This window comes from Chiloscyllium punctatum, chromosome 4 (genome assembly GCF_047496795.1).
Source record: "Chiloscyllium punctatum isolate Juve2018m chromosome 4, sChiPun1.3, whole genome shotgun sequence".
Lineage (NCBI taxonomy): Eukaryota > Metazoa > Chordata > Chondrichthyes > Orectolobiformes > Hemiscylliidae > Chiloscyllium > Chiloscyllium punctatum.
Window position 1 is genome coordinate 101,810,886 of NC_092742.1, and position 144,179 is coordinate 101,955,064.

The following is a 144,179-nucleotide window of genomic DNA, read 5'->3' on the forward strand; positions in this document are numbered from 1 at the left end:
TAGAGAACAGTCTGTATTTTGGAGGGCAGCAGTCCCTGTGTGTATATCATAGAGAGCAGCAGTATTTGCTGATATAACAGACAACAGCAGTCCCTGTGTATATTATGGAGAACAGCAGTTTCTGTGTATATTACAGAGAACAGAAGTTCCTGTGTATAATACAGACAGCAGACAGTCCTGTATATAATGCAGTGAATAGCAATCCCTCTGAATATTCAGTAGAACAGCACCTGCAGTGTATATTGTCAAGAACAGATGTTCCTCTGTATATTGAAGAGGGCACTCCAACAGGGAATAGCAGTTCTTGACCATATTACTAAGAAGTGCAGTCGTTGTGCATATCACAGAGAACAGCAGTTCTTGTGTATATTGAGAAGATCAGCAGACACTCTGTATGTTATGCAGAACAGTTATCATTGTGTATATTGTAGAGGATAGCAGATATTCGATAGAATAGCATTCGTGTGAAAGTTGTGGATAACAATAGTGCAGATTACACCAGAATTGGAGGTGTAGTGAACAGCGAACAAGATTTCCACAGAGTACAATAGGAACTTGATCGGATGGGCCAATGGGCTGTGGAGTGGCAGGTGGGGTTTTAATTTAAATAAATGTGAGGCACTGCATTTTGGGAAAGCAAATCTTAGCATGACTTATACACTTAATGGTGAGGTCCTGGGGAAAAAGCAAATCTTAGCAGGGAGGAAAGGGTCGTGTGAGGGAGCCGTGGTTTAATAAGGAATTGGAATCCCTTGTTAAATGAAAGATGAGGCCTTTGTAAAGATGAGGCGTGAAGGTTCAATAGGGGCGATTGAGAGTTATAAGGTAGCCCGGAAGGACCTGAAGAGAGAGCTAAGAGCAGCAAGGAGGGGACATGAAAGGTCCTTAGTTGGTAGGATTAGGGAAAACCCTAAGGCTTTCTATAGGTATGTTAGGAATAAAAGAATGACTAGGGTAGGAATAGGTCCAATCAAGGATAGTAATGGGAAGTTGCGTGTGGAGGCTGAAGAGATTGGGGAGGCACTGAATGAATACTTTTCGTCAGTATTCACTCAGGAACAGGACATTGTTGTCAATATGAATACTGAGGCATGAATAAGTAGAATGGATGGCTTTGAGATATGTAGAGAAGAGGTGTTGGAAATTCTGGCAAGGGTGAAAATAGATAAGTCCCCTGGGCCTGATGGCATTTATCCTAGGATTCTCTGGGAAGCAAGGGAGGAGATTGCAGAGCCATTGGCCTTGATTTTTGTGTCCTCTTTGTCTACAGGAGTAGTGCCAGAGGACTGGAGGCTAGCAAACGTGGTTCCCTTGTTCAAGAAGGGGAGTAGGGATAATCCTAGTAACTATAGGCCAGTGAGTCTCACTTCTGTTGTGGGCAAAGTCTTAGAGAGAATTGTAAGGGATAGGATTTATGCACATCTGGATAAGAATGATGTGATCAAGGATAGTCAGCATGGTTTTGTGAAGGGCAGGTCGTGCCTCACAAACCTTATTGAATTCTTTGAGAAGGTGACTAAGGAGGTAGATGAGGGGAAAGCGGTAGATGTGGTATGTATGGATTTTAGTAAGGCGTTTGATAAGGTCCCCCATGGTAGGCTACTGCAAAAAATACAGAGATATGGCATTGAGGGTGAGTTGGAGGTTTGGATTAGGAATTGGCTGGCTGGAAGAAGACAGAGGGTAGTAGTTGATGGCAAAGGTTCATCTTGGAGTGCCGTCACTAGCGGTGTTCCGCAAGGATCTGTTTTGGGACCATTGCTGTTTGTCATTTTTATAAATGACCTGGAGGAAGGGTTAGAAGGTTGGGTGAGCAAGTTTGCGGATGATACGAAAGTCGGAGGAGTTGTAGACAGTGTGGAAGGATGTGGCAGGTTACAGCGGGATATAGAGAAGCTGCAGAGCTGGACAGAAAGGTGGCAAATGGAATTCAATGTAGCTAAGTGTGAGGTGATTCACTTTGGTACGAGTAATAAAAAGATGGGGTACTGGGCTAATGGTCGGATACTTGGTAGTGTGGAAGAGCAGAGGGATCTTGGTGTCCATGTACACAGATCTCTGAAAGTTGCCACCCAGGTAAATAGTGCAGTGAAGAAGGCATATGGCGTACTGGCTTTTATTGGTAGAGGAATTGAGTTCCGGAGTCCTGAGGTCATGCTGCAGTTGTATAAGACTCTGGTGCGGCCGCATCTGGAATATTGTGTGTAGTTTTGGTCGCCATACTATAGGAAGGATGTGGAGGCACTGGAACGGGTGCAGAGGAAGTTTACCAGGATGTTGCCTGGTATGGTAGGAAGATCCTATGAGGAAAGGCTGAGGCACTTGGGGTTGTTTTCATTGGAGAAAAGAAGGTTTAGGGGTGACTTGATAGAGGTGTACAAGATGATTAGGGGGTTAGATAGGGTTGACAGTGAGAACCTTTTTCCACGTATGGAGTCAGCTATTACAAGGGGGCATAGCTTTAAATTAAGGGGGGGTAGATATAGGACTGATGTTAGGGGTAGGTTCTTCGCTCAGCGAGTCGTAAGTTCATGGAATGCCCTGCCAGTAGCAGTGGTGGACTCTCCCTCTTTATGGGTATTTAAGCGGGCATTGGATAGGTATATGGAGGATAGTGGGTTAGTGTAGGTTAGGTGGGCTTTGATCGGCGCAACATCGAGGGCCGAAGGGCCTGTACTGCGCTGTATTCTTCTATGTTCTATGTTCTATGACTTATACACTTTATGGTAAGGTCCTAGGGAGTGTTTCGAAACAAAGAGACCTTGGAGTGCAGGCTCATAGCTCCACGTAAGTGGAGTCACAGGTAGATAGGATAGTGAAGAAGGTGTTTGGTTTGCTTTCCTTAATTGGTCAGAGTATTGAGTACAGGAGTTGGGAAGTCATGTTGCGGTTGCACAGGACATTGGTTAGGCCACTTTTGGAATATGCAATTATGGTCTCCTTCCTATCGGAAAGGTGTTGTGAAACTTGAAAGGGTTCAGAATAGATTAACAAGGATGTTGCCAGGGTTGAAGGATTTGAGCTACAGGGAGAAGTTGAATAGGCTGGGGCTGTTTTCCCTGGAGCATCGGAGGCTGAGGGGTGACCTTATAAAATCATGAGGGGCATAGATAGGATAAATAGACAGTCTCGTCCCTGAGTTGGGGAATCCAAAACTAGAGGGAATATGTTTAGGGTGAGAGGGGAAAGATACAAAAGAGATCTAAGGAGCAACATTTTCATGCAAAGGGTGGTATGGGTATGGAATGAGCTGCCACAGGAAGTGGTGGAGGCTAGTATGATTGCAACGTTTAAAAGGCCTCTAGATGGGTATATGAATAGGAAAGGTTTGGAGGGATACGGGTACTGGCAAATGGGACTAGATTTGTTGGGATATCTAGTCAGCATGGACACATTAGACCGAAGGGTATGTTTGCGTATTGTACATCTCTATGACTCTATGACTGTTGCTGAACAAAGCGCCCTTAGTGTGCAGGTTCTTAGTTCCTTGAAAGTACAGTCACAGGTAGATAGGCTAGTGCAGAAGGCATTTAGTATGCTTGGTCAGAGCATTCAGTGCAGGAGTTGGAAGATCATGCTGCATCCGTACAGGATATTGATTTTGAAATATTGTGTGCAATTCTGGCCTCCCTTCCACAGGGAGGATATTGTGAAACTTCAAAGGGTTCAGAAAAGATTTACAAGGATGTTGCCAGGATTGGAGGGTTTGAGCTGTAGGGAGCGGCTGAATAGACTGGGGCTGTTTTCCTTGCAGTGTTGGAGGCCATGGGGAATCTTTATAGAGCTTTATAAAATCATGACATGCGCGTATGGGGCAAATAGAGACTGGTCTTTTCCGTGGGGTGGGGGAGTCCAGAGCTAGAGGCCGCAAGTTTAGGGTGTGAGGGGAAAGGTAGTTAAGGGGAAATTTTCTCATGCAACAGGTGCTGTGTGTATGGAATGAACTGCTCGAGGAAATGGTGGAGGCTGTGACAATTACAATGTTAAAAAGGCATCTGCATTGCTGTATGAATCAGAAGCGTTTAGAGGGATATAGACCAAATGCTGGCAAACGGGACTAGATTAATTTAGGATATCTCGTCAGCATGGATGAGTTGGACAGAAGAGTCTATTTCCATGCTGTACATCTCTGTGACTTTATGAATCTAACAGCAGGCCACGTGTGCAGTACAAAGAATAGCAATCTCTGTATATATTATAGAGAACAGCAGTTCCTGTGAAAATTGTATAGAAGTTGTATAGTCCCTGTGTCTATTATACAGAAGAGCAATTCCTGTGAAATTGCAGAGAACAGCAGACCCTCTCTATATGAAAGGGAACAAAAGTTCCTGTGTATATTACAGGGGACAGCAAGCTTTGCATATAGCACAGAGAAAAGCAGTCCCTGTCTATATTATGGAAAAAAACAGTTCTTGTCTATATTAAAGCAACTGTCCATGCCTTTATTACAGATAAGCAGTCTGTGCTGATGTTATAGAGAACAACAGTCACTGTGTATATTATGGAGAAAAGCAGTTCCTGTGTATATCACAGAGAACTGTAGCACCTGTGTATCTTAGATATATCAGCATTCCTGTGAATATTGCAGAGAACAACAGTCTCTCTCTTCATTATGGGCAGCACGGTGGCACAGATGGGTGGCACAGTGGTTAGCACTGCTGCCTCGCAGCGCCAGAGACCTGGGTTCAATTCCAGCCTCAGGCAACTATCTGTGTGGAGTTTGCACATTCTCCCCGTGACTGCGTGGGTTTCCTCCAGGTGCTCCGGTTTCCTCCCACAGTCCAAAGATGTGCAGGTTAGGTGAATTGTTCATGCTAAATTGCCCGTAGTGTTAGGTGAAGGGGTAAATGTAGGGGAATGAGTCTCTGGGTGGGTTGCTCTTTGGAGGGTCGGTGTGGACTTGTTGGGCTGAAGGGCCTGTTTCCACACTGTAAGTAATCTAATCTAATCTAGTTACAAAGAATAGCAGTGCCTGCATATTTACTGAGAAAAACAGTCCCTGTATATATTGCAGAGAACAGCAATCCCAGTGTTCATTGCAGAATTCTGCAGTTGCAGTATATAATACAGAGATTTGCAAATCCTGTGTATATTGTAGAGATCTGCAGGTCCTGTATATGTGTCAGAGAACAGTGGTGCCTGGGCACACCAGACAGAAGAGCAGGCCCTGTTAATATTATGGAGAACACCAGTCCCTGCATACATTACAGTGAACAGCAGTCTGTATTTTACAGAGAACACCAGTCCCGGTATCTCTCCTAGAAAAGAGCTATTCCTGTGTACTTTGTACAGAACATTTCCTGTGCACATTGGAGAGGGCAGCATTTGCTGTGTCTATTGTGAAGATGACAATTCCAATGCATATTGTAGAGGAGAATAGCTGTCTCCATGTAGATTGTAGCAAACAGCAGTCCCAGTGATATTATAGAGGACAGCAGTGGGTAGAGAGCAGTTGTTTCTAAGCATATTGCGGAGAACGGCAGCCCCTGATTACATCACAGAGAAATGCAGTCCCTGTCTATATCATAGAGAATAGCAGTCCATATCTATATTGTTGAGACCAGCAGTCCATGTCTATATTATCAAGAGTAGCAGTCCCTGCATATCTTATATAGATGCACAGTTCCTGTGTACAATACTGAAATCCTCAGCTCCTGTGTTCATTACAGAGATCTGCAGCTCTTGTGTATATTACAGAAGTCTGTGTCGATCACACAGACTGCAGTTGGTGTGTATATTGTGGAGAAGACTAGTCCCTATGTACAGTGCAGCCCCTGTATTGTAGAGAACAGCAGTTCCTGTGAATGTTGTATAGAACAGCAGTCCCTGTGAAATTGTAGAGAACAGCCCACCTTCTCTATATGAAAGAGAACAGCAGTTCCTGTATATATGACAAGGAACAGCAGGACCTCCGTATTGCACAGAGAAAAGCTGCCCCTGACTATATTATGGAGAAAAGCAGCTCCTGTCTATATTATAGAGAGAAACCATCTGTGCCTTTATTAGAGAGAAGCAGTCCATGCCGATATGATAGAGAACAGTAGTCACTGTGCATATTTAGTATATCCACAGTCCAGTTTATATTACACAAATCCACAGCTCCTGCGCATATGTCAGGGAACGGCAATCCCTGTGTATGTCACAGAGAACTGTAGTCTCTGTGTGTATTGGAGAGAACAGCAGTCCTTAAGTATGTTACTGAAAAAACAGTCCCTGTGTATTTTACGGAGAACATCAGTCGCTGTGTCTATTACAGAGAACAGAAGTCTCTGTGCATATTACAGAGAACAGCAGTTCCTGTGTACATTGCATAGAGCTAGAGTCCTTATGTATACTGAGGAGAGATGCAATCCCTTTCTAAAGTTATACAGAACAGCAGTCCTGATCCACAGAATAGAGAACAGCAGTCCTTGACTGTATTACTTGGAACAGCAGATCCTTTCTATATTATCGAGAACAGCAGTCCCTGTCAATATTAGAGAGAACAACAGTCTCTGTCTATATGACAGAGGACAGCAGTTCCCTGTGCATATTCTACAGAGCAGCAGTTCTTGTATAAAATAGAGGTCAGACATTCCTGTGTATATTCTCGAGAACAAAAGTCCCTCTGTATACTGGATAGATTGTCAGTTCCTTCCTATGCATGTTACAGAGAACAGCAATCCTTTTGTATATTGAGAAGATCAGCAGACCATCTTTCTTTTGTAGAAAAGCACTCTCTGTGTATATTGTAGAGGACAGCAGTCCCTGGGAATGTTTTATAGAACAATGTATGTACATGTTCATAAAATACCTACAGTGCGGAAACTGGTTATTTGGCCCAACAAGTTCACACTGATACTTTGAAGAGTAACCCACCCCATTACTCTACATTTTCCTTGACTAATGCCCATGACCTATACATCCCTGAACACTATGGACAATTTCGAATGGCCAATTCACCTAACCTGCACATCTTTGGATTGCAGGAGGAAACTGGATCACCTGCAGGAAACTCATGCAGACATGGAAAGAATGTGCAAACTCCACACTGACAGTTGCCTGAGGCTGGAATTGAACCTGGATCCATGATGCTGTGAGGCAACAGTGCTAACCACTGAGCCACCATGCTGTTTTATAGAAGACTCTCTGTCCATATGAATAGTCCCTGTCTATGTCACAGAGAACAGTAGTTCCTGTGCATATTAAGAGAAGAGCAGTTCGTGTGTACCACAGATACAGAGCATATTGAGAAGAGCCACAGTCCCTGACTACAAGCTAGAGAACAGCAGTTCCTATCTATAGAAAAGAGAACAGCAGTCTCAGTCTATATTATAGAGAAGAGCAGTCCTTGTTTATATAAAAGACGACCACAGTCCCTGCGTATATTATATAGATTAGCAGCTTCTGTGTATATTAGAGAGAACAGCAATCCCTGGGCATCCTGATGAAGGGCTTTTGCCCAAAACCTCGATTTTCCTGCTCCTCGGATGCTGCCTGACCTGCTGTGCTTTTCCAGCACTACTCTAACCTTGACTCTAATCTCCAGCATCTGCAGTACCCACTTCTGCCTATATCACAGACAACAGCTGCCCCTCTGTATATTAAGCAGAACAGATTCCCGGTGAATAATCTGGTGAATATTTTATGGAGAAAAACAATTCCTATCTATATTTTAGAGGGCACGGACAGATGGTGGAGAACAGCAGACCCTGTGCATATTACAGAGAACAGCAATCACTGTCTGTATATTGTGTAGAACTTCAGTTACAATGCACATCACAGGGAATAGCAGCCCCTGTGTATAATACAGATACCACTCCTGAGGAAGGACCAGAGCTCTGAAAGCTTGCAATTTCAAATAAACCTCTTGGACTACAACTGGTGTCATTTGGTTTTTGATCTACATTACAGAGAACAGCCGTCCCTGCGTATTTAGAGAACGCAGCAATCGATGTGTAGCTGTAGGAAAACAGCAGTTCCTGTGAATGCTGCATAGAATTCCCAGGGAATATTATGGAGAACATGTGTCCCTGTCGATAATATAGTGAACAACAGTCCCCGCATATATCTACAGTTCCTGTGCATATTACAGAAGCTTGCAGCTCCTTTTTTCTAACACTCCGATCCGCTTCTCCTGAGTATATTAGAGAACAGCAGTCCCTGTGTAGGTTGGTGACGATTCACCGCCGATGATTAGCCACTGCCGGTTCTCCACCAGCGTTTCTCCACTGGGGTCATTGACCTCTGGAGACTATTCGCCACCGGAAATATATACATGTACTCATTGTTTTCCCTCCCGCCTGTTCGTTCATACTTCTCAGTCCCCTTTATTTATACAACTACAGACTACATATTGATTAAAAAAGGTAAAATAAATATCATTTTATTGGTTTATATATAAAAATGAGTTACAAATTTTAACCAGAAAAAGAAATATATTTTTAAAATCTTTATAATGGCAGTAAAATCTCACATTAATATTAAACAATGAAATTTCAGTTCATGCGCTATTCCTCTAAGACATTCCAAACAATCTTTTTCGCCGTCTTCAAAAACATTTTTTTATTCTATCGTCTGCGTCTCGATACTTTTTTAGCTTTATTTATGGTGGCTAACCCGCTTTTAACTGTTCCATATATAAATCGCCCCCCACCTTTCATTAACATTCCAATACATTTCCATATGGTTGGGTGGTGAGCTCCGAGTTCAAAAGCAATTCTCCGTGATTATTTGTGCGATCTTCAACGTTTATTGTTGTCTCATAGCCCGACCACATATCATGGGGAAACAAAGGTGCTCTTCGGATACTGCCACGTCTTTGTAGAGTTCAATATAATTAAATTCAAACCAATCTCGTGTTGGTTGTAGGTCTTGAGGCAAAAAATCTGCGAGTGTTTCTACATAGTTATCAAGGTCAGTAAGTGGCACAAAAGCCAAAGTAATTATAATTTTTGCTTTTAAAGCATAATCAGGATCGGTGTTGTATTGACGAGTTGCTCCAAATGTAGCAATATGTCTGTGCATACTTTGTGCCAAATGAAAGAAACAGCCCCTAATTCCTACTTCAGGAAAGCATTCTCTCGAAGCAATGATAGCTGGCTGCTCAAAGTCACAATGGATATACTGTGTACTGGATTAGTGGTGCTGGAAGAGCACAGCAGTTCAGGCAGCATCCAACGAGCAGCCCATTCCTGATGAAGGGCTTTTGCCCGAAACGTCGATTTCGCTGCTCATTGGATGCTGCCTGAACTGCTGTGCTCTTCCAGCACCACTAATCCAGTATTTGGTTTCCAGCATCTGCAGTTATTGTTTTTACCTCATGGATATACTGTGGTCTGGGATAAGGTACCAAGGACTTCACCATTTCAAACATGCATTTCAACTATCCACAGACCACGTCGATTCTGCTAAATGATGTATCCAAGATTCCCTACCAAATATGATTATACGATTACTTCCTTGACCACTATCCGCCAAAAGAAACAACGCAAGCACCACCTTAACCAATATAACGACAATTTTATATACCACCAATATTCAAAATATATGACTGACTTGTGTTGGCCAATCATCTTCAGTGGCCAATGGGTGGTGGATAAGCGTCCTCGGTGGTCAAAGAGCAATGGTTAATCGGTGGCGGCGAATCTGCTGTGGTGAATGATCCCATCCCGCCCTGTGTATATCACAGAGAACAACAGTCCCTCTGTATATTAGACAGAACAGGATGTCTGTGAATACTGTGGAGAACAGCAGTCACTGTGTATATTTCAGAGAATAGCAGTCCCTGCAAATATTACACAGAGCAGCAGTCCTGTGTGTTTATTTCAGAGAACAACATATTGCAAAGATGAATAGTTCCTGTGCATATTGCAGAGAACTGCAGTGGTAGTTCATAATGAGGAGAGGTGAAGCCCCTACCTATAATCTAGAGAACGGCAGTCCTGATCTATAGAATAGAGAACAGCAGGGCCTAAATATATTATAGAGAAAAGCAGTCCCTCTGTACAATACAGAGAATACTAAGCCCTATTAATATATATATATACACAGAGAACAGATATCTGTGCATATTATAATGGGCAGTAGTCCCTGTTATTAGTTTGGAGAACAGCAATCCATGCCTGTATTATGGAGAAGATCAGTCCTTGTCGATATCATAGAGAACATCAATATCATAGAGAACAAAAAAACTGCAGATGGTGAAATCCAAAATAGACTGGCAGGAGACTGGAAGAACACAGCAAGCCAGGCAGCATCAGGAGGTGGAGAAGTCCTGAAGAAGGGTTACCCCCAAAACGTTGACTTCTCTGCCTCCTGATGCTGCCTGAACAGCTGTGCTTTTCCAGCACCACTCTAATCTAAACTCTGGTTTCCAGCATCTACAGTCATTGTTTTTACCTGCCTCCTGATGCTGCCTGGCTTGCTGTGTTCATCCAGCTTCCTGCCTGTCTATTATACTACAGAGAACAGCAGTCCTGTGATAGTTCCTGTGCATTGTACTTCAATTCCTGTGTACAGTATGTACCACAGAACAGCTGTTCCTGTATATATTACAGGATACACAGAATAGTAGTTTCCGTGTATTAGATAGAGAACAGCAGTCCCTGTACTTATTACAAAGACCAGCAGTCCCTGTGCATATTACACGGAACAACAGTCCCTGTGATTATTGCAGAGAGCAGCAGTACCTGAGGACATTACAGAGAAGAGCGCTTCCTGGGTGCATTGCAGAGAATCACAGTGGTAGTGCATATTGAGGAGAGCTACAGTCCCTGACTGTAGTCTAGAGAAGTCCAGATCAATAGAATGGTGAATCCCTGTCTGTATTATAGAGACCAGCAGTCCTGTTCTATATTAAAGAGGTCAACAGTTCCGGTCAATATGATGGAGACCAGCAGTCCCTGTTGGTATCTTAGAGAACAGCAGTCCATGCCTATATTACAGCAAACAGTTCTTATGTAAATTAGAGTGATATTACAAATAGTAGCATGGTATTTCAATTCCTGTGTACAGTATGTACCACAGAACAGCAGTTCCTGTGCATATTACAAAGAACAGTCGTTTCTGTGTATTAGTCAGAGAACAGCAGTCCCTGTGTACATTACAGAGAACAGCAGTCCCTGAGCATATTACAGAGAATAGTAGTAATTGCGTAGATTAAAGAGAACAGCAGTCCCAATGCATATTACACAGAACAGCGGTTCCTGTTTTTGTTGCAGAGAACAGTAGTACGTGAGTATGTTCAGTGTTGTGGGAAAAAGATCTGCCACCCTGCTCAACCACAGCATTGCCACATAAAAAACACAGAAGCTGGCCTGTAAAATACAGAAATCAAGCCTGCCAACATATACAGAAACTACCCAGAGGGCCCCAGTCTTGGCCAAACAGGCTAACATAGAAACCAGACATGGCCAAGCTACTCCCAGACCAGACAATGCACTTCCTAAAACAGCTTTCACAATCAGCGCCCAGTCCAGATTAACACTGCAGTCTTAACACCCTAATAGCAGGCTCCTTTCCCATTGAAACCAATATCGTGTCAACAAAGAGGCAGACATAGAGACCCCAGGAAGACTTTTCTCACAGGAGGAACACAATGGACAGAGCTGTATTCCAAGAGAAGGAACATTCACACATATTCACATGGACGGAAATCCAATGAAGAATCCACTGGAAGATATTAGATTAGATTAGATTAGTGTGGAAACAGGCCCTTCGGCCCAACAAATCCACACCGACCCGCCGAAGTGCAACCCACCCAGACCCACTCCCCCACATTTACCCCTTCACTTAACACTATGGGCAATTTAGCATGGCCAATTCACCTGACCTGCACATTTTTGGATTGTGGGAGGAAGTCGGAGCACCTGAAGGAAACCCACGCAGACAAGGGGAGAATGTGCAAACTCCACACAGAGAGTCACCTGAGGCAGGAATTGAACCCGGGTCTCTGGCGCTGTGAGGCTGCAGTGCTAACCACTGTGCCACTGTGCTGCCCACTCACCCACTCACAGAGATGGCTGGAATCTCCTGTGTCAACTACAAATGAATTGCTACTGCCAGATGCTTGGTTAACTTCCATTCAATTTATTCTTGTTTTAATCGCTTTACAATTTTCACCATTGTACATTTATCATCGTTGTGTTGTATCCTTATAAAGCCTGTCTGCACCTTCTGTTCTGGGGAGAGTGTTCTGACCATCTATGCAGAGAATCAGTTCTGTGTCAGCCTGGTCAATTTCTCTTCCACAATATCCCTTTGTTCAATAAACCGCTTGTCAATTTCACTGCCATCCTCATTTGTGGTCTCTGATTTATCAGGCTCAATTCTCTGACAAGTATATTAAAATTTACTCTATTTTTCTATTCACTTGGGGGAATATTTGGCCAAATAACATGCAATTTGGAGAAAAAGCATCTGTGAAGAAGTCAACCCTTTTGAGCATCTCCAAGAGGCCTGGATGGAAAACAAAGGTTTCCAATGAAGAAAGCATATGAAAATCTAAGCATCACACCCACTCATTTCAGCAAATACCACCTGTCCCACATGTGGCAGTGCACATGGAAATAGCATTGAACTACTTAATAACCTCAGGTACCACAACACTGGAGTGGAAGAACATCACCCTCAATCCACGGTGACTGCTCAAGAAGAATATGGTCTTACAGAAGGTGAGTGCCGGATAGACCTTCAGAACACATTATTCGGGATGGTGTGAATGCACTTCTCAGTCTAAAAGTATAAATCAGCATATTCCCTCCTTATCTAAGCTATAAACATAAACTCATCTATCTCCTCGTTTTTACCCTAAACTTCATTCCCTGAAGATTCTTCTCAGGTTCAGTTTCACAGTCACCTATTCGACCGCAGCCCCACCTACCAACTTTCCAAAGCTATCACCCATGTCTTTATAGGAGTAAATTACCACAGATGCTAGAATCTGTACTGAAAACAACAAATGCTAGCAGTTGCAGCAGGTCAGACAGCATCTATGGAGAGACAGCAAGCTAACATTTCTTCATCAGAGCTGAAGTGAAGTGTGGAGGGGGCAGCATTTATGCTAGTTTGGGATGGGGTGTGTTGGGGTGGTGGTCGTAGAGTGCTGGTGGAGAAACGATGTTGATAGTTCTGATTAAGTGATCAGAATGTGAGAATTGCAGGACAACGGTGTGTCTCCAGCAGCCAGACTTGAAAGGGCAGACAGTCCCACTAGGATGGGGTGAGGGGAGAGGGGAGATGATAACAGAATGTAACAATCTAAATGAAAGGGAAGAAATAATTCATAATTTGAAGGTATTGAACTAAGTATTAAGTGCTGAAGGCTGTAAAGTAGTCTGAAGATGAGATGTTATTTCTACAGTTTGCACAGTGATTCACTGGAACATTGCAGCATACATGTTTGCCCACAAGCAGGATGCTGTGTTAAAATGACCGGCTAAGAGAATGTGGAGGTCAAGGTTGTGCATAGACCAAAGGTGAAAATGTGTTGCTGGAAAAGCGCAGCAGGTCAGGCAGCATCCAAGGAATAGGAGAATCGACGTTTCGGGCATGATGCAGAATCTGTCCAGCATGGATCTTTTTAGCAGCACCTTCTGGAGAATGGGGAGCATGCAATTAGGGACAGCAGAATGAGAATGATGGAAAGAGTGTGGGATAAAGGTTTGGGCGAAGAGAAAGAAGAAAACTATCCAAAGAAACTAGAATTGTCTGTTCTGAATTTCTAAACTGTATTCATCCTTTTATTAATAATTTTACAGGTAAGATTTGCAGAAAGAAATTTCCAAATAAACATTACATGAGGATAGTGACTTAACTAGCGCTTAAATACCCATAAATGGAGAAATGTCCATCTGTTCTGCCTGTATCAAAGCTTGTGAACATCAATTTAATTGGAAAAGCACTGAGACACACACCCCAAGTAAGAGTCTTCCAGTGAACTGATTTTGGAAACAGCTTCAGTCACATGACCCAAAGAAGCATGACCCAAACTTGCTGTGAGTAAAGACTTGAATTGATTGTTGAATTTTCAGACCCACAAGAATATCCTCAATATGGAGAAATCATGGAATCCTAGAATCCCTACAGAGTGGAAACAGGCTTTTTGTCCCATCGAATCCATAACAAGCCTTCAAAGAGCATTCCACCAAGACCAACCCCTTTGTCCCTAGCTCTGTAACCCTACATTTCTCATTGCTAGTCCAATGAGAAATGTACGTTCCTGAACACTATGGGCAATTTAACATGGCCAGTCCACCTAACTTGCACATCTTCGGACTGCGGGAAGAATCTGGAGCACCCAGAGGAAGTACACACAACACTGCTGCCTCACAGCACCAGAGGCCCGCATTCAAATCCCGCCTCAGGCAACTGTCTGTGTAGAGTTTGTACATTCTCCCCGTGTCTGTGTGGGCTTCCTCTGGGTGCTCCGGTTTCCTCCCACAGTCCAAAAAAAAATGTGCAGGTTAGGTGAATTGGCCATGCTAAATTTCCCGTAGTGTTAGGTGAAGGGGTAAATGTAGAGGAATGGATGGGTTGCTCTTCGGAGGGTCAGTGTGGACTTGTTGGGCCGAAGGGCCTGTTTCTACACTGTAAGTAATCTAATCTAATCTACATAAACAGTTGCCCGAGGCTGGAATCAACATGGGTCCCTGGTGCAATGCTAACCACTGAGCCACTGTGCTGCCAGGTATGAGGATTGTGAGAAGGGGCTTCCACACCCATTGTCAATACTGAAATTTCATTGATGTGGTCACACCAGAGAGAGGCCATTCAATTGCTCAGAATGTGGGAAGGGATTCCCTGACTTGTCTATCATAGGGAAACGTCAGCGTGCTGCCGCTGGAGAGAGACCGTTCACCTGCTCTGAATGTGGGAAGAAACTCAGTAACTATTTCATCCTGTTGAGACATCTGTGGGCTCATACTGGCAATAGCTCCACAATCCAATACCTAATTGGATTGTGGAAAAATATTCACTCAATTATCAAATCTGCAGATGTACCAGTGAGTCCACACTGAGGAGAGGAAACTTATCTGCTCTGATTGTGGAAAGGAATTCACTCAGTTATCAAGCCTGGTGAGACACAAGCAAATTCACACAGGGGAAAAACCATTCAAATGTTCCAAATGAGGGAAACGATTCAGAAATTTATCTGGCTTACAGAAACACCAATGAGTTCATACTGGGGAGAAGCCATTCATCTGTTCTGAGTGTGGGAAGGGATTTACTCAATCATCAAATCTGCGAAAACATGAGCAAGTTCACAACTGAATACAAAAGTTGGATCTGGCATTAATTGGCAACATCTATGTTCAAACTCTGAAATGTATAAGAACAAGATAGCCCTTACCTGGAACTATATTAGCTGGCGCTTCACTTCATTGGATCAAAATCCTGGAACTCCTAACAGCATTGTGGCTGTCTCTACACCACAAGCACTGCAGTTTTAGAACGCAGCTCATCACCCCCTTCTCAAGGAGGACAATTGGAGATGGACAATAAATGATGACCTAGACATTGATACTATATCCCTAAAAATGAGCAAGAATAATCCAGGATTGGACCATGTTCATTCTGACAGTGGATGAGGTACGAGGGTCAGAAAGTTGCTTTCTGTTGGACTGGTCATTCTCATCACTTCGTTTCCAGCGACATTGATTCTCTTCGAAACTGGGAATGCACATCCTAAGTGAAACAATACCCAAAAACTGTTGAAGGATATTTGTTTCATCCTCGACTGTAAACATGAATTTCCTCCTACTACAAATCTGAAATAAGTACATGTCTCTGTCCATTGAGTCTGTAGCACAGGACCAGACCAATTGGCTCAATTGGTCTCTGTCAATATTTATGGTCCACATGGACCTCAGCACTCCCCTGCCCTCTTTATCTCCCACAACACTCCCATCAGCAAATCCCTCCATTCCTTTCTCACTCATGTTGATGTCCAGATTCCCCTTAAATATATTCCTGCTGATCTCCTCAACCACTCGCTGTGGGTGCGAGTTCCAAATTCTCACCACTCCCTCGGTAAAAAGGTTTCTCTTGAAATCAGAATTGAATATTAAAACTCTTCTTTATCTTAAAGACTTCCATGAGGTCATCTTTCAGTCTTCACTTTTCAAGAGAAAAGCTCCCCAGCCTTTCGTGATGGTTAAATGCTGGGTTATCTTTGTGAATCTATGTCATACCTTCCCCACTGCCTGTTTCCTCTTTCTAAATGGAGATGATAAATGTTGACAGTACTGCCAGTGATGACTAACCACAGTTTGAAATAAGTTGAACATCATCTTCCTGCTTTTCAATTCTGTCCCTGTAGAAAGGAGCCCAAATATGGGCTGCACCTTTGCGGAAAGAGATGTCAGAGACAGAATTTATGGGACTTATGGCTATGAGGGATTTAAATTTGTTGGAGAAATTAGAGCAGCTGAACCTGTTTGCTTTGGATCAGAGAGTCATTGTGGCAGAACAGAGAGGGAGGCCATTCAATCCTTTGAATTATGCTGGATTCATTTAGAACAAATCTGTCAGTCCTTGGTCTATTCCCCTGGCCCTACAATTTTATATCCATCAACTATCCTGGAATTTTAAAGATATTATCAATACATTGAACTGCGTAGTACTACAAGAGTAGTTCTATAGCAGTGATGAAATAAATTATTCCAATTTCTATACTATCCAATTCAACTTCTTTTGAGTGTACTTCAGGAGAACATATCAATCCGGTATCCACATATGTTGTGGTACAAGTCTGGAAAGGCCAGATTTGAAAAATACATTCATATTTTTCCTTGGAAATATTTGCATTATTTGCCTATCACTTATTTCAGAAACCCACATTTTGTAGCCTGGTCACCAGCTGGAATATCAAACAAGCAAAAATATTATGACAGATTCCACTTTAATCATATTTGTATCCACCTCCACCTGCTGTGCAACTCAACCATCCACTGTGGGAGCAAGTTCTGCAATCTCACCACTTGTTGGGTAAAGATGTTTCTTATGAAATCACCATTGTATTCTTGAACACCTTCAACATCTTAAAAACTTCCATCAGGTCACACTGTAGTATTTTCTATTACACTCAACCCTGCCATTTCTCAGGGTGAAAAGCTATCAGTTCTGGTTTATTCCTTACTAATCTGTGTGACATCTATTTGATTTCTCTAAATATAAAGTAATGGAGTCTACCCCTGGTTCTGAACTAGGTGACGAGAATCTCCCTGCTTTTCAGTTATATCTCAGCATGACATCTCAGCACTTGCAGAATGTTGTGAAGGTCTCAAAAAGGGCAGTTAAGATTCAACCACATTATTCTGGGTCTGGAGTCACACATAGGCAACACTAAGTGTGGACAACAGATATGGCTCAGTGTTAGGCGAAAGTGAGGACTGCAGATGCTGGAGTTTAGAGTCAAGATTAGAGTGGTGCGGGAAAAGCACAGCAGGTCAGATAGCATCCAAGGAGCAGGAAAATCGACGTTTCGGGCAAAAGTCAGTGTTAGTCAGGATCCTTGCTAGTGTGGTGCTTAGTATCCCCGTCTGTCACGTGGGAGACGAGGGTTTAATACCTTCCCTGGGAGGGTACAACATCTGTATAGACCTCTTGTGGCATAGTAGTATCCATTACCCTGGACTAGGAGGCCCAGGTTGAAGTTGTTCCAGCTTAAACCTCCAACCTCATTCAATTTCTCTTGTTCCAGACCTGATATCATGCAGTTGGGACTTTGTGACATCGAGCTTACAGAGTACAAGCTCTACAGCAGGAAGGAAGCAGTGCTGCCAAGTGGGGAAGATAAACAACACAGGCTGCTGGGCAGGGAGGCTTCAGAAACATCCCAGGCGAGGTCACCAAGCTGAGCTCCTGTTCCCAGGGAAGAAAACTGTGAGACAAGATAAGGATGGAAACCACTGAAGGTGGTCATAGGATCAGAGATGTGTAGCATGGAAACAATCCCTCTGGTCCAACCCATCCTTGCAGACAAGATAGCTTAAATTAATCTAGTCCCATTTACCTGTAAACCCTTCCCATTCAAGTACCCATCCAAGTGCCATTTAAATGTTGCAATTGTATCTGCCTCCACTATTTCCTCTGGCAGCTCATTCTATATATGCACAACTCTGCACGAAACAGTTGCACCTTAGGACTCTTTTAAATCTTTCCCCACTCACCTTAATCTTAAGCACTGTGGCTTTGACTCCCCTACCCTGGGAAAAACACCTTGGCTGTTTACCCTATTCATGCCAGTCATGATTTTAGAAAACTCTATAAGGTCACCCCTCAGCCTCCAAAGCACCAGGGAAAATAGCCCCAACATATGCAGCCTCTCCCTTTAGCTCAAACCCTCCAACCCTTAAGTCTTTTCTGCACCCTTTCAAGTTTAGCAACACCTTTCCTATAGTAGGGGACAGAATTGAATGTAATATTCCAAACGTGGCTCTATCTTGTACAACTGCAACATGACATTCAAACTGCTGTAGTCAATGCATGGACAAATAAAGGCAAGTGTACTAAACTCCATCTGCACTACCTTGTTGCGAATTCCCAACGCCCCTCCCCCAAGCCCCTCCTCCCTACCTTTTATCTTAGCCTGCTTGGCACACCCTCCTCATTCCTGAAGAAGGGCTTATGCCCGAAACGTCGATTCTCTTGCTCCTTGGATGCTGCCTGACCTGCTGCGTTTTTCCAGCAACACATTTTTCAGCTCCATTCTTTTGAATGAAACTTGTAAACACTACTAACAATTTCAACTCCCTTGAACTGCCCCCAGGATAGGTGAAACATGGAGCAAAGCCCACTCTGTTCTTTAAGAATAGAAACTAAACTGCCTTGACCTTGTTAAACAAAAATAAAGATTCTATTACTCTGGGGAAAAGTTTTAAAAAACTATTAAACAAACAAAAAGATGGCTCTCCCTTGACTCTTTCCCAACCAACCCTTTTTGGGCCAGAGTAAATATAAACTCAATAAAAATCAAAGAAAACAAATAAACAAATAAACACCCTGTGCTTGGAGCCTGTGCCCCACAACTGAGCCACCTCCGGAAGTTTTGTCCCTCTCACGGACGTATCATGGTGGACCCTGTACAGATTGCTGCTGCACACCGTTCACCTCTTTTCCTTCATGCACCGCCCAGACACGCCTTGGTGTGCCCATTTGCCAGCGGGCGGTGGAGATCCCCAGTAGAGGGCTCTCTATGCAGGAGTCCTTCCCCTTTTGCTCAGGAATCTGGGGTGGAAGGTGCTGCATGAGGCAGCCCCCTGCAACCTCAGCTTGCAGTGGTTCACTGACCCCCTGCCCAACTGCTTGTTCTGTGGTGCTGCGGAGTCCATGGACCATGTATATATTGGGTGTGGGCACCTGCACTCCCTTTTTGATTTTCTCAGAAACCCTCTCCTCTGTCTGCACTTCTGCACTGGTTGCACTTCAGTCCCACGCTCCTGATCCTTGGGCACCTGGTACGGAGGTGGGGAGGGCAGGTCTGAGGACCTCCTCATGGGCCTGCTCCTGGGCCTGGCCAAAGTGGCCATGAATAGGTCCAGGCAGCGGGCCGTGGAGGAGATGGCTGTGGCCGATTGCCTGCCCCTCTTCCGCCGTTACGTTCAAGCCTGGATGTATCTGAAGAGAGAGCACACGGTGTCCACCAACACCCTCAAGCTGTTCAGGGAGAGGTGGGCGCACACAGGGAGTCCCCCTCCAACTCTATTTTGATTTAACCCCTGCCCTCCCCTTCACCTTTTGATCACACAGCACTGCCCTTCGATGTGAAGGGCACGGCTTGTCACAGGCCACTCAGGTGTTTCCTTTCTTCCTGGTGGTGGAAATTGAATAAAAATTTGTACTCCTGTTGTCTTTCACTGTGTCTCACACCTGCACACACACAACATGGGTGTGGGGGAAAATATAAGCACTACCGCAGTTAGGCAGTAATGTTGGGGAGGAAAACAAAAACCCCTGTGCTCCATCCCCATCGAACACTCCTGTGACAGGGACAACAATGGTTTAACATCCAGAGGAAGGTCTGCTGTTCATTTCAACTAATAAAACTCACTCTCACTGATCCCCATCAAACACATCTGAGACAGACACAGTAAAATGCAAAATGGAAATGTATACTATGGAAACAATTAACTATCTCAGAGTATCATTATTCAGGTTAATAACACACTCCAGCGATTTCAAAAGGCCTCCACCATACCAGTGAGCACCGCATGCTCCCTCTCCAGGGTCACCCAAGCACAGACATAGCTGCAAAGGAGTGGCAGACAGGCAGGAAAGATAAGCCCCTCTTTCAGCCCACTGGCTTTACCTGTTAATGGCTATCTTGACCAGGCCCAGGAGGAAAGCCACGAGAAGGCTCATAGACTTTTCAATCCCTCCCTACATTGGGTGCCCGTATATCAGGAGTGTGGGGCTGAAGTGCAAACAAACTCTTAACAGCATTCTTTTGAAAAATCTAAAAAGGGACTGCAGATGAGCACACTCAATGTACAAGTGGATGACAGTCTCTACCAGGTGACAGAAAGTGCATTTCGTCTGGCACCTGGGAAACTTGCTTAGTCGGTGGTTGCATGGGATTTCCGCGTGCAACACTCTCCACCATTCCAGATCCCTGATGTCAGAGGGGAGGAGTTCTTTGTGGAGAGCCCTTCACTGGGGATCTCCGGCACCAGAGGGCAAAACATCAAGCTAAGGCATGTTCGGGCAGCGAATGAAAACACAGCAATGAAGTGGTCGCAGCATCAGCCCACACAAATAATGTCTCCAGTGCCATCCAGAAGGGCACTTAGAGGATATCCCTGAGCCAGCTCAGATTGGGGGCACTATGTCATGGAGGAGGGTTCACCACATGACACCAATATCAAGTTCTGATTGGACAGGGGTCAGTTCACCCAGAAGCAGAATGAAACCTGAAAGCCACTTACATAAGAGGCACAGGAATCGGCTCCACGGAGAGAGAATAAAGCTGGCCAGACAGGGGACAGCTCTGACACACTGCTCTCAGGGGCACCATCAGAGACATATTAACCTTCGCTAAGCACTGTGCAACCGCATAAAGAAGCCAAATCCAGGCAAAAAAGTGCATTCCGAATCTGAAAGCTTGCAGTGTCCAGAGACCTGTGATCCACTCTGTCAGTCTTTTTCTGATCAAGGGAGAAAAAGGAGCTTGGCAGGCCAGCATTCCAGGAATAATGGAGCATGTCTGGGATCAGGTGGATGTGGTCATGGATGCACTGGCCTAGGACAGTGTGGGACTGGTCTGGGTGGATCATGTGGTCCAGCCTGGTGCCAAGGCAAGTCGAAAGTGCCCTGGTAAAGATTCTGTAGTCTGTGCTGAGGAGGGAGACAGGACACCACTTCTTTGACAAATGGAGATCCTTCTTCTTCAGCAACAGAGTGATACTGGCCCTGCACCAAGAAAGGGCCATCTCTCCAGTTGTGATACATTTCCTCCAGGATGTCCCAGAATGCCGTGAAGAACTCAACAGTCAGGCTGTCCAGCCCTGTGAACTTACCCTTGAAACGATGATTGAGGGCATCGGTCAGCTCCTCCAAGCTCAGAGTGGGGTTGAGCCTTTAGCACCCAGTGGGTGGTCCTCCCATCGAACTCTGCAAGCTTCCTCGCTCAACGGATCCAGAGAGAAGACAGCCCATTAACAGTCCTTCACTTGGGCCTTGATGCCTTCCAGATCTGACCAGACGGATCCAGCATCAGCTAGCAGCAAAAGGAGCTGCCGGTGAACCCAGCAAATAGAAGAAGGGGAAGCCATGGTTGAGATCCCAAAGGAAATGGACTTATGCACTCTGGGACCCAATGGAATGCAGATCCTAGAGCCTGGCTTTCTTCTCTTCATACACCTTACACCTTCCACCGGTGGTGTCCACATCGGGCTGACCAAGATGTGACTCCAAGTTGTGACACCTTCTCAAAACCCCTCGATCCTCAATTCCACCTCTTCATTGCACCCCCCCCCCCCCCCCCCCCTCCATGTGTACTGTTGACAGAAGGCACAGTCCTGAGTCTTGCCCATATCCCACCGTGGCCTCAAGGAGGGGAATTCCGCCACCTGCTGTCCAGCCCCCACACCTCCTTCCCCTCCCTCCTTGCCCCTCTCTCACTTCCCTCCTCCCCCTCCCCTCCCCTTCCCTTCCTCTTCTCCCCTCCCATCCCCTTCGTCCCCTTCTACCCCCTTCCAATTCCCCACTCCCTCCTTCCCTCACCCCTACACCCCTGCTACTGCCCTGCCCCCTTCCCCCTCCCTCCTTCACCCCTGCCCTCTTCCCTCCCCCCTTTTCCGCCCTCCCTTTCACCCCCCTTCCCTCCCCCCTTTCCCCAGTTCCTCCCCTCTTCCCTCCCCCATCACCCCGCACCCCCCTCCCCTCTCCTCCAGCCTTTAATTACACAAATATCGCAGTAAGGGGCCCAGCAATCACTTCCTTAGCTTACCACAACTTTCTAGGATACACCTGATCAGGTCCCAAGGATTTACCCACCTTTATGTGTTTAATCTTGCACCTCCTCCTCCTCTATAATATGAAAACTTTTCAAGATATCACTATTTATTTCTTCAAGTTCTCTAGCTTCCACATCCTTCTTCACAGTAAATGCTGACGTGAAATACTCATTGATATCTCACCCATCTCCTGCATTCCACATATGGGCGGTCTTGTTGACCTCAATTCTCTCCCCAGTTACTTCTTCACTCTTAATATATTAAAATATCTCTGGACTCTCCTTAACCCTATTTACCAAAGCTATCTCATGTCCACTTTCTTACCTCCTGATTTCCCTCGTATATACTCCTCAAAGGAATCATTTGATCTGAACAGTCTACATAAAGAACAAAGAGCAAGGAAAATTACAGCACAGGAACAGGCCCTTCGGCCCTCCAAGCCTGTGCTGATCCAGATCCTCTATCTAAACCTGTCATTTCTGAAGAAGGGCTTATGCCCAAAACGTCAATTCTCCTGCTCCGCGGATGCTGCGTGACCTGCTATTTTTCTAGTACCACATTCTCACACTCTACCTTTCCATCCTTTATATACCCTGGAAAAGTAAGCTGCCAGTCCTGCCGTTCCTTGAACCACAATTCTGTAACAGCTATGATATCCCAGTCTCATCTTCGCAAACATGCCCTGGGTTCATCTGCCTTACCTGTCAGGCCACTTGCATTGAAATAAATGTAATTTAATTTATCAGTCTTACATCATTCCTGTTTGTCTTGACTATTTGACTTGCTCTTCTTCTCAATTGTTCCAGCCTCAGACTGATCTATTTTCTCTATCACTTTAAGATCCCACCCACCCTCCTCCTCCTCCCACCACTAGTTTAAACACTCCCGAGTAGTATTGGTAAATCTCCCTAACAGAATACTTGTCTGCTTCTAATTCAGCTGCAACCCATCCTTCTTATAAAGGTTATGTATACTGCAAAAGAGATTCCAAAGATTCAAATATGCTAATCCCTGCCCCAACTTGTCACCCATCATTAATCTCCAAAATTCGCCTATTCCTCCTCTCATGAGCATGTGGCACTGGGATACTCAGCAGGTCTGGCAGCATTTGAAATGGTAACAGATGCCAGAACCATTGTAGCCTTGAACAAGTGTTTAAATGGTCATACAAAGCACTTTCGTATAGATTACACACTAAGTGCTGAAAAATGGGTCAAGCATAAATAGGTGTTTGATGACCAGCACGGGTGTGATGGGGATATTGAGTTCAACAATTTCATATCAGCGTCACTATCTCCATTTTGTTTCATTATTCTCTCTGACTCTCGTTCAGTAAGCAAGCAGGTGTAGCAAGCAGTAAAGAATAACTGCTTGGCCTTCAAAGTGATAGGATTCAAGTGCAGGAACAGGGACATCTTTCTGTCAGGTTGGAGCAAGTTACTGCAGATCCGGGAATCTACACTGAAAACGACAAATACTAGAGATCAGAGGAGGTCATGCAGCATCCATGGAGGATGAAGTGCTTATGCCCGAAACATAGACTCTCCTAGCCCTATGATGCTGCCTGACCTGCTGTGCTTTTCCAGTGCCACATTTTTCAACTCTGATCTCCAGCATCTGTAGTCCTCACTTTCTCTCAGCATCCATGGAGAGAGAGCAAATTAACGTTTTGAACCTAGATAACTCGTCCTCAGAGCCAAAGGCTCTGAATTCATTGTTATGAAGTTGAAGATGTGTACTTAAGAGAGAGTGAATGCTGTTTGGAACTGAGAGCTTGCCAGCACCAGCGTAATATGACTGGATGGCAGTCTCAGAGTATACTGGAAAATTGAAAATATGTAACATTTGGCCACAGGATACTAAAACCCAATCAATTGTTGTTGTTTTGCCAACATTGAACCAATGAGACGATCCAATGTTGGTGATATAAGGAAAGTCGGTATTTTGGAAATCAGAGCTTATGCCCGAAATGTCGATTCTCCTGCTCCTTGGATGCTGTCTGACCTGCTGCGCTTTTCCAGCAACACATTTTCAGTTTTGAAAATCAGAGACAGCAACTGCCATCGAGAGAGAAGACCAGACTTTGAAACAACTCTTTATCAAAGGTACCTTTTCATATGACCATATTTGCAGTAAAAAGAAAGACGACGACCCAGGGAGATCTTCCGCTGGAAGAAGACAGACACTGAAGACAACAGCCACAGTGTAGTCTTGAAATTAAGTTGATGTAATTTTTATAAGTGTCTTATTGGAACAGTATATTGTTATAGAGTTCGAGGCAGGTAATAAGCAGGTAATAATAATGAGGGTTGTTGTTTAGTGTTCACGTTTAGAGTTAAAAAGTAAATTGATGTTATTTTCTTTAAATAGTGGAATTTGAGAGCTCACTGTCACTCATACTTTAACAGATTACGAGACGAGGTGAGCTTTTCTGGATGTTTGGTTTAATTAACAGAGGGGTTCACCGCTGTGTTGCAACAGTCACCTTGATTCAAAACGTTAGCTTGCTGTCTCTCCGTGGATGTTCCCTGACCTGTTGTAATCTCCAGCCTTTCTGTAAGGACCTTGGTGAGGCCACACCTGGAATATTGTGTGCACTTTTGTTCCCTTTTCCTGAGGAAGGATGCATTGGCTATTGAGAGAGTCCAAAGAAAGTTCACCACACTGATTCCTGGGTTGTCAGGACTGATGTAAAAAGAGGGATTTGACCTTTTATAATCCTTAATTCTTTTGTCTTTCTGAGCCGCTGACTACATCACTAACTAATGTTCTACATCCTGCTTCCTGATCTGAATCTGGCACACCTAACCCTAGACTTTGGTGCCCAACCCCCTGCCATACTAGTTCAAAACCTCACCAACAGAACTAGCAAAAGTCTTCCCAAGGAGATTTGCCCCAGCTCTGCCCAGGTCTTTCCTGTCAGGCTGGTACAGGACCCAGCTTCCACAGAGACAGACCCAATGCCTCAATAATCTAAAGCTTCTCTGGTACACCATTTCTCCAGCCACACATTCATTAGATCTATCTTTTTATTCCTGCTGTCACAAGCACATATCATTGGGAGTAAGCATAACATTACTACATTTGGGGTCCTGCATTTTAATGTATCTTCCTATATACAGCTTTCAGGTCCTCATCTCTTTGTTTATCTCTGTAGTTGGTGTCCATATGTTTCATGACCACTGGCTGTTCACCCTCCCATTCTTAGAATGCCCAACAGCCACTCCACGACATCCTGATCCAGGCACCATGGAGGTAATGTACCATCTGTGCCCACAGAGTGTCGGTCTGCATACCTTACTACCTGTGCGGCAGAGCTACTCACGGTGCCATGAGCTTGGTGGGTCCCTGGTGCTGTGAGGCAACAGTGCTAACCACTGAGCCACCGTGCTGCCTGACTGTGAGGCTTTATTCCATCATTTTCATCTTGAAAATGTTTGAGAGTACTGTTAGATGTTCAGATCTCAGTCCTGAAGCAGCAAGAAGCCTTTCTGTTTATCTATCACAGCAGATTCCATTATTGTCTGAAAAACTTTCATTACCTCAGATCTTTCAGGAATACAACCCTGGGTTTGTGTCATTTCACTCCCTCGCCATTGAACTCTTGCTGTCCAGCGATCTTTCTGGTGAATCTATGCTACACTCAAATGGACATGGATTCCCAAGTCATCATTCTTTCTTTCCTTTCTCTGTTTATAAAGTCAGTGTCAGTGCTATGCTGATGTGAAATGGCTGCCATTAACAAACTTAAAATGTCAGACTGACTGACACCTTTTGAATCATTCATCCTGGCTTTGCAGATTAAAACACACCTCATATTTTGTACATCTTTTAGCCTCCTGCAGATGAAACACAGCAAGATGTGAACCAATGCTGTTTGGATGTTGGACTGAGGAAGGACAATATAAACTAAAGCTATAATGTTAAGCTCAGTGCAGGAACAGAGAAGGCTTCAGTTTGGGTTTGGAATTCTGGGAGCACAGAAAAAGAGCAAATGAGACAAAAGTGTTTTCATTCATCCATTCCTGCATTGTGGAAGTATTAGTTTGATTTGCAGAAGCAGGTTGTAAAGAATTCTGTTAAAACGGATGCAAATTCCAGTATTTGTTTAAAACTACTCCCCTGAGATAATTAAAGGTTTTGGCACTGTCTGTCTAACTTCAAACAAGTAGAGACATAGGAATATGCAAAGTGTGACAATGTCAGGTCAGCCTTGGTGTGAGGCCTTGTTCAGAATCTGTCACAGAGTTTTAGATTAGATTCCCTACAGTGTGGAAACAGGCCCTTCGGCCCAACCAGTCCACACCGACCCTCCGAAGAGTAACCCACCCAGACCCATTTCCCTCCGACTAATGAACCTAATACTATGGGCAATTTAGCCTGGCCAATTCACCTGACCTGCACATCTTTGGACTGTGGGATGAAACCGGAGCACCCGGAGGAAACCCACACAGACAGTCACCTGAGGCTGGAATTGAACCCTGGAACCATGGTGTTGTGAGGCAGCAGTGCTAACCACTAAGCCACCATGCTGCCAAGTAAAACTCGACTCTACTGTGGCTTCAAATGTTCCGCTGTCTAAAAACAAACTAAACAAAACAAAATTGCAATTAAAGAAACTTGCTGGCTCACTTCATGTGAGAGAGTGAGTGTGACTGTGAAGGAATGAGTGTGACAGTGAGGAGTGAGAGTTTACATTTGCATTTGAGAAACTGTGTTCAAGTGTGAGTGAGAGGCATTTGTAAAGTTGGCTGATTCTGTGCGTTGGTGAGTTTGTAATGTTCTCCAAGTGTGGTTCTGTTTTCTGATCCCATCAATGTACACTGGACAATAATGTTTAATAATTTCTCACCATTTTAAACAGAAGCATTCTGTTTTTTCTATTTTTCCTAAAAACGTGAATTGCCTTTCACCACCTTGTATTTTCTCTGCAATATTTTAAATATATTTCATGCAATACAGATAGCACAGTAGATAATATGATGAGAAGTAACGAACTCTGTTACACTCAGTCCTCCATGTTGCAATGTTATAATATCCAGTCCTTCACACCAGGACAAAACCTCACTGGGTCTGAAACCGTGGACTTGGCAGGGAATGGGTATTTTAATATATCAATAAGTTAGTTTATAAATCTCTGCTGCATATGGATATGTCTCCACATTATATTCCATCTGCCAATTCCTTGCTTACTCAGTAAACCTGCCTCTATCTGATTAAAGCTTCTTTGGTTGTCCCCACAACTTTCTATCCCACCCAATGTAGTCTTATCAGTGATATTGGAGACATTGCACTTCTCTTTGTATAATTCATTAATATCGATTGTAAATGGCTGTGTCTTTAGTACTGATTCTTCTGGCACCTCCACTATTATTAGCTCACCAAGCTGGAAATGACCCTGTTTACCAGCCAATCATATGTCCTCCAGAACACAGCAAACACTGTTACACTAATTGAGCCTTCACATTTACAATGTTAAAATATACAGTCAGAGAACTGTCAGAGATGGGGAAGGTGGAAGACACAGAGAGCATCACAGAGGCAAGCACAGAGAGAGAGAGAGAGGGACAAGGGAGTCAGAAAATGACAGACAAGAACTGAGAGGGAGAACTGTGAAGATGCATTGAGATGAATAGCTCCTTGAATTACGACACAATAAACAAATTCAAATATAATGCAATTTTCCAACATTTTCAGGTTGTTAAACCTAACTAGAATGGCAAATTCTGGGACCCACAGTGACTCTTAAAAACTCACCAACAAGATGAGCCATGTGCCCATTTTAACATTGGTACCATTCAGGTTTTATTGCCTCTCCTCAAAGTTCCATCCGAAATAAATTGCTGCACCCTTCTCAGCATTTCAGTGAACTGCCATGTGTCTATCCATTTCACCAGACTGCAGAGATCCTCCTGGAAACCACTCCATGAAAGGCAGCTACAGCAACAAATTTGGAAGGTAATTGGCCTTCACTGTAAACAGATTGCATTTAAGATTTAGGAATTTCTTAACGTAGTGAAACAGGGGCCTTAATATGTCCAGACAAGGAGGGTCATGTGCACTTTGCTTCTCCCTACCTAAGACAGGATATCCTTGCCATAGAATGAGGGCAGCAGAGGCTGATATGGTAGAACTGTCCCATGGGGTCAGCGTGGCCTGTGTTCAGGAGAATGGGATGTGAATGAAATGTATCCAATTCTACCAGGGCTAGATGCAGGAGACTGTTTCCCCATTGGGGAGTGTTGATTGGTCTCGGTAGGGTCATGGTCTCAGGATATGGGCTAGGCCATTTTGAATGGAGATGAAGAGAATTTTCTTCATTCCAACAGTGGTCAATCTCACCCACAGAACGCTATGCAGCTCAAGTCACTCAATATATTTAGGAACGAGAATGATTAAAGCTTTTAGAGATTAAAAACATCACAGAGTATGGAGAAAAAGTAGCAATATTGCATCGAGATAGACAATCAGCCATGAACATACTGACCATAAATCCATTAAGGTGGCATGATGGCTCAGTGGTTAGCACTGCTGCCTCACAGTGCTAGGGACCCAGGTTTGATTCCAGCCTTGGTGGAGTTTGCACATTCTCACTTTGTCTGCGTGAGTTTTCTCCAGGTGCTCTGGTTTCCTCTCACAGTCCAAAGACATGCAGGCCAGGTGAATTGGCCCTATTAAATTGCCCGACTAATTGCATTAGTCAGAGGAAATCACTTTGGATGGGTTATTCTTTGGAGGGTCAGTGTGGACTTGTTGGGCCAAAGGGCCTGTTTCCACACTGTAGGGAGTCTAATCATAATCATTTGTCCTCTTTTTTTTATCTGAGAAGGACAAATGATATGTTGCTTGAGGGAGTAATAATGTCGAGGTGTATCTTATTCTGCACCTAGACCTGTTAGATGAGGATGGTGTGGAGGATGATGTATTCTGTATTTCAATACAGAATTGTTCCTCGCTAGGATAGTACAGAGATAGTACAGAAGCAGTATTTTGCTTTGTACAGCCTGTCCTTTTTATGCTGGACAGCATTTATTGCCCTAGTTGCCCTTGAGAAAGTTGTGTTGAGGGTTGCTTTCTTGAATCGCTGCTGTTCACCTGCTGTAAGTTGACCCACAATGCAATCAGGGAGGAAGTTCCAGGATTTTCACCCAGTGACAGTAAAGAATGAAGATTTATTTCCTAACTAGTATGGTAAGTGGCTTGGCAGGAACTTAAAGGTGGTAGTGTTTCCATGTATCTACTGCTCTTGTACTTCTAGATAGAAGTGATCATGGGTTTGGATGGTGCTATCTGAGGATCTTTAGTGAATTTCTGCAGTGCATCTCATAAATAGTACAGCAGTGCCAATTAAGTGGGCTGCTTTGTCTTGGATGGTGTCAAACTTCATGGGTGCTGATGGGGCTGTGCACATCCAGGCAAGTGGGGAGTATTCCATTACATTCCTGACTTGTGCCTTATGGTGGACAGGATTTGGAGAGTCAGGAGGTGAGTTACTCGCTGCAGTATTCCTAGCCTCTGACCTGCTCTTGTTGTCACTGTATTTATGTGGTGAATACAGCATTTCTGGTCAGTGATAATTCCCCAGAATTAGTGGGGGGTTCAGTTGTGATAACACTATTGAATATCAAGAGGCAATGGTCAGAGTACTGATTCATCAGCAGGAAATTTCCTTGTCCATGTTTAACTTGGAGGCATGAGACCTCATGAGGTCCAGACACAATGTTGAGGACTCCCAGGGCATATCCCTCCGAACTGGATACCATTATGCCAGCACCTCCCCTGTGTCTGTCCTGCCTGTGAGACTGGACATATCCAGGGATAGTGATGTTGCTGTCTGGGACATTGTCTGCAAGGTATGACTTTGTGAGTATGACTATGTCAGTTTGTGAAATACATCTCTGAATTTTGGCACTAGTGCCCAGATATTAGTAAGGAGGACTTTGCAGGGTAGGCACAACTGTTTCTTCCATTGTCTTTTCCGATGCCTAGGTCAATACCAGGTGATCCATCTGGTTTCATTTCTTTGAAAGTTTGTAGCAATTGATACAACCGAATGGCTTGCTAGGCCATTTCAGAGGACAAGTGAAAATCAATCACATTGCTGTGGGTCTGGAGTCAGATGTAGGCCAGACCAGGTGAGGATGGCAGATTTCTTTCCCTAAAGGATTGTCCTATTGCACAACCAAAGCAATAACCAAAGCAACCCTTAAAATGGCTACCCAAGTGGACAGGGTTGTTAAGAAAGCATATGGTGTTTTGGCTTTCATTAACAGGGGTATTGAGTTTAAGAGTCGTGAGATCTTGTTGCAGCTCTATAAAACTTTGGTTAGACCGCACTTGGAATACTGCATCCAGTTCTGGTCGCCCTATTATAAGAAAGATGTGGATGCTTTGGAGAGGGTTCAGAGGAGGTTTACCAGGATGCTGCCTGGACTGGAGGGCTTATCTTATAAGGAGAAGTTGACTGAGCTCGGACTTTTTTCATTGGAGAAAAGGATGAGAAGAGGGGACCTAATTGCAGTATACAAGGTAATGAGAGGCATAGATAGAGTCGATAGCCAGAGACTATTTCCCAGGGCAGAAAATGACTAACACGAGGGGTCATAGTTTTAAGCTGGTTGAAGGAAAGTATAGAGGGGATGTCAGAGGTGGGTTCTTTACACAGAAAGTTGAGAGAGCATGGAATGCAGCAGTTGTGGAGGCAGGATCATTAGGGACATTTAAGAGACTCCTCGACATACATATGGTTACAGACATTTGTGGGTGCATACATGAGGATCAGTGGTCGGCACAACATCGTGGGCTGAAGGGCCTGTTCTGTGCTGTACTGTTCTACGTTCTATGTTCTAAGTCCTCATTTCCCTTTAGGGAATCAAACCCAGGCTACAGCAGTGCAAGTATTGATTCCTAACCAGACCACCAGAGAAGCTGCTCAAAGCTTTTGTTTTTGCAACCACTCCGATTGTCGCTGCTTTCAGCATTTGGTGTTTGTATTCCAACCATTTTCACGAGAGACAATTTTCTCCTGCAAACGATGCCTAACAATGGAACAGAAACAATTCCCTCCTTCAGTCTGTACAAAGACCCATTGCAGCTCACTGGAACATGGAATCCACATTTTCCTTCTTTAGGACAGTTCCTGAAGTCTGAACTCTTTACCTGAGATTTTTGTTACTTTTCAAATGTGTCTCAGTGCCTAGGGATGATTCATTAGGCTAAAGTCGAGATCATTCTGAGTTCTCCTTGTGAAACATAAACCAAAAGAGACAATAAATCCTCTTGTATATTTTTCGTTCTGATACGTTGTTTTCTGTAACATTTTAACATGAAGGCAGCAACACATATGTGAGAAAAGTTTGATTGTCATATTCCAGGGGGCATTGGATAATTAGTTCAACAGAAACAATGTTCCAAGGAAAATGCTGAAGATTGACAATAAGTTAAAAAAAATCCTCAGAGAACCATTACAGTCAAGTTGGACTGAATGGTTTCCATCTGCAACATTACAATTCTGCGATTCTGAAACGTCTGCTGGGAAATCACAAAGGAATTGCAAATAGATCACTTTAACCCTTCGCATGACGCCAGACCTATGTTTACACCAGTATTTCTGGTATTTCAATCAGAGAATGGTCCCAGCAGATACAAAGGACAGTCCTGTTGGTGCCATTCTCCCATAAATTCCCAGTCACTCTGCAATATACACCACGTGACCTGGATCATTTTGCCAGGAGAGAACCCCCACACACAGCGGCTGCTGTTTGAGAATCCTTAAGCACTGCGAGCACCTGATTAGTAACTAACCTGAAATGTTAACGGGGGTGGGATGTTAATTAACACTATTATCGAGACTGAAATGCCTGACTGACTCAGCCAGGCCACTTCACTTCACTTTACCCAGTGCTTTATCTGGGATTGACATTGAATTAAAACAAAACAGTAAAATTATGGCCATAAGGAGATCCTTTGACATCTCTATTCGATTTAAAATAAAACCGTGGGACAAGAGTGCCATTGATACCAGTGTTCATTTCCAGATCCATAAACTCTGAGATGATACAAAAGCAGAAATTGCTGTGACATCAGGTCTGGCAGCATCTATTGTAGAAGGAAAGAGTTAACAATTTGAGTTCAGTGATCCTTCCCCAGAACCCCTTAAAACCTCAGATATGATAGCGGTGAGTGATGGGTACAATTTGACGATTGACTCATTACTTCAGTTGGTTACCTTTCTGTATCATAGCGAAACACAGACTTCTCTATTGTTCTTGTTGCAGAGTGGCTCTTTAGATTAGATTAGATTAGATTCCTTACAGTGTGGAAACAGGCCCTTCAGCCCAACCAGTCCACACCGAACCTCCGAAAAGTAACCCACCCAGACCCATTTCCCTCTGACTAATGCACCTAACACTACGGGCAATTTAACATGGCCAATTCCCCTGACCGGCACATCTTTGGATTTTGACTTTACAATTAGAAGATGCTGCAAATACTCAGCCGTTCATGCAGCCCCTGTGGAGAGAGAGAAAGGGAAGTAACATTTCGGTATGAAGACCTTCCAATAGAACTGAACAAAACGGGAGTTGCAACAAGTTTGAAACAAATGCAAAGATGGGGAAGGGGAGAAGAGGAAAGAATAATGAAGAAGCTCTGTGAATAGGGTGGAAGACAGGAGAGATTGAATTAACAAAAGGGAAGATGGTGAAAGGTAAAAGGAAATGTGAATTGCACAAGAAACAGAAGTTGGGAGAGTCTTTCTGGACCAATCAGCTCTCTGTTCTGAGATAATTCCCCATTCACTCAGAACTCTTTTGTCCATCCCGGAAAATTTAAAATCCTTTCATTGAACAAGCATTTCATTGACCAAACACAAACAGGTCAAACAGAATGATATGTTTCTGTTGGGAAATGGACAATATTAAGAGGACATCAATGATGTGTTTCCCCTAAGCTTCTGAATCAGTTAATTATGGTTTGGCTCCATTTGACATGGATCCACTACTACTATCAGTTCACGCCTCTGAGTCTCTGTTCTCAGTCTGTGACTCTAAGCGGTTTTCTTGGTCCAGGGACTGGAGTAGAACTTGCCCTTTGAAAGTGCTATCATTTATTGCACATGAGGCTGCGCCTACAAACTTGTCTCTGGCCCTTCCTATGAAGTGAAAAGAGTTTTCACCCAGAGACTGGCAACAAAAGCAGCAGGAGAAAAATCTTGTTGAATGATCACACTGCCAGAGGAATGAAGAGCCAGGTATCAACTCAGAAAGTGAAGTTCCAAAGTAAAGGCGCCCAGTTTGGGGGTGAACCCACGATCGTGAGATTAATAGACGCATGCGCGACCTACTGAACTAGCTAGGCATGTTCAGTCGTGAATTAATTTTCCCCCTTTTTCCTGAGACTAATAGGCATATATGTTCATAATTTAATTTCCTCTTTTTCATATCCCTTTGAAGCCTCTGAATTTCAAGGTGCTGAAGTTCATCAACCTAGAAAATCCCAAAGTTATAACATTCCTTAACTTTAAACACCACAGTCACTCAGTCACTGTCAGACGGTGAACAAATCTGTGAATCTGCTTCACAAAACGCTGTCACTTCAATAAGAAATGTTTACCTGTCTGCCGAGTCACAATCAACATAGTCAGCACTTTCTTTGTTCTATGTGTCAGTAACTTCTGCCGCTTCTCATTTAGGGGCTAGACTTTCAGAGTTAGGTAAAGGACAGGAATAATCTGCTATAGCTGTTGTAAAATTTAAAAGGACTTTTGCTTCTTTCACACAGAAAAATCCATTCATGAGGAACAGGTTTTCACAAGTTGCACCAGCCAAGATATCCCGACTGAAGCTCGGGAATTGCGCACATGACTAGAGGTTTGAGATTTCGGAAAATCCAAGTAAGATTGGCTCGCTTTCAGAAAATGCTTTTCATCCCCAGTGGACATCTCAGAGCATCTTCCAGATAAGGAACTCCTATTATAAATGTGAATATTGCCCTAATATGGAAACATGGCAGCCAACATCTACTCAGCCAACTACCACAAACTGTTGGTTCAAATACAGAATCTGTACAGACAAGATCTGAAGCAGCAGTATCGTTTATTACACTCCTGCAAGAGTGGTGTCTACAAGATAGGCACCCCGAGTTTAACAAGTACTTAATTTTTATACAATTCATTTCTCTTTACTCCTTCCCCCGCTTATTCCATTGCTCCTCCCCTGTTTACATCTCCCACTTCTCTAAACCTGGCACCCATTACTCTTTTTTATCTCTTGCCTCATCCGGCCTTGTGCGTGATAAAGTGCAGGTATTTGCTTGGCTGTTTCACCACATCCCTCTGTGGTCTTTTGTTAGCGTATATTCTCCTTCACTGCCGTCTGCTTCCTTGCTTGCTAAAGCAGCGTTTCCTCCCATTCTTCGTTCACAGAGCCTTATGACCTCTTGATTGTGGGTTTTTTTTGTTTTTGCAGAAGCGGGAAACTGATGCTTACAACTGTTTGTACAAGCATATCTAGCTTAACCTACACCCCCCCCCCCCCTCATTATTCAACCTTGTGATTTTTGCAGACAACAACATTTTCAATTTCCCCTCACAGCAATCTTGTGTCACAATGCCACGGACCTGTGTGTGTGTGGAGTTTGCATGTTCTCTCTGTGTCTGTCTCCAGTTTCCTTCCACAGTGGAAAGATATGCAGGTTTGGTAGATTGGCCATGATAAATTGTCCCATAGTGTCTAAGGATGTGTAGGCTAGTGAGGTTAGTCATGTGCAATGTGGGAACGGAGTGGGTCTGGCTGGGATCCCCTTCACAGCATTGGTGCAGACTTGATTGGCATTGCCAATAGCCTCTATTGGCACTGTAGGGATTCTACCTCCCCTGCTCTTCTTTCAAATAGTCTCATTGCACTTTTGATATTCCAGCACCTCAGTCCCATTCAGGGAAGACCCCAGGTAAGATCGAAGATGAACATTTGGCACTCTATGTTTTGCTCTTCTACAGGAAGGGCAACATAACCTGTTGCAGTGTTCTACCACTTTCCCTCATGCTACAGTCTTACCACACTTCCAGGTAGGCTGTGTTTCAGATTATTAATTTGGCTGGCAATATCAATCAAACAGATTATAGTCAGAAGAAGCAGGAATCACAAGTCATATATGCCTCGAGCTTGCAGTGTAATCCTGATGGATTTCCAAACTCAACATCAATTTCAACCCAATTCCCAGAGGAAAGATATAAAACACCTTCCACATCTGTCTGAAATGTTGTCAAACATCTATTTTCTCAAGAACTTAAAAATGTTCCATAAAATGTGATGGAGAACGTCAGTTGGTCTGGCAGCATCTGTGTCAGGAGAAACAGAATTAACATTTCCAGTCTGACATGACTCTTCCAGCAGCACTGTTCTATGACCTTCTGTATTCATTTTACATCTCCAGCCTCCGAAGGTTAGGGTGGTTAGGGTGCATGAGGCAGCAATAAAGAGAAAAGGCAGGAGCATGAATTTAGATTGGATGGTCATTTGTAAATCTGCCACATAGGATTACTGGACTTTTTCTGTACAGTAACAATGCTGTGATTCTTAAAAGAGATGTGTATTGCATCATGGTGTCGGTCTCTGGTTCAGCTAATTGTCAGTATAATCTATCCAGAACCAATGTAGCCCCCGTCCCCCACCTCCACATTACCACAGAGGGGACATGAAAAGTCCTTAGTTGGTAGAATTAGGGAAAACCCAAAGGCTTTCTATAGGTATGTCAGGAATAAAAGAATGACTAGGGTAGGAATAGGTCCAGTCAAGGATAGTAGTGGGAAGTTGGGTGGGAGGCTGAAGAGATTGGGGAGACACTGAATGAATACTTTTCGTCAGTATTCACTCAGGAACAGGACATTGTTGCCGATGTGAATACTGAGTCACAATTAATTAGAATGGACGGCTTTGAGGTATGTAGGGAAGAGGTGTTGGAAATTCTGGAAAGGGTAAAAATAGATAAGTCCCCTGGGCCTGATTGCATTTATCCTAAGATTCTCTGGGAAGCAAGGGAGGAGATTGCAGAGCCATTGGCCTTGATTTTTATGTCCTCGTTATCTACAGGAATAGTGCCAGAAGACTGGAGGATAGCAAATGTGGTTCCCCTGTTCAAGAAGGGGAGTAGGGATAACCCTAGTAACTATAGGCCGGTGAGTCTCACTTCTGTTGTGGGCAAAGTCTTAGAGAGAATTGTAAGGGATAGGATTTATGAACATCTGGATAGGAATAATGTAATCAAGGATAGTCAGCATGGTTTTGTGAAGGGCAGATCGTGCCTCACAAACCTTATTGAATTCTTTGAGAAGGTGACTATGAAGGTGAACGAGGGTAAAGCGGTAGATGTGGATTTTAGTAAGGCGCTTGATAAGGTTCCCCATGGTAGGATACTGCAAAAAATACATGGCATTGAGGGTGAGTTGGAGGTTTGGATTAGAAATTGGCTGGCTGGAAGAAGACAGAGGGTAGTAGTTGATGGTAAAGGTTCATCGTGGAGTGCAGTTACCAGCGGTGTTCCGCAAGCCTCTGTTTTGGGACCATTGCTGTTTGTCATTTTTATAAATGACCTGGAGGAGGGGCTAGAAGGTTGGGTGAGCAAGTTTGCGGATGATACGAAAGTCGGAGGAGTTGTAGACAGTGAGGAAGGATGTGTCAGGTTACAGCGGGATATAGATAAGCTACAGAGCTGGGTAGAAAGGTGGCAAATGGAGTTCAATGTGGGTAAGTGTGAGGTGATTTACTTTGGTATGAGTAACAAAAAGATGGGGTACTGGGCTAATGGTCGGATACTTGGTAGTGTGGATGAGCAGAGGGATCTTGGTGTCGATGTACACAGATCTCTGAAAGTTGCCACCCAGGTAAATAGTGCGGTAAAGAAGGCATAAGGCGTACTGGCTTTTATTGGTAGAGGAATTGAGTTCCGGAGTCCTGAGGTCATGTTGCAGTTGTATAAGACTCTGGTGCGGCTGCATCTGGAGTATTGTGTGCAGTTTTGGTCACCATACTATAGGAAGGATGTGGAGGCATTGGAACGAGTGCAGAGGAAGTTTACCAGGATGTTGTCTGGCATGGTAGAAAGATCATATAAGGAAAAGCTGAGGCACTTGGGGCTTTTCTCATTGGAGAAAAGAAGGTTTATGGGTGACTTGATAGAGGTGTACAAGATGATTAGGGATTTAGATAGGGTTGACCATGAGAACCTTTTTCCGCGTATGGAGTCAGCTATTACAAGGGGGCATAGCTTTAAATTAAGGGGTGGTAGGTATAGGACAGATGTTAGGGGTAGATTCTTTACTCAGCGAGGCGTGAGTTCATGGAATGCCCTGCCAGTAGCAGTGGTGGACTCTCCCTCTTTGTCGGCATTTAAACAGGCATTGGATAGGCATATGAAGGATAGTGGGCTAGTGTAGGTTAGGTGGGCTTGGATCGGCGCAACATTGAGGGCCAAAGGGCCTGTACTGCGCTGTATTGTTCTATGTTCTATGTTCTAGTACCTGCGGGGGATACATTCCAGGATCTACTGCAGAAGCTGGAAACCGTGGATAGGTGCGAACCCATTCATTTAAATAGGAAATGTTCCTTCCTGACAACTTCCTGGTCCCTTGTTCCAGAACGTTCTCTTTTATATGTTCGGGCCACGGTAAACAGGAGGTAAGTGAAAGCGCAGAAACCAGACCAGCAGATATGAGGGTCACCCTGTAATTTGGTGGTCTCGCTTCATTCTTCACTCCAAAAGAAAGCATCTGAACACAAATAGTCAGTCTATTCCATGGCGGTGATCTCACCCAGAGATCATCACAGTTAAGAATACCAGAAATCAACATAACAGGAGCGTAGTGCTTGAACATAGAGCTCACTTCAGAGGGTCACTGGACCGAAATTATAACTCTGATTTCTCTGCACAGATGCTGCCAGATCTGCTGAGCTTTTCTAGCAATTTCTGTTTTTGTTTCTAATTACAAACAGACGGTGTGTGAACCGTGTGATGGTGAATCAGGTGGTTTAGGTCTTTTTTGGTTCCTCAAACGGGCGATAGATCTGGTGAATGAAAAGGCTTGGCGAACGTTTTGTGTCGGCTGCAAATCACAATAATAAAACCCGGGTAACCATTCAAAATAAAGAAAACGACAGCTCCAAGCTTTGTCCCAATGACAGGCACAGGGGAACAGCTGGGCATCTGTAAGCACCAGGGCACATGCACAGTCACTATTTGTCAGGGAATGTTTGGAATGACTGGGAGGATTAGATTACTTACAGTGTGGAAACAGGCCCTTCGGCCCAACAAGTCCACACCGACCCGCCGAAGCGCAACCCACCCAGACCCATTCCCCTACATTTAACCCGGATCTCTGGCGCTGTGGGGCAGCAGTGCTAACCACTGTGCCACCGTGCCGCCCATAGGAGTTTACTGCCCATTGTTTAACTTGTCCATCAAACTGTTTTTCACACCTAATATCGATGAAGCAGAGCAATGGCACAGAAGTAAAGAAAAGGAAGCAAATCTTTCCTCTAAATGTTGTAATTGTACCAGCCTCCACAGCTTCATCCGGCGCTCACTCCATACATGCACTATCCTGTGTGAAAAAATGCCCTCAGGTCCCTTTCAAATCTTTCCCCTCTCACCTTCAACCTATACTCTTCTACCCTGGGAATAAAGATCTTAGATATACTATGAGCTGTCTGCTCCAAAGAGCTGGACTGTCCTCAGTCACATTAATGCCCAGGTCAGAAACTCACCACTCTGAGTAGATATCATCCTTGAATCAAGGAACTGCAAATCACGACAATTGGCAATATGCAGTAGAAACCATACATGGTCATCCTGGGACAGGGTAGAATGTTGTGAATTTACCCCCAGACTGATTTTAGAAGATCCTTTGATGACAGTCAGAAGGGGAAGATTTACACACAAAACCAAACCAATAAAAATGTTGTCTGTTTTGAATTTCTACCCATGTTAGTAGGATATTCCAAGATAATTGCAATTGGGAAACAGTAAACAGACATCACAACAGAAGCTGACAGGACATAGACTTTTTTATATATTAGCATGGAATTTCAGTCTTTACTAATAACTGCAAATTATTTCTTCCTCACATCATCCCAATAGAGCTTACCCAAAATCTTCAATCTGGGTCCCTTAACACGTTTACTATCAGCTAAAGTGAAAACTTTTCTTTATCTACCTTTCTAATGCAAACAATTTAAAAATAAGGAGTGCACATTTAAAACGGATGAGGTTACATTTTCTTTTCTCAGAGGGTTGTGACTGTTTGGAATTCCCTTCCTGAGAAACACTCTTCAACTAAGTCAGGATCTTCAAATAAATCAGAGGTAAGTAGATCCTTGAATGCCAAGCTGGTGCAAGATTATCAGAGATATTCGAGAAAGTAAAGTTGAGGTTAAAATCAGACCAGCCATGATCTGACCGAATGACAGAGCAGGGTCGAGTGGCCCACTCTTGCTTGTACAATGGTTTCAAATCTCTGTGCAAGCACACTGTGTCCAAAAAACAACCTCTCACTCCCTCAAACCATTCTGGTAAATCTCCCCTGCCACCTCTCCGGGCCCCTACCATCCTTCACATGGTGTGGTGACCTTTGGTTTGCACAGACCAAAATGCTCTGTTTCTGTGTGTGATGTCATCACGCAGCAACAAATGCATGGTGACATCATGGGCATTTTCTCAACTGTAAGATTTTTCTGTGACTCCAGCATTTCTGATATCTTTGCAGCTTCAGGCTCTAGCAGATGTGTTCTTTTTTTGATTGAAAAGGGTGAAATTGTTTTAGAGGTGACTATTTCTGACAATTAGTCCAGAATTTTCAATTTTTACTGCTGTTCTCTGTAAGTGGTTCAATGCACGAGAGCTGGTATGGCTCCTTTGCTGTGGGTCTAAATCCTGGTGCATCCACTGCTGTTTCATATCTGACAACATCTCTAACATTTTCTGTCTCTAATAATGGCTCCATTTTAGCTCTGTTTAGTGCATCATAGTTACCTCCACCAACTGCTTAAATATGGTTTCCAACACTGCCTATATTTTAATGTTTTTCATTTGTAGAATGTTGGCATCGCTGGCTGGCGAGCATTTATTGCTAATCCCTGGTTGTCCTTGAGAAGGTGGTGCTGAGCTGCCTTCTTGAACTGTTGCAATTCATTGACACACAATGCCCTTAAGGAGGATTTTGACTCAGTCACAATGAAGAAATTGCCAAATATTTCAAAGTCAGAATGATGTATTCCCATGAATCTGCTACCATTGTCGCTCTAGATGGAACTGATCATGGGCTTGGAAGGTTCTGTCTTAAGAATCTTTGGTGAATTTCTGCAGTCCATTTTTCAGATATTGTTGGAAGCTTGGCTTGAGATGAAATATTTGCCGTAGTGCTGAACAATCTGGTTCAACCTCCAACAGTTAACAGGGAGAGGGACGGACTCAATGATGAAGGAGTGAATTATCTAGTAGGAAGGAAAGACAATAATTTCAGACTCCCCAATACTTAAATGGAGGAAATTTCTGCTTGTCCAGGTCGGACTGTGAATTGGAAATGATGATGTTCACAAACACCTGCTATTCAGGTTGACTCAAAAAGTTCTGGACCACACAGAAGTTTCGGTTTCAACACACCCTTTATTTCAGATCAGCTGGCGAGGGGTCGATAGTCAACAACCCAGAGTAGCAATTAAGCTATCTCTTGGTGGAACCTTAATAGACCTCTGACCTTTAGCAGTATATTTTATAGCCCTCATGTTTGTGACCACATATTTCTCATTCACATAAGATTTAATGATATTACCTCTAGCAGAGTTCTCATAAATCAAAAGTAGATAAAGCAAAGTGGCTAACAATGTCCTATTGATTAAAATAAGAACAGCCCAGTCCTAGTACTGGGAAAAAATGTATACAGGAACATCTCCAAGGTTATGCAAAGGCAATTACTCTTTTGATTTATGATTCTCATAGCCGCTTGTGACTTCTGTTCTGAGCTCTAGTCTGCCAGTTCGCAAGTTCCCATTTCAAACTTGTAAGGCAAATCATGATTACAAATAGAAGTTTTTAACTGTTGATTCCCCAATACTTTATCATTCCCTCCTTCTGATCATTTTTATGATCAACCTATATTTGCTTTGGTGAAGACAGGAACTTCTCCAGTGGCATTTATATGGGGTCTAGTAGATGGTCCTTTATTATCCCAACTATTCCTAGTTGGAACCTAACTATTCCTAAAGTTTATAACGACAGCAATCAGATATCAGTGGCCATAAGAATCTGAATGCAAGAATGCAGGCAATTACAGTAAAGTATTATAATCCCAAAATGTAACATGTCCCCAATATTCCCAAAGAGACCCCCAAATGGCCATCATCCCGTTTTACTACCGAATCCAGGTAAATCATAATCAACATCTCGGATTTTCTGGATCTCCTGGGTAATGTGCTTGGAGAGATCAGTGATATTGGTGGATTTGTCAGGAATGTAGGTACAACATTCCTTTCCTACAATAGTACAAGTGTTGCCCTCTTTAGCTAGTATAAAGTCCAAGCCCAAACAATTCTGAAGGGCCATTGTCCTGACCATGGCTAGTTCACCACTGATATTGGTCAAGGCATTTGCAGTATCATTGGCAACAATTTCCAATAGTCTTTAACTTACTTAATTCTTTGCCCTGCAAATGGATTCCAACATGAGGAGAAGACATCCCCAGTCAGGAAAGGAGACCAGCGAGGGACCTTGGGGGTGAAGGTATCTTATCTAAAATCTGAATGTGAGGCACAGCATACCCTATATAACATGTCTGAGGCTAGGGTCATTCCAGAGTGAGCCTGATGTCTTATTAAGGATGGCAGCCAATCAATCAAAAAGTAACCAAATTTTGGCTAGGTTCAATCCATGGGATAATAAAGGACCATCTACTAGACCCTATATAAATTCCACTGGAAAAGTTCCTGTCTTGACTAAAGCAAATGGTGTCATTAGTGGTATTGTTAAGGACTGCCAGAAAAGGGGTAGATGGAATCTGTAATAGCCAATCTCTAAAGAGGGGCATATCATACCCTGCTGACCGCCATTCTCGCATGTCTTCAGTTTTATCAGGATCACCAGAAGAGTTTCAGCATATTAGCCATTTGGTCACTTCGGGCCAGAAAGGAATACCCTCTGTGAATAGGGCGGCACATGAGCACATACCCAACAATCAGTTTCTTTTTCTGTCATTTGGGCACTTTGACAAGCCAAATACGAAAATGCTTTATGATATACAGATCATCTTAGTTGCTCTCCCAGGAACAAACAGGTGTCAGTCTGAAATCTTTCCACCCCCAAAGTAAAAGCCCCCAAAGTTACCAGTATCCAATGCATTTTTCTTCCTTAACCCTTGTCTGTTCCTTCACTGACTCATTTATAGTCAGTTCTCAGAATCCAGCGGAGTTGTCCTTGCACGTTCACAGTCAAGGGGGTGGTCAGCAGCACCTGAAATGGTCCTTGGCTCCAACTTTTCCTGGTCCCAGTCTTAATCAGGACAAAATCTCCAGGTTCTACAGTAGGGTAGTATCTTTCAGGAAGATCATCACCATCTCGATAGGCACAATGTATCTGTGAATGTAAACTTTGCAGAGTTTTGGTTAACTTATGCAGGTACTTTCCCACTTCCTTCAACTTTTGGGAGTTCCATCTGCTGTACATACCTCTATCCCCCTATCACCTACTGGCCATTTACTATCAGCTTTATCCTTCCATTATTTATTAATAATTTCCACTTTTTCTCACAATTTTTCTTTCAAATTAGGTTCACCACCTGTTCTCAAGAGGCCACAGCCCAGGTCCCTAGTTTCCTGACCTATACGGAGGGTACAGAATCAAGACTTAAATGTCATATACATAGTATAAAAAAGTGTTTAAATAATAAATTTGCTGTCATTAATAACATTTCTAGCACTTCAATTTTCACCACAACTAGAGGGCATAGTTTTAGGGTGAAAGGGGAAAGATATAAAAGAGACCTAAAGGGCAATGTTTTCACACAGAAGGTGATACATGTATGGAATGAGCTGCCAGAGGATGTGGTGGAGGCTGGTACAATTGCAACATTTAAAAGGCATCTAGATGGGCATATGAATAGGAAGGGTTTGGAGGGATATGGGCCGGGTGCTGGCAGGTGGGACTAGATTGGGTTGGGATATCTGGTCAGCATGGACAAGTTGGACTGAAGGGTCTGTTTCTGTGCTGTACATCTGAAATGACTCTATGACTCTATGAGCTTACTCATTAAAACAGTATTTGGAAATTCACTCTGGGTAGAAAATGAAACTCCAAACGCGATAAATTCCAATTCTAAGAGATAAATATTAAAAATCTTTACAACCGAATTTTTAAAATCAGCATTTCCTGGCAGATTTTACTTTACAATAGTTCTAATAGTTTCTCAAAAGGATGTTACATTAACCATGCATGATCCACACTGATACAGGCATAGACTACATTTTCAAATCACCACGGATTTCCAAAATGTAATTCAAAACATTCCTGGATCTCGAGTTCCAGGGGACAAACAAAAAGCAAATATTGTACAAGACCACATGTAACCACCAACAAACAAAAGTTCAAACAGACCACAAAGAGTTAACACTTAGTTCAGTGAACACACCACCAAAATCTGGTCTCTCTCTCTCTCTCTGTTTCCTTTGCCTTTTCAATTTTGTCAAAATTTTTGCCAATTGTTTTATGCGATCACAATTAAATGTGCCATCAGGTGAAATTGGCTTCTGAGTTCTTTGTGTCCATTTCACACATTTGTTGACAAAGTTTTTGTTTTGGAATCAGGCCTGTAACGGACATACATTTATCAAAATGTTCAATTTACCTGAAGAGCCTCTAACCCCTACAAATCATTTTCCTGACCAGGTATTCTCTGACACACAGCCTAAAAGGGAGTCCCCTTTCCGACTACATAGAGGGACTGACCCATTGGACCTTATGACTCCTTGCTCTACTATAAATAAATTTCAACTGGCGATATCAATAGTATTGAGTGAGAAGTTTACCAAGCCTGCCTTCCTTTTTCTATTATCTCATCATTTCAACCAGCCATATCCGAGGAAGGCAGGCCTCTAAGCCAAATCCGTCACGTAGTGGCTACTACTTCCCTGACCGGTGGTCCCAGTCCCGATTCTTTACCTCAGGAACATTACAGAATAGCCAAACCCTTCTAACCATCTGGTCCAGGTGGTTCGTTTGATCCCTTCGAGGTACTAGTATCGAACCACACAAAAGTTTCAGTTTCAACACAACCTTTACTTCAGATCAGCTGGCAAGAGATCAATAGTTGACGCCCCAGAGCAATCAAGCAATCTTGTGGTGGACCCTTAACAGATCTCTGATCTCTAGCATAAAAGCTAGATAAAAGTTTTATAGTCCTCATATGCCTGACTAATTCATATATTTTTTCATTCCCACATGATTTAATGTAACTCTACTTCTAGTAGAGTTCTCATATGTCAAAAGTAGATAAGCAAAGCAGTTGATTTAAATGTTACTACGTCTAGTGTTGTTCATATAAGTCAAAAGTAGATCAAGTAAAGCAGCTAGCAATGCGCTATTGATTAAAATAAAAATAGCCCAATCCTTGTACTGGGAAGAAGCGTACACAGGAATATCTCCAAGATTATGCAAATATGGAATTGTGGGCAACAGTTAAGATTGCCTGATGAGAAAATTGGCCAACTCCCAGGTTAGAACAATAAGTTAAAGGACTATGGCAAAAGGTCAGAAACAGTGCTGTACTTAGCAAACAGGACACAGGCGGAATTCACTAACCTTGGCAAGGTTTTTTTAAACGGTTCCTCACAATGTTTTGAAATACTTTTAGTCCAAACAAAACATTTATATGCAAAAACAAAGTTATGGAATGATGTGTGTAACATTTCTACACAAAGGCGCCTGCATTCTTTTGATTTGTGATTCTCACAGCCACTTGTGATTTCTGGTCTGACCTCTAGTCTGCCAGCCTGCAAGTTCACATTTCAAACTTGTAAGGCAAATCATGACTACAAATAGAAGCTTTTAACCGTTGATTCCCCAATACTTTATCACTGCTTGTTGTGGTAGTTGAGGATGTGGGAGATTCTGTGAAAGTTCACATCAAGTGGTGGATATATAAAACCCCTCTCCTTCAATCTCCCCTCTTGTTTCTCTCTATCTCTTTTCATTGCTCCTGCTCACTTGCTGGTCAAAACCCATCTAGTTCCAGCTGGGTGGTTCCCTGAAATATTCCCCGAAACCACTTGGGGTTTTGTGACTACCCAGCAGTTTTCACAGTCATATCTCCTTGCGCAAGGCTCACAAACTACAACAATCATTCAGTTCAGTTTCACAATCTGCTTTGGTATTTTTGTCAGTTCTTTATCTCTGCCTTTTTCTATTTTAAATAAATTACACAACAGGAAGATTTGCAGTCAGAAACAGAAACCAGACATCACATCAGAATCTGAGGGAGTTGTCAATTTATTGTAACTGGAAAATCATTAGATTTTGAACATGGAAGGAACAAGTACAGTCAATTTATTGTAACTGGAAAATCATTAGATTTTGAACATGGAAGGAACAAGTACAGTCCAGAGGGGAGAAACCATACATGTATTTTTTCAGCTGACTATCTGTCCTGTTGAGACACAACTGCAGTTATAACAGGGAGAAACTGTGGATATATAGTGACTCTTGGAAATTATTCAGATTCCCATCTGAGCTAAGAACATGGGGCAAGAGGCCATCCACCTGCTCTGAGTGTGGGAAGGGATTCACTCAGTCATCCCATCTAATGAGACACCAGTGCATTCATACTGCAGAGGGACCATTCAACTGCCGAGTCACTTAGTCATTTAGCTTGCTGGGGAATGACCGTTTAACTATTCCGGATGTGGGAGAGCTTTCACTGTCTCTTCAGCCCTTCACAGGTACCAGCAAATTCAATCTGATGCGACATCTTTTAAATGCCTGGAGTGTTGGAAGTGTTATCAATGTTTCTGGGACCTGATCGCCCATCAATGTTTGGGACTGGGTTCTGATGATCATTTCAATTTACTGCACACCAGTGAGTTCACACTGAGGAGAAATTGTTCACCTGATTACAGTGTGTGGAGGAATTTCCACAGTTATTTCACCTGCTGCGTTCACCAGAAACCACAGTGATTGAATTTAATTGCTTTTTTTCAGGTTCTGAGAAGGTTTATAATTGATGAGGAGGAGATATGAGACATTGCCCTGAAGGTTGTTCAGGCACTGGGGCTGGATAAAGTCAATCCAAGGATGCTGAGGAAGTGACAGTGAAATTTGCATAAGAAATTATCAAAGGTTTTCAGCAGTGGGCGATTCGCAGTGAACACCTTCATGACAACAGAAAAGGAACGGAGGGAGTATGTGGCTGGGGAAACTTTAGAAACACCCGCCAGCACAGGCTATAAGCACTCCTGTGACCAAGGCCAATTTAATGGCCCCCATCTTCATTCAGATGGCAGCACACCGCATTCACAATTCTCTTGTTCTCACAGTTCCACACTCTCAAGTCACAAAATGTCTAGTTGCGTTCTTTACAACTTTTGAAGTTGTGCTCTGTACACTGAGGACTATGTCATTAAAATATATATCAGGAAGAGGAGAGACCCTCAAATTAATCCATGCAGAACTTCACTAGAAACCGTCCTTCAGTCCAAGACCAACTGTTAAAAGCTACTCTGTTTGTTGTCATCCAGGCAATTCAATCTCCATGCCGTTCCTCTCACTTTTATACTGAGCTCCAATATTCCTCACATGATAGTTCTGTAGAATTTTATCAAATGTCTTTTGCCAGTCTATGTTCTCTACAGCAAGTGCATAGCTCACATACCACCCGATGATTTGTTGCCATAAGCTGCACCATTTGGTAGTTAGAGTTGTTGGACTACAGTCAGCAATCAAGGATCTCTGTGATTTTATGTTTCTTCACCTTTGATTTCCAAGTTAACGCAAACTGAATTCTTACTATATAAACATTGTTTTAAACCGAAGTAACTTTTTTTTCAGTCACGACTTATTATTTCCAATCAATTAATGATACATTGGCTCCTATTTCCAAAAATCTGTTTTGTATCATAAATAAAGCTGTTGTTTTGGTTAAATACAATTTTTCAGCCCGAAATGTTTTTTTAAAAAGTTGATTTCAGTTCAAAAAAAAGAACAGTCTGTGTTGACCCTTGATGTACATTCTTGGGCAATGAATAACCTTACATGGGGTAACCAGTAAAATGGAGTGTTGGTGATGGACAGCTTCTACGAGACACATCATCAGAGTCATACAGCACGCTAACAGACTCTTTGTTCCAACTCGTCTGCGTCAATCCTATTTGTCAGCATTTGGCCCATATCCCCACTCAGATGCCTTTCAAATGTTGTAATTGTACCTACCTCCACCACTTCCTCTGACATCGCAATTTCTACACTCAATGTTACGACCAATGCCAGGAAGCATGACGTTTTTGCCACACTGTCTAGCTGCGACTCTACTTTCAAAGAACTATGCACCCTGGAGGTGAAAAGTGACAGTATTTCCAGATAATGTTGCGATAGGAACATGTCCATAAGAGGTGGCCAAAGCTGGATTTTTTGCAGACACAAGTGGAACCTGTTGGAATTGGAAAGCAAACTGTAGCCAGTGATAACCTGTCTACAATTAGATAGAGAGTATTAAGACTACATGAAGCAGCTGGGCAACAGTGAAGAAGCTTTGGAACCACATGGTGTGGTCAACATTGACAAAGGCTGCAGACTGGTCAAGAATGCTGAGAAGGGATAGTTTTTTTTAAAAGTCAGATATGTATAATGTTATTTGTGGCTTTAGCAAGGTTTTTCAATACTATGCTAGTGGCAGAAACCTGATTTCAGTGTTATAAACATGGTAAAGGACTCTGGTAAAGGACAGGGCTTTGAGAGATGATGAAGTATTCCAAGACATCTAGCAAGGAAAGGGAGTTTGGAGATTGGACAGTGTTTTGCTCAGACAGCGGAACGATAATGACGACAGACTTGAAAAAAAAAGTTGGACAACCCAAAAGAGAGGAGAGATAATGATAACATCAAAGATGGGATAATTAGGTTGTCAAGAGTTTAGTGCAAATTGAGTTGATGGATCAGGAGATGTGGCTCATCTCCAAGATGAACCTGAAATGGTCATGAGAAGAGATGGGGGAGTAATGGGAGAAAAATGTGGATTCAGGGCTCTGGCAAAGGAGATCTTAAGACAGTCTGGCTCAGCGGGCTAGTGGCAGAGAGTAAAGCAGCTGATCAGACTGTCTCAATCTTTGCGGCAAAGAAGCTCCATGAACTGCACAGACTTATTGTTGGAGGTGAGGATGAAGGAGTCAAGGGTGACAGAGTGAGCCTTTCAAAATAAACTAAACTGTGTTAGAAATATTAAAAATGCTGAACGCAATGTGTTTAAAACAAAGCTGATTTATTTGAATTTTATCTGGAATAGTCACCCCAACAACTCAGCTCAAGTAATTTAACATCAGCAGAAATAGACTCTAATGAACATGGTTCAGTCCTGGATGTGATTAACACCAACATTCAGTGTCATTACTTGTGAACTCAATGGTCTCTCAAGCAATTATGATAAATTAATCAATACTTTTACACTGACTTTTAGGAGGGGAATGGTCTTTCCCCACTGTGACTACGCTGATGTACTGTAAGATTGGAGGACTGAGTGAACCCCTTCCCACACTCCAAGCAGATGAATGGTCTCTCTCCAGTATGAACTCGCTGATGTGCAGTGAGGTTGGATGACTGAGTGAATCCTTTCCCACACTCAGAACAGGTGAATGGTCTCTCGCCAGTGTGAACTCTCTGGTGTACAGTGAGATCAAATGATCGCCTGAACCCAGTCTCACAGTAAGAACACCAGAATGGTCTCTCATCGGTGTGAACACGCCGGTGAGACTTCAGATCTCCCAGTCTTTTAAAGCACTTCTCACAGTCAGAGCATTTAAAAGGTCTCATATCAGTATGAACTCGCTGATGTTTCAGCAGGTCGGATGTTTGAGTAAATCCCTTCCCACACTCTGAGCAGGTGAATGGTCTCTCTCCAGTGTGAACTCGGTGGTGCACAGTGAGTTGAGATGATCGCTTGAATCCAGTCCCACAGTGAGTGCATCTGAATGGTCTCTCATCGGTGTGAACACGTTGATGGGACATCAATTCCCCAGAACTTTGGTAGCTCTTCCCACAGTCTGAGCATTTAAAAGGTCTCTCTCCAGTGTGAACACGCTGGTGTATTAGCAAGCTGGATGACGTAGTGAATCCCTTACCACACCCAGAGCAGTTGAATGGTCTCTCCCCAGTGTGAACTCGTTGGTGTACTAGCAGACTCTGTAAATGAGCTAATGCCTTCCCACATTGAGAGCAGGTGAACAGCTTCTCTCCAGTGTGGGTGCGCCGATGAATTTCCAACTCAGACGGGTAATTGAAGCCCTTGCCACAATCTGTACATTTCCATGGCTTCTCCCCATTGTGACTGCGCTGATGCTTTTCCAGTTGGGATGGGTAATTGAATCCTTTCCCACATTCCTCACAGTTCCACAGTATCTTCTCAGTGTGACCACACTTGTGACTCCACAGTAAAGATGATTGACTGAAGCTTTGTCCACACATAGAACATGTGTTCAGTTTCTTAGTGCTGTTAATGCTTTTTACTTCCATGTTCAAATCTGATTATATTCAAGTTGCAATAAATTCAATTCGATCCATCAGAATCTGTGATTTCAATTTCCAGACACTAAACAGTCACTGTCCAATCAATATCCTGTAACATTGATGTAAGACAGAAAATAAAAGTGAGAAAGCTCACAAAAAAAACACAAACAAAACGTTAGTTGTTGAAATTGGGCTGAATGAATCTAGTAATTTTACAGGGCTGACACTTAGGAAACGTAACCACAAAATTTGCTGAATTGTTATTAACAATCGAACTGGTTTGGTGACATCTTTCCAAGAAGGGAACCTACTCTCCCCTACATCACCTCTAATTTTCTCTCGACCTCCACTGTTCACCAATTTTACCTTCTATTCCTCCTTCATCCAATGTCTGTCATGAAGTCACAGCACTTGCAGCATGGGGGAAATTCATATCTCTAACCAAGCCCCGCCCTCATCCTCACCCTTTAGCTGAAGCATCAATTGCACATGCTGGATCAGTCAGTCTTATCCCCCCTCATCCTATTGGTTTGTAGCCCAATCAGCCCACCCCCACAGTGATCTAGAACACGTGCTGAAACTGGTGCTTTGGTACATTTCAACTGAGGCATGAGGGGGAGTTTGGATTATAGATTTACAAATTTTGGGGACCAGAGGAAAAGTGTTCTGAACTTTTAAGTTGTGCTCCCACATAACCATCTTGTAAACTCACATTTCCAAGGTTTAGATTAGATTAGATTAGATTAGATTACTTACAGTGTGGAAACAGGCCCTTCGGCCCAACAAGTCCACACCGCCCCGCCGAAGCGTAACCCACCCATACCCCTACATCTACATTTACCCCTTACCTAACACTATGGGCAATTTAGCATGGCCAATTCACCTGACCTGCACATCTTTGGAGTGTGGGAGGAAACCGGAGCACCCGGAGGAAACCCACGCAGACACAGGGAGAACGTGCAAACTCCACACAGTCAGTCGCCTGAGGCGGGAATTGAACCCGGGTCTCCGGCGCTGCGAGGCAACAGTGCTAACCACTGTGCCACCGTGCCGCCCACGGTGTAAGGAGAGGATTTACAGATCGGCCCCTGAAATCAACATAGTAGCTCCTTGAAAGTGGAGTCGCAGGTAGATAGGATAGTGAAGAAGGCGTTTGGTATGCTGTCCTTTATTGGTCAGAGTATTGAGTACAGGAGTTGGGAGGTCATGTTGCGGCTGTACAGGACATTGGTTAGGCCACTGTTGGAATATCGTGTGCAGTTCTGGTCTCCTTCCTATCGGAAAGATGTTGTGAAACTTGAAAGGGTTCAGAAAAGATTTACAAGGATGTTGCCAGGGTTGGAGGATTTGAGCAATAGGGAGAGGCTGAACAGGCTGGGGCTGTTTTCCCTGGAGCGTCGGAGGCTGAGGGGCGACCTTATAGAGGTTTACAAAATTATGAGGGGCATGGATAGGGTAAGTAGGCAAAGTCTTTTCCCTGGGGTCGGGGAGTCCAGAACTAGAGGGCATAGGTTTAGGGTGAGGGGAAAGATATAAAAGAGTCCTAAGGGGCAATGTTTCACACAGAGGGTGGTACAGGTATGGAATGAGCTGCCAAAGGAAGTGGTGCAGGCTGGTACAATTGCAACATTTAAGAGGCATTTGGATGGGTATATGAATAGGAAGGGTTTGGAGGGATATGGGCCGGGTGCTGGCAGGTGGGATTAGATTGGGTTAGGTTATCTGGTCGGCATGGATGGGTTGGACCAAAGGGTCTGTTTCCATGCTGTACATCTCTATGACTCTAAATGGAGAAGGAGAACTATTTGATTGAGGGATGACCATATAGAAGTTTATAAAATCATGAGAGGCATGGATAGGGTGAATAGCTAAGATCTTTTTCCCAGGTTAGGAGAGTTCCAAAATAGAGGACGTAGATTAAAGGTGCGAGAGGAAAGATTGAAAAGAGATTTAAGAGACAAGTTTTCATACACAGAGTGGTGTGTGTGTGTATGGAAATGAGTTGTCAAAGAAGTGGTAGAGGCTGGTACAATTTTAACATTTCAAAGGCACTTAAATGGGGGAATGAATAGGAAGGGTTTAGAGGAATATGGGCCAAAGGCAGGCAAATGGGTGTGACAATACTGTGGCTTTAAGAAGGGTATTGTCTTTTTTTAAGAAAGGTTGCAACAGAGGTGTAGAGCGGTCTGCTCCAAAGCTAATAAACAGCTTGTGAGGCCTTTTTTGTTTTAATTTGGAACAATAGAAGCTGCTTGAATGGTTAGGATCAAGTTCCCACAAAGCAGGATTTTGTTTTAGTTTTAACTTTCAGTAGCAGTTGCTGGGGTCTTGAAGTTGGATGCGGAAGCTCTTATTCCTCCGTGTTACAGCAAAAAGCTTGGGTTATCTTCCAACTGCTAGAATTGCATCTGAGATCATGTATTTTACTGAATTTACCTTTGCCAAGGGTGTATTTTTGGGATGTTGCTATACTGGAACAGTTGATTAGTAGTAGTAGTAGTAAACATAATATATTATGATGTTAAGCATTTTGACAGAGTTACAGTTAAGCCAATTCTTTTTTATTTTAATTACAGCATATGAATAAAGTGTGTTTTGTTTCAAGCCTGGTAGTTTGATCGGTTGAATTGCTTCCAGAACACAACGCCTTACGCTTATCCATCAAATGAAAAAAAGCTAGCGACTAAACTATCTTCTTCAGATATTTTTACGGCATTTGGTCTGGTCCATAACATGAGACTAGTTCAGTTTGGGATACCTGGTCTGGATGGACGAGGTGGACTGAAGGGTCTGACTTTATGAATCTAAGATTCATGTATTTTGGGGGTAAAGAGGTATACTTGGAAGAGCAGGGATTTATCATGAACAGACAGCACGGTTTTGTCAAAGGGGAGTCATGTCTAATCTACTTGATTCAATTTTTCGGAGAGATAATTTGGTATGTAGACAACAGAAATGCATTTGAGGTAGTCTACTTGAACCTCAGCAAAGCTTTTCATTAGATCCTGCATGAGACACTGATAGTGAAGGAAAGAATCCATGGGATGCAAGGAAATTTGGCAGATTAGATCCAGAATGCCTACATGGCAGGAAGTGGAGGGTGACGATCGAGGGGTGTATTTGTGACTTAATGCCTGTGCACATTAAAGTTCTGCAGGGATCAGTATTGAAGCTCTTGCTATGGAAGGCATAAAGGAACAATTTAAAATTGAATATATCAGTACGTTCATACATGATAAAGAAATTGGGGAGTGGAAAATAATGAGGAGCGTAGCCTTAAATTATTTAGGGGTATAAATCGGCTGGTCAGATGGGCTGATCAGTGACAATTAGTATTCAAAAATTCTGATAAATATGACGTGATGCTCTCAGGCAGAAGCAGCAAAGCAAGGGAATACACGATGAGCAGTAAGACTTTGTGAATCACCAAGCATCTTGCTGTACATATCCACTGGGTAGCAAGTAAATCAAAGTTGTTTAAAAGGCATACTGGATACTTGCCTTTATTAGCTGAGGCATAGATTTTAAAATGGAGATTATGCTGGAATTGTAGGAAAAATTGTTCAGGCTGCAATGAGAGTTTGTGTGCAGTGCTGTAGTGCACATTAGAGAAGGGATATGATTGCACTGGAGAGACTGCAGAGGACATTTCTCAGCATGTTGCCTGGGCTGGAGAGGTTTAATTATGAAGAGAATTTGGACAGGTTGTTGTTGATTTCCTGGGAATACAGGAAATTGAGGGATTAGATGATTGTGATTGTGAACAGGAAGAAACGTTTCCCCTTTTCAGCTGTGGAATGACACTGACAGATAAAACCCCACACGGTTCTTAAGTAAGGATTCCTCTGGCTCCTCACCAGCTTCCTCACAATCCACTCCCTGAGCCTGAAACCTTCAGTGGAGTCAGTGGTGGAGTTTACATCAGGACTGATCTCAGCTTCACTGTTAAGATCACATCCCTTGTGGATAGTTCAGGTTGTGGATCTTTACTTATTCTGGCATTTAATAGACAGACAGACACACATCATATAAACAAGGGATTCTTCTTTGTCTGGAGATCAAATATCTGTTATATAGATTTACGACTAGTGACTAAGTTCCTGTATAATCCTCCATCTGCTATTTTATTACAGAGTTTAAACAATTGGTTTAAATTTAGAAGAATTAACACCTGTGTTAAAACAGTAAGGCTCAGGACTGTCAGAAAGACATATTACACCTTCACAGAATGCGGAGTAGTATCAATGTCAGATCGGAAACTTATACCTCCCATTTCACTTTCAGTCAGGAACAGATTCCTGTTTGACCCCGATCTGATCTGACAGCTCATTTGCAGCATTTCCTGTTGTTCTCGATGACTCTAAACTCAGTTGTAAAGCAGCCTGCGTTCCAGGTCGAGGAGCTGTGAACCATGGAGGAGAGCGGTTGGGATACATTCCTTCCCCACCTCAGGATGAACCTAAAGAGGAACTTTACTGTTGGTGAAGAGAGATGGGAAAGATCCTGTTATCCTTCTCAACATTCACCTGAAGGATTGTGTCCAAACTGACATTCTATTTGATGTCCTGCCTCCAGATTGTCCTTGCTGAGCTCCAGTCAGGCAGTGATCATATTTAGGGGAGGCGATGGCCTGGTGGTATTAACACTACACGAGGCCATTTAGGCCATCAGGTCTGCTCTGCCATTCAGTTGTGGCTGATAGGTTTCCAACTCCATTTTCCCACTTTCTCCCCATGGCGATCAAGAACTAATCTATCTGCTTTAAATATACTCAATAACCTGGCCTCCACATTCTGTGGTAATGAATTCCACAGATTCACCACGCTCTGACTCAAGAAGTTTCTCCTTATCTCCATTCTAAAGGTTCTTCCCTTTACTCTGAGGATGTGCCCTCAGGTCCTCATCTCACCTGCCACTGGAAACATCTTCCCAATGTCCACCTTGTTGTGGCTGTTCAATAAGCCCTCAGTTTTAATTAGATTTCCCCTGCCCCCCCCCCGCCATCCTTCTAAACTCCATCATGTTTAGTCCCAAAGCCCTCAAACGTTCCTCATATGTGATTTTCTGGAGAAACAGGCTCCAATCTCACCACAGCAGACAACGGAATTCTAATTCAATAAAAATCTGGAACTAAAAGTCTAATGATGACCACAAAACCACTGTCGATTACTAGGAAAAGTCCATTTATTTCACTAATATCCTTTTTTAAAAGAAACTGCCATCCTTACCTAGTCTGGCCTACATGTGACTTCAGACAGCAACGTGGTTGACTCTCCACTGGCCTGTGGGCAAATAGGGATGAGTAATGAACGCTGGCCTGACCAATTATGCTCACATCCTGTGAATAATTTTAAGAAAGAATCATCAACATTCAGGTGGAAAAGACAGAAAACAACAATAGTGTCCTTCATCCAAAGCTGATTTGATATTTATCCAGAATACTAAACTCCAGCTCAGTTACAGCAATTATTAATACCAGCAGAAACAACCAGCAACTGCCAGAATAAATATGGTGCTGTGTTGTAGGTAAGATGACCAAGTGAATCCATAGAGAATAGTTTTGAGTTTGTCACCAGTGTGATCAGGTTTGTGTTTCAGCAGATCCATTTTGTTTTTAAAATCTCTGCTCACATTTTCATAGAATTGCCCAACAAGTCCACACTGACCCTCCAAAGAATAACCCACCCAGACCTACTCTACATTTACCCCTGACTAATGCACCTAACCTACATATCCCTGAACACTATGGGGCAATTTAGCATGGCCAATTCACCTAATCTACACATCTTTAGATTGTGGGAGGAAACTGGAGCACCTGGAGGAAACTCACGCAGATATGGCGAGAAGGTGCAAACTCCACACAGACAGTCACCCGAGGCTGCATCCCTGGCACTGTGAGGCAGCAGTGCTAACCACTGAGCTACCTTGTTGTCCCTTTGAAAGGCCTTTGAAACAGGTTCTTGTCAGGATGAACATGTTGCTGTCTGCTGAGATAGGAATGAGTGACTTGAATTTCTTTCCTCATTGAGAGCAAGTGAATGGGTTCTCCTCAGTGTGAGTGTGCTGGGGTCATTAAGTGTAAATTCAGCAGTGTGAAACCACATCTGATGAATGAAGTTAAAAATCACACAACACCAGGTTATAGTCCAACAGGTTTAATTGGAAGCACTCTAGCCTTCGGAGTGATGCTCCTTCATCAGGTGACAATCACCTGATGAAGGAGCATCGCTCCAAAAGCTAGTGTGCTTCCAATTAAACCTGTTGGACTATAACCTGGTGTTGTGTGATTTTTAACTTTGTACACCCCAGTCCAACACTGGCATCTCCAAATCCTGATGAATCCATTCCCACACACAGAATGACCTCTCCCAGGTGTGAGCTCACTGATGCTCCTGCAGGTTCAACAATCACCTGAACGTCCTCCCAGTGAGAGTTGATGGAAGGAGTGGAACCACACTGAGTGAGTGTGAATTTTACAATAAACATGCCAAAGGTGAAGTATTACACTCTCTCTCCAGTATTAACTCGCTGGTGACTATGGAGGCTGTATGGAGAAAAGTATAAAGTCACATCTCTGATGTGGCAAAAGTTTAGTGACAGTTTAATCTGGTGGCTAGTAAAAGGGAGACAGCTTGTTGGATCGTCTCAGCCATAGAATCACCATGAGCTCCTCACATTTGTTGGAGATGAGGATGCAAAATACAGATGAAGGGAGTGCCGCTCAAAAGAACCTAATATGTCAGAGCTTGAGAAACATTCAGTTTACACAACACTGATTGATCTGAATTTTATACAGAATACTAACATTTACATCTGAGCTGGAGTCGAGAATGAGGTTGTAGCGTGGTAGGAATGTCACTGGACTAGTAATCCAGGTGTTACTGTTCAGGGGATACAGCCTCCCAAAGCAGTGTAGTAGGGGTGTTGCTGGTCCAGTGATCCTGTGTTAATTTTCAGGGGATACAGGATCAATCCCCAACAATAGCTGGTGCAATTTAAATTCAATTCATAAAGTCTGGAATTGAAAGCTAGTCTTCGTAGTCATGCTACAAAACCACCATCGATTGTTGGAACTACTGATCTGGTTCAGCAATGTCCTTGAGGGAAGGAAATCTGTCATCCTTACCTGGTCTGGCCTATGTATGACTCCATACCCACAGTAATGCAGTGATTCCTTACTACCCTCTGAAACAACCTTACAGGGCACTTTGTTGGACAACAAGTAATAAACAGCTTCATTTAACAACACAAAATCTAAACCAGTTTTCCAAGGTCTGCAGAAACAGAACCTGATGAACCTGATTTATTGTTGTGACTAGCAGCAAAATCCAGTCACTTCTGAGTGAGTGAATCCTTTCACATTGGGGAGAAGCCATTCACCTGCTCAGAGTATGGGAAGGAACTCATTCATCTAAACTGCGAAGACACCAACAGGTGAACACCATTACAGTGGTGGACCTTCAAATGAGTGTCTGATTTTGTTTCAAAAGACAGGATAGGAAATATCTTGGGCAGATGGGATCAAGGAAAACCCCAAAGCTTTTTATATGAATACAAAGAGTGAAAGGATTACCAAGGAAAGAATGGGACCTATTAGAGACTCAAGGGGCAACCAACATGTGGAGCCAATGGACATGGATAACATTTTAAATGAATATTGTTCATCTGCATCCACAGAGGAGAGGGACATTGCAGCTAGAGATTTCAATTGATATATTGAGGTTCTGGAACATGTTAAAATTTATATATAACACCAAGTTACAGTCTAACAAGTTTACGTGAAATCACAAGCTTTCACAGCACTGTTCCTTCATCAGGTGAAGTGATGAAGGAGCAGTGCTCAAAGCATGTGATTTCAAATAAACCTGTTAGACTACAACCCAGTGTCATGTGACTTCTGACCTTGTCCACCCAGTGCAACACTGGCAACTCCACATCAAGCTTAATAAATGACGTGGTATTTAATGTCTTCGCAGATAAAAGGGTTCGTAAACCCCCAGGGTCTGGAGAAGATGTATCCCAGGCTGCAATAGGAGGCAAGGAGGAGACTGCCAGGGCTCTGGCAGGTAAACTTAATATTTTGGTGGCTACAAGTGAATTGCCAAATGGCTGGATACAGCTAAAATGTTTCCTTTGTTCAAGGGAAATAGGGATACGCCACATAATTATAAAGTCTAACGTCAGTGGTAGGGAAATTATTGGAAAAAATTGAGGGACAAGATTAATCAACATTTGGACAGAAAAAGATTAATCAGAGATAATCAGAATGGATTTGTTAGAAGGAGATCTTGTTTGACTAACTAAATTGAGATTCTTGAAAAAGTGACTAAATATTTTAAATAGGGTTGTGCAGTAGATGTGGTTTACATGGTCTTCAGAAATGCCTTTGACAAGGTTCCACATGGAAGTGTGGTCCCAAAAGGTAGAACCCCATTGGATCCAAGACAATTTGGCAAACTGGATCCAAAACTGGCTTACAAATAGAAGGCAAAGAGGGTGGAGGGTTTTTTTTAAAATTGAAAGCCAGTAATTTACCATGGGGACTAATGCTGGGATACTTGCTGTTTGCACGTACATTAATGATTGATTGACTGACCGAATGATTGATTGATTGGATTTGTTGTCATGTGTACCTAAGTACAATGAAATTCTTTGTTTGCAAACAGTACAGGCATATCACAGTCTAGATTGAGGTCTACAAAATTATGACAGGCATAGACAGAGTACATTCTGCAAATGTCTTCCTGTTGGAAGACAGGTCTAAGACCAGTGGGCATGGTGGAAAGGTGCAAGTAGTTTCAAGCAGACTGGAGAAAAACAACTTTACCAAGAGGGTGTTAGATATATGCAACATGCTACCTGACAGAGTGGTGGAAATAGGTAATCTCACAATGTTTAAGAAGCATCTGAATGAGTACTTAAAATGCCAGAGTATAATAGACAATGGACCAACTGCAAGAAAATGGGATTAGTATAAAAAACAAAGAAAATCAGGTGTTTGTTGGTCAGCATAGAACCTTTCTCTATGCTGTATATGCTGAAACCAAACTCATTCACAAACATCCTTCAGGGAGGGGATCTTGCCAGCCGGTTTGGGCCTTTACAAGACTCTGGTTTCTGTCGCAGGACAAAGTGAGAGATGGAAGAGTCAGAATGGAAAAGGATTTTAAATATTTACAACTCACCCAGAATGTTGATGGGATCCCCCAAACCTCTCCCTCCCAAATTATGAAGCTCCACCATCTGAACGGACGATGCAATGAGGTGAACATGACAATGATCACCTCCCAGCCACACACTTTCCTGATTTGTCTGATATTGGGTGTGCCGAAATTTCCTCCAATTAAATTCTGGGATGACTGAAGCCATTGTTTTCACTCCTAGTTATAAACTGAACTCCCTTAGTACTAATGCCATCCCTCTCCCCAATAACTGTTTGAGGCTGAACCAGACTGTTCACAATAATCGGGAAGTATTTCACCCAAGATGTGTTTCCAACCACACAACCTCATTATTATTAACACAGTCTCCCATTTCCAGCTGAGTAACATCACCCGGTCTAACCCTAATCTCAGTGCATCTCTGTCGAAACGCTCATCCATTCCAATGTTACCTCTAGGTTTAAATATCCTTCCACACTCCCAACTAGCCTCCCACATTCAACCTCTCTGTAACCTTGAAGTCATCCAAAACTATGCTGCCCGAGTGCTCCTTCACATCCATTCCCATTCACCCTGTGCTCATTGACCTACATATTTCCTGGATGACAAAGCACTAAAATATTGAAATTCCTATCCCTATTTAGAAATTATGTCACAGCATGTCCCTCTCTTGGTAACTTCCTCTCGCCTCACAACCCTCTGAAATACCGTATATCCTAAAATTTCAACCACCTAAGCATTCCATCTCTATCACCATCCTTTCACCTTCCCAAGACAATAAACCTCTCCAAACCTCCCTGATTTTCAACCTCACTTTCCTTCTTCAAGTTGCTCCTAAAAACCTATCACTTTGGCCCAGTTTTTGGCCACCTGTCCTAATATCTCCATAGGTGGCCTGATGGCAAATATTATTTTACGACTATCCTGTGCAAAATACAAATTGTTATTAATTTGGAGAAATAGCCTGGTTCTTCACTATCATTTGATAACTCCTTACCAAACAGCAGTAAGAAGCACCTTCACCACACGGACTGCAGCGGTTCTGCAAATTCACACATCTTCACAGGTAGCAGGATTGATAATATTTACTGATAACTGTAGAGGGAGACACACAATTAATGTTTCAGATTATGCTGAATAAATTACAGAGAACAAACATTGTGTAAAATTTAAGGTTTATGAAAGCTCAGAAGCAGAACAGAAAAGGACTGCACTGCAGGAACAAAAACTTGACTGAGAAAGATACTCTGGGCAAGTGAAGCTTCTAAGTCGACAGGAGATGGTCAGGGGATGATCCAAACTTAATCTTGAGAGGGTGCAGAAAAGACACACAGAGATGCTGCCAGGACTGGACGGTTTGAGCTGTAGGGTGAGGCTGAATAGGCTGGGGATATTTTACCTTGAGTGTCAGAGGCTGAGAGGTGATATTATGGACGTTTGGAAAATCATAAGGGGCATGGATAGAGTGAAAAGCCAAGGTCTTTTTGCCAGGTGGTGTGCCCAAAATTAGAGGGCAGAGGTTTAATGTGAGAGGGGAAAGACTGAAAAGAATTCTGAGGCACACCTTTTTCATGCAGAGGATGGCGCATGTGTGGAACAAATAGCCAGATGAAGTCGTGGAGGCAGGTACAATTACAACATTTAAAAAGCATCTAAATTTTGGAAATTGGCAGATACGATATTGTGGGGATAACTGAGACGTGGCTTCAAGTGGACAGAGCCTGGGAAATGAATATTCAAGACTACACGTGCTATCGTACGGACAGACTGACGGGCAGAGGGGGTGGGGTGGCCATGTTGGTAAGGGATGATATTCAGTCCCTTGTGTGGGGGGACCTAGAATCAGGGGATGTAGAGTGGATAGAGCTGAGAAATTCTAAGGGTAAAAAGACCCTCTTGGGAGGTATCTACAGGCCCACAAACAGTAGACTGGATGTCGGATGTAAGTTGAATCAGGAGCTGAAATTGGCCTGTCGCAAAAACGTTACTATAGCTGTTATGGGGGATTTCAACATGCAGGTAGACTGGGAGAATCAGGATGGTATTGGACCTCAAGAAAGAGACTTTGTGGAGTACCTCAGAGATGGATTCTTAGAACAGCTGGTGCTTGAGCCTACCAGGGAGAAGGCAATTCTGGATCTGGTATTGTGCAATGAACCAGAATTGATCAGGGACCTCGAAGTGAAGGAGCCATTGGGAAGTAGTGACCATAATACTTCAATCTGCAATTTGAGAGGGAGAGGGTACAATTGGAAGTGATAATATTTCTGTTGAATAAAGGGAACTATGGAGCTATGAGGGAGGAGCTGGCCAAAGTTCAATCATGAAATACCTTAGCAGGGATGACAGTAGAGGAACAATGGTGGATATTTCTGTGTATAATGCAGAAGATGCAGGATCAGTTCATTCCAAAAAGGAAGAAAGATCCTAGGAGGAGGCATGGGTGGCCGTGGCTGACGAGGGAAGTTAAGAAACATATAAAGTTAAAAGAGAAAAAATATAACGTAGCAAAGATAAGTGGGAAAACGGAGGACTGGGAAGCTTTTAAAGAACAACAGAGGATTACTAACAAGGAAATACTCAGAGAAAAGATGAGGTACGAAGGTAAACTGGCCAAAAATATAAAGGAGGATAGTAAAAGCTTTTTTAGGTATGTGAAAGGCAAAAAAATGGTTAAGACTAAAATTGGGCCCTTGAAGACAGAAACAGGGGAATATATGACGGGAAACAAAGAAATTACAGAAAAATTGACTTGGTACTTCAGATCTGTGTTCACTGGGGAAGACACAAGCAATCTCCCAGAGGTAACTGTGGCTGAAGGACCTAAACTTAAGGGAATTTATATTTTCCAGGAATTGGTGTTGGAGAGACTGTTAGGTCTGAAGGTTGATAAGTCCCCGGGGCCTGATGGTCTACATCCCAGGGTACTGAAGGAGGTAGCTCGAGAAATCGTGGATGCGTTGGTGATTATTTTCCAGAGTTCGATATATTTGGGATCAGTTCCTGTGGATTGGAGGGTGGCTAATGTTGTACCACTTTTTAAGAAAGGTGGGAGAGAGAAAGCAGGAAATTATAGACCAGTTAATCTGACCTCAGTGGTGGGAAAGATGCTGGAGTCTATTATAAAGGATGAAATAACGACACATCTGGATAATAGTAACAGGATAGATCAGAGTCAGCATGGATTTATGAAGGGGAAATCATGCTTGACTAATCTTCTGGAATTTTTTGTGGATGTAACTCTGAAGATGGACGAGGGAGATCCAGTAGATGTAGTGTACCTGGACTTTCAGAAAGCTTTTGATAAAGTCCCACATAGGAGGTTAGTGAGCAAACTTAGGGCGCACGGTATTGGGGGCAAAGTACTAACTTGGATTGAAAGTTGGTTGGCTGACAGGAAACAAAGAGTAGTGATAAATGGCTCCATTTCGGAATGGCAGGCAGTGACCAGTGGGGTACCGCAGGGATCAGTGCTGAGACCACAGCTTTTTACAATATATGTTAATGATATACAAGATGGTATTAGTAATAACATTAGCAAATTTGCTGATGATACTAAGCTGGGTGGCAGGGTGAAATGTGAGGAGAATGTTAGGAGATTACAGGTTAGGTGAGTGGTCAGATGCATGGCAGAGGCAGTTTAATGAGGATAAATGTATGGTTATCCACTTTGGTGGCAAGAACAGGAAGGCAGATTACTACCTAAATGGAATCAATTTAGGTTAAGGGGCAGTACAAAGAGATCTGGGTGTTCTTGTACACCAGTCAATGCAGGTACAGCAGGTAGTGAAGAAGGCTAATAGCAGGCTGGCCTTCATAACAAGAGGGATTGAGTATAGAAGCAAAAAAGTTCTTCTGCAGCTGTACAGGTGAGACCACACCTGGAGTACTGTGTGCAGTTCTGGTCTCCAAATTTGAGGAAAGACATTCTGGCTATTGAGGGAGTGCAGTGAAGGTTCACGAGGTCAATTCCTGGAATGCTGGGACTACCTTAACGCTGAAAGACTGGAGCAACTGGGCTTGTACACCCTTAAGTTTAGAAGACTGAGAGGGGATCTGATTGAGACGTAAGATTATTAAAGGATTGGACACTCTGGAGGCAGGAAACATGTTTCCACTGATGGGTAAGTGCCGAACCAGAGGACACAGCTTAAAAATATGGGGTAGACCATTTAGGACAGAGGTGAGGAGAAACCTCTTCACCCAGAGAGTGGTGGCTGTGTGGAATGCTCTGCCCCAGAGGGCAGTGGAGGCCCAGTCTCTGGATTCATTTAAGAAAGAGTTGGATAGAGCTCTCAAGGATAGTGGAATCAAGGGTTATGGAGATAAGGCAGGAACAGGATACTGATTAAGGATGATCAGCCATGATCATATTGAATGGTGGTGCAGGCTCGAAGGGCAGAATGGCCTACTCCTGCACCTATTGTCTATTGAATGGCTATATGAACAGGAAAGGTTTAGAGGGACATAGGTCAAATGTTGCAAAGGGTCCAGTTCAGATTAGGATATCTGGTGAGCATTGATGAGTTGGACCAAAGGGCCCGTTTACATGCTGAATGACTCCAAGGTATAAGGTAGAAACCTCATCCAGACACAGATGACAAAAATAACCTGGACAGGAGGAGGGCAGAGCTGAATTTAAGCAATGGATTCAGAACCACATTAAAGGAGATATACCAGCTCAAGAGCCACCAAACCTTGTACAGGTAACAGATAGAGTACTAAAAGCTCAAAATTGTTCATAAATGGTCAAAAATACTAAACAATGTCAGTATTTTCAATTTGAAACTCTCCAGGATTCCACAGCTGGAAAGATATCAGAAACTCTGGAGACAGTGAACAATCTCGGGGAAGGCAACGCTTACACTCAATGGTCAAGAATATCCAGTGTCTGATGATTCCACCGATTCTTATGTGATCTTTGGTTGGAGATTCCTGTGTGTGAATACTCTAAGTATTCTGGAAAAGAAGTTTAGAAAACACAGCGTCAAAGTTAGATAATTTATTCTCTTAGAGTAGGTTAAAAGGTTGGCACAACATCAAGGGCCAAAGGGCTATACTGTGCTGTACTGTTGTCTGTTCTATATTCAATCTCAGTTGCGGAAATCCCCAGGGAGTAGGCGATATCCCTGTGAATTTTTGTTATGTGACAACGTCATCCACAGGAACACACAGTACCTGGATATGTGCAAACCATAGATAACCACACACTGTGAAGGATGGCAAGGTTGCCGAGAGGGAACAGATTTGTTCATTCACCAGAATGGTTCAGGACTGAGGGATTTGTGATATGAGGGTGCAACTGAAGCTGAAGAGATATGACAGAGCCTAAAGTGTTTCTGATTGGTTTAAGTGAGATAGATATAATAAGATTTTCACATCAGCTAATAGGAAACAGATTATGGAATACAAATTTAAGATTTTGGACCAGGTTGACAGGGAGGATATGACGAGAAGAAATTAGACGCAGTATCATCTAATGATTGGGAAGGCAACACTTACACTCAATAGCTAATAATATCCAATGTCTGATGATTCCACCAATTCTGTCAGATTCTTCTGTGATCTTTGGTTGGAGATTCCTGTGTGTGAATACTCTGCAAGTATTCTGGAAAAGAAGTTTAGAAAACACAGAGTCAAAGGTAGAACTCAGATAATTTATTCTCTTTGTTTGACCTTTCTGTGCATATGTGTGACCTTCCAAGCCTCAGTGAAAGAACTTTCCTGACTCTATCACTGTCAGTCCAGGATAGTCATAGAGATATAAGCACGGAAACAGACACTTCGATCCAACTCGCCCATGCCAATCAGATATCCTAAATAAATCTAGTCCTGTTTGCTAGCACTTAGCCCATATCCCTCTACACCCTTCCTATTCATGTACCCATCCAGATGCCTTTTAAATGCTGTAATTGTACCAGCCTCCATGACTTCCTCTGGCAGCTCATTCCATGCACACACCACCCTTTGCATGACAAAGTTGTGCCTTAGGTCCCTTTTAAATCTTTCCCCTCTCACCCTAAACCTATGCCCTCCAGTTGTGGACTCCCCCAGCCCAGGGAAAAGACCTAGTCTATTTACCCTATTCATGCCCCTCATGATTTTATAAACATCTATAACGGAGCCCCCCAGCCTCCAATGCTCCAAGGAAAACAGCCTACTCAATCTCTCCCTGTAGCTCAAACCCTCCAATCCTGGCAACATCCTTGTAAGTCTTTTCTGAATTCTTTCAAGTTTCACACCATCCTTCCTGTAAGAGGGAGACCAGAACTGCACACAACATTCCAAACCTGGTCTCACCAATGTCCTATACAGCTGCAACATGACCTCCCACCTTCTATACTCAATGCTCTGACCAATAAAGGTAAGCAAACAAAATGTCTTCTTCACTATCCTATTTGAGACTCCAATTTCAAGGTTGTTTTGTTCTACAATACAATATCAGGATTGTTACTGTATCCGTTAAGGCTGCCAGTGTACTGGGCCTCTACAGAGTTAAAAATCACACAACACCAGGTTATAGTTGAATAGGTTTAATTGGAAGCACTAGCTTTCGGAGGTGGTTGTGGAGTAGCACTCAGAAAGCTAGTGCTTTCAATTAAACCTGTTGGACTATAACCTGGTGTTGTGTGATTTTTAACTTTGTACACCCCAGTCCAACACTGGCATCTCCAAATCGGGTCTTTACAGCATCTTCTGTATAGCAAGTCATTTGGCACATCAAATCCACACCAATTCTATGAACAGCATCCAACCCAAACCAACACCCTCCACTCTATCCCTGTAACCCTGCATTTCCCATGACAAATCCACCTAGCTTGCACATCCCTGGATACTTTGAACAATTTTAGCATGGCCAATCCACATAACCTGTATACCTTTGCATCATGGGAGGAAACTAGAGCACCTGAGGAAACTTACACAGACAGCAGAAGCAAGTGTACACTCTATACAGTCGCCTGAAGGTTGACTTGAACCCAGGTCCCAGATACTGTGAGGCAGCAATGCTAACCACTGAGCCACCATTCCACCCCATTTTGCTCAGAAATTCACAATATCCACAAACCCCCTCCTGGTCCAGGCAACCACATTCAGTCCCTACCGCACATTGCTCCTCAATGCGTCCCTCAATTCACTGCTAACATCTCTCTGACTCGTCAGGAACTGCCCTGGGTTTTCATGTGACTGACTACATCTTTTGGTGGAACTGGTGCCTCACAGTGCCAGGGACCAGGGTTCGATCCCAACCTCAGGTGACTTTCCGTGTGGAGTTTGCACATTCTGTGGGTTTCCTCCCACAGTCCAAGGGTATGCAGGTTAGGTCGATTGGCTATGCTTAAATTCCCATAGTGTTCAGGGATTTGCAGGCTAGATGGGCTAGCCATGGGAAATGCAAAGCTACAGGGTTCAGGTAGTGGGTGCATCTGGGTGGGATGCTCTACAGAGGGTCAGCAAGGACATTTTCACAGGGTCATAGAGCTGTACAGCACAGAAGCAGACCCTTCAGTCCAACTCGTCCATACCCACCAGATATCCTAAAATAATTTAGTCCCGTTTGCCAGCACTTGGCCCATATCCCTCTCAACCCTTCATATTCAAATACATAGAACATTACAGCACAGTACAGGCCCTTTGGCCATCGATGCTGCGCCGCCCTGTCATACTAATCTGAAGCCCATCCCACCTATACTATTCCATGTACATCCATATGCCTGTCCAATGATGGCTTAAATGCACTTAAACTTGGTGAATCTACTACCGTTGCAGGCAAAGCATTCCATACCCTTACTACTCTCTGAGTAAAGAAACTACCTCTGACATCTGTCTTATACCTATCTCCCCTCACTTTAAAGTTGTGTCCCCTTGTGTTTGCCTTCCCCATACTTGGAAAAAGGCTTTCCCTGTTCACCCTATCTAACCCTCTGATTATCTTGTAAGTCACCTCTCAACCTCCTTCTCTCTAATGAGAACAGCCTCAAGGCCCTCAGCCTTTCCTCATAAGACATTCCTTCCATACCAGGCAACCTCCTAGTAAACTCCTCTGCACCCTTTCCAAAGCTTAGAACATAGAACATAGAACATAGAACAATACAGCACAGAACAGGCCCTTCGGCCCACGATGTTGTGCCGAACTTCTAACCTAGATTAAGCACCCATCCATGTACCCATCCAAATGCCGCTTAAAGGTCGCCAATGATTCTGACTCTACCACTCCCACGGGCAGCGCATTCCATGCCCCCACCACTATCTGGGTAAAGAACCCACCCCTGACATCTCCCCTATACCTTCCACCCTTCACCTTAAATTTATGTCCCCTTGTAACACTCTGTTGTACCTGGGGAAAAAGTTTCTGACTGTCTACTCTATCTATTCCTCTGATCATCTTATAAACCTCTATCACGTCACCCCTCATCCTTCGCCGTTCCAACGAGAAAAGGCCGAGAACTCTCAACCTATTCTCGTATGACCTATTCTCCATTCCAGGCAACATCCTGGTAAATCTCCTCTGCACCCTCTCCAAAGCTTCCACATCTTTCCTAAAGTGAGGCGACCAGAACTGCACACAGTACTCCAACTGTGGCCTACCAAAGTCCTGTACAGCTGCAACATCACTTCACGACTCTTGAATTCAATCCCTCTGCTAATGAACGATAATACTCCATAGGCCTTCTTACAAACTCTATCCACCTGAGTGGCAACTTTCAAAGATCTATGTACATAGACCCCAAGATCCCTCTGTTCCTCCACCTGACTAAGAACCCTACCATTAACCCTGTATTCCGCATTCTTATTTGTTCTTCCAAAATGGACAACCTCACACTTGGCAGGGTTGAACTCCATCTGCCACTCCTCAGCCCAGGTCTGCAACATATCTAAGTCCCTTTGCAAACGACAAATGCCCTCCTCACTGTCCACAACTCCACCTATCTTCGTATCATCTGCAAATTTACTGACCCACCCTTCGACTCCCTCATCTAAGTCATTAATAAAAATTACAAACAGCAGAGGACCCAGAACTGATCCCTGCGGAACTCCACTTGTAACCGGGCTCCAGGCTGAATATTTACCATCTACCACCACTCTCTGACTTTGACCGGTTAGCCAGTTTTCTATCCAATGTGGAAGCTTCCACATCCTTCCACATCGTGGGCGGCACAGTGGCACAGTGATTAGCACTGCTGCCTCACAGCACCAGAGACCCGGGTTCAATTCCCGCCTCAGGCGACTGACTGTGTGGAGTTTGCACGTTCTCCCCGTGTCTGCGTGGGTTTCCTCCGGGTGCTCCGGTTTCCTCCCACAGTCCAAAGATGTGCAGGTCAGGTGAATTGACCATCCTAAATTGCCCGTAGTGTACGTAAGGGGTAGATGTAGGGGTATGGGTGGGTTGCGCTTCGGCGGGGCGGTGTGGACTTGTTGGGCCGAAGGGCCTGTTTCCACACTGTAAGTAATCTAATCTAATCTAATCCTTTTTATAATGCGGTGACCAGAACTGTACACAGTACTCCAAGTGTGGCCATACCAGAGCTTTGTACAGCTGCAGTATAACCTCCTGGTTCCGGAACTCAATCCCTCTATTAATAAAGGCCAAAACACTGTATGCCTTCTTAACAACCCTGTCAATCTGGGTGGCAACTTTCAGGGATCTGTGTACATGGACACAGAGATCTCTCTGCTCATCTGCACTCCCAAGAATCTTACCATTGGACCAGTACTTTGCATTCCGATTACTCCGTCCAAAATGTATCATCTCACACTTGTCCACATTAAACTCTACTTGCCACCTCTCAGACCTGCTCTGCATCCTATGTCTCTCTGCAATCTACTACATCCTTTGTCACTATCCACAACTCCACTGACCTTAGTGTCATCCGCAAATTTACTAACCCACCCTTCTAAGTCCTCATCCAGGTCGTTTATAAAAATGATGAACAGCAGTAGACCCAACACCGACCCTTGCGGTACGCCGCTAGTGACTGGACATCAAGATGAACATGTTCGATCAACTACAACCCTCTGTTTTCTTTCAGCAAGCCAATTACTGATCCAAACTTTGGATTGGTGGTGCTGGAAGAGCACAACAGTTCAGGCAGCATCCAAGGAGCAGCTGCTCCTCGGATGCTGCCTGAACTGCTGTGCTCTTCCAGCACCACCAATCCAAAATCTGGTTTCCAGCATCTGCAGTCATTGTTTTTACCTACTGCTCCAAACTGCTATGTCTCCCACAATCCCATTCCTCTGCATTTTGTACAATAGCCTACTGTGGGGAACCTTATCGAACGCCTTGCTGAAATCCATATGCACCACATCAACCGGTTTACTCTCATCTACCTGTTTGGTCACTTTGTCAAAAAACTCAATAAGGTTCATTAGGCACGACCTACCCTTCACAAAACCGTGCTGAATGTCCCTGATCAGATTATTATTTTCTAGATGGTTATAAATCCTATCTCTTATAGCCTTTTCCAACACTTTACCCAAACAGTTGCTTTTAAATTGTTATGCCAAATGGCCTATTTCCACACTACAGGGATTCCATTTGGAAAGCACATCGGGCAGGTTATCTTATGAAGTAATGGCATCTGGATAACAGTACTTGCTTGCTTTTCTTTCCTTGTCTGTCCCTCTACCTCATCAATAAGACATGGGTTGTGAGAGGCTAATGCAACCTGATGGACACGCTATCACCATTCTGAACAATGGACAGCAACCTCCCCACAGTCTCTGCAAACATTGCCCCTTACAGACATGGCACCCATTCACACACACAACCCACAGTCTCTGCAAACATTGCCCCTTACAGACATGGCACCCATTCACACACACAACCCACAGTCTCGTGCCCCAAATAAAGATGACAGACGGCACAGAGGCCTCCCCTGGGTGGAAGACTGGAGTCATCGTACCGTTTGCTGCAAACGGGAGCCCAGGAGCTTTTCTTCGGGTTTGAGATTTGCACAAGACATTTACGAAATCTCCCCGTCCACCCGCTAGATTCACTGCGCTCTGCGAGTTACGTCGTTTTCACCGTTTACGGAGCAGAGAAAAAAAACCCCCATCTGCAGCCATTAATCAGTCAGCGCATGCTCCGTTCTACGTTCACCACTGCGCCTGCGCACTTCTCCATCCTGTTGACAGGGTATACTGAGCACCTTGCGAATGCTGGATCTTTGATCAGCTGTATATCTGTTTCACTGAAAGTGGGTATACAGGCAGGAAATCAAAGAAAAATGAATAATTTGTCAGATTTCTAACATAGACTGACATTGTCTTTACTAAACTTATTTGCCAGAATATTTGAAGAAGGTTTGCTGATAGAAACCTGCAACCAATCATGATATAAAAATGTGATAGAATCAAACGTATGATTAAATCCTGAATATTATTAGGCTTTGAGTGTATGTATTCGTTTCCCATGCATTGCATACAGTTTCTTCATCATATCCTCCTTGTCAATCATGTACAAAATCATAAATTTGTATACCATGTTCTGTTTTCCATCAGCTAATGTGAACATCTTGGTTTTAGCAAAGGACTCACCTTCATTCCACTATTCCCACATATCAATCGAATTTTGCAAACGTGATGTGAACACTTTTTGCACTACCTCCGCCTCTATGCCTACTTCTTTGAACGTGAACCCCACCTACTCCCGAAGACCCTTTCTCCCGCCTCCAACAAATTCCATCTTCCTGGACACACCATCCTGGCCTCCTATCCTCCCTTGACATCTTCATCTGCGCTGTAATGTTCTCCGTTCTGTGATGATTGGTGGTGGTTTAACCTGAAGGTTACCATGCACCAGGTGAAGGGAGAGGTTGAGAAGGAGAATCCATTTATTATAGATAGATATTCTAAATGTGTATCAGCAACACCCATGAATGAATGAACAATGTCATGCAACTAAAATTCCCATTCCATGAACTATTCTGTCCCACTTCAGGGACACTTCCATCCTTTACAATGTGTGGTGATACCTTGTTTGCACAGACCGAGATATTCTGTATTCCTGTGTGTGATGCGATGTCCTCTTGCAGTGACAATTGCACTGAATCACATTGTCTGTAAGGGTGGTAGAAGCAGAAACCCTGATAATAGTTAAGGCATATTAAGGTGCACACTTACGATGCCAAGGCAGACAAAGCCATGGGCCAAGTGCTGGAAAATGATATTAGAATAGTTAGGTGGCTGTTTTTGATGGGCACAGACTCGATGGGCCACAGAGCATTTTTCCATAACATCGAACTCCCAGACACTGGACATATCACATGCAGCATCTGAAACCAGGTCAGAAAAGGAAGTATTAGAATAGATGACATGTGATCTGGGTCTGTGCAAACAAAAGATCACCACACTTTGTATAGGGTGGGAGGGTCCATGAGAGGGGGCAGAGAAGATTTATCAGAATGGTTCATGGAATGGTGTATTGCTTCCCTGGTGCTTGGAAGAGAGGGGGTGCAGAATGTACTCAAAGGGGAGATGGGCCAATAGAAGGTCATTGTACACATTGGAATTCATGATATAGGATGAGAAAAGGATTAGATTCTGAAGGGAAAATATAGAAAGTTAGGCAGGAGGTCCTCAAGAGTAGTAATATCTGGATTACTCCCGGTGCTATGAGCTAGTGAGGGTAGGAATAGGAGGATAGAGCAGATGAATGCATGGCTGTGGAGCTGGTGTTTGGGAGAAGGCTTCATATTTTTGGATCACTGGAATCTCTTCTGGGGTAGAAGTGACCTGTACAAGAAGGACAGAATCCACCTGAATTGGAAGGGACTAATTGGCAGGGAGATTTGCAAGGGCTGCTTGGGAGGATTTACACTAGTAAGTTTGGGTGGGGGGGTGGGGGGGGAGGTGTTTAGGACCCAGGGAAATAGTGAGGAAAGACATCAACCTGACACTGGTACAGTTTGGAAAGGGGTCAAGTCAAACAGTCAGGGCAGGCAGGAACAAAGGACTGATAAAATAAACTGCATTTACTTCAACGCAAAAGGCGCTACAGGGAAAGCAGATAAACTCAAGGCATTGTTAGGAATTTGGGACTGGGATATCATAGCAATTACAGAAAAATGTGGCTCAGGGATTGACAGCAGCTTAATATTCCAGGATGCAAATGCCATAGGAAGGATAGAAAAGGGGGTAAAAGAGGAGAGGGAGTGGTGTTTTAGATAAGGGATAGCACTATAGCTGTACATAGGCAGGATATTCCTGGGAATACATCCAGGGAAGTTATTGGTTGGAACTGAGAAACAAGAAAGGGATGATCACCTTACTGGGATTGTAGTATAGCCCCTCCTAATAATTAGCAAAAAGTTGAGAAACAAATTTAAGAGGAGATCTTTAGTTATCCAGAGGAATAATAGGGTGGTTATGATAGGGGATTTTGACTTGCCAAACATAGACTGGGACTGCCATTGAGTTAAGGATTTCGATGGAGAGGAATTTGTTAAGTGTATACAAGAAAATTTTCTGATTCAGTACGTGGATGTACCTACTAGAGAAGATGCATAACTTGACCTACTCTTGGGAAATAAGGCAGGGCAGGTGACTGAGGTGTCAGTGGGAGAGCACTTTGGGGCTACTAACCATAATTCTATTAGTTTTAAATAGTAATAGAAAAGGATAGACCAGATCTAAAATTTGAAGTCCCTAACTGGAGGAAGGCTAATTTTAACGGTATTAGGCAAGAACTTTCAAAAGCTGATTGGGGGCAGATGTTTGCAGGTAAAGGGACAGCTGGAAAGTAGGAAGCTTTCAGAAATGAGATAATGAGAGTCCAAGAAAAAAAACCCTATATTCCAGTTAGGTTGAAAGAAAGACTAGTAGGTGTAGTGAATGCTGGTTCAAGAAACTGAGATTTTGGTTGAGAAAAAGGAGAGCTTATGCCCGAAACGTCGATTCTCCTGCTTCTTTGATGCTGCCTGACCTGCTGCGCTTTTCCAGCAATACATGTTTCAGCTGATCTCCAGCGTCTGCAGTCCTCACTTTCTCCTAGAGAATAGGGCCCATCAAAGCTCAGCAAAGCAGACTATATGTGGAGCCATAGGAGGTGGAGGAGATAACCCAACAAGTATTTTGCATCAGCGTTTACTGTGGAGAAGGACATGGAAGATATAGGATTTGGGAAATGGATGGTGACATCTTGAAAAATGTCTGTATTACAGAAGGTGCACGATGTCTTGAAATGCATAAAAGTGGATAAATCCCCAGGAGCTGATCAGGTGTACCTTAGAACTCTGTGGGAAGCTAGGGAAATGATTGCTGGGCCCTTGCTGAGATATTTGTATCATCAATAGTCACATGTGAGGTGCTGGAAGACTGGAGGTTGGCAAACATGGTGCCACTATTTAACATAGGTGGTAAGGAAAAGCCAGGGAACTATAGACCAGTGAACCTGACATCAGTGGTGTGCAAGTTATTGGAGGGAATCCTGAGGGACAGGATTTACATGTATTTGAAAAAGTAAGGACTGATTAGGGATAGTCAGCATGGCTTTGTGCATGGAAAATTATGTCTCATGAACTTGAGTTTTTTGAAGAAGTAACAAAGGGGATTGATGAGGGCAGAACGGTGGACGTGATCTGTATGGACTTCAGTAAGACATTCAACAAGGTTCCTCATGGGAGTCTGGTTAGCAAGGTTAAATTATGTGGAATAAAGGGAGAACTAGCCATTTGGGTACAACATTGGCTGGAAGGTAGAAGACAGAGGGTGGTTGTGGAGGGTTGCTTTTCAGACCAGTGGTGTGCCACTAGGTTCGGTGCTGGGTCCAATACTTTTCATCATTTATATAAATGATTTGGATATTATCATAGGAGGTGTGGTTAGTAAGTTTGAAGATAACAGCAAAATTGGAGGTATAGTGGACAGTGGAGAAGTTTACCTCAGATTACAACAGGATCTTAATCAGATGGGCCAATGGGCTGAGAAGTGGCAGATGGAATTTAATTTAGGTAAATACAACGTGCTGCATTTTGGAAAAGCAAATCAGAGCAGGACTTATATACTTAATGGTAAGCTCCCTCCGGAGTGTTGCTGAACAAAGAGACCTTGGAGTGCACAGTCACAAGTAGTTAGGATAGTGATGAAGATATTTGGTATACATTCCTTATTGGTCAGAACATTGAATATAGGAGTTGGGAGGTCATGTTGTCGCTGTAGAGGACATTGGTCAGGTAACTTTTGGAATCTAGGTGAAACCTAAAAGGGTTCAGAAAAGATTTACAAGGATGTTGCCGGAGTTGGAGGATTTGAACGAGAGGGACAGGCTGAATAGGCAGGGCTTTTTTCCCGGAGCATCGGAGGCCGAGGTGGTGACCTTTGTAAAATCACAAGGGGCATGGATAGGATAAACAGACAAGGTCTTTTTCCCTGGGGTGGAGGAGACCAGAACTAGAGGGCATAAGTTCAGGGTGAGAGGGGGAAGATATAAAAGGGACTTAAGCAGTAAGAGGGTGGTGCATGTATTGAATGAGCTACCACAGGAAGTGGTGGAGGCTGGTACAATTATAGCATTTAACAGGCATCCACATGGGTATATGAATGGGAAGGTTTAGAGAGAAATGGGCCAAGTGCTGGCAAATGGCACAAGATTAGATTAGGATATCAGGTTGGCATGGACGAGTCGCACCGAAGGGTCTGTTTCCATGCTGTACTTCTTTATGACTCTAAGTTACCCACCACTGATGTAAGGCTCACCAGTCTGTAGTTCCCTGGCTTTTCCTTGCAGCCTTTCTTTAATAATGACATTACCCATCATTCAGTCTTTTAGCGTACCACCTGTGGCTTTTGGTGATACAAATAAGACAGCATAAGGTCATAGCTGCAGAAATTAGGCTATTCAGCCCATCAAATCTGCTCTGCTATTGAATCATGGTTGAGAGTCTCCACTGTAAATTGTCTTCCCTTTACTCTAAGGCTGTGCCCTCAGGTCCTCATCTCTCCTGCCATTGGAAACATCTTCCCAATGTCCACTCTGTCCAGGCCGTTCAGTATTCTGTAAGTTTCAATCAGATCCCTGCCTCATCTCATAAATTTTATCAAGTATCTTTCCAGAGTCCTCGAATGCACCATGTATGTTAAGCCTTTCATTCCTGGGATCATTCTTGTGAACTACCTCTGGACCTGCTCTCGGGCAGATACATCTTTCCTGAGATATGAGACCCAAAATTGCTCACAATACTCTAAATGTGGTCTGACCAGAGCCTTATAAAGCCTCAGAAGTACCTGCTTTACATTCTAGTCCTTTCAAGACGAATGACAACATTGTATTTGCCTTCCTAATTACGGACTCAAACTGCAAGTTTACCTTAAGAGGTTCCTCGACTAGGACTCCCAACTCCCTTTGTGCTCCAGATTTCTGAATTTTCTCCCCATTTAGAAAACAGGCCATGCCTCTATTGTTTCTATGAAAGTGCATGACCTCACACTTTGCCACATTGTATTTCATCTGCCACTCTCCTGTCTAAACCTTTCTGCAGCCTCCCTGTCTCCTCAATACTACCTGCCCTTCCACCTACTTTTATCATTTGCAAACTTAACCAAAATGTTCCTTCATACATACCATTAACGTATAAAGTGAAAAGTTGTCTTCCCAACTGTGTGTGTGTGGCCCCACAATTTCTTCCCTAGCTGCACACAATGTCCTGGATATACTTGATCAAGTGCTGGGATTTCCTTATATGTTTTAAGACCTGCAACCCCCAATCTGCTGTAATGTGGAGTCTTTTCAATTCTATACTGTTTATTTCCTCGAGCTCCCTAGCTTCCATGTCTTTCTCCACAGTAAATACTCACATGAAATTTAGGATCTCACTCATACCCTGTGGTTCCACATCACCTCATTGATTTTTAAGGGGCTCCATTCTCTTCCTCATTACTCTTTCATCTTTTCTACTTGCACAATCTGTTTGGATTCTCCTTTACCATATCTGCCAAAGCTTTCCCGTGTCCCCTTTTTGTGCTTCTTAAGTGTACACCTCTCCCCTCTGTACTCAAGGAATTCAGTTGATCCCGTTTGTATATTACTTACAGTTTAGAAACAGGCCCTTCGGCCCAACAAGTCCACACCGACCCACCGAAGCACAACCCACCCAGACCCATTCCCCTACATTTACCCCTTCACCTAACACTACGGGCAATTTAGCATGGCCAATTTGCCTAACCTGCACATTTTTGGACTGCGGGAAGGAACCGGAGCACCCGGAGGAAACCCACGCAGGCACGGGGAGAATGTGCAAGCTCCACACAGTCAGTCGCCTGAGGCGGGAATTGAACCCGGGTCTCTGGCGCTGAGGCAGCAGTGCTAACCACTGTGCCACTGTGCCACCCACACATATCCCTGACACATGCCTCCTATTCTTGACCAGAGCCTCCAATATCTCTGGTCCCCCAGTGTTCCCTTCACACTAACATTCTGTCCCTGAACTCTCGTCTCGCTTTTCAGTTGCCAGAAGCCTCTTTACCTGTGAACAGCTCCCCCCCCAATCAACTTTTGAAAGTTCCTGTCTAAAATTGGCCTTGCCCCAGTATTGAACTTTAGTTTGTGGAACAGGCTTATCCTTATCCATAACTGTTTTAAAAGTAATAGATCTATGGTCATTGGTCCTACAACACTTCAGCTACTTGCTGTGCCTAATTTCCCAAGAGAAAGTCATGTTTTGCTGCTTCTCTGGCAAGGCACTCTCCATATTGATTGAGAAAGTTTTCTTGAACACACTTAACAGATTCCTCCCATCTAAACCCTTAACACTATGACTGTCCCAGTATAGGTTTGGAAAGTTAAAATCGCCTACCATGACAGCTCTATTATTCCTACAGATATCTGCAATCTCCCTATATATTTGCTCCTCAATTTCTCACTGTCAATTGGTAGAACCAATAGAAGTCCCATCAAGTGATCATCTCCTTCATATTTTTCAGTTACACCCATATAACTTAACTGAGCAAGCCCTCGAGGAATATCCTCTCGAAGTACTGCCATGATATTTTCCCTAATTAAAATCGTTGCTCCCCTTCTACCTGTCCTAAAGCATCTGTACTTGGAACATTGAGTTGCCAGTCCTGTCTATCCCTCAGGCATTTTCCTGAAATGGCTATGATATGACAGTGCCATGTTCCCATCCATGCTTTTTCAGATAATTAGCAAATAAGGCAGGATGAAAATGTGAAGATTATTTTTTTCTCAGCATGTTCCGAAGATTTTAAACAATTGTACTTCTTCTCAGTTTGGTTTCATTGACAATCTAGCAGTTTCCCTAGGTGTCAGCTCCAGAATGACCAGATTAATTTCTCGCAGTTTCACAATCTGTGTTGTCTTCTGGTTTCTGTGTGGAAGAGTCTATGAATGTCCAAGACCAGTGCAGTCACTGGAACAAGACTGTGGAAATGTGAGGATTAAGGAAAAGGCGTTTTCTCCAGCCAACCTGGAAATTCACCAGTGCAGTCACGCGGGGGGAGAGACCATTCACCTACTCTGATTGTGAGAAGGGATTCACTTGGTCATTCATTGTGCTGATACACCACCGAGTTCACATTGGGGAGAAATTGTTCATCTGTTCTAAGTGTGGGAAAAGATTCACTCGTTCATCTAACTTACCGTTACATCAGCAAGTTGACACTGGAGAGAACTGATTCACCTGTTGTGAGTGAGGGAAGGGATTTACTCGGTCATTCAACCCGCGAGTTCACACTGAAGAGAAAGCATTCACTTGCTCCACGTGTGGGAAGGGATTTACTCAGTCATTCAAACTTTTAAGACACCAGTAAATTCACAAGAAACCACAGATGAAGGGTTTTGCTCTGGTTCAGAATGTGCTGAGAGCAGACACTTTCAGACAAATGTGCAAGAGGAAGCTAAAAGGGTGGACATAATGCATGACAGGTAAAACAACAGAAAATCCTTAGTTGTTTTACAGATATCTCAATGATGAAAAAATAATGAAGGAAAGAGTAAAGTCAATCACCGTGGGAATTTGTATGTGGAGCTAAAGGATGCAGGCCTGGTTTGAAATGAATACTTTGACTCAGTGTTCACTAGAGAGAGATGATATGAATATGGAAATCTGGGTTAGGTTCTGTGAAAACATTAAAGAAATTAATAGACAGTAGTCTGATAAGCTTCAAAGTAGATGAATCTCCAAGACTGGATGGAATGTATCCCAGGTTGCTGGGTGAGGCAAGGTATAAAAGAGCACAGGCATTTGCAAAAGTTCTCAATTTCTTTCTGGCTACAGGAGAGGTACCAGGGGACTGGAGGAGTGCCAATTTCATGGTTATTATACAAAAGGGAGCAAGGTATGAACCAAGAAACTACAGGCCATTCAGTCTAACCTTGGTTGTTGTGAAACTATTAGAAGCAATTAGGACAGTTAGAATTAATTTGCATTTGAAGGGGCAGAGATTAATCAAGAACAGTCAGCATGGTGTTGTTAATAAGAGGTCAAGTCTGAACAATTTAACACAATATTTTGAAAAGGTGTCCAAGTGTGTTCATGAGGACAAGGCTTTTCTTGTAGTCTAATTCAACTTAAGCAAGGCTTTTGGGAAGTGAAGTGTTTGGATAGGTTTCATTGGAGACCTGACAGCAAAGGTAAGGGTTCATGGAATGCATTGAAATTTGGCAATTTAGAACCAAGTTTGCCCAGGTAGCAGGAACCAGTGGTAATGGTTGAGTAATGTTTTCCCAACATGGAGTCTGTGTCCCATTGGTCCTATCGGGGTTAGTGTTGCCACTATTGCTATTACTGTTTTATATAAATGATTTCAACTTGAAAGTTGGGCAGGCTGATCTATTAATTCCCAGGTGCAGTCTTTTTCCCAGAGTTGGGGAATCAAGGATTAGAGGGCATTAGTGTAAGGTTAGAGGGAAAAGAATAAAGGAACCTGAGGGACAACCTTTTTACACCGGGTGGTATGCATATGGAATGAGCTGCCAGCGGAAGTCGTTGAGGCAGGTACATTAACAACATTTAAAAGGCATTTAGACAAATATATGGATAGGAAAGGATTAGAAGGATATGGGCCAAGTGCAGGGAAATGGGGTTAGTGTTGATGGACATTTTGGTCAGCATGGACCAGTTTGGGCCAAAGGGCCTGACTCTGCGCTTTCAGTCTCTATGATGCCATAATACAAAATGTGTGGTATGCTAAATAGTGAAGAGGATAATATACATAACATAATAATATACATAACATATATATATATATATATATATATATATACACAACATACATAACAGAATATACATACAGAATAATATACATAACTTGGTCAGATGGACTGATCAATGGCAAATGGAATTCAATGTGGACAAGTGGGAAGTGAAGTGTTTGGATAGGACAGTTGGTCAATGAGTTCGGCTGTTAACCAAAAGCTTAGTGGTTCATAGGCCAGTCAGGAAAGAAAACTTCATTGTTTTGTTTTACTCCTCAATCACCATACTCCACGACACAGTCCTGTGGGAATTTTGGCTGCAAGCTGATTTACTTTATATGTTGCTTGCACCATTGTTATCTCAAGTCGTCAAACAGACAGTATTTAATGCATGGTGCTGCAACTTATGAAAATTGCATTTTGCCTTTAATTGCTAAGGGCTGGACTTAAACCTAGGAATGTCTTGTTATGACTGTACAGGTGTTATTGAAGCTGCTTCTGGCATACTATTTACAGTTTTTGTCCATATATTCAAGAAATTATGTGTTAACTAGCCTTCAAAAGAATGAAGGGAGATCTTATTGAAACATACAGAATTCCTGGGAGTCTTGACAGGACTGAAAATGAGAAGATCTTTCCACTAGTGGAGGAATCCCAATCTGAGGGACCAACTTACTAAGGAACGTACATTAAACTATAACTGATTTGCAAAAGAATTTCTGCTATGAGTGAAATGAACTCCTGGATTTCTCAACCACAGAATCGTGGAGTTTAGATCAACAAAAGCATTTATACAAGTGGCAGCTAGATTCTTGAAATATCAAGGAGTTGAAGGCTATGTCGAATTGGCACAAAAGAGGAGTTGAAGCCTAGGGCAGATCAGTTATGATCTTAGAGAATCTGATTAAATAATAATAACTCTTCTGCTGTTTGCACACCACACTCCAAAAATGATGTACTGATGGATTCCTTCTTAATTAATATATTATGATATTAATCTCTGGTTTGATGGATATCTGTATTATTATCTGCATCCCATTCAAAAGAGCAAGTCTGCAGATAAATCTTTGCAGTTCTCATAGCAGCTGTTGTACTCAGCATTCCACATGGTTCAGCAAGTGTCCAACTAACAGAATCTGAGCTCATTGCACAGGCACAGAATTGATAGTATATAGAGCACACGTGGAGCAAACACTGACAATAGATTGTTTCCTTTCTTATCTCCAAAAATGTGAGGAATGAGGCAGACAGAAAGGTGAGATGGATTGGGTGAGTGGACGGAAAGGTTCCGTGAACATAGTATATAAGGTGTAAATCCTTGTTGTGCTGTTTGCACAGAGCAAGGATGCATTGGAGTATGGAAGCTATCGTCCACAGACAAGGCCCGAAATAACAGCTGTCATCTTGATTGGGGGCACTGATACAGATATGTGATCACCATTTTCTAGGGGAAATGTTAGGAATGACTAAGGGAAACTTGCTGCCCATTCTTCAGAATGCAGACAACCTGTGTTAGCCTTTCACATCAAATGTCACATTGATGTGGCAGTGTGGCAGCAGAAAAGGAAGAATTGTCCTTGATGTTTGGATGGCTTGTTCTCTTTCAACTTTAATGGAATACACTCTGTTCTGTTGTGTAAAACTGCTGCCTCATATGAATATGGAGCAGTGATAGACTAGTATGCTCATCAACATGAGAAACATTTATCAAGCCAGATGTGAATTGTCCAGTTAACGGTCAGCTGGAGTCATAACAGTTATGATCATTGGGTCCAGTAGTGACAAGGAAACAGATGAGAGTTTGAGCACCTGATAAGCTGAGACTAAGGTGGGGTTCTATGATGTTACTTAGATGGAAATAGGCGAACTTGGTGATGATGGGATTATATAGGTGGAAAGTCATCGTGGGGTGAAATATTTTGTGAACAATCAAATTCAGCCTCAGACAGCTGCCAAAGAGAGAGAGGTAAAATAGTGATACTGAAGTGCAGTTTCTAGTGGGATACGATGGCAGTGGTTTTAAGCCTTCCCAATCTTAATTTGTCCACTTAATGAGCTCATCAACTATTTGATGGTCTGAGGCTTGGACGTGATGGTGTTCACATAAACTTGCTACCCTTGTCCTTGTCATATGTGGAGAGTGCAGGTTTGTGAGTTAGTGTCAAAACTCTGCAGAGGTTTTGGAGAAACAACTACAGAACCTTCAAATTTAAAATCCTGAAGGTGCCAGAACTGAACACACATTCAGCACAGTAGGATGCTGCAAAATGGGCTTCTCCACTCTGTTTATTTTTGTTTCCTTCTCATTTTTCCTTTTTTTCTCTACCTTGCTTGTATTTTCCCCTTCTGGGTGTTTATCTTCCTTGTGACAAGTCTCAGCCTAGACTCTCATGATGGGTGCCAGGCAGGTCTCTCAGCAGCTCGTGGCAGGTCCTGGCCTGGATTCTTGGTGACTGTCAGCCTGGTTTCTTGGCGGTACGTCAGCTGGTCTCAACTTGGCGTGAAAGTAGATCCTGCCTTGGTGTGTTCTCGAGGTGCCAGAGAAGATCGGAGAGGGCAGCAGTTTCAGCAGCAGTGACAGTAATTGCAGCACTGGTGCTGAGAACAATCAGCTGAGGTCTCCTGAAGAGCAGATAAGTGGAGGACTCATCAAAGCCTGTGGAACTTTCAGTTTGTTCTTTTATTTTCAGAGTTGAAGCTATGAAAGACTGGAGAAGATTTGTAGTTCAGGTTGAGGTTCTGGATATAAATTTGCTCACTGAGCTGGGAGGTTCATTTTCAGACACTTTGTCACCATACAAGGTATCATCAGTGAGCCTCTGGTGAAGCACTGGTGTGATATCCCACTTTCTATTTATGTGTTTAGATTTCCTTGGGTTGGTGATGTCATTTCCTGCGGTGATGCCCCACTATCGCTAGTATCCTTACATACAGATGAGGAAGGACACCACTTTGACTGGGACAACACACCCATCCTAGAACAAGCCAAATAGAGAATTCCTAGCATACCAACCAGAACTCTATCAACAAATACATCGATTTGGATCCCGCTGAGAAATAAAACAGGAAGTGACATCACAAACACAGGAAATGACATCACCAACCCAAGGAAACCTAAACACATAAATAGAAAGCAGAACGTCACACCAGTGCTTCACCAGAGGCTCACTGATGATGTTACCTAGTATGGTGACAAAACGTCCGAAAATGAACCTTCCAGCTCAGCGAGCAAACGTACATCCACTACAAAAGACTTTAATGTAGTCTATAACCTATTTCTTTATTTTTCTATTATTCTATGAAGTAATTTTTAAGTCACATTTCACTTACTACTTTGTACATAACTTTTTTTTGAAGATTTAGGTACCAAGGTAGGTATCTAAGATGGCACCATCTGTGACAACATTATACACTTTTTGCTATACTCCTGTACTTGAGTACATGTGACAATAAAAATCTAAATCAATACGCTGTAGGTGGTCCGACAAATGTCTATATTACTGAATTCGGCATTGTCTGTACTGTTAAATGTCATGAATGTGACTCTAACAGGCTGTGACTTAACCAATCTGTGAGACAGCTTTCCCAATTTTGTGTCAAATTTTCTGGTATTATGAAGGAGAACTTTGCATAGTCAATGGCAATTGTTGTTCTTGTTTCAGGTGTTCAGGTTGATGCCAGTGTTTCTTTTGGTTTTCCTCGAGTCTTTTATGCAATTTTGGGTAGTTTTATTCAAGTGAGTGGTTTGTTTAGCCTTTTCAGAGAAAACAGTTGCGCTCTGGAGTCACGTATAGGCCTGACTAGACAATTTCTGAAGACCTCCTTCCCTGAAGTAATTTAGTAAGATAGACTGTTGTTAAGATCTGCATTTCTTTTCAATGGTAATTTCACTGTTGCCACTTCAGTTACAGAGACTGCTTTAAATCGATCTTTTTAAGAAAGATGCTCAGTCAGATCCTCATACTTGTTGAAGTTGAGAGTGGAGGAGAGGGGAGGTAGAGTTATTTGAAAGAAAATAATCTGCTACCAGACTAGTGCTGCTTAAACACATCATCTGAAACAGACCCCAGAAAACATACATCAATCGATTAAATTCCAAATCCTGTAGTTGCTTATTGGTGTTTCAACAGACCAGATATATCAGAAAATTCCATTGTGAATTCCCAGCTGAATAGTCTCTACCCTGTGGCTATATATTGATGTGCAGTGACGCAGTCATTACTATACAAAATTCAATTCCAATTATATCTCCAGTAACAGCACCTTTAGTAGAGCAAGACTTATTAACATCAGTAAAAACAGCCCAATGACCATAGTTCATTCCTTGGTGTGATGAACAGCAAATCCTTCAGCTGTGGTTATTTGTGAATTTGCTGGTGTATTAGTAGGTGGGGTAATCGAGTGAATCCCTTCCCACACACTGAGCAAGTGAATGGCCTCTCTCCCGTGTGTACTCGCTGGTGTGTTCGTAGGTGTGCTGACTGAGTGAATCCCTTCCCACACGTGGAGCAGGCAAATGGTCTCTCTCCAGTGTGAACTCGCTGGTGGCTGTGTAGGTTGGATGACTGAATGAATCCCTTTCCACACTCAGAGCAGTTGTACAGTTTCTTCCTAGTGTGAACTCGCTGGTGTAACAGCAGGTGGGATGAATCAGCAAACCCTTTTCTACACTCAGAACAAGTGAATCTTTTCTCTCCAGTGTGAACTTGCTGGTGTATCAACATGTAGGATGAGCGAGTGAATCCTTTCCCACACTCAGAGCAAGTGAATGGTCTCTCCCCAGTGTGAACTTGCTGGTGTTTGAGTAGACTGGATGAGCGAGTGAATCCTATCCTACAAACACAGCAGGTGAATGGCTTCTCTCCAGTGTGAACACGTTGGTGTCTCAGAAAATCGGATGACTGAATGAATCCTTTCCCACACTCCAAGCAGGTGAATGGTCTGTCCGCAGCGTGAAGTCGCTGGTGTTTGAACAGGTGGGATACATCAGCAAAGCCTTTTCCACACACAGAGCAGATGAATGGTTTGTCCCCAGTGTGAGTTCGCTGATGTGTCAACAGCTGGGATGACTGAGTGAATCCTTTCCCACACACAGAACAAATAAATGGCTTCTCCCCAGTGTGACTGCGTTGATGAAGTTTCAACTGGGATGGGTAAAGACATTCCTTTCCGCACTCCTCACATTTCCACAACCTCTTCCCAGTGTCATTGCACTGATGCTTTGATTGGTCAGATGAATGATCAAATACTTGTCTGCACACAGAACATGCATCCAATTTCTCCAAAGTGTGCTCAGTGCTTTTTCCCTCCATGGTCAAAATCCTGGATGTGGTTTTTCTCTGATTGCAAAAGCACCTTTGAAGAAAGAAAAAGATTGTGACAGTACCCAGAAAAATAGAGACATATTGTCAAATTGAACCAAATTAATCTGGTCTTCTGTGGGGCAAAAGTACCATGAAAATTGCTGGATGATAGTTAAAATTCAACACATTCATAAGTATATTTCAGGGACAGAAACCAGAGTGTTTGCACAAAGCTGTAGAAGGAGACAGAACTGAAGAGTGTGGCGCTGATAAAGCACAGCCAGTCAGGCAGCATCCGAGCAGGAGAATTAATGTTTCAGGCAAAAACCCTTCATCAAGAATGAGGCCTGTGACCCAAGGGGGCTGAGAGATAAAAGGGAGGGGTGTTGGAGTGGAGAAAGGTAGCTAGAATGCAATAGGTAGATGAATTGGGGTGAATATGAGAGGGCGGAGAGGAGGGTGGGACGGCTAGGTGGGAAGGGAAATGGATAGGTATGACAGGTCAAGAGGGCAGTGCCAAGTTGGAAAGTTAGATCTGGGATAAGGTGGGGGAGGGGAAATGAGGAAACTGGTGAAATCCACATTGATCCTTCATGTTTGAAGAGTCCCAAGGTGGAAGACAAGGCATTCCTCCTTCAGGTGGTGGGTGATTAGGGTTTGGCAGTGGAGGAGGCCCAGGACTTGTATGTCCATGGCAGAGTTGGAGGGGAGTTATTACATTCAGCCATGGGACAGTGGAGTTGTTTTGTGCCTGTATCCCAGAGATATTTTCTGAAACGTTCCACATGTTGGCATCCTGTGTCCCCAATGTAGAAGAGACTACATCCAGAGCAACAGACAAGGTTGATGACATGTGTAGAAGTATAGGTAAATTAATGATGGATGTGGAAGGATCCTTTGGGACCTTGGACAGAGGTAAGTGTGGAGGTGTGGGTGCAGGTTTTGCAATTCTTGAGGTAGCAAGGAAAGGTGCCAGGAATGCAGGGTGGGTTGGGTGGGGTGGACTGTGAGTGTGGACCTAACAAGAGAGTCATGGAGGGAATGGTCTTTACGGAATACAGATAGAACATTGAACATTACAGCGCAGTCCAGGGCCTTTGGCCCTCGCTGTTGTGTCGACCTGTGAAACCAATCTGAAGCCCATCTAAACTAAACTAATCCATTTTCATCCATATGTCTGTCTAATGACCACTTAAATGCCCTTTATGTTGGCAAGTCTACTACTATTGTAGGTAGGCCGCTCCACGCCGCTACTACTCTGAGTAAAGAAACTACCTCTGACATCTGTCCCATATTTATCACCCCTCAATTTAAAGCTGTCCCCTTGTGCTTGCCATCACCACATGAGGAAAAAGGCTCTTACTGTTCACGCTATCTAACCCTCTGATTATCTTATACGCACGGTGGCACAGTGGTTAGCACTGCTGCCTCACAGCGCCAGAGACCTGGGTTCAATTCCCGACTGTGTGGAGTTTGCACATTCTCCCCGTGTCTGCGTGGGTTTCCTTCGGGTGCCTCGGTTTCCTCCCACAGTCCAAAAATGTGCAGGTTACGTGAATTGGCCATGCTAAATTACCCGTAGTGTTAGGTGAAGGGGTAAATGTAGGGGAATGGGTCTGGGTGGGTTGCGCTTCAGCTGGTCGGTGTGGACTTGTTGGACCGAAGGGTCTGTTTCCTCACTGTAAGTAATCTAGTCTTAATTAAGTCACCTATCAATCCTCTCCCAATGAAAACAGCCGCAAGTCCCTCAGCCTTTTCTCAAAAGACCTTTCCTCCATACCAGGAATATCCTAGGAACCCTTTCCAAAGCTTCCACATCCTTCCTATAATGCAGTGACCAGAACTGTATCCAATACTCCAAGTGCAGCCGCACCAGCATTTTGTACAGTTGCAGCATGATCTCACGGCTCTGAAACTCAACCCCTCTAACAATAAAAGCTAACACACTGTATGTTCTCTTAACAACCCTATCCACCTGGTGGTAACTTTCAGGGATATATGGACACCTAAATCTCTCTGTTCAGCTTTACTACCAAGAATCTACCATTAGCCCAGTACTCTGCATTCCTGCTACTCCTTCCAAAGTGAATCACCTCACACTTGTCTGCATTAAACTCCATTTGCCACTTCTCAACTCAGCAGCTTATCTATGTCGCTCTTTAACCTGCAACATCCTTCAGCACTATCCACAACTCCACCAACCTTAGTGTCATCTGCAAATTTACTAATCCATCCTTATACGCCTTCATCCAGGTCATTTATAAAAATGACAAACAGCAGTGGCCCCAAATTGATCCTTGCAGTACACCACTAGTAACTGAGATCGGGGTGGGGAGTGAAATATATCCCTGGTGATGGGGTCTGTTTGTAGATGGTGGCAAGGAAGTTAGTGGGGTGGAAGGTGAGGATTGGAGAGGGGGGGTCTGTCCTTGTTGCAGTTGGAGGGGTGGGGTTTAAGGACAGAGATGCTGAAAGTGGATGAAATGTGCTGGAGGGTATCGTTGACCATGTGGGAGGGGAAATTGCAGTCTTTGTAGAAAGAGACAGGTATTTAAAAGGCAGCAATGAAGGAGAAGCATTTTGTACATCTCAACCTTCGAGTCGTAGAGATGTACAGCACAGAAACAGACCCTTTGGTCCAACTCATCCATGCCGACTTGGTATTCTAACCTAATGTAGTCCCATTTTTCAGCATTGGCCCATATCCTTCTAAACCCATCCTATTCATTTCCCCATTTAAATGCTGCAATTGTACTAGCCTTCACCATTTCCTCTGGCAGCTCATTCCATACATGCATCACCCTCTGTGTGAAAAGGTTGCCCTTTAGATCCCTTTTATATCTTTCCCCTCTCACCCTAAACCTACGCCCGCTAGTTCTGGAATCCCCCACCACATGCAAAATACTCTGTCTATTCATCCTATCCATGCCCCTCATGATTTCATAAACCTCTATAAGCCTCCACACTCCAGGAAAACAGCCCCAGCCTATTCAACCTCTCCCTATAGCTCAAATCCTCCAACCCTAGCAACATCTTTGTAAATCTTTTCTGAACCCTTTCAAGTTTTACAACATCCCTCCAATATTTCAAAAGTGGCCTAACCAGTGTCCTGTACAGCAACAGCATGACCTCCCAATTCCTGTACTTAACGCTCTGACCAATAAACGAAAGCATACCAAATGCCTTCTTCACTATCCTATCTACCTGTGATTCTACTTTCAAGGAGCTATGAACCAGCACACCAAGGTCTCTTTGTTCAGCAACACTCCCTGGGACCTTACCATTAAGCGTATAAGTCCTGCTCTGATTTGCTTTTCCAAAATGCAGCACGTCGTACTTACCTAAATTAAACTCCATCAGCCAGTTGACTAGATATTTTGACATGATTTCTAAACCTCCAACCCCCACCACCTAGAAGGACCAGGGTGACAGCTGAATATGAAACAACATCACAAATCTGCATTCCCCTCGCACATCATTGATCCAACAGCACTCTGCTCACTGAGTGACACTGGCTCCTTCCTCTAATGTCACTCGAGCTCATCAATAAGGGTAATGTCACCATCGTCTTACCAGACCCTGGGGTTGTTCTATGATTACAGAGACGACGGAGGTTTGCCCCTCCTCAGACAAAGGGGAGATGGTAAGGAGAGTCCTTAGCCAGGGGGTGTGAATTGAATCCATGTGTTAGTGACTCTGCACTTGCTCCTGATGCATCGTTACTGGATTAGTGGTGCTGGAAGAGCACAGCAGTTCAGGCAGCATCCAACGAGCAGCGAAATCAACGTTTCGGGCAAAAGCCCTTCATCAGGAATACAGGCAGAGAGCCTGAAGCGTGGAGAGATAAGCTAGTCTGCAGTCATTGTTTTTACCCTGATGCATCGTTCCCTGCCGTTGGCTTGAACTCACCGTTTGTGCATCGGTCAAATGCAAAATTAACCATCAGCGACCCAGCGTAGAAACGTAACTGCGCATGTTGAGGCTCTCCCCGGTTCTGGCTGATTGACGGCCGCTTCGGCCCAATAGGAAAAGAGGTCAAGCTGGAGGACCGAGCTCGAGCAGCTGGTCCTCCGGCCAATCAGAATGAACGGGGGGCGGGTCTGAATACTGATCCCTCACCATTCAGAACAATACAGGCTGGAAAGTGGTGGTTGTGTCTGTGTGGAGTGGGAGTTGTTCAATTTAGGGTAAAGGACATCAAGGTTTTCAATTTTGGACAGTCTGCACTGTTGGGATTTTATTTTTGCTGTATTATAAACTGGAAGTCAAATGGGATATGTGCTTGTGTTTGGAAGGAAGATCTGAATCAGCACATTACTAAAGGAAGTTTAATATCAGAGTAACAGAAATTCACAACTAAGTCTCATGATAGCAGTAATCCTGTTGCTATGGTGGGTGTTGGCATGAAACCTGTGTTAACTCAGCATTCCATATTTGGTATTTCCTGTCGACAAGACCTCTAATTATATCACATTGGTAAGTTGCCTCCTGTAATTGTAAAGAAATCTGTACATGAAAACAGAAGTGAGATCATAAGTTATCAGGGTTTTTACTTACAAGACAGTGTACTCAAACATTAATGTTGTGCGACGAAAATAAGAAGCATTTGTTCTTCGAAAACATGATAAACGAACCTTCAGTTAGAGGTTGGCAAGGGACATCTGACTCATGAGTCGCTTATCCGTGGCCATTGCTAAGTGTGGTTAGACAAATGATTGACATAGCATTGACGGCTCGCCTCCCCCCCCACCCCCAAAGTAGGAACATTAGGAGAGGGAAGATCCAGGGAGATGAGCCACACCATCTTCCTGGGGGAACATGAAGAGTTCTGCCACATCAGGTTGAAAGAAGAACAAAGACTATTGGTACCAATAATGTCAAATCCTCCCAGAAACCACCACAAGAGCACATGGAACCAAAAGAGAAAATGCTGGAAAATCTCAGCAGGTCTGGTAGCATCTGTAAGGAGAGAAAGAGCTGACGTTTCGAGTCTAACTGACCCTTTGTCAAAGATCAGTTAGATTCGAAACGTCAGCTCTTTTCTCTCCTTACAGATGCTGCCAGATCTGCTGAGATTTTACAGCATTTTCTCTTTTGGTTTCAGATTCCAGCATCCGCAGTAATTTGCTTTTAACAAGAGCACATGGGTTTAGATTAGATTAGATTAGATTACTTCCAATGTGGAAACAGGCCCTTTGGGCCAACAAGTCCACACCGACCCGCCGAGGCGCACCCACCCAGACCCATTCCCCTATATTTACACCTGCAACTAACACTACGGGCAATTTAGTGTGGTCAATTCACCTGACCTGCACATCTTTGTGACTGTGGGAGGAAACCGGAGCACCCGGAGGAAACCCACGCAGACACGGGGAGAATGTGCAAACTCCACACAGTCAGTTGCCTGAGGCAGGAATTGAACCCAGGTCTCTGGCGCTGTGAGGCAGCAGTGCTAACCACTGTGCCACCGTGCCACCCATAGTGGACTGAGGAATGGCAGATGGAGTTTAATTTTGTTAAATGTAATCTGCTGCATTTGGTAAATTAAACCGGGATAGGACTTACGCAGTCAAAGGTTGAGCCCTGGGGAACAAAGATACAGGTTCACAGCTGCATGAAAATAGAGTCACAAGTCAACAGGACGGTGAAGAAGGCTTTCACCATGCTAGCTTTCATTGGTCAGAGCATTGAGTATAGGAGATGGGACGTCTTGTTGAAGCTATATAAGATGTTGATGAGACCATGCAGTTCTGGTCACCTTAGTATAGAAAGGACATTGGCCAGGACCTGCTGGAGGTGTATGACAGTATGCTTCGGGCAGGTACCATGAGTGAATCCATGAGGAAAGGCATCATCACCCTCATGTACAAGCGGAAGGGGGAGAGGGAGGAACTCAAAAATTGGAGATCAATCTCATTGTTGAATGCGGATTACAAAATTCTGTCAAAGGTAATCGCCAACTGGATCAGGTCTGCTCTGGGGTCGGTGATTCACCCTGACCAAACCTGTGCTGTACCGGGCAGGAAGATCGCTAAGAGTCTCGCACTCCTCAGGGATACGATCGCCTACATGCAGGACAGAGGGTTGGACACCTGCCTGATCAGCCTGGACCAGGAGAAAGCCTTTGACAGGATATCACACAGGTATATGAGAGATGTTCTCTCCAAAATGGGCTTTGGGGAGGGAATCTGCAATTGGATCAGACTGCTCTACACCAACATTGTCAGTGCAGTTTCAATCAATGGGTGGGAATCAGATAGCTTCCCAGTCAGATCTGGAGTCAGGCAGGGCTGCCCTCTCTCTCCTGCCTTGTTTGTGTGCTGCATAGAGCCATTTGCCGAGTCCATCAGGAAGGATGCAAGCCTGATAGGGGTGACTATTCCTGGCAGCGGATCCGCTGCCCATGCACTGACTCATGTGCACATGTGACCAATTTGAACAGGCCTCGGGGGCCAAGGTAAACCGAGGCAAGAGCGAGGCCATGCTCTTCGGAAACTGGGCCGACCAATCCTCGATCCCCTTCACCGTCAGGACCAACCACCTAAAGGTGCTGGGTATTTGGTTCTGGGGGGCTAGAGCGTGCGCCAAGTTTTGGGAGGAGTGTATCAGCAAAGTGAGGCAGAAACTGGGCAGATGGATGCTACGATCGCTCTCCATCGCGGGAAAAAACCTGGTCATCAGCTGTGAGGCACTGTCATTGCTGTTATACGTGGCACAGGTCTGGCCTATTCCCAGAACCTGTGCCGCTGCAGTCACCCAGGCCATCTTCCAATTTATATGGAGGTCAAAGATGGACCAGATCCGAAGGGACTCGCTGTACAAAGATCCGGGCAACGGGGGAAAAAATACACCCAATGCCACCCTCACCCTGATGGCCACCTTTGTGTGTGGCTGCATCAAGCTGTGCGTGGATCCCCGGTACGCAAACACCAAGTGTCACTGCGTACTGAGGTTCTACCTGTCCTCGGTGTTGCGAAGGATGGGCCTGGCCTCGCTGTCGCAGAATGCTCTGAGTAGTTGGATCGTTCCATATCACCTGTCCTTTGTGGAGAAGTTTATGAAGAAAAACACCTTTGACCACAAGTCCATCAGGAAGTGGTCAGCACATAGTGTCCTTGAGATCCTTCGGGAAAAGGAGAGGGCAGATCCTATCGAGCGGTTCCCTGAGCAGACTGTCAAAGTCAGTTGGCAGAATGCCTCATTGCCAGAACTTTCCAACAAGCACCAAGGCATGGCTTGGCTGGTGGTGAGAAGGGCTCCTCCTGTGAGATCCTTTATGCACCCCAGGACTCTCTCCCGCACCGCACGCTGCCCTCGAAGCAGCTGTGGGGAGGACGAGACTGTCACAAACCTCCTTCTGGAATGTGCCTACACAGAAGAAGTCTGGAGAGGAATGCAGTGGTGTTTGTGAGGTTCGTCCTGAGCAGTGCCGTGACGCGGGACTCCGTACTCTATGGTCTATTTCCCGGGACGCACACCAAGACAAACATTAACTGTGCCTGGAAGATCATCAACTCGGTGAAGGACACTCTCTGGGCGGTCCAAAACCTGTTGATCTTCCAGCTGAAGGAGTTGACCCCAACTGAGTGTTGCAGACTGGCACATTCCAAGGTCCAGGACTACTGAAGTTTGGGGCAGCTGCCGCCAAGGTGCGGTGGGGAAAGACCACCGTGTAATATCTGCCTGCCTAAAGAGGAACAGGGGGCCCACACAGTAATTTGGGCTCTGCTGACGCCTCAGCTAAATATGTAATTGTACAGACCTGATTACTCTGTCTCTGTATACCAAGAAATGGAATATTTACGGATGTATGGCATGACCAATTGTATAGATCATCAAAATATTTTATGAATAAAGTATATTCTTGAAATAAAAAAAGCGCAGAAAAAATTTATGAGAGTGCTGCCTGGGCTGGATGGTTTGTGTTGTAAGGAGTGGTTGGATAGGCTAGGACTTTTTTCTCTGTGGGGTGATCTAACAGGAATATATAAAATCATGAGGGGCATATATAGGGTAGATACTTTCCCCACGGTTGGGAAGTCTAAAACGAGAAGGGATAGGTTTATGGTGAGAGAGGGGAAAGTTACAGACTGGAATCTAATTGAGGGGTTCAGAATGGTTCATATATGCAGTAACAGATCTCCGGTCGTCAGTAACAGACTGCAATATGATAGAGAGGTTCCGGTTAGTTCTAACAGAGAAGTTCACATATATATATGTAGAATAACAAATCCCTGGGAGCGTCTTACAAAGGGTTATTCGGTAGTTTGTACACAAGATAACAGATGCTATTGAGTGAGTTACAGACTGGAATCTAATTAAGGACTCAGGGTGGTTTACATGCAGAACAACAGACAGACTGGAATCTAATTGAGGGGTTTGATGTGATTCGTATATTGAACAATACAAAAAGGGTAGCGAGATACACATTGATTTCTAACTGAGTACTTCGGGGTGGTTTGTATCGAATGATAGATACCCAGGAGTCAGTTACAGACTGGAAACAAATGGAGGATTTCAGATTAGTATATAAATAGAATAACAGATACCCAGGAGTGAGGTACAGACTGGAATCTAATTGAGGTTTTCAGGGTGGCTCACACATAGAATAACACATACCCGGGAGTCAGTTCCAAAACTGGAATGTAATTGAGAGATTCGGGATTGTTTGTACAGAGAATACCAGATTTCCAGGATGGAGTTACTGACTGGAATCAATACAAGGATTTTGCAGTGTTTTATATAAAGAACAACACATGCCCAGAATGGAGTTACAGACTGGAATCGAATCGAGGGATTCGGGGTGGTTTATGTACAGATCAAAATTTACGCGAGAGGGATTCCATGTGGCTTTTATATAGAATAAAAGATCACCCGAACTGAGTTACAGACTGGACTCTAATCGAGGGGTTCAGGTTTACATCCAGAATAACAGATTCCCAGGAGTAAATTACAGACAGGAACCAAACCGACTGGTTCGGTGTGGTTTATGTATAGAATAACAGATAACCCAGAATGAGTAACAGGCTGGACTGTAATTGAGCAGTTTGATGTGGTTTATATACAGAAAAAGAGATGTCTGTCAGAGAGCTGAAGACTGGAATCTAATCTAGAAGGATCGTGGTGGTTTATGAACAGAACAACACATACCCAGGAGTAAATTACAGACTAGAATCTAACCGAGGCTTTTGGCATGGTTTATATGTTGAATAACCGATACTGCGGAGTGAGTTTCAGACTGTAATCTAATCAAGGGGTTCGGGGTGGTTTATGCATAGAATAATGGATACCCAAGAGGGGGTTACAAACTGTAATCTAATTGAGCGATTTTCATACAGAACAATAGATACCCAGTCAGTTACAGACTCGAATCTAATTTGCAGTGGATTATGAACAGAACAACAGATGCCTGCTAGTAATCTAATCGAGGTGTCCAGGGTGGTATATTTGTAGAATAACAGATATCAAGGAGTGAGTTTCAAATTGGAATCTAAGTGAGAGATTTGGGGTAGGTTATTCTATAAGAACAGACACCGGGCAGAGCATTACAGATTGGAATCTAACAGAGAAGCTCAGGGTGGTATTTATAGAATAACAGATACTAGTGAGTGAGTTGCAGACTGGATTCTAATCGAGGGGTTTGGGGTGGTTTACATATAGTATAACAGATACCCGGGAGGGAGTTACAGTCTGGAGTCTAGTTGAACGATTCCCAGGAGTTGAATTGCAAACAGGAATCAAATCAAGGGGTTCAGTGTGGTTTATGTGTAGAATAACAGATATCCAGGAGGGAGTTACAGACTGGAAACTTATCACAGGGTATGGTGTGGTTTATATACAGAACAATAGACACCCTGGAGTGAGTAACAGAATGGAATATAATTGAGTGATTCGATGTGGCTTATATACAGAACAAGAGATATCTGGCAGAGTGCTGCAGACTGGGTTCTGGGTGGTTTATGTGCAGACTAACAGATACCCGGGAGAAAGTTACAAACTAGAATCTAGTCAAGGGTTTTGGGATTGTTTAAAAGTTGAATAATAAATACTGCGGAGTGTGTTTCAAACTAGAATCTAATCGAGGAGTTTGTGGTGGTTTATATATGGAATAACAGATACACGGGAGGGAGTTACAGAGTGTAATCTAGAGTGATTCAATGTGGTTTACATATAGATACCCTGCAGTCAGGTGCAGACTGGAATCTAATTCAGGGGTTTGTAATTGTTTATGAACATAACAACAGATGACTGGTAGTAAGTTACAGAGTAGAATCTAATCGAGGTGTTCAGGATGGTATATATGTAGATGATAGAAATTGGGGAGTGAGTTTCAAACTGGAATCTAATCGAGGATTCAATGGGGATTCTCTTTATAAAATAACATTCTAGGCAGAGAATTACAGACTGGAATCTAATAGAGTGGCGCAGGGTGGTATTTGAATGTAGAATAACAGGTACCCAAGAATAAGTTGCAGACCAGAATTTAATCAAGGTGTTCGGGGTGGAATAACAGATATCGGGGAGTGAGTTTCAAATTGGAATCTAAGCAAGGTGTTCAGTGTGGGTTATGTGTAGAATAAGTGACACCAAGCAGAGAGTTACAGACTGGAATCTAATAGACTGGTATTTATATATGGAATAACAGATACCTACGAGTGAGTTACATAATGGAGTCGAATTGAGGGTCTCAGGGTGGTTTATATGTAGATTAACAGATACCCAGGAGGGAGTTACAGACTGTAATCTAATTGAGTGGTTCAATGTGGTTTATATACAGAAAATCAGACAGCTGGCAGTGAGTTTCAAACCGGAATCTATTCAAGGGGTTTGGGGTGGGTTATGTATAGAATAACAGATACCAGACAGAGAGTTACAGACTAGAATCTAATAGAGAGGTTCAGGATCATATTTATGTATAGAATAACAGATACCCTGGAATGAGTTACAGACTGGAATCTAATCAAGGGGCTTGACGTGGTTTAATATGGAACATCAGATAGCCAGCAGTGACTTTCAAACTGGAATCTAATCGATAGGTTCGGGGTGGTTTATGTTTAGAATAAAAGTCCTAGGGAGGGACTTGGAATCAAATTGAGGAGAATAAGAGATTCCTCCACAGTGAGTTACAGACTAGAATCTAATCAAGGAGTTCAGGTGATATATGTATAAAGAATAACACATACCTGGAAGTGAGTTACTGACTGGAATCTAATAGAAGGGTTGACGGTGGTATTTATAATATAGAATAACACATCCCCAGGACTGAATTACAGATGGGAATATAACCTAGGGTCTCAGGGTAACCTGTATAGAAATACACATACCCGGAGGGGAGTTACAGACTGGAATCTAATTGAGGGGTTTGGTGTGGTTTATATATAAAATAACAGATCCCTTAGAGTGAATTACAGACTGTAATCTAATGTAGAGAAGTTCGGGGTTGTTTAAATAGAGAATAACAGGAACCCAAGAATGAGTTATGGTGTAAACCGAGGGGTTTGGTGTGGTACAATATAGAATGAGGAATAGTTGAGAGTGAATTACAGAGCAGTAGATGTGATCTATATGGACTTCAGTCAGGCGTTCGACAAGGTTCCCCATGGGAGACTGATTAGCAAGGTTAGAATTCATGAAATACAGGGAGAACTGTATTTGGATACAGAACTGGCTCAAAGGTGGTGGTGGAGAGTTGTTTTTCAGACTGGAGGCCTGTGAGCAGTGGAGTGCCACAAGGATCAGTGCTAGGCCCTCTACTTTTTGTCATTTACATAAATGATTTGGATGCGAGCATAAGAGGTACAGTTAGTAAGTTTTCAGATGACACCAAAATTGAAGGTGTAGTGGACAGCGAAGAGGGTTACCTCAGATTACAACTGGATCTGGACCAGATGGGCCAATGGGCTGAGAAGTGGCAGATGGAATTTAATTCAGATAAATGCGAGGTGCTGCATTTTGGGAAAGCAAATCTTAGCAGGACATATACACTTAACGGTAAGGTCCTAGGGAGTGTTGCTGAACAAAGAGATCTTGGCGTACAGGTTCATAGCTCCTCGAAAGTGGAGTCACAGGTAGATAGGATAGTGAAGAAGGCATTTGGTATGCTTTTCTTTATTGGTCAGAGTATTGAGTACAGGAGTTGGGAGATCATGTTGCAGCTGTACAGGACATTGGTTAGGCCACTGTTGGAATATTGTGTGCAATTCTGGTCTCCTTCCTATCGGAAAGATGTTGTGAAACTTGAAAGGGTTCAGAAAAGATTTACAAGGATGTTGCTAGGGTTGGAGGATCTGAGCTACAGGGAGAGGCTGAACAGGCTGGGGCTGTTTTCCCTGGAGCGTCGGAGGCTGAGGGGTGACCTTATAGAGGTTTACAAAATTATGAGGGGCATGGATAGGATAAATAGACAAAGCCTTTTCCCTGGGATCAGGGAGTCCAGAACTAGAGGGCATGGGTTTAGGGTGAGAGGGGAAAGATATAAAAGAGACCTAAGGGGCAACTTTTTCATGCATAGGGTAGTATATGTATGGAATGAGCTGTCAGAGGATGTGGTGGAGGCTGGTATAATTGCAACATTTAAGAGGCCTTTGGATGGGTATATGAATAGGAAGGGTTTGGAGGGATATGGGCTGGGTGCTGAAATCTAGATTGGGTTGGGATATCTGGTCGGCATGAACGGGTTGGACTGAAGGGTCTGTTTCCATGTTGTACATCTCTATGACTCTATGACTCTACAGAGGAAAGTCGATTATCTGAACTTAGGATTCTCCGAATAAGATCACAAGGTCCCAATGCTTGGCTAAATGGTATTATCCGGCATTCGATTATCTTAACTTTCAATTATCTGGACAAAGTACTCCCTACCAATGTCATTTGGATAATCAAGGTTCCACTGTATGTATAGAATGATAGATACCTGGGAGGCAGTTACAGACTGGAACCTTATGAAGTGGTTCAGGTTGGTTTATATATAGAATAACAGACACGTGGGAGGAAGTGATAGACTGAAATCTAATCGAGGTTTTCAGTGTGGTTTATGTACAGAACAACAGATACCTGCGATGAGTTGCAGACTGGAATGGTTTATATGGTTTATATACAGAATAACAGATGCCCCAGACTGGAATCAAATTGAGTGGTTCAATGTGGCTTATATACAGGACAAGAGATATCCGGCAGAGAGCTGCAGATTGGAATCTAATCGAGGAGTTTGGTGTGGTTTATGTGCAAAACAACAGATAACTGGGCGTAAGTTACAGACTAGAATCTAATCAAGGGGTTTGGGATGGTTTATATGTTGAATAACCGAAATAGAAGAGTTGAGTTTCAGACTGGAATCTAATTGAGGAGTTCGGGGTGGTTTATGTATAGAACAACAGATACTGGGGAGTGAGTTTCTAACTGGAATGTAATGAAGGGTTCGGTGTGGTTTATGTATAGAATAACAGATAACCGGGGGGGAGTTACTGACTGCAATCTAATCAATAGTTTCAGGGTTGTATAGTCAGTTACAGACTGGAATCGAATCGAGGGGCTCGGGGTAGTATGACGAACAAGGTTATGAAGCCATACAGTCATAGAGATGTACAGCACAGAAACAGACCTTTCAGTCCAACTTGTCTGTGCCAACCAATTATCCTAACCTAATCTAGTCCCATTTACCAACACTTGGCCCAAATCCCTCTAAACCTTTCCTATTCATATACCCATCCAGTTGCCTTTGAAATGCTGTAATTGGCTTTTCTTTCAGAAAGGTTGTAAATGACACAATCTCCACAAAGTCTGGAGGTTGATAGGTTTTAGGGCAAATTTTGTATTAGATGACAGATACTGGTTAAAAAACACTTGTATAATGAATGGGGTGTGGCCAGTTCTCCCAGCTCATCTTACTCTGCTTTGGTTTTTTTTCAGCAGTAGTGTGAAAAACAGACTGCTGATACAGAGAAATAGGTCCAGGCTGGTACTCTCTCTCTAACTTCTATCCTGTAAGAACTTGTGTTTGATTTTACCTTTTGTGCCAAGGGGAGATTATGGGGATTGTCGCAAGTATTTGGAACAGCATGATTAAGTTGGAATGATCTATTGGGTTTTCAGAGAGGTTAAGTTATTTTGTATTCTGTTTTCTATTGCTCATATTTCATTCAGTAATCTTGTAAATAAATTCTGTTTTGTTCAAGACTAAGTGGTTTGACCAGCTGATTCTCTCCTGGAATATCCAACCCACCTGCTTAAAACAACTAGAAAAGTTAGGGTCTGGGGCTACTGTCTTGAAATGTTTTGAGGGGTCTGGCCTGATCCATCACAGTAATTTATATAAAGAAGAACAGATACCTTAGGGTGAATTACAGGCGGGAAACTAATTGAGGAATTTGGTGTGGTTTATATATGGAACAACAGATACCCAGGAGTGAGAACCAGACTGGCATCTGGTCAAGGGGTTCGATGTGGTTTATACAGCACAACAAATACCTGGAGTGAGTTATAGACTGGAATCTCATCAAGGGGTTGGGGTGGTTTATGTATAGATTGACAGATACCCAGGAAATAGTTCAGACTAGCATCTAAATGAGGAGTTCAGGCTGGATTATATACAGAACAATAGATACAGGGTAGTGAGTTACAGGCTGGAATCCAATCGAAAGGTTCAGGGTGTTCTATACATAGAATAACAGGTACCCAGAAAGTAGTTACAGACTGGAATCTAATTGAGGGGTTCCCCTTGTTTCATATATAGATAAACAGATCCCCAGACTGGAATGGAATCAAGCAGTTCAAGGTGGTTTATATATATAGAATAAGATTCCCAGGATGGACTTACAGACTGGAATGTATTTGAGGCTTTTGGGGTGGTTTATATAAAGAACAAAACATGCCCAGAAAGGGAGTTACAGACTGGAATCTAATCAAGGGTTTCGGGATAGTTTATATACTGAACAACAGATACTTCAGAGTGAATTACAGACAGGAATCAAATTGAGGGGCTGGGTGTGGTTTATATGTAGAATAACAAATACCCTGGAGGGTATTACAAGCTGGAATCTAATTGAGGGGTTCAGTATAGTTTATATATAGACATCCGGCAGAGAGCTGCAGACTGGAATCTAATCAAGGGGTTCAGGATGGTTTCTGTGCAGAACGATAGATATCCAGGAGTCAGTTACAGATTAGAATCTAACCAAGGGATTTGGGATGGATTATATGGCAAATAACAGAAAATGGGGAGTGAGTTTCATACTGGTATCTAAACGAGTGGAATGGGGTGATATATGTTTTGAATAAAAGTTAACCAGGAGGGTGTTGCAGACTGGAATCTAATTGAGGAGTTGGGTGTGCTTTATACTCAAAACAACAGATACCTGGAAGTGAATAACAGACTGGAATCTAACAAAGTAATAGAACATTAGAGTGTAGTACAGGCCCTCAATGTTGCACTGACCTGTGGAAGCAATCTGAAGTCCATTTAAACTACACTATTCCATTTTCATCCAAATGTTTATCCAATCAATATTTAAATGTCCTTTAAATTGGTGAGTCGACTACCATTGCAGGCAGGGCATTCCATGCTTCTGCAGCTCTCTGAGTAAAGAAACTACCTCTGACATCTGTCCTATATCTATCACCCCTCAATTTGAAGCTATGTCCCTTTGTATTAGCCATCTCCATCTGAGGAAAAAGGCTCTCACTGTCCATCCTATCTAACCCTCTGATTATCTTGTATGTCTCAGTTAAGTCACCTCTCAACCTTCCTCTCACTAACGAAAACAGCCTCAAGTCCCTCAGCCTTTCCTCAAAAGAACTTCCATCCATACCAGGCAACATCCTAGTAAATGTCATCTGAACCCTTTACACAGATTCAACATCCTTCCGAGAATACAGTGACCAGAACTGTACGCAATACTCCACGTGCAGCCGCATCAGGGTTTGATACAGCTGCGACATGACCTCATCGCTCTGAAACTCAGTCCCTCTACCAATAAAGCAACACACTGTATGCCTTCTTAACAATCCTATCAACCTGGGTGGCAACTTTCAGGGATCTATGTACATGGACACCAAGATTTCTCTGCACATCTACACTACCAAGAATCTTACCATTAGCCCAGTGCTCTTTATTCCTGTTGCTCCTTCGAAAGTGAATCACTTCACAATATTCTGCATTAAACTCCATTTGCCACCTCTCAGCCCAGCTTTGCAGCTTATTATGTCCCTCTGTAACCTGCAACATCCTTCAGCACTATCCACACCTCCACTGACCTTAGTGTCATCTGCAAATTTACATGCCCTCATTCTATGCCCTCATCCTGGTCTTTAATAAAAATGGCAAACAGCAGTGGCAAAATAACAGATCCTTGCAGTATACCACTAGTAACAGAACTCCAGGATGAATGTCTCCCATCAACCACCACCCTCAGTCTTCTTTCAGCTAGCCAATTTCTGATCCAAGCCACTAAGTCACCATCAATCCCATGTCTCTGTATTTTGTGCAACAGCCTACCATGGGGAACCTTATCAAACACCTTACTGAAATCCACATATACCACATCAACCGCTTTACCCTCATCCACCTGTTTGGTCATGTTAAAGAACTCTGTAAGGTTTGTGAGGCACAACCTACCCTTCACAAAACTATGTTGACTCTCCCTCATCAACTCATTCCTTTATAGATGATTATAAATCATAACTCTTATAACCTTTTCCACCACTTTACCCACAACTGAAGTAAGGCTCACTGGTCTACAATGACCAGCGTTGTCTCTACTCCCCTTGTTGAAGGGGACAACATTTGCAACCCTCCAGTCTTCTGACACTCTTCCTATAAACAATGACAACAGAAAGATCAAAGCCAAAGGTTCTGTAATCTCCTCCCTGGCTTCGCAGAGAATCCAAGTTAAATTCCATCTGGCCCAGGGGACTTATCTATTTTTTAAGTTTTCCAGAATTGCTGACACCACGTCCTTGTGAAACCCAATCCAGTCTAGTCCAGTAGCCTGTATCTCAGTATTCTCCTCGTCAACATTGTCTTTTTCCAGTGTGAATACTGACAAAAAATATTCATTTAGCACTTCCCCTATCTCTTTGGACTCCATGTACAACTTCCCACCACTATCCTTGATTGGCCCTAATCTTATTCTAGTCATTCCTTTATTACTGATATACTGGTAGAAAGTGTTAGGGTTTCCTTGAGCCTATCTGCCAATGACTTCTCATGTTCCCTCCTGGCTCTTCTTAGCTCTTTCTTTAGGTCTTTCCTGGCTAACTTGTAACTCTCCAGCACCGTAACTGAGCCTTTCCGTCTCAACCTAACAGAAGCCTTCTTCTTCCTCTTGACAAAAGGTTCCACTTCTTTAGTAAACTATGGCTCCCTCGCTTGACCACTTCCTCCCTGCCTGACAGGTACATACTTATCAAGGATACACAGTAGTTGTTCTTTGAATAAGCTCCACATTTCAATTGTACCCCACCCCCGCAGTTTCCTTCCCTATCCTATGTATCCTAAATCCCACCTAATCGCATCATAATTGCATTTCTCCCAGCTATAACTCTTGCCCCGCAGTATATACCTATCCCTTTCCATTGCTAAAGTAAACATAACTGAATTGTGGTTACAATCATCAAAGTGCTCACCTACTTCCAAATCTAACACTTGGCCAGGTTCATTACTGAGTACTAAATCCAATGTGGCCTCGCCTCTTGTTGGCTTGTCTACTTACTGTTTCAGTAAACCTTCCTGCACACATTGGACAAAAACTGACCTGTCTAAAGTACTCAAACTATAGTATTTCCAATCAATATTAGAAAGTTAAAGACCCCATAACAACTACCCTGTTACTCTCGTTCCTATCTAGAATCACCTTTGCTGTTCTTTCCTCTACATCTCTGGAACTATTCGGGGGCCTGTAAAAACCCCCAACAGGGTGACCTCTCCTTTCCTGTTTCTAACCTCAGCCCGTACTACCTCAATAGATGAATCCTCAAATGTCCTTTCTGCCACCGTGATACTGTCCTTGACTAACAATGCCACACCTCCCCCTCTTTTACTATCTTCTCTGTTCTTACTGAAATATCTAAATCCTGGAACATGTAACAACCATTCTTGTCCCAGCTCTATCCATATCTCTGAATTGGCCACAACATTGAAGTCCCGGGTACCAACCCATGCTGTTAGTTCACCTACCTTATTCCGGTTGTTCCTGGCTTTAAGTAGAGACACATCAAACCTTTCTGCTTGCTGGTGCACTCTTGCAACCTTCAAATCTTATTTCTGACATCACTACTCTCAATCTCCTGTATACTGGAACTACAATTTAGGTTCCCAACTCCCTGCTGAATTCGTTTAAACTCTCCCGAAGAGCATTAGCAAACTTCCTGCCCCCAGGTTATTGATACCCCTCTGGTTCAGGTGTGGACCATCCTGTTTGTAGAGGTCCCACCTACAGCAGAATGTGCCCCAAATATCCAGGTATCCGAAACCCTCCCTCCTGCACCATCCCTGTAGCCACATGTTCAAGTCCTCTTCATCGCTAGCAAGTGGCACGGGCAACAAGCCAGAGATAACAACTCTGTTTGTTCTAGCTCTAAGCTGCCACCCTAGCTCCCTGAATTTCTGCCTTAAATCCTCATCCTTTATCCTATCTACGTTGTTAGCGCCTATGTGAACCATGACTTGGGGCTGCTCCCCCTGCCTCTCAAGGATCCTAAAAACATGATCTGAGACATCACAAACCCTGGTATCTGGGAGGCAACAAACCAACCACAAGTCTTTCTCATTCCTATCTGTCCCCCTAATATGGACTCCCCAGTGACTAATGCTGTGCTCCTCTCCCCCCCTTCCTTTCTAAGCAAAAGGGACAGACAATGTGGCAGAGACGTCAACCCCATGGCTTACCCCTGGCAAGTCGTACAATCCAACAGTATCCAAAATGGTATTCTTGTTATTGAAGGGAACGGCCACAGGGGATCCCTGCACTGCCAGCCGGTTCCCTTTCTGTCTCCTGACTCTCACCCATCAGCCTTTTTCTTGTACCTGAGGTGTGACTACCTCCCTGTAAGTCCTCTCAGTAACCCCCTCCCCCTCCTGAATGATCTGAAGTTCATCCAGCTCTAGTTCCCTAATATGGTTTTCAAGGAGCTGGAGTTGTGTGCACCCAAGTCCCTGAAGTCAGCAGGGACACTAGTGGTGACCCTTAGCTCCCACATTCTGCAGGAGGAACATTAAACTGCCCTAACCTCTATTCCCACTATTCTAAATTCCCAAAGAGACAATTGAAAAATAAAGAACTTTAAAAAAATCTAGATACCTTACCAATCCAGCGCAGAGAACCTTTTTTTGGTTAGCGGTGGAGTGTAAGTAGTGTCTTGGGTAATGCAACCACCCAAATATATTACTTCCCTTACCCAGAGTCCCATGTCTGTTCCTCCTCAGCGTGCTCTCCACCTATTCACGAGGTAAGTTTTTCGTGCAGTGATTTACCTTCCTGACAGCCCCCTGGCCATCACCCCTACTCTTCCTGCTGCTAAACAAAAAATGGTTCGGGGTGGTTTATGCACAGGACAATAGATACCAAGGAATAAGTTCCAGACTAGAAACTAATCAAGGAATTTGAGGTGGATTATACATAGAAGAAGAGATACAGGGTAGTGAATTACTGACTGGAATGTAATCGAGGGTCCAGGGTGTTTTTTTTTAATATATATATAGAATAACATATCCCCGGGAGTCATTTCCTGACTGGAATGTAATTGTGGGATTTGACATGGTTTATATATAGAATAACAGATTCCCAGGATAGAGTTACAGACTGGAATCCATTTGAGGCTTTTGGGATGTTTATATAAAGATGCCCAGAAGGCATCTAATCAGGGGTTCGGGCTGGTTTATACATAAAAAACATATATATGGGAGGGAGTTACAGATCGGAATTTAATCAAGGAGTTAGGTGTTGTGTACGTAGAGAATAACAGATACCTGGGAGTCAGTTACAGGCTGGAATCAAATCAAGGTGTTTGGGGTACTTTCTGTATAGAAGAACAGATACCCGGGAGTGAGTTACAGATTGCAATCTAATTGAGCGATTCAGTTTGATTTATCTATAGAACAACAGGTACCTGGCAGTCAGTTACAGACTGGAATCTAATCAAGGGTTCATGGTGGTTTTTATGTGGAAGAACAGAAATCAGAGAGTGAGATTCAAACTGGAATCTAGTGAAGGGGTTCGGTGTGGGTTACGTATAGAATAACAGATACCGGGGAGGGAGTTACATACTGGAATCTAATAGAAGGGTTCAGGGTGGTATTTATATGGAGAATAACATCGCCAGAAGGGAATCTAATTGAGGGGCTCGGTGTGGTTTATATTTAGAATAACAGATACCCAAGACAGAGTTACATACTAGAATCTAATCGAGGATTTCAGTGTGGTTTATATATAGCAAAAGACTTACCTGGGAAGGATTTACAGACTGGAATCTAACTGAGCAGTCCAATGTGATTTATATATAGAATAACAGATCCCTCTGTAGTGAGTTACAGGCTGGAATCTAATCGAGGGGTTCAAGGTAGTATAATAATGAATGACTGAGACTGATCACTGAGAGTGACTAGATTCCAGTCTGTATCTTATTCCCAGGTATCTGTTGTGCTGTATATAAACCACACTGACCCTCTCAATTGGATTCCAATCTGTAACCACTCATGGGTAACTGTTATTCTACCACATCAACCCTTTAAATTATATTCCAGTATCTAACTCATTCCAGGGTATTTGTTATTCTCAATGTAAACCACCTCGGACTCCTCTATACTCAACTCTAATCTTATACATTGCAGGCAAGGATGCCCGGAGGCATGGTACATTGGGGAAACCGAGCAAAGGCTACGACAACGGATGATTGGACACTGCACAACAATCAACAGACAGGAGGTTCCCTTCCAGTTAGGGAACACTTCAGTAGTCCAGGACATTCAGCCTCGGACCTTCGGGTGACCATCCTCCAAGGTGGACTTCGGGACACGCAGCAGAGAAACGTGGCCGAGCAGAGGCTGATAGCTAAGTTCGGTACCCATAGGGAGGGCCTCAACCGGGACCTTGGGTTCATGTCATGTTACAGGTGACCACCATCACACTATACACACACACAGATACTCCCACATACACACACTCTTTCACACACAGGCACTCCTATACACACATACACACAGACGCGCACACAGATACCCACACACACTCTCACACTCACACATGCACCTCCTTACAGACTTAAGACACTCTGCACTCACTACACACACACACATACACTTTCTCACACTCACAACCCCCAACCCAAACAGACACACACACACACACACACACAGAGACAAAGACCCACATGCACACATATATTTTGTGGGGTGAATTTGTACTTGCAGGGTTACATTGTACTTTGCTCAAAAACTGCATGCATTCATGTAGAACTCTGAGCGCAAAAACTGCATGAATTTATGTAAAACTCCGTTATCTCACTTTTTAGATTAGAATCAATCTAAATATCATGGCATAGATAGAGAACACAGGGGGCCAACACCTTTAACATATTGTCTAGCTATCACCATTGTTAACAACTAACCCGAGAATGCAACTTTTTTTAAAAAAGGTTTTGTGATTTACACATGAAAGAAGTGAAACTATCACTGTATTCTAACAGATGAAAGGCTTAACAGACAATCAATTTTTCAATGTATAATTTCAGTTACATCACACTGTAAATTTTTGCTATAAATTCTGTGTTAGGATTGAGCCCTCCAATATCACCTAATGAAGGAGCTTCGATCCGAAAGCTAGTGTGATTAGATTAGATTAGATTAGATTACTTACAGTGTGGAAACAGGCCCTTCGGCCCAACAAGTCCACACCGCCCCGCCGAAGCGCAACCCACCCATACCCCTACATCTACCCCTTACCTAACACTACGGGCAATTTAGCATGGCCAATTCACCTGACCTGCACATCTTTGGAGTGTGGGAGGAAACCGGAGCACCCGGAGGAAACCCACGCAGACACGGGGAGAATGTGCAAACTCCACACAGTCAGAGGCGGGAAATGAACCCGGGTCTCTGGCGCTGTGAGGCAGCAGTGCTAACCACTGTGCCACCGTGCCGCCCTATTCTATGTCGCCCTAGTGTGCTTCCAATTAAACCTGTTGGACTATAACCTGGTGTTGTGTGATTTTTAACTTTGTACACCCCCAGTCCAACACCGGCATCTCCAAATCATATATTCAACTCCACTCTGTAATTGGTCCTAGGGACCAATTATTCTATATTTGAACCACATCAAATCCCTCATTTGGATTCCAGTCCGTAACTCCCTCCTGGGTATCTGTTATTCTAAATATAAACAGCACCGAAATCCTTGATTAGATTCCAGTCTCTACAGGGTATCTTTTATTCTGTATATAAACCATCATGAATCCCTCTATATTAGATTCCAGTCTGTAACTCACTCCAAGGGTTCTCTTATTCCATACATGAACCACACCGAATGTCTCATTTAGATTCCAGTCTGTAACACCCTCCCAGGTATCTGTTATTCGACATAGAAACCACTCCGAGCCCCTTGATTAGATTCCAGTCTATAACTCACTCCCGGGTATCTGTGGTTCTGTTCATAAACCACCACAAACCCCCTCAATTACATTCCAGTCTGTAACTCCCTCCCGGTTATTTGTTCGTCTATATACGACCCTGAACCCATGATTAGATTCCAAACTATAACTCCCTCCTGGGTAAGTATTATTTTACACGTGAACAATCCTGAATCAATTGATTAGATTTTAATCTGTAACTTATTTCCAGGTATCTGTTGTTCTGTTCATAAACTACCCTGAATCACTCGATTAGATTCCAGTCTGTAACTCTCTGCTAGGTATTTGTTTTTCTGTATATAAACCACATTGAACCACTCAATTAGATCCCACACGTTATTCATTCCGGGGTATCTGTTGTTCAGTTTGTAAATCACCCCAAACCATTGTATCAGATTCCAGTCTGTAACTCTTTCCCGGGTATTTATTATTGTATGTATAAAACACCACGATGTGCTTTATCTGATCCAATTCCAGCCTGGAACTCACTCCCACGTAGCTGTTATTCTTGATATGATCCATCCTGATTCTATATATAAACCACCTGAACCTCTTGATTAGTTTCCAGTCTGTACCTCACTATCCTGTATCTGTTATTCTATATATAATCCACCCCAAACTCCTCGATTAGATTCTAGCCTGTAACTTATTCCCAGGTATCTGTTGTTCTGTACATAAACCACTCCTAACTCTTCAATTAGATTCCAGTCTGTGATTCTACATCTAAACCTCTCCAGTCCTCCCGATTAGATTCTAGTCTGTAAGTCACTGTCCAGTATCTCTTACTCTATATATAAACCACTCCAAACTCCTCAATTATATTCCAGTCTGTAATTCACTCCTGGTGATAAGTCATTCTGTATTATACCACCCAGAAACCCCTTAATTAGATTCCAGTCTGTAATCACTACAAAGAGTACTGTTATTCTATATATAAACTACACCAAACCCCTCAATTAAATTCCAGTCTGTAACTCCCGCCTGAGTTATCGCTTGTTTTGTATCTAAACCACTCCAAAATCCTTTATTAGATTCCAGTCTGTAATTCTCACCTAGGTATCTATTATTTTATGTATAAACCAGCCGGAACTCCTTGATGATATTCCCGTCCATTATTGACTACCAGGGATCTGTTATTGTAAATATTAACCACCCCAAACCCCTCTATTAGATTCCAGTCTGTAACTCACTCCCAGGTATCTGTTATTAAGATTCCCAAAACCCTTGATTGGATTCCAGTTTGTAACTTACTCCCTGGTATCTTGCTCTGTTCACCACAAACCCATCAATTTGATTCCAGTCTGTAATTCCCTCCCAGAAATCGTACTCTGTATATAAACCACCCTGAGCTTCTCGATTAGATTTCAGTCTGTAACTCCCTCCACAAACCTCTCAATTTGATTCCAGTCTGTAATTCCCTCCCTCTGTTATTCTATACATAAACCACCCCAAATCCCCCTCGATTAGATTCCAGCTTGAATCTCACTCCCCTGTATCTGTTGTTCTACATATAAACCACCCTGTGCCCCTCGATTAGATTCTAGACGTAAGTTACTCCCAGGCATCTGTTCTCTTCATAATCGACCACGAGCCCCTTGTATAACATAGAACATAGAACAGTACAGCACATTACAGGTCCTTCGGCCTATGATATTGTTCCAAGCATTTATATTAATCTAAGATCAACCTAACCTACACACCTCTCAATTTACTCAAATGCTTGTTCATGAGTTGCTTAAATGTGGCTATTGTCTCTGAATCTACTACCACTGCTGGCAGTGCCTTCCAGGTACCCACCACTTTCTGTGTAAAGAACTTACCTCTGACATCTCCCCTATACCTTCCTCCAATCACCTTACAATAATTTTCCTCACTATCTCATGTCAATACCTGGTAAAATCTGGGAACACAGCATTTGTCCACCTAACTGTTGACTGAAGGAACGGATTAATTTCCTGTGATTTGTCCTCTTTCCATTTTACTTTGCAAACTATCTCTACTGAGTTGCTGCTTCAATCTAAGACTGTCCTGATCTGGTGTCATTTGGAACTCCAAATATCCTTCTGTTCTTTCGGACTGTTGGTCATTGTGTGAGTGCCTGTCTGTTTCTCTCCCATTTTTCAGAACACATGTAAACCTCCAGACACAACTGTTGAATCCTGTATGGCTAGGCTCATTTTTGAGTTGGCAAAAGTGAGGACTGCAGATGCTAAAGATCAGAGTCTAGATCAGAGTGGTGCTGGAAAAGCAGAGCAGGTCAGACAGCATCCGAGGAGCAGGAAAATCGATGTTTCCTGAAAATCAACGTTTCAGGCAAAAGCCCTTCATCAGAAATGACGAGGTTTTTGAGTTGGTCCATGGTGGGTAATTTCTCCCCTATCTTTTGCCCTATTGTATCCGTTTTCTCTGTAAATTTATCACCCATTTCCCTCAATTCAATCCTAGTCTATAACTCACTCCTGGGGTTCTGGTATTCTATGTATAAACTACCCTGACCACCTCGATTAATTCTAGTCTGTAACTCACTCTGGAATATTAATTATTCTATATCTGATGTACCCCAATCCCGTCGGATAAATGCCAGTCTGTAACTCACTCCTGAGTATCTGTTATTGTAGAAATAAACACCTTAATCTCCTCGATAACTCCCAGTCTGTAACTGACTTCCATTTATCTGTTATTCCTTATATAAACCACCCCGAAACCTTCAATTATTATTCAGTCTGTATCTCACTCCTGAGTATCTGTGATTTTATTTATAAACAGCCCAAACTCCTCAATTAGATTCTACTTTACACCTCACTCCCCAGTATCAATTGTGAACCACACCATACCCCTCGACTGTAATCCTATCATTAACTTAATCTGTAATAGTGCCTGTTACTCTATCAAGATTCTGTGTTTGGGAGCAGGACATGGCAAATGGGATTAGGATGTTCAGAAACAGCAATCTAATAGGGAATCAGAACAGAACAGATAGAATCAACACCATCATTGTGTGTGTGTGTTGTGTGATCTCTCATCAGATTGTATCTGCCTTTAACATTTTTGATTGTGATATCATTAAGTGATATCATACCACTCTGTATCAAATGCAATACTTTACCTGTCCATGTCGTGGTTGATTGGGACAGTGCAGAGGCAGACTTACTCTGTGTAAAACCCAATGCTTTACCTGTCCGGGGAGTGGTTGGTAGGGATAGTGTCGAGGGAGATTTATGCTGTATCTAACCCCGTGCTGTCCCTAGCCTGGGAGTGGTTTTTGGGGATAAAGTTAATGCACCTTTACCATGCAACTAACCCCTTATTGTACCTGTGGGTTGCAGTGAGAGAGAGACTCACTGAGATCCTTGTAGAGAGAGAGAGAGGAGGAGAGGCAGGTATCCTTGGAAGAGAATTCGCAGTAAGGTTAAATCAACTAGGCGGAAGTGGGTTCCTGATGAGGGGCTTTTGCCGGAAACATTGATTTTCCTGCTCCTCGGATGCTGCCTGAATTGCTGTGCTTTTCCAGCACCACTCTAAATCTTGACTAATCTCCAGCATCTGAAGTACCCACTTCTGCCCCTTATTGTACCTGTCCTGAGAGTGTTTGATGGGGATAGTGTGGAAGGATATTTATTTTGGAACATAAAACAGGAGTAAGTTATTCAGCCCCTCGAGCCTGTTCCATCACTCAGTGGGATCATGGCTGATCTGTAGTCTCATCCCACATTCCTTCCTTTGGCCTATATCCCTCAATACCTTCACTTAACAAAAATGCACCTGTCAGATTTAAACTGAACAATTGATACAGCATCCACTGCTGTTTGTGGAAGAGAATTCCAAACCCTTTGTGTGACAAGTGCTTCCTAACATCTCTCATGAATGCACTGCTCCGCATTCTCAGACTCTACACTGCTCATTCCACAATCTTCAACAGTAGGAATTATTGAACTTGATTTGTCTTATCCTGTTAATATCTTGAAAACTTCAAACAGATCGGTGGCACGGTGGCACAGTTGGGTGGCACAGTGGTGCCTCACAGCGCCAGAGACCCGGGTTCAATTCCTGCCTCAGGCGACTGACTGTGTGGAGTTTGCACGTTCTCCCTGTGTCTGTGTGGGTTTCCTCTGGGTGCTCCGGTTTCCTCCCACAGTCCAAAGATGTACAGGTTAGGTGAATTGGCCATGCTAAATTGCCTGTAGAGTTAGGTGAAGGGGTAAATGTATGGGTGGGTGGTGGGTTGGTGTGGACTTGTTGGGCCAAAGGGTCTGTTTCCACACTGTAAGTAATCTAATCTAGATCATCCGTGAAACTTCCCAATTCTAGAGGAAACAGGCCTCATTTGTAGAATCTCTTCTCAGATTGTAACCCCTAAAGTCCATGATCATTCTTGCAAATCTCCTTTGTACTCCCTCTTTGTACTCTAACCTGACAACCACACACTTGCTTGCATTTAGGTCCATCTGACAAAGTTTTGCACATTCATCCAGACTATCAATATCCCTTTGTAATGTAATTGTCTACCAAGCATCTTCTACAATGCTGCCTCAATTTGTACCTATCCTGGGAGTTTCCATGGGGACAGTGTGGAGGGACCTTTACTCTGTATCTAACCCCAGAAGATTTCAATGGGCAAGATTTCAAGGGCGATACCTTAATGGGAGCTTTTTGTTGTATGGAACTTTGTGCTACATTTACCATGGGTGTGTTTGCTGGGGACACTGTTTAACCACAGTGATATGGATCCTATGAAAATTGATGGGAGACGGTGTAAATGGAATTGTCAGCATTCAATTCCTTCATGTGGATGAGAGAATGTCTCAAATTGCAATCATGAGAAAAATTGATGTCCGTGGGACTAAAGGGCAGAGGCAAAATGGTACAACAATGGCTCAGAGTCAGAACTCAGGGTAGAGGTTAATGAGGGTTTCAGATTGGAGGGAGCTACAGGGCCATGTTTGGAATGGTGTCCAGCAAAAGGCAATTGATCCCTTGATGCACAGCAAGATCCCAGTTCCAGAATCACTGAAGGCCCACAGTCTAGGAAGAGAATATTCGGCCCATCTGGTGTAGCCCTTCATGAAATGATCCAAGTCCTGCCTGTCCTCTTCAGGAGTTGCTCCTGAACACCCTCATTAAATCCAATTCCTGTGGAGGCCACTCCTCCCTGACAGCCCACTCTGCTCCCCACAGAGCAGAGACTCGCTGGTCTTTTGACTGACCAAAAGAATGCACAGCAAGGTCAAACTCTCTAGCCATTCCCCATCATCCACCCATCAATGTGAAAGGGGGCTTTATCTGACATCCCCTTCCAGTTTGCTCCTTCCTATATATTCCCCCAATTATATGACCGACCCATGTTTTGCCCCCAACCCGGATATTGTGTTCATTCCCAATTTTGCAGTCCCACCAAATGCCCCTGCGACCCCCTGTCTAAATGCTACCTCCTCCACAAACTGCCCCCGAATAGACTCCTCCAACCAAATTTACCCCTTCCCAGATTTTATGCCCCCATCTTGCAGTGCACACTGTTTTGCATCTCACAATTTTCCTCCCCACCCAAATTCTACACCAATCACAATTTGGCCCCTCTCCTTGGTTTTGCCACTCCCAATTGTGGTGCCCAGAGCTTTGGGGAGGCAGGGGGCCAAACGTAGGGTTGGGACATAATTGCCTTCATTTTGTTGCTTTGCATTTCTCAGCCCTCCCTAGGTTTTGCAGCTGCCCCAATTCTGCAACTTCCCCACCTCATTTTTCAGCCCCTACATTTATGCCCCCCTTAGATTTTTATGTTCCCTTGACTACTGACCCCTGACTATCTTTGCTGCTCTTTCTAAATGTTGTGATTCTCTTAAATATTTAATTGCCCCTCTCCCAAAACTGCACCCCTTCTATTGTTCCTCCATGACCCTCTCCCTCTGGATATAAAAAGTACCCCTCTGTGTCTCCATCGTGCACAATACCCCTTACCTCACTGAGTCCCAGCCCCAGACACAGCGAGAGAGTGAGCCAAGAACAGGCAAAGATCCAGGGTGAGAAACAGAAGGACAGGGGTCAGGAGAAAGAAATCTGCTGAGTGAGACAGCAACAAAGGTGAGGCAGGGTGGGAAACCAGAAAAGAGTTTTAGGATTCCTACAGTGTGGAAACAGGCCCTTTGGCCCAACACATCCACACAGACCCTCCAAACAGCAACCCACCCAGGCCCGTTTTCCCATTCCACCATCCGATATTTGTCCCTGATGAATGCATCCAACCTACACATCCCTGAACATTATGGGCAATTCATCTAACCTGCACATCTTTGGACTGTGAGAGGAAACCGGAATACCTGGAGGAAACCCATACAGACACAGGGAGTATGCGTAAACTCCACACGGACAGTCACCTGAGACTGAAATTGAACCCAGGTCCCTGCGCTGTGAGGCAGCAGTGCTAACCACTGAGTCACCGAAGAGAAAGACAGAAACCCTCAGGCAGAGAAAACAAAGGATTGAGAAAGATCCCAGAAAGTGAAAGAAAGACAGACAGAGAGAGGCAGAGTGAAACTCCCAGGAAGACGTACTGGAGAGATGAGAGAGAGAAAACAGCGGGGGAGAGAAAGGACAGGCAAGTGAGAGTTACAGAGAGAAAAACCCAGGGAGAGAGCCAGAAAGAGATAGTAAGGACGGAGACAGTGAAAGAGAACTGAGCTGGGAGAATTGGTCTCTCCCCTTTCACTGTGCAAGTATTTTGTTTAAACTTGAAAGCCTTTTTTCCTGAGGCAGTATCTGTTATCTATAATCAAATTAGCCCTCAAACCCTTCAGCTTCAAATTTTCACAGTCTGTGTCTTTTATGACCTTTTAGAAAAAAATACCAAGGACAACATGACCTTGTTAAAGGAGCAGCTTTGTTACACCTCCCCTTTAAAAAAAAATCATTACTATCCAAAAATGGCTTCACTTTAAAACCCCTTAATCTGAAAATGTTAGTACTCGACAACACACATATACATCACATTGACTAGAAACATACAAACATGCACAACTACATTCTGTTTCAGTCTGTTTTACTCCTGCCCAGTAATGCCTTCATTTCTCAATCAAGCCTCGACAATGCATCGGCAATCACGTTTTCTCATTCTGCCACATGCACAATTTTCAAATTGAATGGCTGTAACGACAAGCTCCATCTAAACAGTCTGGCATTTTTGTCCTTAAATTTCTCCACAAACTTCAATGGGTTATGGTCAGTGTGTATGATTGTCTCAGATTCGTTATTGGTAGCATAAACATTGAAATGTTGTAATGCCAACACCAAGCTCAAAGTGTCCTTCTCAACTGTCGAGTATTTCTGCTGATGATTGTTCAATTTCCTGGATAAATACCCGATAGGTCTTTCTATCTTCTCATCGTCTTCCTGCAAGAACACAGCACCAACACCCACATCACTTCCATTGATAGCCACCTTGAATGGCTTTGTGTACATAGGTGTGGCTAATACAGGGGCAATGCTTAACACATTACAGGTATTTGGTTATCAGTTTGGAGTCCAAAGAGGAAGAACTAGGGAAGTTTGCTAGAATGATCATCAACTTTAGGGTTTTCATTCTGAGAAGAGTTTATACAGATGAGGCCTGTTTCCTCTAGAATTGGGAACGTTAAGGGGTTATTTGATCGAAGTCTTCAAGATATTAACAGGACGAGACAGGGTAAATCAAGATCAACGATTCCCACTGTTTGGAGATTCTAGAACGAGGGAGCAGCCTCTGCGAATTATGGCCGGAGCGGTCAGGAGAGATGTTAAGAAGCAATTGGACACAGAAAAATTGGGAGAGGTTAAGAACAGAGCTAAAAATGTGTTGCTGGAAAAGCGCAGCAGGTCAGGCAGCATCCAAGGAACAGGAGAATCGACGTTTCGGGCATCAGCCCTTCTTCAGGAATGAGGAAAGTGTGTCCAGCAGGCTAAGATAAAAGGTAGGGAGGAGGGACTTGGGGGAGGGGCGTTGGGAATGCGATAGGTGGAGGGAGGTCAAGGTGAGGGTGATAGGCCGGAGTGGGATGGGGGCGGAGAGGTCAGGAAGAAGATTGCAGGTTAGGAAGGCGGTGCTAAATTCGAGGGATTTGACTGAGACAAGTGGGGGGAGGGGAAATGAGGAAACTGGAGAAATCTGAGTTCATCCCTTGTGGTTGGAGGGTTCCCAGGCGGAAGATGAGGCGCTCTTCCTCCAACCATTGTGTTGCCATGGTCTGGCGATGGAGGAGTCCAAGGACCTGCATGTCCTTGGTGGAGTGGGAGGGGGAGTTGAAGTGTTGGGCTACAGGGTGGTTGGGTTGGTTGGTCCGGGTGTCCCAGAGGTGTTCTCTGAAACATTCCGCAAGTAGGCGGCCTGTCTCCCCAATATAGAGGAGGCCACATCGGGTGCAGCGGATGCAATAGATGATGTGTGTGGAGGTGCAGGAGAATTTATGGCGGATATGGAAGTGTCCCTTGGGGCCTTGGAGGGAAGTAAGGGGGGAGGTGTGGGCACAAGTTTTGCATTTCTTGTGGTTGCAGGGGAAGGTGCCGGGAGTGGAGGTTGGGTTGGTGGGGGGTGTGGACTTGACGAGGGAGTCATGGAGGGAGTGGTCTTTTCGGAACGCTGATAGGGGAGGGGAGGGAAATATGTCCCTGGTGGTGGGATCCGTTTGGAGGTGGCGAAAATGACGGCGGATGATATGTTGAACATGAAGGTTAGTGGGGTGGTAGGTGAGGACCAGTGGGGTTCTGTCCTGGTGGCGGTTGGAGGGGCGGGGCTCAAGGGCAGAGGAGCAGGAAGTGGAAGAGATGCGGTGGAGGGCATCGTCGACTACGTCTGGGGGGAAATTGCGGTCCTTGAAGAAGGAGGCCATCTGGGTGGTACGGTTTTGAAACTGGTCCTCCTGGGAGCAGATGCGGCGGAGACGAAGGAATTGGGAATATGGGATGGCGTTTTTACAGGGGACAGGGTGGGAGGAGGTGTAGTCTACGTAGCTGTGGGAGTCGGTCGGTTTATAGTAAATGTCCGTGTCGATTTGGTCACCCGAGATGGAAATGGAAAGGTCTAGGAAGGGGAGGGAGGAGTCTGAGATGGTCCAGGTGAATTTGAGGTCGCAGTGGAAGGTGATGGTAAAGTGGATGAACTGTTCAACCTCCTCGTGGGAGCACGAGGCAGCGCCGATACAGTCATCGATGAAGCGGTGGAAAAGGTGGGGGGTGGTGCCAGTGTAGCTGCGGAAGATGGACTGTTCCACATATCCTATGAAGCGGCAGGCATAGCTGGGGCCCATGCGGGTGCCCATGGCTACTCCTTTGGTTTGGAGGAAGTGGGAGGATTGGAAAGAGAAGTTGTTCAGGGTGAGGACCAGTTCAGTCAGTCGAAGGAGGGTGTCGGTGGAAGGGTACTGGTTGGTACGGCGGGAAAGGAAGAAGCGGAGGGCTTTGAGTCCTTTGTGATGGGAGATGGAGGTGTACAGGGACTGGATGTCCATGGTGAAGATAAGGCGTTGGAGACCGGGGAAGTGAAAATCATGGAGGAGGTGGAGGGTGTGGGTGGTGTCCCGAACGTAGGTGGGGAGTTCTTGGACTAAGGGGGACAGGACTCTTTCACAAACAGCAGTGGTGCTGAATCAGTTGTTCAGTTTAAAACTGAGAGAGTAGAATCTTTATTAAATGAAGGTATTGACGGATATGGGCCAAAGAAAGGAATGTAGGATTAGGCTACAGATCAGTCATGATCCCAGTGAATGATGGAACAGCTGGAGGGGGCTGAATAGTATACTTGTGTTCCAAAATAAATATTCTGCTTCATTGACCCCATCAAATACTCTTAGTGCCCCTGTGGCCATTCCCCTCAATAACAAGAACACCATTTTGGATACTGTTGTGGTGTACAACTTGCCAGGGGTAAGCCATGGGGTTGACGTCTCTTGCACAGTGTCTGTCCCTGTTGCTGAGAAGGGACGGAGAGGTGAGGAGCTGAGCAGTTGCCATTGGGGTCTCCATAGTTAGGGGGACAGATAGGAGGTTCTGTCGGACGAAAAAGACTCATGGTTGGTGTGTTGCCTCCCAGATGTCAGGGTTCCTGGTATCTCGGATCGTGTTTTCAGGATCCTTGAAGGGGAAGGGGAACAGCCTCAGGTCATGGTCCACATAGGCACCAATGATATAGGTAGAAAAAACGGATGGAGATTTAATGCAGAAATTCAGGGAGCTAGGGTGGAAGCTTGGCGCTCGAATAAACAGAGTTGTTATCTCTGGTTTGTTGACCGTGCCACGTGGTAGCTCAAGGTGAGGAATAGGGAGAGAGAAGAGTTGAACATGTGGCTACAGGGACGGTGCAGGAGGGAGGGTTTTAGATCCCTGGATAATTGGGACTCATTCTGGGGTAATTGGGACTTATACAAACAGGATGGTCTACACCTGAACCAGAGGGATACAGATAACCTGTGGGAGAAATTTGCCAATGCTCTTTGGGAGGGTTTAAATTAACTCAGCAGGGGGATGGGAACCTAAATTGCAGTGTCCAGGAGGTTGAGAGTAGTGTGGTCAGAAATAAGGGTTCAAGGTTGCAAGAGTGTACCAGCAAGCAGGAAGGTGGTTTAAAATGTGTCTACTTCAATGCCAGGGGCATCTGGAATAAGGTAGGTGAACTTGCAGCATGGGTTGTTACCTGGGACTTCGATGTTGTGGCCATTTCGGAGACATGGATAGAGCAGGGACAGGAGCAGTTGATGCAGGTTCTAGGATTTAGATGTTTCAGTACGAATAGAGAAGATGGTAAAAGAGGGGGAGGGGTGGCATTGTTCATCAAGGACAGTATTAAGGGCAGGTGTGGCATTGTTCATCAAGGGCAGAAAGGATATTTGAGGACTCAACTACTGAGGTAGTATGGGCTGAGGTTAGACACAGGGAAGGAGAGGTCACCCTGTTGGGAGTTTTCTATAGGTCTCTGAATAGTTCCAGAGATATAGAGGAAAGGAAAGCAAAGATAATTCTGGAAAGGAATGAGAGTAACAGAGTTGTTGTTATGAGGTCTTTAACTTTCCAATTATTGACTGGGGTACTTCAGGTGGGTCAGTTTCCTGACACAGTACATAGACAGGCCAACAAGGGACGAGGTAAAAACAAGGTAACCCAACAAGGGACGAGGCCTGGTACTGGGTAATGAACCCAGCCAAGTGTTAGATTTGAGGTAGGTGAGCACTTTGGTGATAGTAACCACAATTCGGTTATGTTTACTTTAGCGATGGAAAGGGATAGGTATATACCGCATGGCAAGAATTAAAGCTGGGGAAAAGGCAATAATGATGCAATTAGGCAACATTTAAGATGCATAGGATGGGGAAGGAAACTGCAGGGGATAGGCACAATTGAAAAGTGGAGCGTATTCAAGGAACAGCTACTGCATGTCCTTGATAGATATGTACCTGTCAGGCAGGGAGGAGGTGGTTGAGTGAGGGAGGCGGGTTTACTAAAGAAGTGGAATCTCTTGTCAAGAGAAAGAAGGCTTATGTTAGGATAATTCGTGGAAGATCAGTTACGGAGCTTGAGAGTTACAAGTTAGCCAGGAAAGACCTAAAGAGAGAGCTAAGAAGAACCAGGAGGGGACACTACAAGATCAAGGAAAACCGAAAAGCTTTATTTTGGTATATCAGGAATAAAAGATTGAATAGAGTAAGATTAGGGCCAATCATGGATAGTAGTGAGAAGTAGTGTGTGGGGTCCGAGGAGATAGGGGAAGCGCTAAGTGAATACTTTTCATCAGTGTTCACACTGGAAAAAGCCAATTTTGTCGAGAAGAATACTGAGATGCAGGCTAATAGATTAGACGGGATTGAAGTTCACAAGGAGGCAGTGTTAGCAATTCTGGAAAGTGTGAAAATAGATAAGTCCCCTGGTCTGAATGGAATTTATCCTCAGATTCTCTGGGAAGCCAGGGAGGAGATTGCCTAGTCTTTGGTTTTGATCTTTATGTCATCATTGTCTACAAGAATAGTGTCAAAAGACTGGAGGATAGCAAATGTTGTCCCCTTGTTCAAGAAGGGAAGGAGAGACAACCCTGGTAATTGTAGACCAGTGAGAGCCTGCCTTCAGTTGTGGGTAAAATGTTGGAAAAGGTTATAAGAGATAGGATTTATAATCATTTTCAAAAGGAATGAGTTGATTAGGGATAGTCAGCACATTTTTGTGAAGGGTAGGTCATGCCTCATTAGCCTTATTGAGTTCTTTGAGAAGGTGACCAAACAGGTAGATGAGGGTAAAGTGACTGATATAGTGTATATAGATTTCAATAAGGTGTTTGATAAGTTTCCCCACGGTAAGCTATTGCACAAAATACAGAAGCATGGGATTGAGGGTGATTTAACAGTTTGGATCAGAAATTGTCTAGCTGAGAGAAGACAGGGAGTGATGGTGATGACAAATGTTCATTCTGGAGTTCAGTTCCTAATGGTTTACTGCAAGGATCTGTTTGGGGGCACTGCTGCGGTTTATCATTTTTATAAATGACCTGGATAAGGGCATAGAAGGATGGGTTAGTAAATTTGCGGATGACACTAAGGTCACTGGAGTTGTGGATAGTGCCGAAGGATGCTGTAGCTTACAGATAAGCTGCAGAACTGTGCTGAGAGGTGGCAGAAAAGTATGCGGTGATTCACTTTGGAAGGAGCAACAGGAATAAAGAATACTGGACTAATGGTAAGATTCTTGATAGTGTAGTTGAGCAGAGAGATCTTGGTATCCATGTACATAGATTCCTGAGAGCTGCCACCCAGGTTGATAGGATTGTTAAGAAGGTGTACAGTGTGTTAGCTTTTATTGGACGAGGGATTGAGTTTTGAAGCCATGAAGTCATGCTGCATTTATACAAAACTGGTCCGGCTGCACTTGGAGTATTGTGTACAGTTCTGGAAGGATATGGAAGCTTTGGAAAGAGTTCAGAGGAGATTTACTAGGACGTTGCCTGGTATGGAAGGAAGGTCTTATGAGGAAAGGTTGAGGGACTTGAGGTTGTTTTCGTTAAAGAGAAGAAGGTTGAGAGGTGACTTAATTGAGACATATAAGATGATCAGAGGGTTAGATAGGGTGGACAGTGAGAACCTTTTTCCTCGGATGGTGATGACTAGCACGAGGAGACATAGCTTTAAATTGAGGGGTGATAGATATAGGACAGATGTCAGAGGTAGTTTCTTTACTCAGAGAGTAGCAGGGGCGTGAAACGCACTGCCTGCAACTGTAGTAGACTCGCCAACTTTAAGGGCATTTAAATAGTCATTGGATAAACATATGGATGAAAATGGAATCACGTCAGTTAGATGGGCTTCAGATTGGTTCCACAGGTCAGCGCAACATCGAAAGCCAAAGGGCCTGTTCTGCATTGTAATATTCTATGGTCTATGTTAGTACACTTAGAATAAGGGGTTAGGTACATGGTAAAGGTGCATTTACTGTATTCCCACCAAGCACTCGCAGGACAGTGACAGCACAGGGTCGTTACAGAGGAAATCTCCCTCTCCATTATCCCCATCAACCACTCCCTGGACAGTTAAAGCATTGGTTTTGATACAGAGTAAAGCTTCCTTAATAATACCATAATCAAAAATTTTCTTGACTCTCTCTCCACACACACACACACACACTTCCAGATTGTGTTACTAATAGGAGTATTGTCACGGGGTACAGTTTGGTTCATACATTCATTAACCGATACTGAGGTACACCATGTGAGGTACACTCTGGATTCCCATTGAGGAGTTTGGAGTGTTTATAAATACAGACTGAAATCTAATTGAAGGGCTCAGGATTGGTTATATATGGAGCAACAGATAAACGGAAGTCAGTTACAGACTGGAATTTTATCATGGGGATCGAGGTTTTTATTTACAGAATAACATGTACTGAGTTACAGACTAGCATCTAATTAAAGGGACTGGTACTTTATGTATAGAATAATAGATATCCCAGAGTGAGTTATGGTGGGTTATTGGTGGTCACGGTGGTTTATTGACAGAATACCAGATCCCCCAGAATGAGTTATAGACTGGAATTATTCAAGGTGGTCACTGCAACCTATTCTAAAAAAATTGGAAGTTTTAATAGCAATCTAGGTTTGTTCAATATACTGTATCAGTTGCATTCATGACATTGTGATTTTTTGCAATAAATTCTGTGTCTTATAATCCTGCTCCACAGCTACCTGATGAAAGAGCAACACTCCAAAAGCTAGTACTTCCAAATAACCCTATTGGACTATAACCTGGTGATGTGTGATATTTAACTTCGTCCACCCTAGTCCAATACTGGTACCTTCACATCATGATTTATGTACAGAACAATTGGATTCAAGGGGGAGAAAGTACCCACCATGGACCAACTCAAAAATGAGCCTTGCCACACAGGATTCAAATGTTGTGCATGGAGATTTACATTCGTTCTGAATGACGGGAGAGAAACACTCACACAGTGAGCAACAGTCAGGAAAGGACAGAAGGTTATTTGGAGTTACAAGTGTCACCAGTTCAAGATGGCCTTAGACTTAAGCAGTTACTCAGCAGAGATAGCTTGCAAAGTAAAACGGTAAGAGGACAAATCACATGAAATTAACCCACTCCTTCAGTCAACGCTTAGGTGGGCCAAGATTTTACCAGATATTGATGTGGGATAGTGAGGAAAAGCTTTCAGATTATTGTAAGTGTGCACTGATTCCAGGACTTCCCACTTCTTTCATCTGTACCTAACCATATTGTCTACCTCCTCTGAATACCTCTTCCCTTCCTGCATACCTTTGCACATTTAGATGGGGTGGATGTAGACTGCTGTCAGGATGGTGGAGGTGAACTCTAAAATGTAGTAGCAGGGACATAATTTTAGGTATTCTAGGTTCAGGGGAGCAATGCATGAGCCAATTCTCCATGAAGCAGAGAACACAACAGTTAGCTCTGTTGCTAAGTCTGGATCTGAATTTATCCATTTTGTTTTCAATAGCCTGGACATTTGCTAGGTATAGTGGGGAAAGGGGGTCTTGAAACTGTTGTTTCAACCTCACTTTTAGACAAGCACATTGTCCCTGTTTCTTTGTAGATTTCTTGCATCTGGACGGTCCTGGGGGTTGGTCATGCGAATCTGCTGCTGAGGAAGATAAGTGAGCTGGTTCTGGTCAGGCTGAGCCTCTTCAACAGATGGAGGTCGTGAGTTTGTGCATCAGGCCTGGGCTGATCTGGTGTCCTCAGGGGCCAGTCACGGTGGCAGGAGTTCCAGGTACTAATGGAGTGAGCCTTCTCTTCCTGCAGGTAAGTGAGTGGGCGTCATCGAGCCAGGCCTCAGTGGGATCTGGTAGCTGGGGGATCAGGGACAGGGGGATCACCTAACGGTGAGTTAGTGACGGGATACCAGCTTCATGGAGCTAGTTCACGTGCTCTAAAGAATTTAAAGTCTTGGCCTTGAGGCCAGGGTCCATGTCAGAATTCTACCCAATTTCTCTTATACTTCTTCATAACTAAAGCCTGATCATTTGTATCATTCAGAATCTGGGCTGGACTTCACAGCCTCACATTGACATATTTGAGGCATGGGAGGACTTAGAAAATAATATGGGTGAAACATATCTCCCATATTACAGTGAGTGGGGAAGGTGTCAGATAGCTTGCCTGCCTATAGACTTACTGAAGTCAATTAGTGGTCACTATGGGGCCTTATTTCTGTACCTGTCACTATTCTCTATGGGGCAGGGAAGATGAAGACAAGGCAAGGAGCCCAATAGCTTTCATTGCCCAGAGTGGAATTCAGAAATAAAAAGGGGATGATCACCTTGATGGGATTGTAGTATGGGCCCCAAATAGTGACTGAAGTGTTAGTGGGGGAGCACTTTGGGACCAGTGATCATAATTCCATTGTCTTAAATTGTTATGGTAAAGGATAGGCTTTGTGTAAAAATTAAAGTTCTGAATTGGAGTAAGGCCAGTTTTGACAATATGAGACAGGAACTTTCAAAAAGTTGATTAGAGCAGAGTGTTCACAGATAAAGGGACAGCTAAAAAGTTGGAGGTTTTCGAAAGTGGGATAATGAGAGTTCAGAGGCAATATGTTCCTGTTAGAATGGAGGGTAGCGGTGGTAGGAGTTGGGATCAATGGATGAATAAAAATTATGAGGGTCTGATCAAGAAGGAAAGGAGGCATATGTTAAGTATCGATAACTAGACTCAAGTGAAACTCTTCAAGAGCATATGGCATGTAAGGGCATTATTAAGACAGAATACAGGAGGGCAAACTGAAGTGTAGAAGGTTTAGAGGCGACCTGATAGAAGTTTATAAATAGTGAGCAGTATAAATAGAGTTGATGGCCATTGTCCTTTCACTAAGATGGGGAATTTCAAGAATGGGGCACATTTTTAAGATGACAGGAGAGAGATTTAGAAAAGACATCAGAGGCAAACTTTTTACATAGAGGGTGGTTCACATGTGGAATGAACTTCCCCAGGAAGTATTGGATGTAGGTACAATTATCACATTTAAAAGACAATTGGATAGATAGGGAAAGATTTGGAGGGATCTTGGTCAGGAACAGGCAGGTGGGACTAGTTTAGTTTGGGCTTATGTTCAGCATGAACTGGTTGGACTGTGGGTCTGTTTCCGTGCTATATGAATATATTACTCTATATGCAACAGCCTTGGCAGAAAAGAAGAATTCAAAGAGATTTGACACATATATTAGGAGCAAAAGAGCAATTAAGATGAGAATAGGGCCCCGTAAAGATCAATGAAGTTATCCATGTGTGGAACTACAGGAGATGGAAGAGCTACTAAATGAAAATTTCATGTCAGTATTGAAACATAAGGAACGCATGGAAATAAACAGATGTCTTGAAAACAGTCCACATTACAGAAGAGGAGGTGTTGGCAATATTAAAAAAGCATAAAGGTGGATAAATCTCAGAGACCTGATCAAGAGTATCCCAAGACATTGTGGGAAGCTAGGGAAAAAATTCCAGGTCCCCTAGCAGAGATATTTGTATCATCTACAGCCACGGGTGAGGTGTGGGAGAACTGGAGGGTGGCTAATGTTGTTCTCAAAAGGCTGTTAGTAGAAACCTGGCAACTATAGAAGCCTGTGTCTGACATTAGTCTTGGGTAATCTATCAGAGGTGATTTTGAGAGATAAGATTTATGTGCATCTGGACAGGCAAGGACTGACTAGGGATAGTCAGCATGGTTTTGCATGTGGGAAATCATGCCTCACAACGTGACTGAGTATTTTTCAGAATGTGACCAAAAAGATAGATGAGGGCAGAGTGATAGACGTTGTGTACGTGAACCTTAGTAAAGCCTTTGACAAGACTGGTTAATAAAGTTACATCACATGGGATTCAGGGAGGGCTTGCCAACTGGATGCAAAATTGGCTCAATGGTAGGAGACAAAGGATGGTGGTGGAGAATTGTTTTTCAGACTGGAGGCCAGTGACCACAAGGGTCACTGCTGCTCCGCTGTTGTTTGTCATTTATGGAAATGATTTGGATGAGAATTTGGTAGGCATGATTAATAAATTTGAAGATGTTAACTAAGATTACAAAGGGATCTTGATCAATTCGGTCAGTGGACTGAAGAATGACAAATGGGGTTTAATTTGAATAAAATTTATTTGTATTGCATTTTGGCAAGATAAACAAGGGCAGGACTTATACAGTTAATGTTAGATCCTGGGTAACAGATCAAAGTAAATTACAGTACAGGAACCAGCCCTTTGTCCCTCCAAGCCTGCACCGATCCAGATCCTCTATCTAAATCTGTCATCTATTTTCCAAGGATCAGTATCCCTCTACTCCCTGCCCATTCATGTATCTGTCTAGATACATCTTAAATGACATTATTGTGCCTGCTTCTACCACCTCTGCTGGCAAAGCATTCCAGGTACCCACCACCCTATGCATAAAGAACTTTCCAAGTATAGGTAGCTTAAACTTTTCCCCTCTCATCTTGAACTTGTGACCCCTAGTAATTGAATCCCCCACTCTGGGAAAAAGTTTCTTGCTGTCCACCTTGTCTATACCTCTCATGATTTTGTAGACCTCAGTCAGGTTCCCCCCTCAATCTCTCTCTTTCTATTGAAAATAGTCCTAATCTATTCAACGTCTCTTTATAGCTAATGCCCTCCATATCCTGGTGAACCCCCTCTGCACCCTCTCCAAAACATCCACATCCTCCTGGTAATGTGGCAACCAAAACTGTACGCAGTATTCCAAATGTGGCCAAACCAAAGTCCTTTAACCACTTGAAAATGACCTGCCAACTCTTGTACTCAGTATCCTATCCGATGAAGGAAAGTATGCTGTATGCCTTCTTGACAACTCCATCAATGTGTGTTACCAACTTCAGGGTACATTGGATCTCTCTATACATCAATTTTCCCCAGGGCTTTTCAATTTATCAAATAGTTCACTCTAGAATCAGATCTTCCAAAATGCATCACCTCACATTTGCCCACATTGACCTCCATCTGCCATTTCTCTGCCCCACTTTCCAGATCATGTATGTATATTACAAACAATAGTGGTCCCAGCACAGATCCCTGCGGAACACCACTGATCATAGTTCTTCATTTTGAGAAACTCTTTTCCATTACTACTCTCTGTCTCCAGTTACCCAGCCAGTTACTCTATCCATCTAGCTAGTACACCCTGGACCCCATGTGACTTCACATTCTCCATCGACCTACCATGGGGAACCTTATCAAACACCTTATTAAAGTCCTTGTATATGACATCTACAGCCCTTCCCTCACCAGTCAACTTTGCCACTGCCTCAAAGAATTCCATTAAGTTGATAAGACATTAATTTTTCTGCACAAAACTATACTGCCTATCACTGATAAGCCCATTTTCTTCCAAATGTAAATAGATCCTATCCATCAGGATCTTCTCCAGCAGCTTCCCTAACAATGACATCAGGCTCACAGGGCGATAATTACCTGGATTATCCTTCCTACCCTTCTTAAACAAAAGGACAACATGATGAATTCTGAGATCTCACCCGGGTTCAAGGATGCTACAAAGATATTTGTTAAGGCCCCAGCTATTTCCTCTCTCCCTTCCCTCAGTAACCTGGGATAGATCCCATTTGGACCTGGGGACTTGTCTACCTTAGTGCCTGTTAGAATGCCCAAAACTTCCTCCCTCCTTCTACTGACTTGACCTAGAATAATCAAACATCTATCCCTAAATTCAACATCCACCATGTCCCTCTCCTTGCTGAATACCGATACTAAGTCCTCATTAAGAATCTCACTCATTTTCTCTATCTCCACGCATAACATTCCTCCTTTGTCTTTGAATGGGCCATCCCTTTCTCTTGTTACCCTCTTGCTCCTTATATGCGAATAAAAGGCTTTGGGATTTTCCTTAATCCAGTTTGCTAAAGATATTTCATGACCCCTTTAACCCTCTTCATTCCTCATTTCAGATTGGTTCTACTTTCCTAATATTCTTCCCAAGGTTAATCTAGACCTTATGTATGCTGCTTTTTTTTCCTCTTAGCTAGTTTCACAATTTCACCCGTTGTCCATGGTTCCCTAATATTGCCATTTCTATCTGTCATTTTCACAGGGTCTTGTCTGTTCCGCACTCTCATCAATCTCTTTTTAAAAGCCTCCCACATATCTAATGTGGAATTACCCTAAAACAACTGCTCCCAATCTACATCCCCCAGATCCTGCCAAATTTTGCAATAGTTGGCCTTCCCCCAACTTAGCACACTTCCTTTAGGACCACTCTCATCTTTGTCCATGAGTATTCTAAAACTTACGAAAGTATGATCACTATTCCCCAAGTAATCTCCTACTGAAACTTCAACCACCTGGCCGCCAACACCTGGCAGAACAGAGAGAGAGAGAGGGAGAGAGAGAGACCTAGGGGTTCAGGTATATAGTTCCTTGCAAGTTGTGTCACAGGTAAACAGGATGATGAAGAAGGTTGCCTTCATTGCTCAGACCATTAAGTAGAGGATTTGGGACATTATGTTGTGATTGTACAGGATATTGGTGAGGCCACTTTTGGAGTACTGTGTACAGTTCTGGTTACCCTGCTGTAGGAAGGATATTGTTAAATTGAAGAGGGTCCATAAAAGATTTACAAACATAGATGATTTGAGTTATGGGCAGAACAAAGAACACAGAGAAGTATAGCACAGGAACAGACCCTTCAGCTCTCCAAGCCTGTGCCAATCATCATGTCCTAACTAAACTAAAAAACAAATTTTCTGCCCTTATTCGATATGTATTCCTCTATTCCCTCCCTCTTCATGTAACCATCCAGGGGTCTCTTAGATGTCGCCAATGTGCCTGCTTCCACACCTCATCTGACAGTGTGTTCCAAGTTCCAACCACTCTTTGTGTGAAAAACGTCCCTCGCACATCTCCCTTAAACTTTCTCCCTCTAACCTTGAAACCGTGCTCCCTTGTAATTGAAGCATCAATGCAGGAAAAAGCCTCTGACTAACCACCCTATCCATTCCTCTCACAATTCTGTGGATCTTGATGAAGTTTCCTCTGGGCTGCCATCTTTCCAATGGAAACAATCCTCATCTTTTTAACCTTTCCCCATAACTAATACCCTCGAGACCAGGCAACATCTTGGTGAACCTTCTATGCACTCTTTCCAAAGCTTCCACCTCCTTCTGGTAATGTGACAATCAAAACAGCACACACTACTCCAAATACTCTCACTGGGGTCTCCAAGTTTGGGCCCATCAAAAATACTGGATTAACCTGAGTCCAGGTTCCATGACTTTTCTATCTCTGAGACAGGCCGTAGTCCCACCGCAATAGAATGTGGTGGGACTCCCTCCCCTTCCTGGACCTCTCCATCTCCATTAATGATGACCGACTTGACACTGACATTTTTTACAAACCTACCGACTCCCACAGCTACCTGGATTACACCTCTTCCCACCCTACCTCTTGCAAAAATGCCATCCCATATTCCCAATTCCTCCGCCTCCACCGTATCTGCTCCCAGGAGGACCAGTTCCACCATAGGACACACCAGATGGCCTCCTTCTTTGGAGACCGCAATTTCCCTTCCCACGTGGTTAAAGATGCCCTCCAATGCATCTCGTCCACATCCCGCACATCCGCCCTCAGACCCCACCCCTCCAATGTAACAAGGACAGAACGCCCCTGGTGCTCACCTTCCACCCTACCAACCTTTGCATAAACCAAATCATCCGCCGACATTTCCGCCATCTCCAAACAGACCCCACCACCAGGGATATATTTCCCTCCCCAGCCCTTTCCGCCTTCCGCAAAGACCGTTCCCTCCTCCGTGACTACCTGGTCAGGTCCACGCCCCCCCCCAAACAACCCACCCTCCCGTCCTGGCACCTTCCCCTGCCACCGCAGGAATTGCAAAACCTGCGCCCACACCGCCTCCCTCACCTCCATCCAAGGCCCTAAAGGAGCCTTCCACATCCATCAAAGTTTTACCTGCACATCCACCAATATCATTTATTGTATCCGTTGCTACCAATGCGGTTTCCTCTACATTGGGGAGACTGGACACCCCCTAGCAGAGCGCTTTAGGGAACATCTCCGAGACACAAGCACCAATCAACCACACCGCCCCGTGGCCCAACATTTCAACTCCCCCTCCCACTCTGCCGAGGACATGGAGGTCCTGGGCCTCCTTCACCGCCGCTCCCTCACCACCAGACGCCTGGAGGAAGAACGCCTCTTCTTCCGCCTCGGAACACTTCAATCCCAGGGCATCAATGTGGACTTCAACAGTTTCCTCATTTCCCCTTCCCCCTACCTCACCCTAGTTCCAAACTTCCAGCTCAGTAACTGTCCCCATGACTTGTCCGAACTTGTCCTACCTGCCTATCTCCTTTTCCACCTATCCACTCCACCCTCCTCCCTGACCTATCACCTTCATCCCCTCCCCCACTCACCTATTGTACTCTATGCTACTTTCCCCCAACTCCCACCCTCCTCTCACTTATCTCTCTACCCTTCAGGCTCTCTGCCTGTATTCCTGATGAATGGCTTTTGCCCGAAACGCCGATTTTACTGCTCCTCGGATGCTACCTGAACTGCTGTGCTCTTCCAGCACCACTAATCCAGATACTCATTCCACTACACCTGCCCCCAAGGACTCGAATACATTCACCACGGTTGGGAAAACCCCAGAACTATCAGTAGCCATCAATTGCGCCTTCACTGCATCACTTGATTTAGCACAAAGTCAAAATCACACAACACCAGGTTATAATCCAACAGGTTTAATTCAGGTGGTTGAAGGAGTAGCACTCCAAAAGCTAGTGCTTCTGATTAAACCTTTTGGATGATAACCTGGTGTTATGTGATTTTTAACTTTGTACACCCCAGTCCAACGGTATCTCCAAATCTTCATTTAGCATGGTTTCAATCAGTAGCTCTGCAATAGGAAACTTCACTCCATGTGTCCCATTACCTCAAAAGTGTGGGAGGTGGCCTATAAACTAACAGGAAGGAGGATGACAGTCAGACACCAAGGAAGTATCCTTAGAGGTACCATGTTGCACCACGTCAGGCTGAGGAAATTGCATGTGCACCTATGCCTGTGCAGGACAGTCACACAGGCCAGGGCTCTCTAGGCACTGTGCCACAAGTGTATCATTACCAAAGTCTTCTTTGGCAAGGCAGTAAAACAATTTGCAGGATTCCATCAGCTCACACAGCTGTAGTGGCAGGAAGCAAAAGATTAATGAGTATTTATTCAATTAGGGTGCAAAGGTAAGAATATTCTGTAAAGGACTTACTTTTAAATAAACAAACTATAAGTGACCAAAATCCTTTGATCCAGTTAAATCAAATTATACCCCTTATAGTTTTGGATTATTTTCTAAAATAATGTGAGGGGTGATGAAGCTCCCTGTCAGAGTGGAATTGACATCCAGGACAAGTAGATCCAAGATGACACAGACACCGAGCAACTCCTTGCGAGCTTCTAACCGACATTTCTCATAACCAAATGTGTAAACATTACTCATAATGTTCTTTTAAATCAACTTGCACTTTTGATGATCCTAGTGTCATCCAGGCCTGAGTATTGGCAACGCTGGACCCGCAGGCCCAGTGCAGACCAAGCGGCTTCTTGCAGAACCAATGAAAACACCAACCCAACCCAAGAGGCACAGTGAGCCGACCATGGCCCGGAATGATTAGGTTAGATTACTTACAGTGTGGAAACAGGCCCTTCAGCCCAACAAGTCCACACCGACCCACCGAAGCGCAACCCACCCAGACCCATTCCCCTACATTTACCCTTCACCTAACACTGTGGGCAATTTAGCATGGCCAATTCACCTAACCTGCACATTTTTGGACTGTGGGAGGAAACCAGAGCACCCGGAGGAAACCCACGCAGACACGGGGAGAATGTGCAAACTCCACACAGTCAGTCGCCTGAGGCGGGAATTGAACCCAGGTCTCTGGCGCTGTGAGGCAGCAGTGCTAACCACTGTGCCACCGTGCCACCAATGGAATCGGCCCCGACAGCTCCTCGACCCAGTGGAGGCCCGACTGACCTGAGACCAGTAGCAGCGCGGCCTTGGTGGTGCCCCAACTGTCCTAAGGCTGGCCCCTGATCCCATGTCTACCAGAATCCGTGGAAGCTTAGTCTGATCAATCCCAACACTAATCTGTGGGAAGTGAAGACTCGCTCCATCTGAACCCGGGACTGCTGAAGAATAGAAAGTCCACCACTGGGGTTAGCCCCTGAGCAGACCAGACCAACCTGGATCTGACCTACAACCTTGTGACCTCCAGCCCCCGGGGAGGCTTACCCTGACCAGACTGGACTCACTTATCTTCTAGAGCAGGAGACTTGCAAAACTGACCCTGTCCAGGTGCAGGAAACCTACAAGGAAATTGGGGAAAATGTGCTGGCCCGAAGGTGAGGTTAAAACAACAGTTTCAAGACGCCTCTCCCCAGCATTCTATTAGCAAATGTCCAGGCTATTGGAAATAAACTGGATGAACTCAGATCCAGATTTACCTTTCAGCAGGAGCTGAGAGGCTCACTCACGGAGACTTGGCTCAGCCCTGCTATTCCCAACTACACCATACAAGCTGACGGGTTCTCCATACGCTACATGGAATGCACGGCATCCTCGGGCAAGGCAAAAGGTGGTGGGTATGCTTCCTGGTTAACACCACCTGGTGCTCAGACATAGTGACCTGATAAGCCATTGCTCCTCCGGGCCTAGAATACCTTCCAGCAAAATTCTGGGCGGCACGGTGGCACAGTGGTTAGCACTGCTGCCTCACAGCGCCAGAGATCCGGGTTCAATTCCTGCCTCAGGTGACTAACTGTGTGGAGTTTGCACGTTCTCCCCGTATCTGTGTGGGTTTCCTCCGGGTGCTCCGGTTTCCTCCCACAGTCCAAAGATATGCAGGTCAGGTGAATTGGCCATGCTAAATTGCCCGTAGTGTTAGGTAAGGGGTAAATGTAGGGGTCTGGGTGGGTTGCGCTTCGGTGGGGCGGTGTGGACTTGTTGGGCCGAAGGGCCTGTTTGTCACACTGTAAGTAATCTAATCTAATCTAAAAATGCCGTCCCTGCTACCTACAGTGAGAGTTCACCTCTGCCATCCTGACAGCATTCTACATTCCATCCAATGCAGATGTGAAAGATGCTCTAGACATGATTTGCACTGCCACAAATACTCTAGATTTAAAATTCCCTGAGGCCCGATTCATTGTGTCTAGCAACATCAACCAGGCCAACCTCAAAGGACTCATAGAGATGTAAGTACAGAAATAGACCCTTTGGTCCAACTTGTCCATGCCAACCAGATATGCTAAATAAATCTAGTCCCATTTGCCAGCACCTGATCCATAACCCTCCAAACCCCTCCTATTTATATACCCATCAGATGCCTTTTAAATGCTGTAATTGTACCAGACTCCATCACTTCCTCTGGCAGCTCATTCCATACATATACCACCCTTTATATGAAAAGGTTGCCCCTTTGGTCCCTTTTAAAACTTTCCCCTCTCACTCTAAACGTATGCCCTCTAGTTCTAGATTCCCTTACCCCAGGGAAAAGACCTTGCCTATTTATCCTATCCATTCCACTCATCGTTTTATAAACCTCTATAAGGTCACCTGTCAGCCTTAGAAATTTAATCAGCCTAAGCTGATGGCCTTGGCATTGTGGCATATTATTAGTGGGGGGGATTTTAATTGCCTTATGGATCCTGTGCTGGATAGAATGCCCAAAGGCCCCTCAAAGCTTTCTTCACAATCTAAGCAGTTGGGTGATCTATAAGTAGAACTATGTTGGTAGATGTTTGGAGACGTTTAACACCCTATAGGCAGAGATTTTACGTTCTTTTCCAATCCTCATAAATGCCACACAATGATTAATTACTTCCTAACTCCCGCAGCTTTTTTAGGTTTGGTGGTATCCTGTTCGATTGGGAATATTGCCAGCTCTGATCATGCAGCAGTGTATTTAATGGTTAAGATTAAGGGTGATGCAATGGGCTCATGGTACTGGTGAATGGATCCCTTCATCCTCGAGGACAGCAAGTTTGTAGAATACTTCTCTCAGGAATTTGAAGCTTTTTTTGGCCACCAACTCAGGTACAGCTAGTAGTCTGTCTATTCTTTGGGAGACTGCTAAGGCTTATGCTAGAGGCATGACTGAAGGCAGCTGAGATGGTATATGACAGTAGACTGTCAGTGACTAAGCTGCAGTGGATCACAGCTCTCCGATCCACCTTAAACTCAATGCTCATACACACTGCAAGGAAGGAACCTTTCTTTGTGAAGCAGAGGCTATTTGAGCATAGTGATAGGTCAGGCAAATACTTGGCATTTTTGGTCAGGAAGAAGAATGCCTCCCAGTCTGTTGCTTCTACTAGGGAAGGGAATGGGACTCTTACAATGCTAAAAAGATCAATGAGGGGCTTTGGAGATTTTACTCGGAACTTTACCAGTCTGAATGCTGTGAGGACAGATGAGATAAGATAGAGACTTTTTTTTAGGAATTTGGATCTTCCTGGTGTGTCTCCTTAGTGCTTCATTAACAGCCCAAGAGATTGAATTTGTTAACATACTGTCAGGACGGATGCTAGACATATAGTCGGGATTGCCTCCTGCCATCCTTGAGAGAGGCTGATATCTCTCTTATCCTCAAGAAAGGGAAGACCCTCGAAGACTGTGCTTCTTACAGACTCATTTCACTTTTAAACTGATTTTAAAATTTTATCGAACACTCCGACATTGGGGTTGGAAAGGTGTTGCCCTCTATTGTTAAAGAGAATCAGAAGGGCTTTATGAAGGGTCACAAATCTTCTAATAATGCTAGGAGACTGCTTAACATGATTCATGTGTGCCAGCAATGGTCAGTTCAAGGGTTGGTGATTTCCTTGGATGTGGCAAAGGCATTTGACCAGGTGGAATGGCCGTATCTTTTTTGTGCCCTTGAACGGTTTGGCCTTGGTGAAGTGTTTACTAGATGGGTGAGGCTCCTTTACAGTCCTAATGGTGTGAGGTCTGATAATTTTAACATTGGTAGGGCAGTTGGCAAGGCTGTCCCCTTTGACCTTTGCTCTTCACATTGGTAATTGAGCTGCTGGCGGAGGCCATTCGTGGGGACCTAATATAGCTGCCCCAAAGTTAGGGTCAAAGATCACATTAGATGATGTTCTAATTATTCTTTCGAATCCGGCAGTTTTGGTGCCTATTTGATACAATGTATTAGTTCATTTGGCTTTTTCTCAGGCTACAAGATCAATTTTTCAAAATCGGAGATTATGCCTAAGGGGGGATCTTTGGGGAATACCGGACATAGGTTCTCCTTTAAGTGGGCACAGGGAGGCTTGCTTTATGTGGGCCTCTCTGTTACCCCTAGTTTTGATCAGTTATTCAAGGCTACTTTTGTTCATTTGTTTGACAAGATTAAACAAGACCTTCTAAGATGGGGGCCCTTCCAATATCATGGCTAGGTCAAGTTACTCTTATTAAAATGAATGTTCTTCCTCACTTATTATACCCTCTGCAGATGTTTCCCTTGCTTTTTCCTAGACAAACGCTTCAGAAATTAAATGGTTGGTTTAGTTATTTTATTTGACACCATAAGCGGCCGTTTATCAAGATTACGTAATTGCAAATGCCCTAGAGGTTGGGGGGAGTGGATCTCCCAGATGTCAGAAAATATCAGTTGAGCTTCCTTCTATCATTTGTGAGTGATTGGTCCTGAAAGAACTCGGCGTCGATATAGTTGGACATTGAGGCCTCCCAGGCAAAGTGTACTCTTATTAACTTGTTGTTTCTGGACAAAACGAGGATAGTTGAGGAACATTGCCACAATCCAGTAGTTATTAATACTGTAAAAGCATGGAGGGCAATGAGACAGATGGAGGGTAATATGTGTAAAACATCTTTCCATACTCCCATAGTTAGTATGCCAGGTTTCTGGCAAGGGACAATGGATTCTGGGTTTAAGTCCTGGGCAGAAAGGGGGGTCTCTTGTCTGGGTGACCTGTTTGAAGATGAAACGTTAATGTCATTTGATCAAATAACGCATAGGTATGGATTATCAAGTAGGGACCTCTTCCGTTTTGTTCAGATCAGATATTTTATCTGTAAAGAGACTATACTTCTTACTGAGTATCATAGATCTGACACGGAAAGTGGGTGCTTCAGGCTACGAGCACTCTTTCAGTGAATACTCTCTATCATTTGTTGGGAGGAGCTTCCTCAGGTAACATCGAGTGATTTCGGCAAAAATTAGGAAGAATTTTGAGCAAACGTGAGTTTAATAATTGATGCTGTCAAAGATTGAGAGCTGAAGTCTTGTTATGCTGAGCGGCGTTATTTATTTACTTATTTATTGATGTTTAATAAGTGCAGTTGTGAGTTCTTTTGTACAGTAGTTTAGTAGTTGGTTTATTGTTTATTGTTGTTATTTCTGTTGTTACAATGTTATATTTTCATATTTTCATAATTTTACAAATTCGTAAAGAAAAATTTTCTTCAATAAAAATATTTTTAAGGAAATGACAAACGGCAGTGGCCCCAAAACAGATCCTTGTGGTACACCACTAGTAACTGAACTCCAGGATGAATATTTCCCATCAGCCACTACCCTCTGTCTTCTTTCAGCTAGCCAATTTCTGATCCAAACTACAAAATCATCCTCAATCCCATGCCTCCATATTTTGTGCAATAGCCGACTGTGAGGAACCTTATCAAACGCTTTACTGAAATCCACATACATCACATCAACTGCTTTACCCTCATCCACCTGTTTGTTCATCATCTCAAAGAACTCAATAAGGTTTGTGAGGCACAACCTACTCTTCACAAAATCGTGTTGACTATCCCTAATCAACTCTGGATGATTAAAAATCCTATCTCTTATAAGATTTTCTAACACTTTACCCACAATGGGAGTAAGGCTCACTGGTTTATAATTACCGGGGTGGTCTCTACTCCCATTCTTGACAATCTTAGTTGGTAATGAGTCAAGAAAGTCCTCATTGGATCTTCCTCCCAGAACTTAATTAAGTGAAGGGGTCTGACTCTCATCAGGACCATCTCACACAATTATTTCCCCTTCTTGCCACCGTTCTCACCATCTCCAAGGAGGGGAATATTCTGCTAACTGAGTTGCTCAGCACAGTAGAATTTAACCTACTGAGTCTAGATCAATACTTTTGAAGACCAATGCAGTTAGTTCAACCGCCCCCTTCCTCCCCTCCCCCACCCCACCCCCACCAAAGTAAATGCCCCTGTAGTTTTTCTCTGAGCACTATCCAATTTTCTGTTAAATCTGTTCCTACCACGGTGACTGAGGAGACTATTAAAATCTTACTTCAGCTTTTTGAGGACATAGTTCTGGCTGATGCTGCAATGCAATACTGAAGGAAGGCTGTTCTGTTAGGGGTGTAATGTACCCTCTCAGGAAGAGGACAAAAATCACATGGCCCCTTGTGGGCAAATGAATTTTCAAAGCACCCTATCAAAATATTTACATCTTGGCCAGCACCAGTAAAAAAATAAGATGATGTTGTTATTGCTTTGCACAAAGCGATGTTTGTATTATCTATGTTACAACCCTTCAAATTGGCATGTCTTGAGATGTGAAAGATGATATTAAACTAGACATTTGTTCTTTAATTTTCATAGAGGAGGCAGCCACATGTGGCATTAAGCAGACACGTGATAACATCTATCCTCTTGATAAATCTATTCTCTTGATAAAGCAAACCAGTATCCCCTCATTGGTCAGTGCATTGAGGATAGGAGTTGGGATATCATGTTACAACTGTACAAGTCATTGGTGAGGCCATTTTTGGAACCCTGCATTCAATTCTAGTGGGAAAGATGTTGTTAAACTTGAGAGGGTTTAGAAGAGATTTACAAGGATGTTGCTAGGATTGGAGGGTTTGAACTGGAAGGGGAGGCTATGTAGGCTTGGATGTTGGAGGCTGAGCTTCTTGGATTGAAAAATCATGAGGGGCATGGGCATGGGGATAGGTATGTAATGGGGACCAGCGGAATGAGACAATTTCTAAGTGAGTGACACTGAACATTTAGTGGGAATTCAAACCAAAATGGCCTGAGATGTGTAAGAAATAAACTCTCAAGAGTGAGAGGTGTGTAGGAGAAGATAAAAAGATCGGAATATATAGGAGCAGATTTAAGCCATTCAAACCATCGAATCTGCTGTGTTATTCAATCATGGCTGATATGTTTCTCAATTCTATTCCCTTAAAGAAGACAGAGAGTTCAGATAAGGGGGGTGTTTTCAGGAATGACAGCTAACAACTGTGGAATGCCTCAGGAATCAGTGTTCTGAAGAATCAAAGTGACCCAATTGAAAGAACAAGATTCTTAGGAGACTTGACAGGGTAGATGCATATTGTTTCCCCTTGTGGGAGAGTCTAGGACCACAGGGTATAATCTTGGAATGATGGGTCACCCTTTTAAGACAGAAATAAGGAGAAATTTCATTTCCCAGAGGGCAGTGAATTTGTGGAATTTATTACCACACAGAACTATTTAGATTGGGTCATTAAGTAAATTCAAGGCTGAGATAGAAATATTTTAATCTGCAAAGATATCAAGGGTTGTAGGGAAAAGACAGAAAAGTGGAGTGAGCATTATCAGATCTTCAACCATGATCTTATTGAATGGATGAGCCAATTTGATGGGATGGATAGCCTGCTTCTTGCTTTATGGACCATGTCTTATGTGTGACTTGGAAGAGAAATTGCAAGTGGTGGTGTTTCCATGATTCTGTTACATTTGTCCTTTTAGGTGATAGGATCAAAAGTTTGGAAGGTGCCACTGGAGAAGCATTGCAAGGTTGCTACAATGCATCTTGCTGATGCAAACATTGCTGTCTACAGCATTGTACAGAGCTGAACTTTATATGTTAGTGATAGAAGGTGTGAATATTGAAGGTAATGAATAAGGGTGCCAATCAAATGAACTGCTTTGACCTGCATTGTGTCAAGTTTTGTGAATGTTATTGAAGTTTTACTCATGTTAGTTATCAAAATTGAGCATCATGGAATAGGAGAATCAAGTGTTACCTTAGATTAAAAAGAATGGTTTTAAAGTCAACAAGGTTCCCCATGGGAGACTGGTAAGCAAGGCAAGATCTCATGGAATACAGGAAGAACTAGCCATTTGGATACTGAACTGGCTCAAAGGTAGAAGACAGAGGGTGGTGGCGGAGGGTTGTTTTTCAGACTGGAGGCCTGTGACCAGTGGAGTGCCACAAGGATCGGTGCTGGGTCCACTGCTTTTTGTCATTTATATAAATGATTTGGCTGATTTGTATGGTTAGTAAGTTTGCAGGTGACACCAAAATTGGAGGTGTCGTGGACAGCGAAGAAGGCTACCTCAGATTACAACAGGATCTTGACCAGATGGGCCAACGGGCTGAGGAGTGGCAGATGGAGTTTAATTTAAATAAATGCGAGGTGCTGCATTTTGGAAAAGGAAATCTTAGCAGGACCTATACACTTAATGGTAAGGTCCTAAGAAGTGTTGCTGAACAAAGAGACTTTGGAGTGCACGTTCATAGCTCCTTCAAAGTAGAGTTGCAGGTATATAGGATAGTGAAGGCATTTGGTATGCTTTCCTTTATTGGTCAGAGTATTGAGTACAGGAGTTGGGAGATCATGTTGTGGCTGTACAGGATGTTGATTAGGTCACTTTTGGAATATTACATGCAATTCTGGTCTCCTTCCTATCGGAAAGACGTTGTGAAACTTGAAAGGGTTCAGAAAAGATTGACAAGGATATTGCCAGGGTTGGAGCATTTGAGCTATAGGGAGAGGATGAATAGTCTGAGACTGTTTTCCCTGGAGCATTGGGAGAAGTGACCTTATAGAGGTTTATCAAATCATGAGGAGCATGGATAGGATAAATAGACAAAGTCTTTTTCCTGGGGTGGGGGAGTCCAGAACTAGAGGACATAGGTTTAGGGTGAGAGGGGAAAGATATAAAAGGGACCTAAGGGGCAACTTTTTCGTGCAAAGGGTGATGCATGTATGGAATGAGCTGCCAGATGAAGTGGGGGAGATTGCAGCATTTAAAAGGCACTTGGATGGGTATATGAATAGGAAGGGTTTGGAGGAACGTGGGCCAAGTGCTGGCAAATGGGACTAGGTTAATTTAGGATACCTGGTCCGCATGGACGGGAAGGACTGAAGGGTCTGTTTCTGTGCTGTACATCTCTATGACTTTATGACATGAACAGACAGATGTTTAAATGTTTGATTTTCACACTGTGGGCAGTTGTCTTCTACAAGGTTCATTTCCAGGGTGGTTGATTTTAGTGTACATTAGATAATGATATAGGAATATTAATCAATAATTCCAAAGATGCCAAACTTAAAAGTAAGGCAAACAGTGAGGATGCCAACTGCAACAGGATATAGATGGGCTAATGGAATGTGCAAATAATGCATTAGACAGATAGAAATCAATGCAAAGAAATGTGAGGTGTTGCATATTGTGAACGAAAAGAAAGGAATTTGAGACTTAATGGTGCAGTTCGCAAGACTTTGCAGGAAAAGAAGAACCTTGAGCATTGAAAGGATATTGAGAGAGTGATTATGGCAGGATATGGGATCTTAGGCTTCATAAATAAGGTTTTAAGTACAAAGACAGGAAGCTACACCAAACCTTTGTGAAACCCTGGTTTGGCCCACTGCTACAGAATTGCAAATAATTCTGGTCAACACACTTTAGAAAGAAGGGTACTTCAAAGGTATACAGAAAATAAAACAGAATGGTATCAGGGATGAGGAATTTTAGCTACATAGTTAGAGAAACTCAAAACAAGGGAGATTTTGAGGAATACTGATAGTAATGTGCAAGATTTTGAAATATTCAGATAAAGTAGGGAGGGACAGTTATTGTGTACTACAAGGACTAATGGACAAAGATTTAAGGTGTAGGGCATGAGATGCATGTGAAGGAGGAGAGCAAAGTAATGGTTCTAGCCTAGAATTTGCCACTCAAAAGGGTGATGGAAGCAGCGACAATCAATGATTTTGAAAGAAATCTGTGCGGAACCTGAAGAAAATGATGCTGATAGAGCCTGGAAATCAGACTAACTGAATCCACCGACAAAAAAGCTGTCATGTGCTCAATGCTCCTACTTCTGTGATGTAGTGACTTAAACTTGTGAGTCTTCATTGAAATATTATAAAATGGCATGGAAGTCACAAGGTTAACACAACAAGTCAAACAGGAAACAGCAGTGGCTGTCAGTTGACAGGAAGATCTGATGAAGCTGTAGAAGGACTAGGTTCAGCCTCATTCATTATTATTTGCATCACCTGATTAAAATATCATACTCTTGTTTCAAAGCCCACATTTTTAAGACAAAGTTGGGATTTAAAATGTGATCCAACAGTTCTCAGCTAAAAACATGGTATAAAAATTGATAACTTGGTGTGCCTTATAATCATTTAAACTGGTATGTGAGCTGGAAGAGATTGGACGGTGAGAATATAACAGGAACCATTTATGTCCTGAGCATGCAATGATTTTAATATTGTTGTGCATTTCATATAGAACACTGAATTAGATTTTACTGGTATGTTGTGGCAGTCAAATGATTCACAATGGGTACAGTAACAGGACACACTGTGGGAACAATGGGAGCAAAACACACTGGGTAACTCAGAATACTGAGACACACAGGGGAACTGCTGATTACAGGGGTGAGAGACTGGGAAAATGATTGATATGGAGAAGCCACAGTGGAGAATAGCAGAATATGGCGGAGATGTTAGGAATTTGATTTCTAATACAGAGATGGGTACCTGATGCCTAGTTCATATTTGGGTCTCAAGTTTGGGTTGCATGACAGTGTGGAAACAGGCCCTTTGGCCCAACAAGTCCATATCAACCCTCTAAAGAGTAACCCACCCAGAGCCATTTCCCTCTGTTTAATGCACTGTGGGAAATTTAAGCTTGGCCAATTTACCTGACCTGCACATCTTTGGATTGTGGGAGGAAACCCACGCAGGCACAGAGAATGTGCAAACTCCACACAGACATGGAGGCTGGACTCGAAACTGGGTCCCTGGCACTGTGAGGCAGCAAAGCTAACCACAGAGCAATACAGAGCAATCCACCAATTCCAAGAAGTCCTATAGAAGATCTTCAACCGCCTCAGACCAGCACTTTCTGTACGGGTCTTCACATTTCAATTTCTGCTTGGAGAAGGGACCCAAAGTTCCAAAGTGCGGACGTGGTACAGAGTGGTAGTTATCTTTGATGATGGTATAACAATGGTTAAGGATGTTTGGATCTCTGCTGGTCCACTAACAACTTCTGAATTCTTCTCCAAAACCCAGCAACAATAAGTGCAGATCTTACTGCAGTTTGGTGTTTTCTCACAACTTAGCAGCTGCTGAAAAACCTCATTACTGTACATCCTGGGGAACAATCCCCAGAGAAAATGCTGGCTGATGCAGGCTTGTGTTTTGCATATACGAATGTGGGTATACCTGTAGCTCATGAAGAAGGCAACTCACACACACTTTCTCAAGGGCAGTTAGGAACGGGAATAAATACTGTAATGTCCATGTCCCAAAAGTGAACATAAAAAAAAAGACCAGCATTCATAATTTCATGAGCCAGCCAAATGATGCTACAAGGTACCTCAGGAGTGCCTTCACCTGGTGGATCACTGTTTATTCCCCATTGGTGTGTCTGTGAGGACATCTCCATTTCATTATTATGACTCATTATTGACATAGTAGCATTTAGGAACAGTTTGTGCCTCCCTTCAATGCAAGTCATACCCCAAACAGTCCTACCCTTGTGCTGTATTTCCTCTCCCCTGGACATCTGAGCCATCCTTGGCTACAGGAATTGGGCTCTTTCTACCCTTCTCCAAGGATCCATTACCTTTCACTGATATCCAGAATGAAAAGCTAGTTAGCGAGTGGGACCTCCGTGCTCTCTGCCTGCTTGTCCCTAACCCACATCTCACTGAACAGGCTATCTATGTAGTTCTCTGTCTGATGGATACATCTCAGTGACTTTGGCCAGTGTTTGAGCTCCAAAACTCAGAGTTCTTGGTTGTGCAGCCAGTGACATGTCCCTCAATTGGTCTGTCTGTGTAAAGAACAGTGCCACATGGTGGACATGCTTCTTAGTTCAATTATCCTATTATATCTTAACCTTAAACTTTCAAATCACTTTACCTACTTTAACTTCATCTAACTTTCATCTTCCTATTAATTATAAATTAGTGTTGAGACCATCACTGCTTTTCTTTATTCTTCTCATTTTTGGTTTGGAACTCTGTGCTGAAGTTGAAAACCAAACTTTGAACTTAGAGCAACAACTTGTTTTGGAAATGCAGAGAGAGCAAATAAACGAATGTTTATTTTTGGGAACTGGCCTGGGAAAATAATTGCAGATTAATTACTGTTCTTATAACACTGCAGGCATGTCAGCAATAGGATGTGTTGAACTCATGGACTGGCAGCTGATTGGATGTTGCATTGGTCAATCAGAGGGAGGCCAGTGCTAGCCAGCCAATCACAGAGAATGTTGAAAAAGAATGATAAACTATAGACTGAACTGGTATTGACTTAGATTTAGATCAGAAGTCTGTGTGCTCTGAAGCCTCTGGGCTGGGAAGCTGTATTTGAGTTTTACTCTCCAGATTTTTTTTAAAAAGTTGTTTAACGATTATTACGTATTCTGAGAAAAGTAGCCAAGTTTCTAAAAAGTGAATATCCCTTGTAGCCTGATGAAAGCTGTTGACATTGAGCGGTGACTTTGGAATGTTGACTTGGTCATTTCTTTGTGCTGTGAAGTTGCTGACCCTCTGAGGCCTGGCCTTCTGTGCTCTACAAATCAGTATCAAGTTCCTGGTTGCTGTCCAATTTTACCAAGTGTGCTCAGCCATCAGTTTGTGACACCCAGCAGCACTCTAATTGGGTACCAAACTTGCCAGTCGTCCATTTACGGCAACCTCAGTAGAATTAAAACCTCTCAGCAAGGCAGGTGCAACCCAAGCTTGAGACCCAAATATGAACTAGGCATCAGGTAGCCATCTCTGTATTAGAAATCACCCCCATACTCTGCTATTCTCCACTGTGGTTATTTCCCCAGTCTCTTATCTCTGTAATCAGCAGTTCCCCTGTGTGTCTCAGTATTCTGAGTTACCCAGTGTGTTTTGCTCCCATTGTTCCCACAGTGTGTCCTGTTATTGTACCCATTGTGAATCATTTGACTGCCACAACATACCAGTACAGTGAAATCTAATGCAGTTTTCAATGTGAAATCACAAACAATATTAAATCATTGCATGCTCAGGACATAAATGGTTCCTGTTATATTGTCACCGTCCAATCTCTTCCACTTCACATACCAGTTTAAATGATTTTAAGGCACACCAAGATATCAATTTTTACACCATGTTTTTAGCTGAGAACCTTTGGATCACATTTTAAATCCCAACTTTGTCTTAAAAATGTGGGCTTTGAAACAAGAGTATGATATTTTAATCAGGTGACGCAAATGAAAATGAATGAGGCTGAACCTAATCCTTCTACATTTTCATCAGATCTTCCTGTCAACTGAGATTCACTGTTGTTTCCTGTTTGACTTGTGTTCACCTTGTTCTTTGTATGCAGCTAAAATCCCTCATCTCTGGAACCATTCTGTTTAATTTCTTGTACACCCTTGAAGAACCCTCCTTTCTGAAGCATGTTGACCAGAATTAGATGCAATTCTGTAGTAGTGGGCCTAACCAGGGCTCCATAAAGGTTTACTGCTACTTTTTTTGTTTTTGTACTTAAAGCTCTACTTATGAAGCCTAAGATCCCATATCCTTCCCTAATCACTCTCTCAATATCCTTTTAACCTCTAGTTTTTCTTTTCTTGCAAAGTCTTTAGAACGTGCCATCAAGTCTCTAATTTATTTCTTTCCTTCTCCAAAATGCAACACCTCACATTTCTCTGGAATGAATTCTATCTGTCCCATTCATTATTTGCCTATTTCACTAGCCAATCTATATCCTATTGCAATTCACATCCTTGTTGTCTGCCTTACTTTTAAGTTTAGCATCTTTGGAAATGTTTTCAATATTGCTTTATACTCCAGTATCCATGTCTAATATATACTAAAATCAATGACCCTGGAAATGAACCTTGCACAAGACTACAGTGTGAAAGTCAAATATTTAAAACATCTGTCTGTTCATGTCCTTAAAACCATTTTTAAAATCTAAGGCAACCATTGTTTCTCCTATG

At 43.5% G+C, this 144,179-nt stretch overlaps 2 protein-coding genes across 12 annotated transcripts; both read right to left on the reverse strand.

Annotated features, from left to right (window-relative positions):
• Positions 1 to 45,946: 45,946 nt before the first annotated feature.
• On the reverse strand, positions 45,947 to 70,434 carry LOC140476594 (uncharacterized). Of its 10 annotated transcripts, none has more exons than XM_072569416.1 (6): positions 70,249 to 70,434; positions 64,847 to 64,952; positions 60,342 to 60,439; positions 55,412 to 55,521; positions 54,450 to 54,658; positions 45,947 to 50,292 (listed from the first exon to the last, which is right to left on the reverse strand). In XM_072569416.1, exon 6 carries the CDS (start codon positions 50,187 to 50,189, stop codon positions 49,134 to 49,136), a length of 1,056 nt encoding a protein of 351 aa, XP_072425517.1. In that variant the 5' UTR covers positions 50,190 to 50,292; positions 54,450 to 54,658; positions 55,412 to 55,521; positions 60,342 to 60,439; positions 64,847 to 64,952; positions 70,249 to 70,434; the 3' UTR covers positions 45,947 to 49,133. The 10 variants fall into 10 exon arrangements, with proteins under 10 accessions (XP_072425517.1, XP_072425518.1, XP_072425524.1 ...); XM_072569417.1 differs by adding an exon at positions 64,210 to 64,303 and having other exon boundaries at positions 45,947 to 54,658; XM_072569423.1 differs by lacking the exon at positions 54,450 to 54,658 and having other exon boundaries at positions 55,412 to 55,465.
• Positions 70,435 to 82,365: 11,931 nt separating this feature from the next.
• LOC140476595 (uncharacterized) lies at positions 82,366 to 88,790 on the reverse strand. Of its 2 annotated transcripts, none has more exons than XM_072569426.1 (2): positions 88,709 to 88,790; positions 82,366 to 84,851 (listed from the first exon to the last, which is right to left on the reverse strand). In XM_072569426.1, the coding sequence occupies exons 1-2, from the start codon at positions 88,717 to 88,719 to the stop codon at positions 83,855 to 83,857; spliced, it is 1,008 nt and encodes a 335-aa protein (XP_072425527.1). In that variant the 5' UTR covers positions 88,720 to 88,790; the 3' UTR covers positions 82,366 to 83,854. The 2 variants fall into 2 exon arrangements, with proteins under 2 accessions (XP_072425527.1, XP_072425528.1); XM_072569427.1 differs by having other exon boundaries at positions 88,373 to 88,779.
• Positions 88,791 to 144,179: the final 55,389 nt, after the last annotated feature.

Excerpts from the sequence above, each read along its gene's own strand:
- LOC140476594 (XM_072569424.1), bottom strand. The coding sequence starts at position 50,189 with ATGGAAGTAAAAAGCATTAACAGCACTAAGAAACTGAACACATGTTCT.